This window comes from Cupressus sempervirens, chromosome 6, assembly GCF_028749045.1.
Source record: "Cupressus sempervirens isolate cs-2001-9-10 chromosome 6, ASM2874904v1, whole genome shotgun sequence".
Lineage (NCBI taxonomy): Eukaryota > Viridiplantae > Streptophyta > Pinopsida > Cupressales > Cupressaceae > Cupressus > Cupressus sempervirens.
The window spans coordinates 515,051,825-515,196,003 of NC_143123.1; the positions used below are offsets into that span (position 1 = coordinate 515,051,825).

Here is a 144,179-nt window from a genome sequence, read left to right on the forward strand (position 1 = left end):
ATATTAATGTATGTTATAGCAATCATGATCTATCACTGAACTATGAAAGCACAAAAAGGATATAGTGATTAGTGATGAAACTTGGAGATCGCTGCAACTTATGGAGATATAGTGATCAACACTGAGCTATGGGATATCTCTATATGTTATAGTGATATTTCAAGTTCCAATATCAAAGGATGAAGTTTTGATATCGGGATACCTAATAGCGAGAAGATGTATCAGAGATCATAGATGAAGGGTTTCTAATATAGAGATATATTTCATCAGTAAGTGGAGGATATGGAATTTTAGTATAACAATGAGCGATAAGTCTTCATATATCAATGTATGTTATAGCGATCATGATCTATCGTTGAGCAGTGAGAGCACAAAAAGGATATAGCAATTAGTGATGAAATTTGGAGATTGATGTAACTTATAGTGATGGATGGTTATATTATTAAAAGGACATCACTATGAGTTACGGTGATAACTTGAATGTGATCACTGATCGCATTTTATGTTATGGAGATATAGCGATCAACAATGAGCTGCAAGATATTGCTATGTGTTATAGCAACATTTCAAGTGCTAATATCAAAGGCTAAAGTTTTGATATCATCATACCTAATAGCGAGAAAGTGTATTGGAGATCATAGATGAAGGGTTTCTAGTATACTGATAAGTGATGGTGATATCACCATTTCTATAGTGATAGACATGAAGTTAAAAGTAATTTGCTATTTGTCAGAACAGGCTATAGAAATCAAAATTGTGTATATTTATATCACTAAAAATTTTAGTGATCAAATGTTTTAATATGTCTCATCAAGCATGGAAATAAGTGCATGAAATGACTTCTGACAACCAATTCATTTGCTACAATGATAAAAAAATGACTCTGTGTTTCAATTTGTGTGGAAAGTAAATGCACAAATGCAATTTTTTTGGTAATAAAAGATAATCATTACTACCTTGAGCTCACAATTCTTAAAGGAAAATTGTAATATTGCTATTTGTATGTAGTTTTTACATAGGGTTGTACTCAAAGAAAGTTTTAGAAGGTTTCATGGAGAGTTTTGGTCTATACAAAAGAGGAAAGATGAGAATGTTAAAAGGGGCAAAGTTGATAAGAAGCAGAAAGCAGATGATGAAGTGCCACCAAGGAAATTGAATGAAGACCTCATTGAATAGATGGCTTTTGTAGGTCCTAAGTTAAGAAGAAATAAATTCATATCCTCGGACAAAATTGAAGACAAGTATACTAACATTGGAGATGTATGGACTAGGACTAGAGGTTATGAGCTCTTTTTATATCATTATGTGAGGAGAAATCACAAGGCACCTATCTGTCATCCTTGGGAGATGAATTTAGGAAAATTGATAGTACCAAATGTGTTTGTGAATGTGGAGTTACTCAAGGTTATTATAAGAAAATATAATGCTATAGACAGATGCATATATGACAAGGATGGGGAAAAATTCATGGAGATATCTATTGAATCTCTAAATGAAGCTTTTAGACTCACTGATGTCTAACTTAAAGGTTATCATTCACAAAATTGAAAAATGAGTATGAGAGGTCAAATATTTCATATATGAAATGGAAATAGATGTTGCACAAAATAGAAAAGGAGCCTCTAACTATAACAGATGGACCTGCATTCAACATCAAATTATTTAAGACATAATTAGACATGATGTACCAATCATGTGGACAAGTAGGAGGGATGGAAACACCTAATTTAATAGAAATTGGGCCTATGGTGTTAGCATCAGACATTCAAATGCTAGAGCCTAGACCCTATGATTATGAAAAGTATGTTGTCGATAACATTCATACTTATTTTGTTAATTTTGAAGATTTTGAGTACCCTAATTTTAAACATTGTTCCTTTCTTATGCATGTGGTTTTATATTTTGGGAAAATGAGAGGATTGTGGGGTGAGGGTTTGAAATTGAATTTGAGGGAGTCTAATAGAGAAATGAAACATGTTCAAATGTGGAGACCAATATGGGATTATAGGTTCAGAACTTCTTGTTACCTTACATTTGAAGATTATTTTGTTTGACCTTTGTACACTTTGTTTGGACACCACTCTTTTCCCTCAATTAGCTCTGATATTAAAAGATTTTTAAGACCTAGGGAGAATGGATAGGGAGAGAAAATCAAACACAATTGGGGAGACTAGTATGCATATGATTACTTCACTTGTATTAGAGTATTTAGGTTTGAAGGAAGGCCATACAGATTACTAGCATCAGTGCCTAATAGAATTGTATATCTAGAAATTGTAAGGCAGATGTCTGAATCCAACAAACAACATTTTAGAGGTAAATAAAGAAAGCATACTTTACTTCTAGCAACATTATCTTTTAGAGACTTTATTATTTGTGTAGCTAAGTCATATGACAAGATTGGAGAGAAATTATAGAATGAATATCACATGTACACCATGGATTCTTGGAGTCATTGTGATCCAAAAGGATACATTCATCCATGTAGGAAATCACAAAAAAAGGGTGATTATATTCACCAAGGAATTGAATATGAGGAAGGTTTCAATAATTTGGAGTGGGAAGAAGTACTACAAAATATTCAAGAACAAAATAGAGAATTGGAAGAACACAAGGAAAATGCTAGATAATAGTTTAAAGAAGACATTTAGAAGATTCAAGATTCCCCTATTCCAATTTCAAGAACTATAGACAAGCTATTACTTCAACCCTTGGAGCATGATGTGCAGATCCTTGACAGGATAAATTCTAATAAGGATGAAAGAATTTTGGAGTCAAGAAAATTTGTAAATGATGATGCTTTTATCAGATCCAAGGAGTTTATGGTTGTTTTTTATAAACATAGAGACAAATTATTGAGAGAGAATATCCAAAATATCTCTCCCGAGAATGAACAAGAACTAATGAAAAATTTGAAGGAAGATATCAAAAGGGAAGCTGAGCATATGAATCCATCAAGAGGAAGGAAACTATTGAATGAAGCAAGGGTGATGGTTCTTCTTGGTTGGGATTTGAGTGCATCATACATTCTTTACAATTTAATTAAATCTAGTAAAAAGGATATGAATCTTGATGTACAGTGAGTCAAAGATGTCATAATTGGTTCAAGATTTGTGAAAGACAAAAAATCAATGTTGTTGTGGGTGTTATACCCCCCACACACAAAAAGCCACAAACTATTGATGTTGATCAGGTTTTTGATCATTTGATGACACTGAAAGAAGGGGTGACAGACCCTAACAAGTTTGCAGGTATGCAAGTGGACTTGGCATTACTTAAGCAAGTTTTAAGAAAGTGACATTTGAGAGAGATAACTGGAAGACATTATATGAAAATATGTTAAAGTCAAAGTAAGTTCAAGTGAAACTAATGATAGAATCATCTACTAATGCTTTGAGAATTGAGTTAAAGCAATTGCAAGAAGAGAATGAAAAATTGAAAGATGTTTCAATGATTAGAAGAGAAGCCTTTGACACTCTGATCAAAAATCATTTTAAGAAGTTGCTTGACAAATTAGGTCAGGTTTGGGATATTTATAGTAGTTATAAACCCCTATCTTTGATACATAATGAGATATATAATGGTTTGGTCAAAGAAAAGAACACCCTTGAAGAAGATGAAGATATTGAGGAAGTAGAAAGGTTGATTGAGGATCATACTACATATTCACAGGAAATTAAGTTTTCTTTCAGGTTAATGGAGGAACTAATTATAGAACATAGAGTTATATCTTGGCATGATGAAAATGGGGACACCATTGACCAAGAGGGATGGATGGATATGTGTTATGTGATGTTGGAATGAGCCCTAGAAGCTACACAGAATGACAACCTAGAGATGTTAAAGGCCAACGTGTAGATGGAACAGATGTTTGAAATCGAGATCAAGGCAAAAGAAGTAATCAATGATGCAGATTTACTAGGAGATATCAAATATGTAGAACACATTAGGAAATGCAATGATTTTATTGAATGATCATCATCAGAATTGACAACATAAGTCTTTGTTCTATAACCTATTTTATGTGCATACAGTTAATTGTTAATTAGTCGATTAGTTGTAAATTTTGTAAACAAAGGGACACACCCTTTCACTATGTAACCAACCTTATGCATATAATTAGAAGGGTCAAATTTAGAATAGACTATCATATCATATAGAATTATTGTCAAGACATCATTCTTATAGTTATACAGAGAGAAGTTGATTCTATTGTCTACTCTAGATTTTGGCTAGAACTGTCTGCACATTTATGATAGTAATAATACTATGAAAAAATAGAGTGATTTTATGAGTAAATTAAAGAAAAGGTTTAGATAAGTTCTAGTTGTATGCTCACTATAATCTAATTGAACTTTTATATCAATTTATCTTGTATAGAGAATGCAACAAAACATATTGTAAGTTGCATTTTCAAAATTAAAGTATTAAATATAGAATTTTAATAATGGTCTGTCAAGTTACCTACCTAGTTTCTCTACAAGACCATATACACCTTCATCAAGCATCATGTACATACTACTATAAAATTTAATAAATAGATAACATTTAGGAACTTACTACATTGGACATTGTTGCCTTCTTTTAACCTCTACCACCATTTGCTAGCTTGCAATCTTTTGAATCATTCTTCTCATTAGCACTCCCTCTTCTCTTGCGACCCATACCTATACGTCTTACCTCAAGCTAGGGAACTTTTGCATCATTGTTCTTATTTGAGCCCTACTTTTCCATGATAGAATTAGAAGAATAGTATGCAAGAACTATGACAATTCTTCTAAAATAACAAAAATAAAATAAAAAAGGAAAAATTTTCACCTCGTCTTCCAATACATATATTGGTGAATCAACATTACCTTCAACCTTAGCAGCCACATCATTAACCATTTTCAAAATTTGCAAGAAAAAATAGAAGTTGAACCCAAAACAATCAAAAGAAGGCAAAATTAAAACCATCAAAATATGGGGTTTCTACTTTGGTTACGTAATAAATCAGCAAAATGGATGCACACGCATCCTTTCACCTATGATTAATCATGAAAGACTAGAAAAAAGGTATCACCTCTAAGGAAATATTGGCAATTCAACCTTATCAAATGGAAGAGATATAGGTGTAGAATAGTTTAGGTTTTCATAAACTAAATTGGAGTCCCTTGAAGATGGTACATCCAACTTTAGGCACATGGCACTCAAAAACTAAAGCTACATGCTTTAAAATTTATGATAACCATGTTCAAATAGATATACTACTTCAAGTTATTCATCATTAGCAAGAAATTAAACAGAAGATATCAATTAAGAATAGCTCAAATAAAAAAGAGTTCATTATTTTCAAAGATTCATACCTATGCCATAGAGTATCATCCCATCATTCTAGACCTACAATGAATGGAATTGTTTAATTAATGAAGGTATGCTAGTTTGAGCTTCACTTGGTTTTGAGAATACTTTAATATTCTTTACTTAATAAGGCCAACCATGAGAAGGTGGAATCTCATCTGGCCTCACCCCCCTGACCACTCCTAACATCAATCTAAATTCTCCATTATCATATAATTACATACTTCATTCATTCATTCACCTATTTATGAACTATAACATTCAATCAATACAGTCACATAACATTCATTATTAGCTATAAAACTCACTAATACACAATACTAATCAAGGCTTCATTAACACATAACAATATTCATTAACATGACAAAAAAAAAAAAAATTAATATGAAACATTCACAGATAATTACTTAATACAACATTCTTTCATTATCCAACAAAGTTTATCAAAGAGCATTTTAAAAATCATTCTTCTATTTGTTTTTCTTAGCTTTCTTAAGGAAAAGGTTGATAGGAGCATCAATATCTTCCTCATTCTCCTCCTCTTATGACACATGTAATGTCAAATTATGATGCCTCCTCCTATTTTGAGGAGCATGAGGTTGCTACACTAAAGGGGGTTCTGTTGCAATAACAAGTAAATGGGTTAAATTGGCATACTTTTTTCTTTTCTTTTTTCTATTACAAGTATTTCATTAACCAATAGAACATAATAGACATTTTTCTTACCTAAAAATGCCACATCATGTACAATAACATTTTGATCTGCCACCACCTCAACATGCTAAACACTTCAAACATGCTCCACTCCTTCACCATGATGTTCAACATGCTCTAAACTATTCAAAAAAAGGTTACATATCAAATTGAAATTGAAGATGTTAAATTGTATTCATAATTCCATAATTGATTTCCAATAGAAAATTAATACCTCCACAACTATGATGCACATCATGACCTTCATCACATGTAAGTTCTCTGATAGGATATGAAGGTTGCAATGAAATTTTATGTACACTATTATGTAGCCAATTTATGTTGGAAACTAACATCAAAAAAGAAATTTCTCCACTATTCAATTTGATTTGCTTTTTATTTGACCAATTTACCTATGTCTCATTTGGTGCACTAGATTCTTGGGCATGGCTTTCAGATTATTCGTGTAGGCATGCAATCATGACTTTATAACCTTCCTTTAAGGTAATATTTTTATCTTCATCCGTGAGCTCTACACTGAATTATGTGACCTGTATTTTATGCTTAATATCGTCAGTTTTGAATGTATGATTTGATTAAACAAAAAAAATTGTGCAACATTATATAAAAAAATTTATATATTAAAATTCCATTTCTACTACTTACAAGTCGAGAGTGAACATTCAAATAGCCACCAAAGCCAAGTTTGTGTTGGCCAACCTTTTGTAGTATCGCTTTTGTAGCTTTTGACGTGCCCTCTAGTCTATGAAAAGTTTGAAACATGTTAGATTATATATTTACAAAGATCAATAATTAGTGTATGATTACATACTACTTAATACTATCATGACATACCTTCTTTTTCTTTTTTCTGGTTCATTTCCCGTACCATGTAGCCTTTTCTCTTTTTCATCTTCTATTATTTCATTCCACCCCATTAGTGAAATTATACAAGGATGCTTGTACTTTAAGTTTTCCTTTAGACCCCTTCTATATTGATCCCTCACAATCTCTATATGTTTGGATTCTCTTTTGAGAAGTACGACAGTATCAAAAATGTTTTTTTTTCCAAAAAGGTCCTCAAAATATGTAATCAGCTGATTTTTTTCAGGACCCTATTCATTCCACCTTTTTAAAAAAAAAATTTTGTTAGATCAATAACTTTAATATAGTACAATAAATGGAAGAAAATAAAAATATTGTAGTCATGATATGAAACTATGTACCTTTTACATATGGTGTTTCCAAACAACTTCAATGTCATTTCAAAAAGACGATCATAGAAAACATCATTCTCTACAAAAAAACATCGTGGGATTATTAGTCCAAAATGAGTTATGTATAAGTAAAATAAAATTACACTATAAATAATAATGATTTTAAAGCACTTGGAAGCTTTGGTAATTTTAACGAAAACATAGTTTTCTTGTCTAGCAATAATGTCCCCACAAATGAACTAGTACTAGTCGCATGGGTTGCTCAAGGAAATTGTTTAACTTCAGTAGTACTAGTCTATGTTGTTCTATCAACTGGTGGTGTATCTATTAGTGCAAAAAATAGGTCCATGAGTGTGAAATCCACCCAACATAAAAAAATAAAAAATAAAATAAAAATAAAACAATGATTAGCACATTACAAAATATACCAAAACAAGGTTTTACTGGTTGTACTTGGCATATTCGAATATGTATGCAAGATCCTTATTGCTGACAATGCAATCGGCAATATCAAAGTGAAGACCGAAGAAGGCATCCACACTTCATCATGAGCTGAAGAATACATTATTAGCAAAGACATTTCAAATGGATAAAGATCAAATGGGATACTAGCTAGAAGCATTTAAAAATCAAAGTGAAGTGTTATAATGTTGATGAAAACAAACAATGTTGCACTAGTAGGGCCATAATCTTCTATTATTGCTCATATTGTTTCACATGTAGCCAATGAACTTGATTTACTAATTCTTTCATTTGGAGAAATAGATCCAACTCACTCATCGTATCAGTATGGAATGATTGGTTTCTATGGGAGAAATGGATAACATCTTATTGTGGTTGCATATACAGATGATATATATGGAATGATGGTAGTTGCAACTGTGATTGGTTTCTATGGCTGGAAAGATATAATTCTTACAATGCATTTTTTGGTGTACTAGAGTTAATTTGCATATGCATACTAGGGTTATCTTTGTATAACTACAGTAGTGCAAAAATTTGATGCAAGAATGTGGTGTACAACTATTGCATTCTTTCTTCTCATAGGAGTTGTTTTATGGACTTTGGAGCATAGATTAAATCATGATTTTCAAGGACTTCCAAAGGAGCAAGCCACATAGTTAGAAAATACATTTGTAACATTGTTCATGTTCATTTGAAATGGATAAAGATACAAGTTAAGTGTTATAATGTTGTAAAGAGAAAGTGTTACTAACATGATGGTTGTGCACTATAACCCTCACCATATTTACCATGCGATCTCACAAGTTTCACAAAATCCTAAGAAGGACACATAATATTTTAGATCATGATCCATAAGATAATATAAAATATAAACATCTATTGAACTCTTATTATTGCTTAAGATTAATTATTGATTACCTTCAAAGAATTGACTCTAAGTATCGATTCTTCTTTTAGCACCTCTCTCTCCCTAGTTATGGTTCTCTCAAGGACAAGGTTAAGAATTTCATCACTTAATTTTTTTATGAGCTTATGGGACATGAATATAGGGTTAGTGCTACATGTTATGTCATCTAAAAATGATGCATGTGTTCATATTGCATTTTATCTACTATGATTCTTGTTTTCCCTATCAATAAGTATCAAGCTGTGACATCAATATCAGTAAAATTCCATCAAAATAACTCGAAAGCCATAAAGAAAAGAACATAATAATATGACATTTATTTCTATATAATTTATACAATTACATTAATTAAGTTTTACCTTCGCTAAAGAAGGTGTGTGAGCTAGTACATCCTTGCTTGTGACTTGTGGTGTATCCATGTCACCCTGTGAAAATGATTAGTAATTCTTAGCAATCAACAAAAAAATAAAAATAATAAACTTACCAAAAAAATATATTAATAAAATAGTAGATTGTATATTGGAGTCAATATTCCTGCATTTTCCTTACTCAAGGAAGATAGATCAGAAAAATACCTATTTGGTGATACCTGCAATCCATAAAATGGGAGACATACTAGGACTAAAGTTGATGTTGATGGTAAAGAGAAGATATGCAAGTAAAAAATTATATCTATAGAGTCTATTGACTTATACTTGTTGATCCATGTGACTATGAGAGATCCTGGTCAAAGGTGTTAAATAGCCTTCATATGTAAATCATTTATCTTAAATTAGCCAAAAATTACATGATATATATGCTACAAATTACGTAGAATAAAAAAACTATATAATGCATTCATCAAAATCATTGTATATTTTTTAATTCCTTACCTCTACTTTATGTGTGGTAGCTATACAATATCATTGTCTATACTCCATGATAGTAAAGTTCAACATAATTATAAAAATGTACAAGTCAAACAAATTTCCATAAATAAATCATGACCCCATCATACTTGATGTTGATCATACATTGACATACATTTCATTAATCATGTCATTGATCACCATCATCATACTTGTCACTTCGATCATCATCATCACCATCATTATCATCTTCATCGCCATTATCATGACCATCATCACCTTGATCATCACCATCTTCATAAGAATTTTCATCATCATCACCACCACCACCATCATTGTCAGCATCACCAAAATCATCATCTTCTTCTTCTTCTTTATCATTGTGTAATAGTCATTTATGATCATCATTTTTTTCATCTTTTGATTATTTAGTATCTTCTTCTTCCATTATATTATACTTTACTGACCTTCTCTTAGATCATGTCTAACAGCAAATGACTAACTTAGTTTATGTGGAATGCTAAAGTAGATCATTTGCTCACATTGGCTTGAAAGAACATAGGGTTCATCTCCAACTAGATCAAATGACCTTTTATTAATCATTGCAAATCCACTATCATGTTTAATAATAGTCCTATCAGGATCATTTTGATTCAGTAGTGACCTTTCCCATTTGACATAGAACTAATTTGAATGAATTAAAGTTGCACTCAAGTATATCATCCAAAATGCCATAGTACTGATTTTTAGATTGTTGAGGATGTATGTCATTTTTAAATGAAATATTGATGACCTCGAAGATTGCAATTATCCTAGAATCACAAGTTTTCTTTGTTTCATCTAAGTTTTTTATGAAAAATTTAAGGTCATGGTAGTATATATCTTTGTGATGTTTGATACGAAATTATTCAAACATGTCAAGATTATTTGCATTGATCTGTGAGTTGATATTAAACTTATGGGTCATGATTAGTAATCTTTTATATACATTTCTATCTCTTAAGCCATAACCATTAGCATAACATTGAGATCTCCATTACAATGAGCTTTTTTAACCAATAACAAAACATCATCCCATGTTAATGAGCGACCATTTTCTTGAGACTATTGAATCCATACCATCATTCAATCAAATATTGTTTGCAATATAAAAATGTAGTGCATCCCACTTATGGCCAACTATAAAGAAAACAACTAGACCAATTAGAAGCAACTTATATTGATGATGGATAAGAATTAATTAACTATAATAACATTTTACAATTACCTCTCACTTTCCTCAATCTACCTTTCTCCATCAAGTACCCCCCTTTGAATCTATTAATGGAGTTGGGATCAAAAATGTGATCTACATGGAACTTTGATGCAAACTTGGAAAGATATTCACTAATGTACACCATGGTCTGGTATACCATATATCCCTCTACTATAAAACCCTCAAGATGTGCTCTTTTTTGAACTAAGCCCTTCATAAATTTCAAGTGCCTCTCAACCATCCACATTGACTTAGTTTATATAGGTCCACACAATTCAATTTCCTCAACTTGATGTATGAGGTAGTGTTCTTGAGCATTGAAAAATGTTGAAGGTAGACACTTTTTCATTTCACACATAAGCTATGAAATTTTTCTCTTCCAATATTTTATATCTTTTTTTATCAATTTCTTTAAATGATAACCACCCAAAAGAGATTCAATATGCAAGAACATATAAATGAGATTTTAGATAAAAATATACATTAAATTACATAAAAAGTAAAGCAATATATAAATATAATATATGTACAACAAATCTAAGAAATAAAACTTCTAACCTCATGTATTTTCCAAGATCATATATAAATTTTTAAATTTTGTTGTCAAATTGGTGTGGGAGGGAGAGAGGTAGGACGTACTACAATCATTAAAAAATGATATTTTCAATATATTATGAAATAATACAATAGGTAGTACATTTAATTTTACAAATATACTATAAATAGAGAATATGACTTACCTTGACAAAGGTATACCAATCATGTGTTTTCAACCTTGGGCCAAAAACACCTTTCTTTGATACAAGACTGCTTATACTTGCAGCAAATCCTATGGGAATTTTTTTTTTAATGACTTTTTTTAATGCATCATTTTTCTACTTCATTAATAACCAAGGAAAGGCACTTGTTTTTATGTAGTCTCCATTGATATTTGATTCAATGAAAATTTTTTGTGCATGATTGGATTCATGAATGTCATTACAAATTTTGACAATTTTTTCTCTATCACACTTTTCATCCAATATTTTTCATAATGTCTCTATTAAACTCTTACCAATATGCATAGCATCAAACAAATGCATAATTAGGAGATCTTTGTAGTATGGTAATCTACTAAATTGAGTAGAATAATTTTTTATTCCTCTAAGAAGTTGGTTATTGATGCCTTGATGACCTTCACGAGAATCAATTAAATCATTACTAAATAAAAGACAATATCAAAATATAAATTTCAAACTTCAGACCACAAACTATACATTACCTCGGCAATTTAGTCTATCATATTCCAACTTCCATAGATGAGGTGTCATTCTTTGTGGCCTCGGTGTTGTCTCTTCTTTTCCATTAAAAGATATTTTTTAGTAATTCAATACTTATGATTATTGTGGAGAAAGTGCCTAAACTCATCGAACACTTGTTTTCCTAAACTTCTTAAATGACAAGATTTCATCTTTGGACCACAAACTAGACATGCAAATTTTCCCTTTGTCTAAAGACCTAAAAGATCATGTACGATTAGATTATGTACAATTATCATGCACAACTTAAAAATACAACAATAATGTATAAGCACTATAACAGACCAAAAATATGTGACTTTAACAATATAACATATTGTAAAAATAAGTTAGCTTAGGGGCATCATGTATTGTCCATACAAGAATTACATGTAACTGAAATTGTCTTTTTCCTATTAGTCTAGCGATGTCATACATAGTGACCCCATTCCATAACTTCAACAACTCATCAATACAGGGGTCAATATACACATTCATATCTTTAACTTAGAATTTACCTAGTAATTGAATGAACAAAAATATTACATAATTATTATGACCATTTTGATCCACTATTTATAAATTAATTCAAATAACTATTAAATTAATACATACCTGGTACAATCATCGACAAAATTATGTGCTTCCTCTTAATGGATATCCAAGGAGGATTGTTATTGTTAATAAAAAAAATAGGCCACACTAAGTAAACAAATATCATATCTCCAAATGGATTGACACCATTCATTGTTAATGCATACTTGAGATTGAGAGGTTTTTCTTTAAAGTGTGGCCATGTTTTTTCTATCTCTTTAAATGTAGAACCATCCATAGGCATTCACATAATGACATCTTGACTTCTATTGCATGCATGGTAATCTATAAATTATACCAAGCTTGTACGCCTAAATAATTGTTCAAGATGTGGAATAATGAGAATGTATCGAAGAACCTTGTGAGGTACCTTTTTTATTATTTGATCCGACCAATATCTACTAATATGACAATTATGGCATTCTATTGCAAATACATATTTTTTATGATATATGATGTGATCATTGGAACATGTCTGTATTGTCTGATACTTCATTCTAATTTGATTCATAATGGTAGATAATTCTCAATACGAACGAGGAAAAATGTTTGATGATGGTAACAAAAACTCACCTATCAACCTACAACAACAAATATGAATTGTTAATATAATAAATAGTAATGGTATGCTAACATTGAAGATGACAAAAATGGCACACATTAGCATACATGACATTGCTACATTGGATAAATCATTCATAACCGTTAAGTTCACCAACAATACTAGAACAGAAAGAAGAGTTATTTGGGAGCCTTGGTATAGGGGCTCATATGCCTTCTCAAGTATAGGTATATCAAGACCATCTTCATCATCATTATTAGATGCCTTAGTACCATCATCCTAAACATCTTCATCAACTGTGCAAATACCATCTTCTTTAATCATGTCCTCGGGAACAATATCATCTTCTTCCATGGGAGTGTTATCCTCAACTTGGATATTCAGACTTCCATGTTCCTCTAGTTGGAAATCCACATTCACCAATCAATGAAAATTGTGCCCCCCTTCAATGTAACCATGTTTCCTAAAATTACTCTAGGATATTGTGATTATAATTATTTGATTCTTTAAGCCATTACACTTTTTGTAAAGACAATTACATTTATCAACTTTTCTTTGGAACTGAGACCACAATCAAGCAATTGTCTCATTATTTTGTTTTGGGTTCATATTTCCAGATGTGATCTTTCTTCATAGGAAAATATATCTACAAAAATATTGGACATGTTGTACTTAATTTTTATATCTGCACATATGGTTTTGAAAGAAAAATTTGGTGTAATTGATATGTATATCTACAAAAATATTGGACATGTTTTACTTAATGTTTATATCTACACATACAATTTTGAAAGAAAAATTTGGTCACCTCGCTCAAATTCACCGATATTATAATCAACAAAAAGTTGCTCACTTACAATACTCTTTGTTAATATTCTCCTTTATGTCACTTCATTCTCAATTCTTCTTAAAGATGTAAATTCTTAAATATGTTTTATTTCACTAGTTTTTGAACTTCATCACTAAAACACCTAATTCTTGGTTTTTAAGTGTTTTGGTGTTCAATAATGGAAAACATGTTTATTTTACCTTAGAAATGCATTTCTTATCACTCCTAAAGGTTTGGGTTTAGTTGATGTCCATTAGGATAAAAAAATGCAAAAACTCGTCATATTTGACAAGAAATTGCAAATATGCAAAAATGTAACTTTGGAAAAGTTGTCAAAATGCCTTTTTGGCCTCCCAACATTCATAATCAACAAAGGTTAGTTTGAACCAATTGGATGAAGGTATTTAAAAATCATTGTGTCCATTTCATAATTGATAATCTAGTTGTATGGAAGAATCACCATTTTATGAAGGGAAAACCCTATTTTCTGGAGGAAATTTGTTTTATGTAGCTCTGTACGAATTGGTGTGGATAGATGATGTACATGTGAAGTTGTATGCCTATGTTACCTTTAATTTTTAATTGATTTGGTTGAATTTGATTGAGTTTCAAGGTAGTTATAGAAAATTTTCTAACTGTGGGTCTAAAACCATTATTTCAAGGGTTTGAAGCCAAGAAATGGCCATAACTTGCAATTTCATCATTGGAAATTGATGCCTTTCGGTGAAATGCAAGTAGCTAGGATGAATTTTGAGACTTCAAAGGCTCAAGAGAGGAAAAGTGCATTGGCCACTTCAAAATTGATGCCGTATGCTAAATTGTGGGTCAATTTTTTTGGATTGAACAATTCATTCTTGGTTTGTAGGAGGTCACCAAACTAATAGATTAGTTTTATGCACCCAATGGAGCTAGTTCTAGTAAGCCCTAGCCTAATTTCTAACCTATAAAATAAAATCCTAAAAATCCTTAAATTGAAAGTAATTATAGTTTGGAATGTAGTAAGAGTTGTCAAAATAGCTCATATTTGGAGAGTTGTTCCCAATAAAATAGGATTCAAAAAATCCTATAAATATGTTGAACGAAATGTGTTTGTGTGTATGTGTGTGTGTGAGAGAGAGAAAGAGAGTAACATATTATCTTAGGCAAGAAAATACCTACACTTTAACCAAGGATAGAGTGAAGCATAAGTTGAAGCCATTAAAGCATAAAGAAGAAAAGGTATGTAGTGTTTCCAACATATGTTTTATTGATGGAATAGATTTTCTCAAAATTATGAAGTGTGAGCATGTGCATTTTGCTATAATCCCAAAAGATAGTAAAGAAGAAGCAGAGGAGGCACCTGCAAAAGTTGCAGATATGTTAAGAGAGTTTTTTGATATTGTATCAGATAATGTACCTGATGGATTGCCCCCAATGAGGAAGATCAATCACCAGATGGATTTGGTTCCCAGAGCCAATTTTTTAAACAAGGTAGTGCACAAAATGACACTAGCAGAAAGTGAAGAGTTGAACAAACAAGTTCATGAGTTATTGCAGAAGGGGTTGATTCAAGAGAGTCTGAGTCCATGTGTAGTACCAATTGTATTAGCACCAAAGAATAATGGAGAATGGAGAATGTGCATAGATTCTCAAGCTATCAACAAGATCACAATCAAGTATAGATTTCCATTACCAAGAATGGATGATATTATGGACTATTTGAGTAGAGCTAAGCATTTCACAAAGATAGATCTAAAGAGTGGGTACCATCAGATTCGTATTAGAGAAGGTGATGAGGAGAAGACTACTTTCAAGACAAGGGAAGGACTATATGAGTGGTTATTCATGCCTTTTGGGCTAACCAACCGAGAACTTTCGTGCGGCTCATGAATGAGGTAGTAAAGGAGTTTTTGGGTAGGATTGTCATTGTTTACCTAGATGATATCTTGATCTTTAGTAAGACATTGGAGAAGCATTTGATCCATATTTGCAAGGTGTTTGATAAGTTGAGGGAAGAAAAGTTGTTGATAAACCTGAAGAAGTGCAGTTTTGTAAAGGACTCGGTATAACTGAGATTTGTAGTCTCGATAGAAGGTCTAAAAATAGACCCAGAGAAAGTGAAGGCTATCCTTGAATGGCATACTCCAAGGAGTGCAACAAAGGTAAGATCTTTTCATGGATTGGCTAGTTTTTATAGAAAGTTCATAAGAGGTTTTAGCAGTGTTTTTGGACCCTTGACTGAAATAATGTTAGGAGATGGGAAAGAATTTAAGTGGACTATAGGAGCAAATAAAAGTTTTAATTTGTTGAAATAGAAAGTTACTGAGCAGCTTGTTTTAGCACTTCCTAATTTTAACAAGGTGTTTCAAGTAGACTGTAATGCTAGTGGTATTGTAATAGAATTTGTTGTAAGCCAAAAAGGTAGACCTGATTCTTATTTTAGTGAGAAATTGAATGATGCAAAAAGAAAATATTATGCTTGTGATCAGGAATTTTATGTTATGGTTCAAGCATTGAAGAATTGGAGGCACTATCTTCTCCCTAAGGAGTTTTTTTGTATAATGATCATGAAGCTTTGCAATAGTTGAATAGTCAAGGAAAATTGAACCAAAGGAATTTGAAGTGGGTTGAGTTTTTGCAGTGGTATATATTTGTTTTGAAACACAGGAGTGGGAAGTCTAACAGAGTTGTAGATGCTCTTAGAAGAAATCTTTAAATGACAAAAATGTAGATAGAAGTGTTTGGGTTGAAGGAACTCAGTACTTTATATCCAGATGATCTTGATTTTGGTGAAACGTGAAAAGCTTGTACAAAATCTATTACACTTGATAGGAAAAAATGATTGGATTTCATGATCTAGGATAGTATGTTGTTCAAAGGAAGCCAGTTGTTCATTCCCAAAAGTTTAGTGAGAGAGAATCTCATCAAGGAGAAGTATAGTGGAGGATTGGATGGACATTTTGGCAGAGATAAAACCATAGCTTTGGTTGCTAAGAATTGTTACTAGCCACAGTTGCAACAAGATGTGAAGAAGTTTGCATAAAGTTGCAGAGTATGTTAGATGGTGAAAAGAGTGAAGTAGAATACAAGGTTGTATCAGCCATTGCATGTACCAGAGAAATTGTGGGAGGATGTTAGCATTGATTTTGTTCTTGGATTACCAAGGACACAATGAGGGCATGATTCTATTTTTGTGGTGGTTGACAAGTTTTCAAAGGTGGCACGTTTTATTCCTTGCAAGAAGACTAGTGACATTGTTCATATGGTAGAATTATTTTTCAAAGAAGTGGTAAGACTACATGGTTTTCCAAAGAGTCATGAATCCATAGACTAATGGATAGATAGAAGTTGTGAAGTGTAGTTTGGGAAATTTACTGAGATGTTTGGTTGAAGACAAGCCAAAAGGATGGGATACGATTTTTCCATAGGCAAAATTTGCATATAATAATTCTATCAAAAGGAGTACTGGTAAATCACCATTCCAAATTGTTTATGGAAGTAGTCCCATAAATGCTTCTAAATTGAGGTAGTTGGATAAATGGGAAATAAGTAGTGCTGAAGTAGAAGAATTTTGTTGAACATTTGAAGAACATCCATGAGGAGGTGAGGAAACACATCATAAAGATGAATACACAATACAAGGCTAAGATAGATGTAAAAAGGAGATATAAGGAATTTTAGATCGGGGATGAAGTCATGGTTCATTTTTGAAAGGAGAACTTTCTAGTGGGTACATATAATAAGTTGAAGATGGAGTTTGGACCATGAAAGATCATGAAAAGGAATGATTCTAGAAATTCTTATGAAGTGGAGTTTCCTCTTGAATTGAATATTTCACCTGTATTTAATGTTTTAGATTTGACAACATATTATGAAGGAGGTGATGAAGATGAAGTGGTAAAATCATAGTGGAGTATTCCAGTAGCTAGTTCGGCTATAAAGGAGGTTGAGGAGATATTGGACAGTTGTGTTGACAAAAGTACAAGGAACATAACTTATGAGGAATACCTAATCAAATGGAAAGGGAGGCCAATAGAGGATTCATCATGTCTACCAAGGGAGGAGGTTAACCATCTTGGTTTTCCTCTGAACACTTGAGATGTTGCGGACTCACTTCTCAAATTACCCTAGGTCTCTGATGCAAGAGCATCCTGGGTGTAAGAGCAATTTTGCATCACCCAAAAATATTTAATTTTTAGTCTTTTCTATTTTAATAAGGACTAGTAGACAGAGTGGTTACTATTTATGGGAGCTTGCTAGTTTTAGTAAGTTTGTCATACGAGCTCAGAATGTTCTCATTTCTATATAAAGGTTCATTTTAGTGTTAGAAGGCTACCATAAAAATCTCATTACTTCATCTTAAGTATCAAAGAAGTTATTATAGATTTTCAGTGGAAATATTCGTAGAAAAATCTTTAGGCTCACCGTTGGAGGCCTTAGAGTGCCTAGATGAGGTCTGAAAACTCGGTGGAAGGGTGTTTACGTGGTTTTGATCTTGTAGATCAAAAGCTGACATTTCTAAAACATGGTTATAATAGCCAATCGGAGCAACGGTTCAAGAGTTATGGCCTTCCAAAGTTGTGCTACCCAAAATATCTAAAATAATTGTCAAAGGTGTATTTGGCCAACTCTATATGTATTGTTAGGGTCTATCAGCCCTAGGTATTAAGTTTCATTTCCTAGAACCTTCCCGAGTGGCATAAAATTGCCTATTTAAGAAAGGCTCAAACATTGTCTAGGACAGCTCTAGGTGATAGTTCATAGCTTACATCTTACAAATTATTGTAATGAAGACACCCATGTGGGTTAGCATATTGTACTTATGAATTCTGTAATTCCACATTTGTGATGCAAATTAGAAGTCCATAAGTTGTTCTCACATTTGTTGTTATTTCTTTGTTTTTTTGTTATGGTTTATGGTATTAAGGGGAGCACCCTTTATCAGCTATATTGTTTTTGTATTTTCTTTGTATAGTGATAAAAGGGATTGCTATATGTCATAGCAATATACTTTCCTCATCGCTCATCACTATGTCAAGATTAGGCCTTCTTAATATAGCAATAGAAGAGTTTTCTATATTCTATAGTGATATCTCCTCCTTTTTTTATCACCAAAAATGCTCATCGCCATGACTTATAGCAATACAACATCTCTATTACTCATCTGTATAATGATTATATTTATTTTCCATTTTCCGATTATCACTATATGTTATAGCGATAAGCCTCCATTATTGCTCATCACTATATTGTTTTTGCAATTTCTTTCCATAGTGATAATAGAGATCGATATATGTCATAGCGATATACTTTCCTCATCACTCATCACTATGTCAAGATTAGGCCTTCTTCATATAGCTTCATATAGTGATAGAAGATTTTTCTTTATTTTATAGTGATTTAGTACCCAAAATCTATTTTGACCATATTGTGATCGTTATAGTGTATCCTGACTCATGAAGCCTAATCATTGTAACTGTAGTAGTATATGCAACATCGAATGAAGAAACAACATTTCTATCGATTGAGGTTTCTAATGCACCTGTGTAAAATAAATCTCATTAATGGCTAAACTAAATGTCAAATGACAAATTCCAATGCTTATTTGATGGTTCAACTAAGGCAGAGCATAGAAGAAATATACAAAGAAGTCAAGGTAGGGTTTCGCAACATTCGCTAAATATTTGGTGGAATTAGTGGCCAATGCTTACGTGATTTCTAACCATAGTGTCCAGGTGAGTTACATCATCCACCCCTAAAGATATAACAATAAAGGTAAACCCAATTTTTTCGTATGAACCCACCAATGTTTTGTCAAATGAGGGTTACAATGTTCATTCCTTCGGTGCTTTAATTGATGTGGCATATACAAGGTAACAAAATGTGACCTATCCAAGCCAGTGACGATGCAAAACATAACTATTCATGCATTCGTCGGTTCACTTAATGTTATCAAGAAAGAGTCCATTAACATATTGAGGAGGAAAGACAAAGAAATCATATATATATATATATATATATATATATAAGCTAGCATATTAGAGGAGAATTATCAATTAAAATATTTGAATAATTCAAATAAGAAAGGCTTCATAACCTAGCACACATTCAGTGAAGAGTGTGTGTGACCCATCTATGATCAAAATAAGCATGCATTAGTACTATGATATTATATCAGACAAATCATCAGTAGGCAACCACAAAATATAGAGGTTTAACTACAAAACAACAATTGGATAAGTACTATCTTATACAAATCAAAATATATCCAGAACAACAACTTCATACTCTTGTCAACTCTCAATATCAAACTAGTGCTCAAAACAGATTACCTTAAATCATATGAGACTTGGGTGTGGATAATATTATCTAATACCTTCATCTATCAACGTATAAGGTGTTCATTAATAAATTATTGTGTAAAGGATTTCAAATTTGAATAAAACCAAGGGTGTAGACTTAGGTGTGGATAATATTATCTATCACCTTCCTCTATCAATGTATAAGGTGTTCATTAATAAATTCTAGTGTAAAGGAGTTCAAATTTGAATAAAACCAAGGGTGAACTAGAAATTTTATATAACCAGTTACATAATTTCATATAACCTTTAGAAATTATTGGTTTTTTGCAACCCTAGATCCTTTTAGATCTTTTAGATTGAGGTCAGAATTTAAGTTATTCTACAAGGGACATTACAAAAAATGCATGTTACCAATTTATTTATGCATGTGAGGATGATCAGACTTAAATCCTAGGAACAAATCTATGAGAAGTATCCTACCATACCTAGGTTATTCAATGTGTTCTTCACTATGATGTGGACTAGAGCCTAATACTCTATGATGCATCTTCACTTGTTGTTGTTTGTAGTTTTTCTATCACTATCTTTTTCAGACGTAATTCCTAAATAACATGATTGGTGTATACATTGACTTGTCTAGATTTTATACAAAGTTGTTGATCTAAAAGGAATTAATATCATACTATTGAAAGAAACTAAAGAAAAAAAAAAGTCTAATTATAGATCCAAATTTATAATTTATATTAATAATATAGTATTGAGGGATACAATGTACCTATAGAGAGCCATGCATATAGTTTTAGCTTTTAACTAGACACTGAATTCCCAATAGATTGAATGCATATAGTATTCTTGAGAATAATAAGATAGCTACAATTTATATTAGGTAGTTGTTTCAAGAGTTAAAGTATATTTGTACTGCATCAAGAATCATTAATAAAAAAAGGTCTACTTACAAGCATTGGGCTCCATGGGTATCTTCATATACCCAATAGAGATATTAGAAAAGTTTAATAGAACTCTAGGTAAAGTGTCTATAGTTATCGCATGTACATGCACTTCGTAGATTAGGGCACTCAAACCTGAAGTAATAGGAGTATTATCTTTGCATTCAACATCCCTACAAGAATCCCAATCTAGAATAAGAAAGGGCAAGGTTTTTGGATTTAAATCATATCGTACTTTGTAGGGAGTATATTTTAACATGAGACTTAAGAGATACACCAACTATTAAGTAATCAAATAATATTAAAGTGCAAGTGTTTACCATATCTCTTTGAGAAGTTGCCTCCTTATAATCAAATAGAAAAAGCAAGATGGTTAGTTAGTTATTAAAAAATCCTTAAAAGCTATATGAAATTACTTCACAATTAACAAAATACTCAAAGAAAACATCTTATCATCTCAAATTTATGTTTTAAACTATTGACATTTTATATATTGAAAGTTGCAAAATATTTTAGCATGGATACAAAAAAAGAAGAGAAGCTATTTATATTTTAAAATAAAAAATCATGTCAAGTATATCAAGAAATGTCTACAAGAGACCTACACAAGTAACACAAAAAACAATATTGCATGTCTACTATTGAGAAATGACAATTAGTTGTAATTGCCACACACAACATACTTATCAAGTACCTAGAACCTCTCCAACTTAAATTTGAATTATAAAGATTATCTTTTTCTAATTATTGTTATTTGAAGAATTCAGTGGACCACAAATATATATTCAAATATGGTATGGAACTATAGAGATATTGTTAATGGAAGAAGAGTTCCTCACTAGAAAAGATGAAAGATAAATCATTCTGTGGTAGAAGAATATTTATAGGAAGATGCATACAATTTAAATAAGTGAGATTGGTAGATAGGAAAAACAACCTTCACTAAATTAAGCCAATGTAGCATATATGAAAATAGCCAAAGCACAAGATTTCATGATAACACTCTAAGGAATGTCTCTCTTTCCCTTTCTAACCAATCCTTTCACAAATAGCTAGTGATTTATGACTACCCAAACACTACACAAATACTCTACAAACAGCCTCTCTTTAATCTCACTGACACTACTCACAATTGAAATAGTGTTCCAAGAAAGGCCTACTAAGTTTAATAATAATATTGTAGTTGGTATGATGAATAATGTAGAGGAATCAAGTTTAAACTCCCCCTCATCATCATTCTCTTATTCCTCTAACCCTTTTGGAGTCGCAACAAAATATTGTCTCAAACAATCCCAACAACTTCACTACAACATCAAACAGTATAATTAACCATGAAGATGTGCACACAATGAGCCACATGAATTGGTTATTTCACCAGTCTCTTACAGAATGCCCAAGAAGAATGTATTGCATAAGGTGATATCCATATCTATTGAAAGGAAGAGTGCTACTACAATTGGAAAAGAAACCTTTGTAATATGCATTAGCTAGTAAAGCTAGTGTTAAAAAATGAAAATTATGGTATACAAACATGTAAATAAAAATGAGTTCATCTTTTTGATATAGTTTAAACAACACATTCTAAGATTTGACTTGTTCAAGTAGTTCATCACCCATCTTATGATATAATTTAAGTTGCACGTTCTATGATTTGACTTGTTTGGGCAGTTCATTTGAAATCACATAGACTCATTTACTAATATGATTAAAGATGCACCAACTCAAAAAATCAAACAGGTGGTTTAAACATTACACACTAAGGCCAAATTGTTAAATTGTCAAAATTGACTTCCGTTTTCAAAACTTATCTTGTCCTAAAGATGATCTGAATCAAAATACAGAATATATTGTTCATGCCACAACCATATGATGAGACCAGTGGCTAATAAGTTAATAGTTTGTTTCAATTTGGATAGATAAGATGATATTAATATAAAATGAAATTTAACTAACCTTGGGCAAGATTGATTTATGATATAGTAGACTCATGGTAGGAAGTAAGGCATGGCAGATAATTGATATTGACCAAACAACCCATAGGTAGAAATAAGCATAAAGCATCCTCTACCTCAGGCTAATGCCTCTTCTGAATCTAATGAAAGGACATGTTTTGCTTACAAATATTTCAAGTAGTCTTGTTTCCCATCTCTTCTTCTAAACAAGGGTATCTGGACCAATGATCGTTGCACATCCCATGAAAACTAGTTCCTCTGGTTGGACACTAATTGAATGCCAACCTAGACTATGAATCTTCATTCCTATCATAACATCCTCAAATGTCGATCCATACATCCATCCCACCTACAACCAACCCAAAGTGAGTTAGCATCTATGCTATAGAATATTTTTGCGGGTTGCATCAAATATCTAATATATAAGGTGATATGTAATTTTTTTGTTTGGATTTGATTGTGAATGATTTTTTAGCATCAACATTTCATATCACACTTCATGATCCATCATCAAGATGACAGAATGCATTGAAAAGTGAAATATACAGACCAAGCCCAACCAAAGGGAAATAAAAAGAAAAGACGATTGGTCTGCTTATTTCACTTTTCCATTCTTTCTTTCTCTTATCTTGCGGATGGATTGCTAAGTGTGATCCAAAAAATTGATGCCAAGAAAATATACACAATCAAATCCAAAAACAAAAATTTACATTTCAAATGGATAGTGGACATCTGATAAGATCAATATAAGATGATGGGCAATCTTTCAATAGGAATTATTTTTAAGGAAAAAAACAAGGTTATGCATCTTCTACCACTTTGCCCCAAGTAGTTTTGGTTTCATAGCTACAACTAGCAACTAGCAACCTTCAAAGCTTCCTTTGTAACCAGGGAAGGAAGGGTATGACTATTGCATAGAATGTCACTTAGTATAGCCTGAGCTACTTCAACTAGGGCATGGGATTCTCCAAATGCTTTCCTTAATGACTTAGACAAACAAGATGATGCAAAGTTTGGAATCTATGCTTAGGCAACATCATGCATGTTATTGATTGAATATTTAAAGGGTTTATAATACAAATTTTATAAGCCTTTTATGAATAAATATTCTAACCACATGTCAACATGACTATTCCTCACATTTCATTTTCTATAAATAGATTTTATTTAATAAAAGATAATAATACATTATCAGATGAAGCTTCTTAAAAAATAATAAATTAAAATAGGATTGAGTGCAATAAAATCTTAGTAAATAAAAGAAAGTCAAAATGAGGAGTCCTTATCATAATTGCCTCAAACATCTACTAGACACTATATTTTTCATGCACCTGAAAAAGAAAGTGGTGTATAACTATAAAAGTAACCTCTAGAAAGCTTGCTTCAAATAGGATTGAAATTATAATTTATTGTTTTCTAATTACATCTAGGGAGTTTTCCAAAGGACTCCCATAGTTTTGCAATGTTTTCAGTACACATCAAACAGTCAATAACAAAAAAAAACAAGCAAAGATATCAAGATTATACCTAAATATAAGAACAACTAAACATTTACTATTAATATACAATACTATTATGAACATTAAGATATTAAAATACATTTAGTAATATATATCATTATTTCATGTGAAATATTTGAATTTGGTAAAACAACATGCCATATACTGAACTTTAATCTCTAAACCAATTTAATGCCAAAGATTTTCAACTACCGTGTCTTTACCTTTCACTTCCTTTCATGTAGTGTTGATCAATCTTAGGTGGCAACCCATACAATCCTTTTCTTCTATGAAAACAATTGGTTCCTCCATAAAGAGGGTCTTGGAGTCCATTTGATCCCTTCCAAATAGTTTTCATACACCCAACATCTCCATTCTTACATCTATATCATGTAATAGCTTGGCCAAAAATGTTATAAAGCTCTTGAATAATCAGTTCATAAAAGATAGTAAATTATTTCTTACTTCTATGAGTGTTTTCAACCAATTTCCAAAGGGATCATCCTTGAGACTTCCATGGAACACTTAAGGGAATTGAACAAAACTGCATTCTTTCTCTTATTTACATTCAAGGAAAAGGCACATAGCATGTTGTATAGCTCTATAATCACTGACATGCATATCAGTATCTAGATTTAGTGTGAAAGGAGAATTTCTCATCAATGTTGAGACTCTTGCCTAAAAATCCAACACCACATTAGATCAGTAAAAATCATGTTAAGAAATAGCATATATTTGCAATGCCATCAAAACCTATCATAGTTGACAGTACAATGTTATATATTTCATATCATTCTTCATAGTTGCAATTACTATTAAAATTTCCAAACAATTATTCAAAAACATTTTCAATCACAATTTATACCAGAAACTTTGTAAATAAGTTCTAGAAAGATAAATAACAAAAATCTACTAACCTTGACATTCATGGCACCAGCCTTATAAGGATGGCTGACCTTGGGGCATTTCTCTCTAGCAACATATATCAGGTGGGGCAGAGCATCAACTTTCTTGTCATGAACCATTTTGTTTTCAGGAATAACCTATACATATAAAGAATTAATAGTGTGAGATATTCATCCTCTAGAGAAGCTCTTACTATCTTGATTAAAGTTTATTCTACAAAAATATAATAAACAATTATTTTAACTTCGTACTCTCCCTATTACTAGTACTATACTTGTATGGTTTCTAACATCTGAGCTTCTATACACAAAACCATTAACACTGTGATGAGAAGTAAAATCAGGTGGAAATTGTTTTTCTTCCAATGTTCTTCTTATCCTTTTCTTGAAACCTTCGTACTCATCCTACAAAATATCATTTAACAATTTTAAGGAGGCATGATGATTTAATAGCATGAGAACTATTGATTTTTGTATTTTAATCACATCATCATCACTTCATATCTTGCCATTCTCGAACAAAATCAAGATCAAATGACTCATTTTCTTTGCAGAAATACATAAACAGTGCCTTGTTCTTTATTTTGAGCTTTCTACAGAATGGTACCCATTTTTTTGGCAAAGCTTGAAGTTTCTACAAGAGAGTAGAAATTGATGGGAGATGCACCATCATCTGAGATATAACAAGCAAATTTTTCTACTGGATAATCAAGTGCAAGAAAAAAAAGAATTGTATTGGTGGTTATTAATGCGAGCTCCTTAAAAAAATATGTTGTAGTGATGATAACATCCACAATAGGAAGCTTTGAAATAGATTCTCCACTATATCTACAAGATAAAAACATAACACAACACCCAAGTTTTTGTAGTGTTTCAAAGAAGAATAAACATATAAGACCTTCATTCATAGAGAAATAAGCATATAAGACCTCCACTTTTTATGATAATAAAACAAATGTGTAAATGAACAAGATTTATTTCTACCTCTTTACAAGCCTCTCTGGGTATGTATTATACCCAACAAACTTTCACACCATGTTGTGATAGAGCATCCACATGAAAGAAAACCAAATCTCACATACAAAAGCTATCATCTAAAAATTCTAAGAAAATGTAGAAAATGTTTTAGCTCTCAAAGTCACAAGGAAAGGGAAGGAAATAATCAATGATCTCATAATACACATAGAACAACGAGGAAGATGAAAAACATTCGAAGTATGGAATTGAAGTTAATTAGAGACAAATCAATATAATTCCTTAAACTGTAAATACAAGTTGATCTTACTATAGGAGGAATAAAATGATTAAATACAATGTTTTTACTGGCTTAAATAGGTCAAGTTGGCCTTCGTACGGACACACATCATCAAGGTAGTCACTGCCTATATTAAGGGCACATGAATTCATTTTAACATATTAAAAAAATAGATGTTTTAACTCTATTAATCAACAACAACTTCTCTTGTTAGCAGTGATTTCTCTTCATCTAAGGCGACGTTCTCCTCCCAAAATTGCAGTAAACTCATCCTAAAAGAGAAATAATCTATCATAAGGTGAAGTGAAATATCGAAAGGGTGGGGGGAGGGGGATTTTTTAAGAAGGGCCAATTTAGACAACAACAAGCAAGTCTCTTCAAAAATTAGAGATAAGGAGGCAAGGAAACAAAAATCTGGGTACGTTATATTGTAGAATTCATTTGTTTTTCCAATTTTACCAAAGTTTCCTTTCAAAATTTGCAAGAGGTAATATGGGATCACTAGAATAGGTTCATTTTGAGTTCTAGTTTTCTTTTGGAAACTACTTACAATACCTTAAAGAAGGAAAGCTAGGAAGTTGTAGATAGAATTCTAATCTACTTAAGCATTTGGAAAGAGAGTAGTAGACCTATGGTCAAGGAAGAGTTTTGGATGCTATAGATATAAAGTTAAATGTGGAGTTTGAGAAGGCTGAAATGGAACAATTGGTAGGGATAGGGTTGTGGTGCTCCCATCTAGATCCAACTATAAGACCCAAAATGAGGCAAGTGGTAAAGTTGTTGAAGCTGGAAGATCGAGTACCTGATCTTCCTCTAGAATACATTGTTAGCAAATACTTTTGTAGTGGATAAAGATCAAATGGGATACCAGATAGAAGCATCTAAAAGGTTAAATGAATGGTTAAAGGTTTAAGGATTATTTATATGAAGGTTGTGCACTACAACCCTCATTATATTGATCACATGGTCTCACAGGTGTCACAAAATCCTGTAAGAAGAACACATAATATTTTAGACCATGATCCATAAGATATAATAAAATATAAACATCTAATGAAATTTTATTATTGCTTAAGATTAAATACTACTTACCTACAAAGAATTGACTCTAAGTATCAATTCATCTTTCAGTGCCTCGGTCTCCTTAGTTTTGTTTTAGTCAAGGACAAGGTTAAGAATTTCATCACTATATATTTTTATAGGATTTTGGCCCATGAAGATGGGGTCAAAGATACAACAGATGTCATCTAAAAATGATGCCTAAATTTTAGATTGCATTTGATTTGTTGTTATTTGCGCTTTTCCCTATCAGGAAGTATCAAGTTGTGACATCAATATCTATAAACTTCCATCAAAATAACTCCAAACTCATAAAGAAAATAACATAATAATATGACATTTATTTCTATATAATTTGTACAATTACACTAATTAAGGTTTACCCTTGCTGAAGTTGTGTGAAGTACATCCTCACATGTGCCTTGTGGTGTATCCATGTCGCCTTGTGAAAAAGATTAGTAATTCTTAGCAATCAGTAGTGAAATGAAAGTAATAGACAATCAAAATTTTATGGAACAATCCATTTCATAACTGATCATCAAGTTGTATAGAAAAATCAACATTTTATGAAGGGAAAAACTTGAGACCAAATTATGATTCAATAAGAAAATCGGAAGGTACATCACTCATACTTAATTGGATTTGTGATGCCCTCATTGTTAACCTAAGAACAAGATAGCAATGAAAAACATATGTGGTCAAGGGGTGGAAGACCTTGAGCACCTCAAGATACTAAATAAAAATTGGCAAATTGTACATAGTAGATAGAAGTTAAAGGTAATTTGTATGCTCTTTCAAAATTCAATAACATCAAGGTCTTATCAAGGAAAATTGTGAAGTCATATATATGCCGATTTTTCTATCTAGCTTCAAGTAAGCGCACAAGAGAATTGAGATCGAGTGATGCGATCCAGGGTTGAAGATATCAAGTACCTTCATTAGCATAGAACCAAAGTATGATCCAAACATTGAGCTCACATGATATCAAATATAACAATTGTTTGGACTCCTGACACCCACCTTATCAGTATGTAAATCATGACTTTAGTAATAAATGATAATTCCATAATCCATCATGTCCTTAAGATGACATCCTTTATCAACCATCATGGAGAAAACATGAAGTATGTTTCCTAATGAAGATATGGTTGTCACATCATAGCATACATCCATTGATCATATATGAATACAAATCCTTATCATTAATCATACAAAGATGAGATAATAAAGTTAGCAAGCAACATGATAAGACAAGTAGCATGATCATCCAACAATTATTATCACTAAGGAGATAACCAAATAGAGCATCAATTACCAAACTAATTTGCAATAAATGGTAATGTTAACCATGAAATATCAGTTAGCAAGCATGTCAATATTATCACCTTATGATCATCATAATCACCCATCAATTATAATCATTACAAGAGGTATTGATTAGGAAGATTGAACATCAAAGGACAAGTTTTGTTACACCATTCAAGTGTTCCCATGTTCACATCAAACAACATAAATGCAGACATAGTTGTGTGTATTTGTGTGTACATATGTATGTAGTTTCCAGTCAGTAAATAGATAGTCACGTTATCAATAATTAGCATGAGATTGTCTTTATCACCACCTATGGAAGATTAATTAAATAATGACAAGTGAAGTAAACAAACTAATCAATAGTGATTATTCATAACCATGCAAAGATAGTGATTAACCATTAAATGCCCATTTCAGAATTTAAAAAAAAAGTTATCCCAACCAATGGGTGCAAATATCCAATAATAATGAGATCTATTATAAGAATAAATCCCATTCTCAAAGACATCATTGAGTATTTCTTATCAACTATTTATCCTTATTGGATTTCTCAAGGGAGTACTTTCCTTTTGAAAATTAGTTTCTAAATACTGAAGGAAAGTAATTATGAAGAGCCCACTATCTTGTATATTTCCAAAGATAAGGTAGATATAGAAATATCATTGTTGTAAGAGATGTTAATGACAATTGTTGGAAATATAAGAGTAGTAATTGAAAGGGGAGGGGTGAATCAATTACTACTAAAATAAATCCTAGATCCCTTAGATGTTAGTGCAAAATGTAAATTGAAAATTTAATATTGTTGAAGCTTAGTAAACACACAAAATATTGTAACTCAGTAAATGCTTGACATATAAACTTTAGATGTTATATGTGATTACCATTACTTTAATTTAGTTGTAAACACACAAAATAAAATAGCTTGAACACATTTGACACCAAGATTTAACTTGGAAACCCAATTTGGGAAAAACCACCAATTGCCACTAGTTACTATTTTCACTCTTCTAAAGTGAGCCCTATTAGGATCCAACTCTGTTAAAGGTTACAAAACACACTGTTAGGTGTGACCCTGTTAAAGTATTTAATCACCTTGTTAGGAGTGGCCTTTTTAGAGATCTGTAGACAATTCAATAGAACTACCACCTTATTAGAGGATTTGCAAATAGTTGTTAAGAGAACTTTGTTATGAGATTTAGATCACTACTACAATGGTTAGAGAGTAAGAATGAGATGACCTGAACTAGATGCAACTGATTTGCTAATTATAGATCTCTATTCTAGCTTGTGCTTGATCCTTCTTGATCAAATATAGTTTTTCTTCTTCACAAGGATATTCTGCTTATCCTTCAAATTTGCTTCCTCTTCTCATCATTAGATCTTCAATAACATATTTATGCATTGCATCCACACCATACTTTGAAATCACAAACTTGATCTTATACTTATATCTTCCACTTTGTCAAGTTAACTCAAATAAAACTTAGAATAATTAATATTCATCACCTCAGTCGGCTAGAATCAATAGATAAATCAATTAATCTTACTATTCCAAAATAAGAAAATCCTTCATTAGCCAACCCAGCTCGGTAGAAACTAACTCATAAATGATTTCATTTGTTAAACAATAGAAGCTCGATTAATACTGCAAACTTCATGAAAATCCTTTGGCAATTGAGTGAGCTCGGTTAGCACTAGTTTCGTCCAACTTTCCTTCATTAACCGAGTGAGCTCGATTAACACTCACTTCCTGCATGCTTTTCTTCGATGCCCGAGTGAACTCGGTAGACACAAAAAATTGTCTTTACTACCCGAGTGGGCTCAGCATACACTGACTAATAATGATATAACATTGTATCCAACAATCTCCATCTTTGGCATTGATGGTAACACAGCATGTCATAACATAGTAAAATTTTAGATTTAGACTTGAGAACTTCGTCTGTCAGTATGAGCTCTTTCTTTCACTGGATTCTTTCTTTGTTTGCAACAACTACTACCAAGTTCATTCAGAACTTTCTCCCTCTTTTAGCAAACTTCGTCTTTGGAAAACTTCTCCCTCTTTGGTTCCTTACTTTATTATGGTTCCAAAAATTTCTCAGAGATATGATAGTAAACTTCTCCCACTTTGACAACACATGCCAAAGATAACAATTTTGTTAATACCAATGTACCTTAAGTACCAATTCATCTACAATATGCCCTTGCTAATTCTGCACACATTAATTGATCTTCAACAAGTTCTAGTTGATGCATCACTAAGCTTCATTTAGTGAACTTCAGATAGGGAAATGACCCCTAGCTTACCTCTTAGATATAGAAATGCATCCTTAGGTAATGGCTTGGTAAATATGTTTGCAATCTATTCCTCTGTATTAACATATTCCAATTTGACTTCTTTTTCATGCACCAATTCTCTTAAGAAGTAATATTTTATTGCAATGTGCTTTTTTTTGGTATGCATCATTAGATTTTTTGATATGTTGATTGCACTGGTGTTATCATAGTATATGACTATTGGATCCTTAATCTCTATCTTCATTCCTTCCAACAATTGTTTGAACTAATTAATGTTAGAACAATCAACTGCTTCTGCCACATATTTTGCCTCTGTTGTAGATTGAGATGTACAATTTTGCTTCTTGCTTGTCCAAGACACTAGTCTTTTACCAAGAAAGAATGCTCCACCACTAGTGTTTTTTCTATCATCAATACTTCTTGCCCAATCGACATCAGTAAATACTTTCAAGTCCAAATTGCCTCCAAGTTTATACCATAAACCATACTCTTCAGTACCTTTTAGATATCTCATGATTATTTTGATTGCCATCATATGATTTTTCTTAGGATTTTCTAAGAATCTTGCCACTATTCAACCTACTAGAGCAATATTAGGCCTTTTGTGTACTACATACTACAATTTTCCAATCATTGATCTATATGTGGTCTGATCTACTTCTTTGGAATCATCATTTTTGGAGAGCTTATGTCCAGTAGACATAGGGGTTCCAACTGGTCTTGAATCTTCCATTGTAAACTTTTTCAATATTTCCTTGATATGCTTAGATTGAGTGATGTAGATACCATTTTTGTTCTGTTGTATCTACAATCCAACAAAGAATTATATCTCACCAAATGTAGACATCTCGAAGTCTTTACTCATTTCTTCTAGAAATGCTTTGCACAAGTCATCATTTCCTATAAATAAAGTATCATCAACAAATATTTCTACCAACACAATCTTCTATTCTACTCCTTCCTTGATCTACAAACTACTAATATCATTTGTCCTTTGAAAGCCAATTCATACCAAGTAATTATGAAGTCTTTCATACTAAGCTCTAGGAGCTTACTTGAGACCATATAATGCTTTGTGTAACTTGAAAAAAATGTCTCTTTTGCTAGCTTCTACAAAACCTTCTAGTTGTTCAATGTAGATTTCCTCATCAAGAATTTCATTCAAGAATGCAGATTTGACATCCATTTGATATACTTTAAATCCTCTATGTGTTGCATATGCTAGTAAAGTTCTAACACCTTCTAGTCTTGCCATAGGAGCAAAAGTCTCACCATAATCAATACCTTTTTCTTGAGAATAGCCTTTGCACACCAATCTTGCTTTGTTTCTTGAAACTTTTCCATATTCATTTAGCTTATTTCTAAATACCCACTTTGTACCAATTAAATTTTTATCCTTGGGTCTAGGAACAAGAGTCCAAGTTTTTTTCTTTTCTATCTATTCTATCTCTTCATTCATTGCTTCAATCTAGCTTTCATTTTCTAGAGCATCTTTAACACTTCTAGGTTCAAATTCAGGTAGTGAACATGTACCTTTTAATTTACTTCTTGTCATTGTTCCATCGAATTTGTCTCCAATGATCTGATCATGTGCATGATGGCTTTTGACATATCTTGCTAACATAGGCTCTTTGGGCTTTGAATGAGTTCCACCATCTTCATCTTGAATTTTAGTTTTTGTCTATAACTCAAGTCCATCATGCTCGGTTTGAACTAGCTCAGTAGTCTCTGATTGTGACTCAGGTCCTTCTGACTACAACTAGGGTTGCACTGTCTGCAACTTGGTAACTGTTAGAGATTTTGGGGACTCGAGAGATGAAACTTTCTTTCTTTTAGATAGATTTGGTAGGGTATCAGGTTCATAGTAAACAAATCTTCTGTAATATTTTGGCTCCTTATTGCTTTCTTCTTCACTTTTTTCTACAAACTCATCAATTCTGACATGTGCACTTTCTATAATTTTATGAATAGACAAGTTCAAACATTTTTATACTTTACTTCTATAGGAATATCCTAGAAATATGCCTTCATCACCTTTTACATCAAATTTTCCTTTTCTAGATTCTTTTAAGATATAACATTTTTTGCCAAATACTTTCAAGTAACTTACATTAGCTTTGTAGCCATACCATAGCTAATAAGGAGTTTTATTTGAGTCTTTCCTCAATTGTACTCTATTCAAGGTATGAACTACAGTGTTGATAGCTTCCTTCCAGTATTTGAGAGCAATCTTCTTTTCAATCATTAGGGTTCTTGCACAATCCATGATAGATTTCTTTCTTCTTTCAGCTATACCATTCTGCTATGGTGTACTAGGAGTTGATACTTGTCTTTTCATTCCTCTTTCAATGTAGAAATTATTGAATTCATTGAAGATGAATTCACTACCTCTATCTGATCTTAAGCATTTCAACCTCTTTCTAGTTTCCTTTTCTACTCTTGTTGTATACCACTTGAATTTTTGAAAGGCTTCTAATTTTTCTCTTAAATACATTACTATCATCATTCTAAAATAATAATCAACAAAAAGAATGAAAAACTTTTCTCCATTGTAGCTTTCTATTCCAATAGGTCCACATAAGTCTAAATGAACAATTTCCAAGACTTATTTTGACTGATAGTTTTTGCTTTTGAAACTAGTCTTTCCCATCTTACCAATTTGGCAATTCTTGCATAGAGCCATTTCAGGTTTCTTCAAACTAGGAATACCTCTTACCCTTTTATATTTGGTTATTTTAATTAGATTATCAAAGTTTACATGACATAGCCTTTTGTGCCACAACCAATTTTCCTCTACTTGAGAAATAATACAGGAATGGTCATTGAGATCAAGATAAAATAGATTACCTTTTGTTTACTTGTCAGATCTAATCAAATTTCCTTTTCCATCTAGTAGTTTGGCCTATCCATTCATGAATTCTACCTTGAATCTAATGTTATTCAATTGTCCCACACTTAGTAGATTATGCTTTCATCCTTCAACCCAATAAGAATTGTCACATACAAGTTCTTTAGTCAATGAAATACATCCTTTTCCTTTTATGTTATAAGGTTTATTGTTTCCAAATCTCACACTACCTCCATCATAATATTCCATGTGTTCAAATTTTTTTTTTTCTCCAGTCATATGATGTGCACAGCCACTATCAATAATCCATATATCATTTTTGCTAACATGAGAGATAAGTGCCATCTTATCTCCTTCATCATCAGATTCATCTTTCACAGTAATATATACCATTTCATCTTCACTGTTATTAGAATCTTAAGCTATAAAACAATATTTCTTACCTTTTTCTTTGTAATTCTTATAGTTTTTGGAATTCTTATTGCCTTTGTACTTATTTATTTTCTTCTCATCCTTGATTTCCTTATTTGGACACCTAGCAGTAATGTAACCAACTTCTTCACAGGAAAAGCAAATCAGAGGAACTTTACCTTTGTACTTTCCTCTACCTTTGGAATACTTTCTTGTATGTAGGGCTCCAACAACTTCAAGATCACTATCTGAACTTTCTTTTGATGTTCCTTCTTCTTCACTTCCTGATTGACTAGATTTTGATTTCTTACCCTTTTCTTTTAGTGAGAGTTTAGCTTTAAAAGAAGATTCAATAACCTTTGAACTAGGAACATAGTTATCAAAATTATCTAGCTCAAAAGTTGTCAATCTTCTAATTAGAGAATCCAAAGATATTTTATTATTTGGATCACATCTCATTTCTTGAATAATAGATACTCTAATTGCATAAATAGGAAGAAGAGTTCTAAGTACCTTGCTTACAACTATTTTCTCTTCAATGTCTCCTCTAGATGCTTTGATTGCACTTACACTTGCTTTTATCCTTTCCACATATTTGACAATGTTCTTATCTTCTCTCATTCTCATATGATCAAAATGACCTCTAATACTTTTAGCCTTAGCTCTTCTTACATTGTCATCTCCTCCATATATATCTTTCAATTTGATTCACATCTCATAAGCTATGTTGTAATCTTTGACTTCATCAAATTCAGCATTACTAAGAGTAGATGCAATATCAATCATCATGATGTTATGATTTTTCTTTTTAGCAATATCTTCAATAGATAATGTTCTAGAGGGAGTCTTGTATTCAGTATCAACATACTTGCATCTTAAGTCACTGATGGTAGCCAAGTGTAACCTTACAAGTCCTTGCCATGCTACAAGATTGTCTATGTTTAGCTTGGGGATTTCTCTTCTATAAGACATCCTTATCTTTAGCTTAGGTCTTTGAAACCTTATCTACAAGCACTAAAAGCTCTAATACCAATTGTTAGAAATATAAGAGGTGTAACTGAGAGGGGAGGGGTGAATTAGTTACTACTACAAAAAATTTTAGATTCCTTAGGCGTCAGTACAAAATGCAAATTGAAAACTGAATATTACTAAAGCTCGGTAAACATATACAGAATGTTATAACTTGGTAAATGCTTGACATATAAACTTTAGATGTTATCTATGATTACCATTACTTTAACTTAGTTTCAAAAACATAAAATAAAATAGCTTGAACACATTTGACACCAAGATTTCACGTGGAAACCCAATTTGGGAAAAACCACCAATTGCAACTAGTTACTGTTTTCACTCTTCTAAAGTGATCCCTGTTAGGAGCCAACCCTATTAAAGGTTACAAAATACATTGTTAAGTGTGACCCTGTTAAATGACTTAATCACCCTGTTAGATGTGGCCTTGTTAGAGATCTTTGAAAAATTTAATAGAACAGCCACCTTGTTAGAGGATTTGCAAATAGCTATTAAGTGAACTCTGTTAAGAGATTTAGATCACTGCTACAATGGTTAGAGAGTAACAATGAGATGACCTAAATCGAATACAACTGATTTGTTGATTATAGATCTCCATTTTAGCTTGTGCTTGATCCTTCCTGATCAAATATAATTTTTTTGCTTCACAAGGATATTCTGCTTATCATTCAAATTCACTTCCTCTTCTCATCATTAGATCTTCAATAACATCTTTATGCATTACATCCACACCATACTTTGAAATCACAAACTTGACCTTATACTTATATCTTCCACTTTGTCAAGTTGGCTCAAATACAACTTAGAATAATTAATATTCATCACCTCAGTCAGCTGGAATCAATAGATAAATCAATTAAGCTTACTATGCCAAATGAGAAAATCCTTCTTTAGCCGACCTAGCTTGGTAGATACTAACTTAGAAACGATTTCCTTTGTTAACCAGCAGAAGCTTGATTAACACTACAAACTTCACGAAAATTCTTTGGCAACCAAGTGAGCTCAGTTAGCACTGGTTCTATCCAACTTTCCTTCATTAACCGAATGGGCTCGGTTAACACTCACTTTCTACATACTTTTCTTTGACACCTGAGTGAACTCAGTAAACACTGCCTTCCGAACTAAGCAATCTCAAGGACACTTAGACTACCCGAGTGAGCTTAGCATACACTAACTGATAATGATATGGCATTTGTGTAACATCAAACATAACACACAATTAATCAATTGTATCTAATAAACAATTGCATAAGTATAAGGTATAGATCAGAATTAGCAATATCATCACTATAAGTGATGATGCAGACAAGTACAAATAAGAAACAACTATATCAATGCTATAAGTGATATTGAGATATTTGTGTACTTATAAGATAGATCAGGAACAACAAGATATATCATTGCTATAAACAATAAAAGTAGACTTTAGAATATTAGTGCCATATCAGACTCGACTATCAACACATTGAGAAGACTTGTAGTATATCTTATATTGATATATTAGAAACAAGTAGCAGCAATTGGAAGGAGACTTCACACAATTCATATTGTTATAATAGAAGTGCAGATTTGATATATAATTGTAGACACTTAAAATTGTCTTAAACACTATATTAATTCATTTAATATTTCCTCTGACATTATAGTTAATTAGTTACTAATTAATTATATTTGTCATGTTCTTCTACTTATTTAATTTAATTCATTTAATTAAATAGGTTCACTTTCCTAATGTATTTAAATTTAATTTAAATACTTCCATCCCTAATGTATTAAATTTATTTAATGCATGATCCTCCATAAATCCCCTTTTAAATAAATCATATTTATTTAATCCCCTCCATTTCCATTAAATTCTCTAAATTCTATGATTAAATTAAATCATATTTAATTTATTCTTAAAACTATTGTAGTGTCTACCCTAGTTCACATTCTATTATCATTGTTGAACTCTTTTAGGCTAGTTTTATGCTTGATGTTTAGTATCATTAATTTCATATTATCAGATATTGTTTTTCATTCAGTTGATCATATGATGAGGTTACGTGATACTCCTTACTTTATGTATGTATGATGATTATTACAGTATTTTCAGTTATTGATGATGATTAGTTAGATGGTTTATCATATGTGTTTTCTTATGGATACTTACCCCATACTACATGTGTATGATGTGCGTGTTTTTTTTCTTTATGTATGGCATTTTTGATGTGGTTAAGGAAGGGAATCATAGTCACCTGCTAGTTGGGATCTACACGATGCACCACTTCTTGCCATTGCATGCTTAGCTTAGAATATTGTGTTTCTACATGCATGAATTTTATGTAGGTTGTAGGTATCGGGTATCGACTTCCTTGAATTGCTAGGATGAGCGTACCCTATCGCATTATCTCAATGGTGAGAGAGGGGAGATAAATTCTTAAGTCCAAATCCTAAACATTTAAGCCATTTGTCCTAATTGAAAATTAGGACAAGTATCTAAGTCGAGTACCCTCCAAATGTGTCGAATGATGTTAATTGTGATTATAACCCTTTTGTTTGATTTAGTATGTGTTTTGCTATGATGGGTTTTCATATGTTGTTTTATGAGTTTTTAATGAATTTTCTATTAATTAAGTCTAATTAAAAGATTAAATCAATGATTTAATATATTGGAAAATTATTATGATATTTTAATATTTAATTATATTTAATTAATTATATAAAAGAATTAAATTTGGAGATAAAAGTTATAAGGATAATTTTAGAACGTGATAATATTTATTTAATTTAATAATAATATATTTAGAGTTTATTTTTAAATAAATGCTAAATAATATTATTATTTAAGTTAATAAATAATATTATTATTTAAGTTAATAAATAATATTATTATTTAAGTTAATAAATAATTATCAAATTTAAATTTCAAAAATGAATTTTAAAAAGTAGAAAATATAGTAATTTAATTAAAAGTTTTAAGATCACATGATTTATGCATGAGTTTAAAATATAAGAAATAAATTAAAAAGATAAAACAAGTAAATTTAATAAGAGTTGCATAATGTGTGCATGAGAATTTAATAAATTAATTTAAAAGCGAAGTCAAGTGAAAATTAAATAAAGTTATTTAAGAATGCAATTAACGTGCATGAAAAATAATAATGCAAGGTAAAGAAAGATAAAAGAAAAGATTAATATTGAGTTAATATTGAGTTAAGGGTTGTGAGCAAGGAGTTCTCCCAAGTGAATGCACAATTAGTGTCTCGATTTAAGGAAAGAACTCTTTATCACAATAAGAGGGTTCATTTTTGGGAGAGATGAATTTTGACACAAATTTTGGAAGCGAATTTTGGAAGGGAATTTTTGGGGAAAGTTTTCAGAGAGAAGATTTTGGATAGAAGCGAATTCTCTCACAATCTTCGGGTGGTTGCGCATTAGCATCAGGCTCAAGTAGGGTCTTGTGTTTTGACCACTAGATGAATTATGTAATTCAATATGTTCTGTCTACTTCGTGCTTGTAGAAATTTGTCTTCTCAAAATTTTGTTGCATGGATCTTGCCACCTTTCATTCTGAATCTTTTGCTATTCGATTTCATCTGTAAATCCAAATTTATAAAAAAAAAAATCATTTAGAAATCCTCGTTCAACAGTTGAAAGAAATTAAAATTTATATTGCAAATTTGTTGGCTTTTCGAAAATTGAACAGGAAAAGTTTTGGGTTAAATGTAAAAATTTTAGTTAGGAAAAATTTGACCAGTTGGTTGTACTTCGTTAATCAGATTTGGGTTGAAATTTTTATTTTAAAAAATTTAATAAAAATAAAAATATTGTTTGAAATTAATTTTAATAAAATTTAAATTAAAAATTAATATATTTAAAATTTGAGGAAAGGGGTTATTGTTTTGTTAAAACTTAATATGAAACTAAATATTTTTTTTAAAAGTTTCTATTTAATATATATATATATATGAAGGGGGGGAGGCGGAGCCACCACATCCCCAGCTCCCAACACCCTAGCCACAACCTTTAAAGGTTGTGTGCGGCAAGGAAAACTATTGACTACGGTAGCAATGGTACCTACAGCCGCAAGGGTTGGGCTAGCGGGCCTCTAAAAACGCTTATCATTATTTTTATTTATTTATATATATATAAGATTTGTAATATAGTTAATTTATAATTAGTTTATTAAAATATAATAATAATTAATTTATTAAATTATTATTATTAAATTTGTTAAATTAATATTTATTAATTTTAATAATTTAATTAATAAAGTTTAAGATCGGTATGTTCTACAAACACTAATTAAAGTAATTAAATTTATTTAAGTTTAATGAATGCATAGGGTTATTTGGTGAATCTAGATTTATTTTATTGACTTTAATAAATAATTGAGAAATGTTTGTATATAGATTTATTGACAATTACTAATTAATTTAATTTAATAGTATTTAATTAAGTTAATTGATAATGAAGATGAAAACTAATAGAATTATAAATTATTCTATCAATAAGAATTATTTAAATGAATTAAATTAAATAGATTGCCCTTAGGTTATTTTTGAAAATTGATTATAACTAATAGGAGTAATTCTATAAATGAATGGGTTGACTTGTAGGACAAACTGGGAAACTTATAAATTCAAACACATACAATGAAGCCAAGACTAAAACCTTACATTTAATCCAACTATATACTTTCAAATCAAACCCAACTATGAGATGGTCCTATTTTCTGTGTGATGTCTATGCTTTGGGGGTTTTGGGGTTGATTTAGCATTGACCAGTCCTAGGTTGTTACGAGAGGCTCGAGGGTTGTGTGATTGTGATGCTATGTTGGTTGAACTAGATCTTTTATACCCGACCTTGGTAATGTGATGATATGCTCTATGATTGGATGTATTTACTATTTGTTATTGCTTTCCAGTCTTCTTATGTGAAGCTGAGGTGTATGTATATGAGATACCTGACTTAACCATTTTTAGTCCTCGATCAGTTATACTTGAGTTGAATTTTAGTCACCTTGATGGGACTGAAGTGTTTTCCATGTTCTTAATGGTGTCATGTTGTGACATGTTTGACTTGACCATTTTGGAGTCTTCGATCAATGTTATTTTTGGGATTATTTCTAGTTGCTCGTTGAGAACCGATGGATATTGTGATTTATTTTATAGTTGCTCATAGAGAACCGATGGATATTGTGATTTATCATTTGATGCTTCTTAGTTGCTTGTGGAGAACTGATGTGAATATTGTAGATTATCTTTTGATGCTTTCTAATCACTTGTATAGGGCTGAGGTGATTTTACTATGATTCTTTGATTTGTGATTTATGAGCTTAGGGTAGGTAATCTATATGTAGTGTCAGAAAGTGGCTTGCAATGGGGGACGAGGCCCTAAGTGGCTGCCAGGGGAACTCATTGTAAGTTATTTTATTAAGTGAAAACATTACACTAAATAGGGATTAAAATGAATCTAATAAGACAATTGTATGTTCTCGCCCATGCCTCGAGTGCTAGTACAGACTAGGATGGGAGTAGAGAAAATGCTTGGTTACAACCTTACATTCCGTAGTATGCCTTGTTAGTACGAGAGGGTACTAGTGGCTACATAGGGATCACTAGGGACCCTGGAGTCCTAAGCTAACTACCAGGGTAACCCCTACATGATTCATGTGATGACACTTGCCCACTTACATAGTAGGTTTCCTACATTGCTTGTGTGCCTCTAGGTCTAGATGTTGATCTATGTGTTGGAACCTTTTAGTTAGTATAATTTTAAGATTTCCTAGACTTATAGAGTATTTGTGTTATGTGATTTGATATCCTGTTTGGGACTTGAGACTATCTCCTCAGCACAGTGAGAGTGGGCCATTTAGGTTCCATGCAGTCAGGTGGTAGTGCTTTTTACTCTTACCATTGAGGTCCATTCGTAGTCACCATGGCTGGAGCTAATTGTTATGCTTGTTATCATGTTGAGATGATGTTATTTACTGACGCATTTCCTTATAATAATGATTAGCATGTGATAGGTGATGTTATCTACTTGTAGGATCATCTTATGCTTTATTCTTGTATGTTAGATTTTCTTTATGCATATGTTGTAGCATGTTTTAGTAGTGACGTCCCTATTACTATAGTACCAATGATCTTATCGGTGGCTTGAGATTTTACGCTCGGGGGATGGATAGGGCCCACAATGGTCTTATGATGCTATTGACGGTTTGGAGGAACCGTGCACTTAGTTGTTTTTTAAGATGGATAGTTATATTTCATTTTAGATGTTTATGTCTTTTATGATGGATGGATATATCATGTATGTTATTGGTTTCATTTATTTTGTTGTATTTGTATCATGGATTTGAGGAGGAGGATGTATTTCTATTTTTACATATGTATATTATTTTAGCCTTTCATACCCTGTGACATGTGCAGTGGATGATTGAGCATTCTGAATTAATTTGTCAAGAGGCATTTGGAACAAATGTATAATATGGACATTGGAATTTATGATTATTCTTTCATGTGGATGTGGTAGTTGTTAGACTTAGTATTAGATTAAATTTATATGTAATTCAACGTCATGGGATCCTTAAGAAATGTAACCTATTATGTATGATTTTAGTTGATTGTATGTTAGTGCTTCTGCTACTATGTGTTTGATGTGTATGTTATTCTTTCTTACTTCAAAAAAAAATTGTTGGTAAACTTCGTAAAACTTTAGGTCTTTTCTTTTGGGTCCCTTGGCGAGGCATTACACCTATCCTAAAACCTAGTCTACACCCATCACTCTCATCCTTCTAAGCCTACCCACTACTTAATCTCACTTATTTATCCTAAACACCTTGCTAAAACCCCTTTTAATCCTAAGTGTGTGCTCACACATGTGTGAGGAACACTCATACTTCTCACACCTCTCATGCCTTCCACACCTCTTACATCTTTGTCCCCCACTCCTTTCTTCAAGTTTGTTCACACACGTGTGAGAAAATTTTGAATGTTGACCACTTGCATGACTTGCCTACATGTCTCCCTTGTGGCACCTATGTGGATGCAACCTCACCAAGGCCTTTCTCAAGCCTATAAATAGAGCCCTTGTCTCAAGCATTTTTCATCTCACTTACATGCATTGTTATCATGTTAATTTGTCATTTGAGCTTGTTAGTGATTTTTCATGTTGTATACTAACATTTGGTAGTTAATAGTCCATTGCATTTGTATTGTTAGATTAGCTTATTTCTTACATTTTCATTCTCATTTCACTTGCATATTAGATTAGTTTATTTCTTGCATATCCACCTCCATATCCTTGAATGCTCTCAAGCATAGTTGCTTCCATAGCCATTGTTTGAGGTGTTCTTCATTCATTTAGCATAGTTTCATTCTCATGTTTGCATTTCCTATCAAGAGATTCACCATAGTTGTGTTTTGAGAAAGCACATCAACATCCTTCCAATCAACACACCAATAGGGTCTCTCATGGGTGTCTTTGTTGAGTTGTTTGAGGTTGCATGAGGACTAGGTCTTTTGGTTTCTTTGAGTTGCAAAACTCAAGCAAGTGTTAGTTTATACATTATTTTATTTTGAATACATGATATACCTATTGTAGCTAATGTTTGCTTATTTTCTCTTGCTCCCAATAGTCAGATTTTCTTGCATAAATTTTGGCACGTTCGATGGGACCCACGTCCCTATTTTCCTTTCAAAGATCTATCAAGAAACTGTAACTTGTTGCCAAAATCCATGAATTGTCGTTTGTGCAACACATAGTGTCATCTGCGTTATGTCGTCTCTGCAGACTAGCATTTTCACAGACTGGCATCTACGTAGATCGACGTCTCCACTGTAAGCCCACCTAATTTGCATTAAAGTCTAATTCTATCATCTACACAACTTAAACTATCTTCTACGTTGTGGGCGAATTTAAAATCTACTGTAAAACTCAGATTGTCATCTGTGATTTTTACCGAGAACTGTCACCTGTGATACCTAGACTATCGTTTACGTTGTGTGCTGAAAACTAGAGCTATCATTTGTGATACCTAGACTATCATCTGTGTTGTGTGCTAAAAACTAGAACTGTCATCTGCAATAACTAGTTTATCGTCTGTGTTGTGTGTTGAAAACTAGAACTGTCATCTGGAATAACTAGTCTATCATCTGCATTATGTGTTGAAAACTAGAACTGTCATCTATGATACTTAGTCTAATGTCTACGTTGTGGGTGGTTGAAAAGTAGTCATTTTTATAGATTATCGTCTCCACAATTTTCATACTCTATTATCTCTGCAATTTGGTGTCTCTGATCTATACTCTGTCGTCTATGATCTGCAAGTGTAATTACTAGGTATATCACGTTTCTTTCTATTTTGTCCTCTTTGAGTTTTGTCATCTCTGCCTACATTCTGTTGTTTGTAAATTTTATAAATAATTAATTAATTTTAAAAAAAGAATAAATCAAATTTTGACTTTTGGTGGTTTCGTAGGATTAGGGTCATTCTAAGCTTATTTGTGTATAGAAAAATAACAAAAAAAGTTAAAATAAATTTTCTCATAGTAAAGCCTTCATTTTGGAATTTTTCTTGTGAGGCTAATCAAGTTTTTTTTTTTTTTTTTGTAGATTGGAGCATTTTAGAAATGACTAACCATGTTTCTTGCAGGTTTTTCTTAATATTTTTTTACTCTTGGGAATGAACTTGAATGCTTAACCATTTGTATTTGAATGAATGTTGCACTTAATGGGATAAATCAAATACACTCTTGAATGGCTAAACACAAAACAAACAAATTCAATCTTGAATGCATAATCAATTGAACGAAACATTTCACTTGGATGAATGTTGTTAAAACACACTCTTCAATGTCATTAAGGAATGAATAAGTTTTTCATTGGAATGCATTTTTAGGTTAGTCAAACACAATTTTGAATGCCTTAAGGAAATTGACATGCTTTCATTGGAATGAATGTTTAGATAGCAAATACACTCTTGAATGCCTAAGGTCAATGAAGCTTGCTATGAAACATTTGGACTTGGTGCTTAAAATGAATTCACTCAATCTTGGATGATTTAATGGAATTGATTTCATTTTCAGCAATTTTCTTATATTCACGATCGATTTACTTTTGTTAATGAATCCTCATTTTTTATTATGTTGACAACGTTGTCAAGTTGGAAAGAACATTGTATGATATAAACATGAGTATCTTCAAGAGTAGATTACAAAGTTTAAAGCTTCATTCAGAAAGAACTAGTGTCTTTTAACCCTAAGACCACTTACATATTCACTCCTCTCGTGCCTTTGGGTGATCTTGAGCGCACAAGAAATAAGTGGCCTTGTTTTACACTTTTTAGGAGGCCTACTTGGGGATTTCATCACCCCTTGGGATGACTTCAACTCTAGCATTATGGCCGAGTATAAATATCAGAAGGTGAATCAAAAGGCACCTCTCTTGGAAGCATTATCATGTCACTCTTGACTAAGCCTCAAAGAACTTTATACCTTTGGGAAGTGAAGGTGGAGATTTGGGTTACTGTCTCCTCCTGGTTGTGTGGCATTATTATTTTTTATCTATAGATTTGAGCCTCACATACCTTGCATATATCAATGACACCCCTAGCTGAGCTTGTATATCTTAGTCAAAGCCTTATAAGATTGTTGGTGTGTTGTACGTGCTTGAATGTCCAAAAACCTCCCCATTTTAAGGGGACACACACCATCTAAACTATTCTTGTATATATATTTCATTGTATTTTTTGCATATTATGTTTCAAAAAATCCAAAAAAAATCATAAAAGTTCAAAAATAATAATAATAAAAATAACAAAACAAGTCCTGTTTTAAATCCTCTTAGTCAAGTTGTCCACATCACTTCTTCTATCCATCAAATTCTTCACCATCATGCATCTCTTGTCATAATCATTCAAATCATTCCTCAAAGTCTTAATTATCTTTGTTCGTCCAGATCATTTCGTCATCTTCCTATCCATTCAATCAAATTCCCAATCTTCATTCTAGTCATGATTCATAAGCCACATTAAGATCCAATTTCCTCAGCCAATCTCATAATTCATGCTTAAATCAATCCTTCAAATTGTCATACTTCTAATCCAATCCCTTGTCAAACTCATTCATTTCTAATCAATTCTTAATTCAATTCATTTACATCTTCATCCAAAATCAATCTTTCTAATTTCATCCATTCAAATCTTCTTCTAATTCAAATTTCCATAAAATCTTCTACTTTGGACTTAGGAGCACCATCATAATCCTTGGACTTTAATCCTAGTTATCTTGAATGACCCAAATCTTATCAAGGTTATTTCAAAACTTCATCGATATCAAATCAAATCAAATCCAATCAAATTGAATCAAATTAAATCTAAATCAAATCAAACATGAAAACCAAAATTGCTCCTAGTCCTAAGGTCATATTTCATCCATAATCAAATCTTCCATCACCCCTCATCTAAGCTCCATGGATAAGAATTGGCTTAATCAAATGGTTGAAGATATTCAAAGGAAATCTGGAGTTATACCTCCCTTTCAACATACATATCAAATTACTCCTCAAAACTTCATATCCAATCCTAATCCATCTCACATTCCTTATTCCTCTACCTTTGACAAGGGAAATCCACCTCATTATCCTTCATCCACATATAATTCCAGTCATAGCCCACACAATTCCTCAAACATAAATGTCATGGCCAAAGAAATTGAGGAATTGAAGAATTCCATCTTGAGCCCAGCAAATCAAAAGTCAAAATCTACCTTCCAAGACATATGTCCTCTTCCCCCATGTTTCACAGACTATAATCCTCATGTCCCATCCAACCCAAATCCTCCATGTAATTCCACATACTTTGAGCTTAGTGTCCAAAACCATCATCCCAATCCCCTACCCATACCTCCACCTTCACACAATCCTAATCCTCCAAAATCAACATCATCCTCACTGTGTAATAGGTTTATCTCACTAGAAACCTTGTCTAAGTACAAAATTCAAAATAAAGTGATCCAATCACCCAAAGTCATACTCCCAAATCCATCTCAAGGCCTTCCTCCAAAGTATGTCATTATAGATTTCCTCTTCTCCTCTAGATCTGAGCATTTCTCCATCCCATTATTCCCTTATCCCTCAAGATCCATTTATCTCTCTTAGTCCATCTCATGATCCCCTTCCTAATCAAGATCAAGACATTCCATGTACTGTGCACATTACTAATTCCATTCTGTCTCAAGAGTTAGCATCCATAGATCCTCCACTTTATTAAGATTCTCAATCCACTCCATCCACTAGATCTCCTCCATGTCAAGATCAATTCACTCCATCTCATGGTTCCATTCCATCCACTCCATTATATGATCCTATTCCACTAGATGATCTAATCATTCCTTCCATTCCAATACATGATCCTCTTTTAAGTCAAGATCAAAGTACCCCTTCATTTACCTTTCATGATCCCACTCCATCTCAAAATCCTATTATCCCTCATAATCCCTCTCATGATCCTAATCCTCCACGTGATCCTATCACACATATCCAATCCACTCATGAACCCCATATACATGGACTCACATCTTGTGTTGAAAATGATAAGTATCCCATTGAAGAAATAATGTCTCAAGATGTTGGTACACCTTTCACTCCTTCGAAATCCAAAATTACTCCTTCCAAACCTAAAGCTTCCCATCATCCATATTCCAAGTCCATTTTGGGACCTTATATCCATAATCTGCTTCTTTCCTCATTACCATCCTTTTTGGGTCCTTATGTTCCAAAGCCAAACCCTTCATTACTCTCATCCATTTTGGGTCCTTACATACATCCATCCATCATATCCAATTCTTCCACTTCATCCACTCATATACCTATTAAAGATAAAAAATGGCACACATCCTTGAATCCCTTCCAATGTTCTCCATCCATAAGATCTCCATACCATTTATCCTCATACACCCCTACCATGGCTAACAGAAGCAAATTGGATGCCAAAGATAAAGTGAATAAAGCCAAAAATCCACAAAAATCCAAGGATCAACATGTCCCCTCTAAAAGACATGTCCAAGAAAAGAAAAATATGATCCAAAACAAAATCAGAAGGCCACAAAGGCTGAAAATAAAAAATGCAAATATCATGTGGATCCCAAAGCTACTCAATGAAGCAACGAATCTCAAAGAAAAGTCCAACATGGCATCCAATTTCGCTAATCCAAAGGCTTCCCTCATTCATAAATCACACAAGCTTCCATTTACCAACTCTATTTTGGGTCCATATGTGCCCAAATCCACCATCCTAAATCCATTGTCTCCTTCATCCGTTTTGGGTCCCTATATCCCAAAATTCAAAATTTCTCCTACATATCCTTTGAAATTTCCTCCTTTCCATCACCCTTCAAGGTGTGTGTCAATGATGATCTTTCCACCTTATTCATCCACTCATGCACAAGTATTCCAACCTAGCATCCATCAACCATGTCTTCCTACCACCCACTCCACCCCCTTAATCTAAACTTTTTCATAAGTCATTGTCCTCCATTCCCCAATCCACTTTATCCTTCTTTTCACCATCCTATCAACATCTATGAGAAAATAATAAAAATTCCTAGAAAATAACAAAGACAGAGAAATAAAAAGGGATCCCACCCATATATCTTGATGCTTGAGTCCTCCCTTTTTTTTTCTATCATGTATCCATTAACTTCCAATTCCACTTATCCATCCATTCACTTTTCCTCTTCCACTTGCACTCTACATTGGGGGCAAGCTCCAGCCATACCACACTTCCATACATATCTTCCATATTCCTATCTACCATTCATCATCCTTGTACATCTTTTATCTTAACTATCCTATTCCTTCAATCCATATGTTCACTTTCCATATCCCTTGCACATTATCCACACACTATCCTACATACTTCCATAATCCTTTCATATATTTGATCTTGACATTCTATCCATATCTTGCATCCCATAGTTCATTTCATGTTCATTTATTCCATCCTCCATCCATACTCCTACATACTTCCATCCTCCTTTCATATGTCCTTGGTCTTGGTTATTGCATCCATTTCATGTCTCGCATTTCATCCATACTCTTCATATCATAATATTATTCATTCCACTTTTATGCCCATGCTTGTGATCAACACTAGAGGCACCATAACAAAATGTACATACATGCTTTGGAAGAACACATGCCTTCCCTTCCTCCATTCAATAGCCTTTACACCATCTTTCCATTTCCACACACACTTTCCCACCATATTTTCTTACATTTTCCTATCCTTGGTATGGGGCATTTGAACTCCTTTGAAACATTGTCCTTGGCTCCCCATTTTTCGATACCATATCCTTTGGTCCTCCATATTCTTTCACCTTCCATTTTATCCATATATCCTCCCATCCATAAAAGTATCCCCACCCTTCCCATCCATTTACCATTCCTTGATTATCCCTTGTCATTGGTCTCCATCTATTATATCATGCCTCCTTTCATATCAAATTCAATCCAAGTCTTCCAATTCATTTTTCCTCTAATACAATCATCTTGCCTTCTTCTAATCATTTCATACACATCATTTTCCATAATCAAATGCTTCATTTTTTATCTATTTGCATATACCTTAATCAAATTTCTAGTCTTCCATTAAACACACTTTCCCCTATCAAACATTTATCACTTTCTCTCTCCCATTCATCCATTATCTTATCATATCCTATCCAAATTCTTCTATTTATCTCATCAAACTAAGCTTCGCCCCATCAAACTGAGCTTTTCAAATAGTGATTGCAAACAAACTTACACAAATTCACACTAAGACTAAATAATTTGAGAACCTTGTTCCTTTCACACAATTTCCAAAAATCAACCACAAACATTTCAATACAATTCAATAAAACAATCAATGTTTTCCTTACAAGATGCATCCTTCCTATATAGGCTTAACAAATTCACCATCAAAATGAAGTTCATGGCAAGAACTATGGACTGAATGGCTACTTGGTCATAAGGTCTTTTGTTGATTTTATCTTTATGTGTCAATGATAACCTCCCCATGTGTGCCTCGATCTTCAATATCTTGGTATCATTTGAATGGCTTAACCTAATTACATGTGTCATTTTTCAATACGATCTATTTTCATGATTCTTTAGCTCATCTCTGTCAGTTTTCAAGTTATGGTTATGCATTGCTCATTGGGGGCAACATGTTAGCACACTTTCCACCAAGATCTCTAACAAGATTTTGGGTGTGCCTAGACCTCTCCAGTGCATATATGTCATTTGTTCCATCATAACTCTGAAACCTATATCTATTGTATTGAGAGTCTAGTCCACGCAAAGGAATCTTGACATCTATGCTACTATAGAATTTGATGCATAACTCCTCTTGCAATATCAAACTAGGGTGTGCTCTCCCATATGAACACAACTAAATCCCATGCATTCATTTAGTTAGGCTGCATTTAGATTAATCATTATCTGATTCACCCTACTTCATTCTACTCTTACCAGCAAGTCATGCAAGGTCATCTTTTAAGCCTTTTCTCTTTTTCTTTTCCTTCCAGTGTCTATTTTCGAGACAATGGGCAAAATATATTCCTTTTTCACCCCATTTCCTTGAGAGGGCACCCTTCTCCCCTGTTGTCACTTCGACACCACTCTTAGGACTCTTATCCTTTCTGGGGCAACCTATATTTTCTTTTCTTTGATATGATGTCGTACCAACATCACACCAAATAGGGGCAAAATGTAGACACTTAAAATTGTCCTAAACACTATATTAATTTATTTAATATTTCCTCTAACATTATAGTTAATTAGTTACTAATTAATTATATTTTTCATGTTCTTCTACTTATTTAATTAAATTCATTTAATTTAATAGGTTCACTTTCCTAATATATTTAAATTTAATTTAAATACTTACATCCCTAATGTATTAAATTTATTTAATGCATGATCCTCCATAAATCCCCTTTTAAATAAATCTTATTTATTTAATCCCCCTCATTTCCATTAAATTCTTTAAATCCTATTATTAAATTAAATCCTATTTAATTTAGTCTTGAACCTATCCTAAAAGCTAGTCTACACCCATCACTCTCATCCTTCTAAGCCTACCCACTACTTAATCTCACTTATTTATCATAAACACCTTGCTAAAACCCCTTTTAATCCTAAGTGTGTGCTCACACATGTGTGAGGAACACTCACACTTCTCACATCTCTCATGCCTTCCACACCTCTTACATCTTTGTCCCCCACTCCTTTCTTCAAGTTTTCTCACACATGTGTGAGCAAACTTTGAATGTTGACCACTTGCATGACTTGCCTACATGTCTCCCTTGTGGCACCTATGTGGATGCCACCTCACCAAGACCTTTCTCAAGCCTATAAATAGAGCCCTTGTCTTAAGCATTTTTCATCTCCCTCACATGCATTGTTATCATACTAGTTTGTCATTTGAGCTTGTTAGTAATTTTTCATGTTGCATACTAACCTTTGGTAGTTAATAGTTCATTGCATTTGCATTTTTAGATTAGCTTGATTCTTACATTTCCATTCTCATTTCACTTGCATATTAGATTAGTTTATTTCTTGCATATCCACCTCCATATCCTTGAATGCTCTCAAGCATGGTTGCTTCCATAGCCATTGTTTGAGGTGTTCTTCATTCATTTAGCATAGTTTCATTCTCATGTTTGCATTTTCTATCAAGAGATTCACCATAGTTGTGTTTTGGGAGAGCACACCAACATCCCTCCAATTAAAAACACACCAATAGGGCCTCTCATGGGTGCCTTTGTTGAATTGTTTGAGGTTGCATGAGGACTTGGTCTTTTGGTTGCTTTGAGTTGCAAAACTCAAGCAAGTGTTAGTTTATGCATCATTTTATTTTGAATACATGATATATCTATTGTACCTAATGTTTGCTTGTTTTCTCTTGCTCCCAGAGATCATCTTGGCATATTTTATTTTATTTTGATATTTATATGTATGCTAGCAATGTTGTAGTCCCTCTTATGTTTGCAGTTTGTACCATGTTATACTTTGATCTGAGACATACTTGTTACTCATGTTATTTTTACATATGAGATGGCCTAATGATCTGATGTTATACTATGTTTCCAGTATCATAGATGTTAGATTACTATGTTGTTCAGTTGATCATATCTACATGATGATGCCTTTTCAAGATGACAATATGTTTTATGATGATATCTGGTTATCTTGTATTTAGACATATCCTTTGATTTCATTTATTTGTTGGATTTGATGTTATGGTTATTTACTTCATTCTTTCTTTGTGAAGCTTTATGCGAAAGTGAGTGATGTAAATGGATTATTTTAGTATAATTAAATAAATGGTTAAATTAGGTCATTTAATGCATTTATTGCTTCAGCTATGTTATTATATGCAATTTCACTTGACCATGTGTTTTAGTGTGCAAGATTTATATCCCTGGCAATGGCTTGTGGAGTTAGTGATTCAGCTATTCATATTTAACCAATGTCGTCCCTGTATGGTCGATATATCTTAGTTAAATTGTTTAAATTAAACCCTCTAGTGCTTTAATCAATATGGACTTATTTGCATTATGCGATTAGACTTGTGAGTGTGTCTGTGCATTTAGAAGTTTGCATTTGTCACTAAAGTTGTTAAGGAATTCTGTGGTTTTGGTTTAAGGGAAATTTTGGGCTTTAGCTTATTTTATTTAATTCTCGACAGCTTTGTTGTAGATGAATTCCAATTACTTGGAATAGCCTATTTTCATTTGGGTTGATTTAGGGTTTAACTAGGTGACCTAGTTAATTATCCTAATCCTTTATTCACTCAAAAAGTGAATAAGTATCCAAAAAGGAATTTTATTCCTCACTTCTCACTTTCTGAAATAAGACAATTGAGACAATTTTTCAAATCCTCTTCTGTAGGATTGTGTTTCTATTTTCTATAGGAGGTACACGCATGGGATCATTGTGAGATTCGTCTTGTTGGATCTAGCTAGGGGAGACCTTAGATTGCCTTGATTTTTGGCAACTTCTATGGGATTTTTGTTTTATTTTTTAGGTTTCCATTTTTCCCTTTTGGTTGTCAAGTAGGGCTCTCCTATTTTGTTGTTTCAACTCCATTTCAACTTTTGTTTCTGGTAGTTGTATATTAGGAGGTTGAGAACTAGTGTTCCCCTCCATTTCTGATTGCTAGCTCAGCCTAGTTGGTCGGGTATGAGCATTTTCTTGATTTTTGGGATGGGGGTTTGGGGTTTCACATCATTATGCTAACAGTTTTTGCATACGATGTTCAAACCCAATTTTTATTGGTTTTTTGTGGCTCATTCATCCTTGGGTTGAATGGGTTTTATTTTCATTGATTTTTGTCAATGTTGGTTTATTGAGATTTTTGTCTCAATTTGCGTGTAGCCCAATTTTCTCAGGTTTTCTTGGCATGATGTTGGTCGTGGATTTGGATTATCTATAGGATATCAATCCAACCACTATTGCACTTTTATGTTTCATTAGGATGTGTGCCACATTCGTACTCCCAAGCTTCTTTTCGATTGAGTGTTATTTTGCTTGTGTTCTCATCCAACCCTTTTTTTAATGATCTTTGTGACATTAGTGTGCCCACACAAAAGCACATGCATGTGCATTTGTCAAGTGCTTGTGAGGTTGGATCTCTCAGTTGTTATTAGTGGATTTATGCTCATTGGGGTTGGGTTGGGAATATGCATTGCCTATGGGCACTCATCGTGTGATGAGCATAGGTATGTAGGGTAGCAACTTGGAGGGGCTTCTCTCACAACCTTGGTGACTATTTCCTAGTTTTGCATGAAAAATTTTCATAATTAAATAAATTATTGGGTAATAAATATAAGATAATAAAAATGTGAGCACCCAGAGTTGACCCGAGGACACTTAATTGTGAGCACTCAGAGCTAACCCAAGGACATGATGTGATGTACTTCATACAGAGGTTTTGATTCCACATAATATTTAGCTTGGGCTACTTGATGCAAAGTGACTTACTCTCCATCAAGTCCCTACATAGTTGACCCATAGAGTGTCTGACCAGGACCTGTTGTACTTGAATTATCCCATGATCTTGGTTTTAGTCATCTTTACTATCTGGTGTAAGTGTTAGCCATGGACATTACTTTATGTGTATTTGTGGTTGGATCATTATCTCCATCAGCACGACAGGAGTGGGCCTATGGGTTCCATGTGGTTGGGAGTTGTAGCTACCTATACACTTTTGGGGACTGGTGTACACAAATGGTATATTTCCAATTGAGACTAATGCTTGATGTTTCACTTGGTATATTCCAGTTTCTAGAGTATGTTTCCTTGTGATTTATGTTTTAATTGGAATGCTTGGATATCATGTTTAGATGATGTTAGTTTCTTTGATGCATTCATTTATTATGATGTTTTAGCATATGGTTAGATGATGTGATTCACTATTAGTTGGAGTATCTACACTTTGTTGGATTAGCATGTTAGATCTTCTTGTTCTTATGATGTTATTACATTGTAGTAGTAACACCCTCATAAGACAACTCTAACTATCTCATTGGTAGTTTGGAATGTTACACTCAGGGGATGGCTAGGTCCCTTGAGGTCTCATGATGCTATTATGGTGGGAAGGAGCCAAGCATGAGGTTAGTTGTTTTTGTACATTACAATGTTTCTTTACATGTTCCTTCTTATGTTGTTTTAGATTAGAAAGCTAGATGGTTTTTTTCCCTTCCTTTTGTTTGGTGTCTTGTATTTCTTGAGTTCGTGTGTCCAGCCTCGATTTTATGGATCTAGTACTCCCTGGTGTGGAGGAAATGCTTTGATTTTTACTTTTTCCTAAGTCATTCCTATTTTTTGTTTTCATTCCTTGCATCAAAGAAGGGTTTCCTCGTACAAGAATGCATCATCTGAGAAATTCATTCTCTCATGCAGAGCATGGTGGAAGCTTGCATGAGATTGTACTCTCACTTGAGACATGGCATTCACTCACACAAAGCCTATCATTCTCTCATGTAAGCCTCAGTAGTAGAGCTGAGAGATTTTCTAGCCAACCCTTGTGTTTCCTCATGTGAGAAGAAAGTTCCTTGTGCGACACAACACACTTCCTCATGCAATTCTTGAGCTTGTATTTTCTTATGCAAAAAATGAGGGGTATCTCCACTAGTTTCTGGGAAACACATTTTGGTATTTTGAGTACCCTTTAGGTTTTCTCATCTTTTAAAGCTTTGATAGATCAAAGATTCTAGGTTTTGTAGTTGTCTATGTTCTCGTATTTTCAATTTGGCCGCGTTAGTTGGTAGTGATGCTTGGAGATTCCTTGGGTGCCTAGATTGGTTGGTTAAGTCTTCCATTGAGATCTTATGATTCAATTCATGTTGATGTTGTTCAATTCCATGCTATTTGTTTCAAAAAAAAAATCTCTTTTATTTATCCTTGTTCCAACGATCTCCGAGCGAGGCTTTACAAGTGTGGTCTCACTTTAGCATATCTTAATTTTCAAGGAGTCAACAATGCCCATGAAGTAAAGGCCTTTTTGGTACATGGAGAATGATGATAGATAAATTTAACTTAAACAGTCTAGTGAACTCACTCTAATTAAAAATGCAGTGATTTTCCCTCATAGTATTGCCATCCATTTAATAACATCTATTAAAACTAAAGAAAATTCATTTGGCAAGATAATGTATGGGATAGTTAAAGAGAATTGATTTGAAGATAATGTATGGGATAAAGAAAACACACACTTCATATCAGAAAATAAATTATGTGCATACTTTCATAGTTTACAAGGAACTTGTCACCAAAAAAATGTTTTTTTGTGGAGGAAAATATTAAGGGGGACATCATTCTGGTAGAGTTGTTTCTACCTATTTCTAACATAAATTTAAGATTATTGAACTTGCTATAATAATTTTTTATCACATATGGGAAGATTGAATAGTCCTAAACTCACTAAGATCTACCCTACATTATCTATCTCAAAATTTAATAAATTGATTTTTTATTCTCTTGCAATCATTTGAGCATTGCGCGCGCGCGCGCGTGTGTGTGTGTGTGTGTGTGTGTGTGTGTGTGTGTGTGACAAGCTTATTAACCCATCTATACAATTGAGAATAGATAAAAAAGTATGCAAACTCATTTTCTCCTTGCAAACAACTCTGATGAAACAACTACAAGACTAAGAAAGCAATCACTTATTGTTTAGACAAAAGCCACATTTCCTAACAAATCTTCAGACCCGAAATTGAAATGCAATCTAATAATATCCAAACTTCAAATAATGATATAAAAGACAATAAAACCAAGATAAAAACAAAACAAAGCAAGATTATTATTATGAATGTGGCTTGAAACTTACTCAATACTGAAATCCCTATAGGAGCTCCTGAAATGAAAAATCATATGAGATCTGGCATAAGAATCAAAATAGATAAGAAGCACTAATCCACAGGCATGAGCTAGTAAATCCACAAGGTTTTATTTTTTTCCCTCAAGCTCTCTTTCTTTTCATTTCACGGCTGCCAAGGTTTGGCTCTAGTTTAAAATGAGGGTTTTATGCATTCACTTGCTTTCTATTGTTCACTTGAGGGTTTTGCATTTACTTGCTTTCTACCTCCTACAAATTATAACCTCTTGCAACTTGTGTTTGAAATCTTGCATCCTTTTGCATTCACTTGCATTTGAAATGGCATCGTGTCAATGACTTACCAAAGAAATTTATGTTCAAAATCCTAGATCACTTGTGTTTGAAATCATGCATCCCTCCTCTCATGTCTGCGAGTGAATAGATGTAGTGAAAATCCCTACTCCTGTACACTTTTCTCTTTTTTTTTATAATCCATGTTGGTCAAAATTTTGACCAAACAAACTCATGGTGGTCAAATTTTTTACCAACTCTGGAGCTTAACAAAAAAAAAGTTAAAATCAAATGGAAAATGGCATAAGGTCAAAAATTAACACCAAATCTACTAGTGCAAGGATGCTCCTGCATCAGACACCCCAGGTTCAAAAAGACATTCTCAGTAGCTAAAAGAACATCTTCTAGGATTCAACACATAAATCCCAAATTAGTTCTTCACATACATATCCTCCAAGTCCTCAACATGTACACTCTTTCCCTTGACCTTCTTTTGCTTCTTCACATCCATCCTTGGTGTTCCACAAGTTTGCTTTCCATGTTTCTCTCTAACCCTCTTAGAATCTACCTATACTTAGGTTCCTTCTACCAAGCTTGTCATTTTGCAAAGGAATTGAGGAATGCTTCTTTCCACGTTTCACATTTGTAAACACATTCTTGACACAATTATGCACAACCCTAGAATCATACTGCCAAGGTCTACCAAGCAACAAATGAAAATTGTTCATGTCCACAATATCAAACAACACTTGATCCTTATACTATCCAATCTAGAAATCAACAAGGCACTACTCCCTCACTTACAAAGCATGCTCACCTTGCAACTAGCCAATCCTATAAGGATAAGGATGTATCACTCTCTTCAAACCAAGTTTTTGAACCATCTCCTCAACAATAAGGTTATCAGTACTACCACCATCCACAATCACCTTGCAGACTTTAGCACTAGACTTATAACAAGTCCTAAACAAATTACTCTCTGATAAGATTCTATTTTCCTCTGACCAATCAGCACTCTTTGAGCTAGTAAACTTTTTCCTTGCTTAGGTTGACTTTCTTGGACTTCAATCTCATTCACAATGGTAGCTCTCCTACCATGAGGACATTCAAAAGATCTATGCCTTGGTTCACCATATCTATAGAAAGTACCCTTAAACTCCCCTCTTCCCATCCTTCTCTTCTGATCAACAAGTTTTGGTTCATCTTCATCACTCAGTTTAGCTTTTGTCGAGCTATCCTACTTCTCCTTTCCTCTAGAATTACCTTGACTTTTTCTCTTCAACTTATCTTATGCCTTTAGGGTATACTGATAAGCATCCTCAACTGAATCAAACTTCAACATGTCAACCTCATCATGGATATTGAATCTCAAACCATTAATGTACTGAACTACCTTCTCCTTTGACAATCCTCCATGCCTAGACCAAATAGTCAACTCATATAACTCCTCTATATAATCTTTCACAACCATATTTTTCTGCTTTAGAGTTTGCAACCTTTTAAATAAATCAAGTTTATAATTTTTAATCACCATCAATATCCATCTAGTGATCTTCATTTCACCTTCCTCCTCTCTGACTCTTTGCAGTTTGTTCCACTAAAGAGCAGCATCTCCTTTCAACTTAGTTTGTGCCAACCTTACTCTGAGTGTATCCTCTATATCCTCAAGCTCAAAGTAGTCTTCCAACTCACCAATCTAATCAATTAGGTCTTCAGGATTCAAAGTACTTAAGAAATTAGAAACCTCCATCTTATGCTTCAGCTTCAACTGAGATCCAGGTCTATCAAACTGACCAACCCTATTTCCCATTGGTCTCTCCACATGATCAATTCTATCATCACCACTAAATCCAACAACTTCAAAGTCTTCAAAAGCTTCTTCATAACCATCTTTAGTACCCACATGCCTAAGTAAACCACCTAAAGCACTCACAATTTCAGCAATTATGTCACTCTTCATCAATACCATCTCAAATATGAAATTGGCTTTAATCCCCTCCATTTCAAATCTAAAATTTGTTCTAACCTTCTCTAAGATCCTTTCCTCCACAACATCACTGACATCATGAATTTCCCTAGGGTCCAATGTTATTGGAGGCATCTTCTAAGATCCTCTACAAACCCAAAGAAATAAATCCACAAATCCAGAAGATTAATCGGCTCCACAAGATCAACCTTCTCTTCCAGCCTTCACCCAAGTCCTAGTGTAAACTGCCTCAACTTTGGCAATATGTCTACACACTTAGGAAAACCTTTGCTATGATACCACCCGATGTAGTGCAAGGTAGGAGAATCCCCAAAGGAAATGGCCTAGCCCTCAACAAATAACCACATAGTGAAAACACAATAAAAATGCAAGATCTGATACCAAATCACAACTCTTTATTCATAAAATAACTGATTACATGCAATGTGTCAAGGTGTAAGGCCTTATCGATTATGACCAAATAGAAAGAAAGTAATAGTTCTACAAGATCCCTCAAGATCCAATCCAAACCTAGCTAGTCTAGATCCACACTCTTGTAGAAAACTCCAAGGAAGGTCTAAACTTGTGCTCACAAGCCCACCAAGAAATCTCCTTATTTCCCAAGCCCCAACTACTAGCCCTTCTCAAAGTTTGCTCCTACACCACCTCCTCTTCTCAAAGATGGATGAATCATTAATAAAGACTCCACAAGACCCCTACTTATACCCAACCAAGCCACAAGTCGACCTAGTAAGCCACAAATTAAATAAACCCTTACATTAAATACATGTTGAGCCATAAGTCAACCTCCAACAGATATTAAATACCAAATGCCTTAAAAGGCTTACAACAAAAATCAAATGCACATAGGAGAGACCAAGACCCAAATAGGTCCACACAAACTCCCAGATTGATCCACATCATGACCACATGCTATATGCACTAAATGCACCAAACATCCGAACAAATTCATGAGAACTCCATTTTGCAAGCCAAACTACTAAGCATTAGCAATACCATAAGTGTTTTCAAGCTCCCACAAGCATTGCCAAGTTCCATAGGTGTCAAGCAACCAATACATGTCGAGCACTACAATGAGTGTCAAGCAATAGTAAATGTTGAGCCCCTTCAATGATCGAGCACCTCAACCAACACTACACCCAATAACAACCAAGCACCACTACTTTTGTGATCGAGTCCACAACTCCAAAGCCAAAATACCTCCAATATGCAAGATTTCTAGCCAACCAAGGATGTTCTTGCATCAAACCTCCTATGAACTTACTATAAAAACTAGCCAATCCATGAAAAGATCTTACCTCTATAGCACTCTTTGGAGTAAGCTATTCAAGGATAGCCTACACTTTCTCCAAGTATATTTTTAGACCTTCTGCTAAGACTACAAACTAAGGTACACCAACTCCTTCACAAAATTGCACTTCTTCAGGTTTACCAACAACTTTTCTTCCCTCAACTTATCAAACACCTTTCAGATATGCATCAAATGCTCCTCCAATGTCTTACTAAAGATCAAAATATCATCTAGGTAAACAATGACAAACTTACCTAGAAACTCCTTCAATGCCTCATTCATGAGCCTCATGAAAGTGCTTGGTGCATTGGTTAACCCAAAAGGCATGACTAACCACTCATACAGTCATTCCCTTGTCTTGAAGGCAGTCTTCCACTCATCACCTTCTCTGATATGAATCTAATGGTATCCACTCTTCAGATCTATCTTTGTGAAATACACAGCTCCACTCAAACAATCCATAATATCATCCATCCTTGGCAATGGAAATATGTACTTTATTGTGATCTTGTTAATAGTGTGAGAATCTATGCACATACTCCATTCTTCTTTGGTGCTAATACTATCAAAACAACACATGGACCTAGACTCTCTCAAATCAACCCCTTCTGCAACAACTCATGAACTTGTATATTCAACTCTTCACTTTCTACTAGTTTCATTATGTGCACTACCTTGTTTCAAAAACTAGCTCATGGAATTAAATCCATTTGGTGACTGATCTTCCTCACTCGAGGTAATTCATCAGGTACATTATCAAACACAATATCACAAAACTCTCCCAATATATTTGCAACTTTTGCAGGTACCTCCTCTACTTCTTCTTTACCATCTTTTGGAATTATACCAAAACACATATGCTCATGCTTCATACCTTGGAAGAACTCCTTTCCATCAATGAAACATATTCTGGCAATTTTGTCTCCTTCACCAACTTCAACTTATGTTTCACTCTATCCTTTGTTAGAATGTAGGTATTTGCTCACCCATCATGTACAACATGCCTATCAAACTGCCACAACTTACCCAGCAACATATGACATATGTCCATAGGTATGATATCACAAAGCACCTCATCTTGGTAACTTCCAATCTTAAACTTCATTGAGCATTATTTACTGACCATGACCTTGTGGTCATCTTGCACCCAAGCAAAATAATATGGACATGGGTGTTTTTGCCTCTTCAGCTTCAATTTTGTGACCATCATTTCTGACACCATATTTTTAGTACTTCCACCATCAATGGTCATTTCGCAACACTTATCTTCACATTTGCATCTTTTTCAAAACAAGTTCCTTCTTTGATCAAGTTAATTCTCGCTACTTAGCAGAACTCTTCTGTTAACCAGGACTTCTCATCTTTCAGCGTTTGTAGAATGTAATGATCTAGCATTTTCATCAACATGTGCAACTCTATCCTAGCCTTTTGTTCTTCAATTGATCCTTCCTTGACATTGGGAACATATGAATGCTTTATGCCCTTCTTCTCCATAGTGAAAGCATTTTCCACAAAAACCTCCTCTTCTAGATCCTTTCCCTCTTCCTCTTCCTCCTTGATCTCTATTATTCTAGTCATGGAAATGATTGGAATTATTTCCCCTCTATTTTTTAATGCTACTTCCAGTCTCGTCCTTGTTCTTTTGATCATCATTTTGGCCTCCATAAGATCGTCCACCAAATCTTCCACTACGGCCTCTACCACTATTTTTGTTATCAAACTTTTTTCTTTGATTCTCCTCAACTCTTAGGGAAAACTAGTGCACCTCCTCAATACTGGTCACTCAAACAAGACTCGACTTCTCTTGAATGCTTGGCCTTAACCCATTAAGATAATGAGCCACTCTCTCCTTATCATCTTCTACATGGCCGGTTCTAATGACAACTTGGTAGAACTCTTCAGTATACTCTTGAACATATTTTCTTGCTTACTTCAACCCTTGCATTTTCTTCTATAGATCAAGCTTATAATCTATAGGAATGAACTATCGCTTCATTTTAGCTACCATTTGATCCCATCTGGTGATTTTTTTCCTTTCCTCTTTTTTTTTGCTCCAACTAGATCTCCTACCACCATATTTTTGCATGACCCTTCAGTTTGGCCTTCGCAAACTTGACTGTATCTAGATCTTCAATATCTTCATATTCAAAGTACTCTTCTAATTCATTGATCCAATTGATTAATTCCTTTGGGTTGAGATTTCCCAAAAATGTGGGAACATCAAACTTAGGTCTTTTTCCAATACTGGAAATGGCCTTAAAAAGCTTCACCTCCTCTAGGTTAAAAACTTCCTCTACTATAGCTTGGTCTACATTTCCTTCTTCTCTTTTATCCTTGCTTTCATCATCTCCTATGGAAAGATTCATTCCTCTACACATTTGTTCTTGCAATGCTTGCATTTTCCTTTGGAGGGTTTTAAAATCCTTAGGTGTAACACCTTTGACTCTTCCACCACACTCTCTTCCTGGAGGCATTTCACTCTTATGTTGAAACCCTAGTGTAAACTACCTCACAGTCAGTGATCTGTCTACATGCACTGCCCAAACCACAATCTTGGTGTGAATTGCCTCACAATCAAAAATCTATCCACACCCTCATGAACTCCAGCTCTGATACCACTTCATGAAGGGCGCTCCCCTTAATACCATAAACACATAATAGAAATAAAGGAATAACAACAATTTTTTGAGAAAAAATTATGGGCTTCTTATTATCGCTACAAATGTAGAATTACAATATGCTAACCCACTTGGGTGTCTTTATTATGGTAATCTGCAAGACAAAGCTATGAACTATTAGCCAGAATTGTCCTAGACAATGTTTGGGCATTTCTTAGATAGGGAATTTATGCCGCCCAGGAAGGTTCTAGATACTCAAACTTAATACCTAGGACTGATAAACCCTAAAACTACATATAGAGTTAGCCAAACACATTTTTGACATTTATTTTGGAAGTTTTAGTTGGTCCAACTTTAGAAGGTCATAACTCTCGAATCGTTGTTTTGATTGGCTATTATAACTACTTTTTGGAAACCTTAGCTTCTAATCTACGGGCTCAACTTTGCGCAAGCACCCATCCATCGAGTTTTTGGGCCTCATCCAGGAACTTTTAGGCCTTCAATGGTGAGCCTAAAGTTTATATGTACCAAAATTATGAACCAAAATTCCACAATAAATCAATGAATACACATGATATGACACTAAGCCTCAACTTGTAGACTAATATATCCAAGATGAATATCCACCTCTAAAATTAGGACATTCTGAGCTTGTATGACTAACTTACTAAGTATAAAGCCTCCACAGAAAATAACTCTACATTAAGACAACCCTTATTCAAACAATTGTAATAAAATATTTTTGGTTGATGCAAGATTTCTCTTACACCCAGGATGCTCTTGCATCACCTTTAATCAAGATAGACTGAATAAGTCTTGAAAGTTCTTAATAGGGAAGACCCCTCATAGGGTAGATCATTAGAAGTGATCAAAATTGTAGCCCTAACTAGAAAAATTTATTGTTGAAGTAGTGAAGATTTGTGGGTGTCATCCCCACCCTAGTTTTACCTTCACCTTGGAGGGTTTATGGATAACCAAAATCTTTGTCTTATGTGTTGATCATTTACTTTCATGTTTATTGATGTGATTAGCTATTAGATCTAATACATCATTGCCATAAATGTTTATGTGATTTATGATATTAATGTTAGAAGGATTATAGGTGAAGCTATCAGATTGATTTTTTTTATAGGGTAAAATTTTTATAGATCTTGATTCACCTCCCCCCCCCCCCCCTCCCCCTTAGTATCTAACTTTCCCAATAGAATTCCAACAATTGGTATCAAAGCTTTGTTCCCTTAGAAGAAGTCTAACCACTTGAGAGTTAAAATCTTGGAGATGGAGGCTTATAAGTTGGGAAAGATCATTGAGAATCAGAAGCTTGATATATAACTTGCACTACAGTAGCTTGAAGTAGCAAGGGAGGAACTAAAGAAATCCTTAAAGAGAAGGAAGGAGATGGAAATCCTATAAAATGACACACAATATCATGAATAAAACACTGAAGGTCTACTTGATGATGAAAATTATAGTGAAAGCAATGTAGCAATATCAAATCTATTGGAAAATAACAATACACTAAATGAAGAGAGGACTAAACAAAGAACATGAAATCCAATCAGTGAGACTTTGTGAAGTGACCAAATAGAAAAAGAAAGCTAAAGAAGACAAGATACTGGCTAATGAAGACAAGAGATAAATAGATACAAGACTTGATAAACAAACATCTAATGTGTAAAAACTCACACATAAGCAATTTGATGTGCTCAACTAGCTACTAAGTGTAAATCAAGAGCTTAATAGGAAAGATGTGGAGATTGCAAATATGAGATCAAAGAATGAGCATCTAAGAAATGAGTTGAGATCTAAAAGAAGAATTAATTGAAAGGTTAAACAAAATTAAACAAGCTACAAGATACTATGAAGAGTTGATGAGATCACAGAGAAGACCTCATGACACTTCTATACTAGGCTATGTCGAGCACCTATCATCTATAGAGGAAGGAGAATCATCAAAGAGTGGAGAACAAAGGAATGCAAAGCTAAAGAAAAACAAACCTACATGTTATCATCGTGGAAAGCCATGTTGCACAACAAATTTTTGTAGAAGCAAGATTGGTAAGCAAAATCCTAAGCCTAAATTGAATGGATATTGTTATAATTGTAAGAAGCAAAGACATCAAGTACATGAGTGTAGATCAAAAGCTAGCAATACACTAGTTGCACCTAGATTTCAAGGATATTGTCACAATTGTTAGAAGTATGTCACATAAAGCACAAGAATGTAGATCAAAGGCAAAATCTAATTGAACAACCAAGAAGCAACGAAATGCACCTAAGTAAGGTAGTTCATATAATTAGGATTGCAATACATGGTATAATTATCATTTATGTGTTGAATATGGTCATGTTGTAGTAAATTGTATTAGGACACATTTCAGAGAAAAATCCAAGAGTTGGATGAATGGTAGTATATGTTATAGATGTCATAAGATTAGATGCTTGAGTAGAAATTGTAAAACCCAACAACCAGCACCTAGCAATGAACAAAACAAAGGAAAAGGTATTGTTGATGTAGAACATACAAGAAATGAGATGAATCAAACCTATAAGAAGAAGGGAGAAGGTAACAACAATAGAGCTAATTATGTTGAGATCACCCAATCTAATTGATCAGGTGATCACACCACTTCAAACTAAGTAAAGAAGGTATGTAAGGAATTGTATTTCAAATGATATAATTTACACCAGTTCCCAACATATGATGTCGTAAAGTCCATATCTACATGACATGAGATGCATTAGGATAGATCTAAAGTGTGAACTAAGAAAAGGGTACTTGAATTGAATTAGAGCACATTTGATGTCGAGCATCAATATTAATGTTAGTTGTGACTGAGTTATATTATGGACTAAGTCCCCATATCAATTTTGCTAATATGATTGATAGAGTTGTGATTGAGAATAAGACTGTAGTTTTAATCAAGCCAAGGTGTTGGCTGAGCAAGCAAAATGAATAATGATGATCGAGTAGTCTAAGTAATCATCGAGATAGTTGTATTACACCTACCTGAGTATAGAGCATTAATAGAAGACCTAATTTGACATATTGAACATATTTAGTGGATTTTGTGGTTCATTTTTCATTCACTTAGCAATTGAGAACTTTCAAAGTGATATCAAGGTGATTGTAGAGTAATCAATGCAAGGTTTGTAAAGATTTAAGTGTGTGTTTGTAGGCAAAGTGAATTAATCTGTAGAAGATTGCAGTTGTCAAGTTTCACAAAAGCTTGTAATCAAACCCTAAAATGACAAATAGAAACTAGTTCATCTACAAGTGCAAAGAAGCATCAAATTGAGGTTAGTAATATGCAATTAGTTAAGAATGATGTTTGTCCACCTCAAAAGTATAAGGTTGTACCTACAATTATGGTGAAGGGAGATTCTACGAGTGCCCTATCATTGATTCCACCCAAGGTCATAATGATACATGATGTATGATCTTGTTATACATGCAAAATTGAAAAAGTAGGAGATTAAGAGATCAGAATGGCATAGTGGAAACTATGCGAAGAAGGAATCTTGAAGGATGAATTCAAAATCATTATTGAGAAAGGGTTAACTTTTTCCTTAGATTTCCCAAGGAAATTAAAATTTGAATGAATCAAAGTTGTGCTCAGTCGAATTCATGATATGCAATTGTGGTTGGAAACTTGACCAATAAAGAGTACAAAGGAAATCATTCATGTCATGATTGGATATACTATGTGCGATCGAATGAAGACAATGTGATGTCAAAGCAGAGAAGTAATTGAGGAAAATACAAAAATAGTATGGAATGGAAGAGGGTTAACTATTACAATCATTGAAGACCCTCTTACTGAGTTTGTTATTCGAGTGATTATGCATAAGTTTTATCAGTCAAGCTGACTGAATAGTGTATCATGCATGGTAGTTGACTAAGCATGGAAAAATGGCAAGAAGGATCTTGAGTACAACCTTGTCGAGCTACAATAGACATAATTGGCTAAACTTTTATTTCAATTTGCAAAGAAAAGAATTATATGTGTAAGTTTGGATCACTTATTGTATGTGTATTGTTTTATGTTCAAAATTATTTCCCTACAATTGGTGTTGTGGTATGAGAACAAGGCAAACCCGTGAAAAGGAAAATTGGTGATTTCATTTGATAAATTGGTGAGAATTTTGTTAGTGTAATGGATATTTATTTTGAAGATTTCAAATAGAAGATAAAAAAGAGGACAAGGATCACTAATTACTTGTGACAAATATTATGATGATGTATGCTTCCTAGTTGATACTGAGAATACATAGGTTAAGGAAATGGTACCTAGGGTAACATGGTTGAGACCATTTCCCTATGAGGTTAATCTAGATGAAGTGATTATCGCTATCACTACATTATTGGCAGAAAAAGTTGATTCAAAGGCCAAGTCATTTGACAAATATGGAGTTGCAAAGGCCAAGATCACATTGGAAGTGAATATTGCTCATATGAACAAGAGGAGAAAGAAGATGATTGGGAATTTGGAAGAAAATTTGGGTAAAGAAGATGAAATGGAAGCTCCCCTCAAAATCACTCAAGGTCTAGGAGAGGATAAAAGTAGTGATGAAGAAGATCAAGAATGCAAAGAAAATAACTTTTAGTTGATGAGCCTAAGGAAACCAAAGCTAAGAAGATTGTGGTGGTAGACCCTAAGGTGAAAAAGAGTCTAAATAAAGTGACAACCCCACCCACATCTACACCATAAAGGGTCACAAGATGGAGATCTAAAGCAACAACCCTTGCAACTATCAAGCCTATAAGAAAAGGACTAGTAAAGATCTCAAAGCTAGTTAAAGGTAAGTGTCATAAGAAGAGGACATTATAGGCCATTGAGACCAAACAAAATCGCAAGAAGAAGAGACTAAGAAGAAAATTGGTGGTTAAGCCAAATGAAGAAGAATATGATGAGGCAGAGAGGACCGAGTCAGATGACTTGAGTCAATATCAAATAGTACCAAGAAGAGTGCCTAAAGACATTGAAAAGGTATGTGGAAACATAAGAAGTTTTGTTGGCTTAATTAGTTTCAAACATGTAAAATATGAAATTTTAGACAAAGTTGATAAAGAAAAAGTAGACCAAGCAGTAGTTGATATGATGGTGAATTTTAAATACACACCAATAGAGTTAGGCAAAGAATTTCCTGAAGAGTTGTATAATAAAATTGATACAAAGTGGAAATGAGCTTTGATCACTAAAAGGAAAATAAGGGAAACTATAGTGGCCCAAACTATTCCTGGCTTTGGAAAAAATTATATGACTATAGCTATGAGAGATTACATGAAAAAATTTGTGTCAAAGACAAGGGCATATAAAATTTTGAGGAACAAATTTGAGGATTTTTTACAAGCAAGAAAGTTAACTTGGAAGAAAGTTTTTGAGTTAATGGCTACTACAATAGAGGAAGAATAAAGAGAAGATGACAAATTTTTGATTAAGTAAAAATAGGTTTTGAAGGACCCAAAACCTTTTACATAGTATCAAATAGAGGAACTGTGCATCATTGCCAAAAAAACTAGCAAACTAAGATAAAAAGCCTTAACACAACTAACGGGAAAAAAACATCAAAAAGATAGCACCAGGACAGCTACAGAGTCTTCAGTAATTCAACAACCTAATCTATAAGGACATTCATGTTCACAAAAAAGGCCTTGAGCTCATCAATTTATTTGTCTTCCAACACCTCAATCTTCTTTGAATTAGCTCTAGTGTGTTTACTGGGGCCTTGATCCTCTTTCATGTCCTCAAGACTTTGAATCCTCCCCTATTCTAGTTTGTCTAGTAGGGTTCTAATGTTATCCACAATAGTCTTCAATATGGAGCAACTCTAGTCTATAAGTTCTTTAATTGCATTCTTTGTGTTGTCAACTATATTGCCCATGACATCCATCTTTTTCTACATATCCTTCATCATTTGTTCCATAGCTCTATTCTTCGCTTCTAGCATTGGGATTCTCTTCATTAAATTTTTGACTTCTTTCGCATTTCCATAACCTAAGAGAGTTTATCCAGATGTTGACCAAGAGTCCTCTCACCTCTAGTAGTCCTACTTAGCTTATCAAAATCCCTCCTAATATCTTGCATCTGTTCCTTCATGCTATTGATATCCCTTTTCATCACACCTAGGTTTCTAAGGATGCCCTTCATATACCCCTGCTCATCATAGTCCTTTCTTTGATTCAGGTTTTCCTCATCCATATCCATAGTGTCTCTTTTATTATCCACCTCCTTGATGCATATGTTGTCAGCCTTTCCTTGAGATAGCACTTTCTAACCTCTCAACTCTTTTTTTATTAGAGGCTCATCATTTGAGGGAATGTTCATAACTTTGTTAGTCTTCTTCACCTTGGTTCTAGTAACCATACCCATTTTGCCCTTGATTTTCTTCCTTATAACCTCCTCACTATCCTCATCAAATTTCACCTACATCTCATAATTCACCTCCTTATTCTTCCTTTTCTTAGTAGATGAGCTCCCAGGTGAAAGCTTTTTCCTCTTCTTATCAACCATCTCCTCTACTTCCTCTTCATAAACCTCATCCTGATCACTCCCCATTGTATCGCACTCGAGGATTTTTTTGTTGATACAGGGCCTATCCACTTTTTTAGCTTTAAGAAGATTCATGATCAACACCATCAAACTCTCGTGGCAAGCATGACCCCCCTTAGGGTCATTCTAGATAGCTGAAATGGTATTATCCAATGACTACATTAGGTAGAAAGGGAAATTAATTCTAACCCTATGCCTAAAATGATTTACCAGCATAAACTAGTGCCCAAAAATCTTAGTAAAATGACCATCAAGGTTTAGGTATTCAATCTCAACAAACATAATAAACCTCCATGGTCTGGAAATGGAATGTGGGCTAAAATATGAGTTACCAATTTTGACCAACCTATTTCTCTCCTTGGTCATCTCCACAAACTCATCAACAACACGATCATACATCTTCCTATCTCTGTAGAAGTTGATCCCCTCCATATCAAGACTGGTGGCTTCAACTATAATGTCCTATGTGACTTCCATTCTCTGAGTTCCCACCAAGATGTTGCCATTCTTCCAAATCTTGATAAATTGGAGGGTTATGGATGGATTACTACCCTTTAACTTCTCCATGAAGCCCATAAATTGCCCTTGTTCTAAAATATCCCAAATTTTAGTCTTCTGCTTCCATTCTGTGCAACTTGTAGGCTCAACCCTCTTTCTCTTACCACTCATAGTACTCAAATTGCAGCAATTCTTCAAAGTCCTCCCAGGTGCAGATGAAATGGAGATCTCTATATCAAAATACCAACAAAATTTTCTCTTAAACCAAAACACCCACAATCCATGTGGGATTGAATGAGTTGTCTCATCAAAAATAATCATAATCCACAACTCCCCATTCCTATGCAAAACATAATTGTTCCTAAATGCCTTTTCCATCATTATTAAAACTCTTTTGCATACTTCTCACATTGTCGTACTCTATCAATGATAGCTTGTCAATAGGGATATTGTCATCATAATTCTATATCATCTTAGTATAGCTTTTGCATGCCACATTCATAGCCCAATCAACCACTTTGTTTGTTTCTCTATAATTATGAGTGATGACACATTCCATAAAGGAATTAATCAAATTACTAGCCTTTTAGATAGTATTATGGATGGTCCAAGAGGGATTATTAACTTTATTAAGACAATTAATAATATTAAGGGAATCCCCTTCAAGCCAAATTTTCTCCAAATTCATGCTCTTGGCAAATAAAAGACCATGGAGAGTCACACTAGCTTCCACAACATGATTGGTTTGATCCCCAATAGGGATAGCCATAACACCCAAACTATCCCCATTTCCATTTCTGATAATAACACCACAACCCGCTATCCCTGTGTTGCCCTTCAAGACCTCATCAAAATTGATCTTATACCAACCTTGTGGTGTACAATCCCACCTAGCCAAATTTCTAAGGTTATTATCATTCTGAGAATATCTGATCCCTTCCAATTTCCAATTTTGAATCACTTTGGCTTCCCATTAATCTTGAGGCTCTTGACCTTTCCTAGTAATCCTAATATTCTTAATCACCATATGCCTAATCTTATGGAAAATTTGAATGGAAGTAGACTCCTTACCCCTGAAAATCCTATAATTTCTTTCCTTCCAAACACCCCAACATAAATATGGAAGGATGAAATCCCATAGCTTAGTAAGAAAAGCATTATGAGAAGGAGACTTCCAAGCTAAGAATAAATCTTGAATAATAAGGGGGAAAACCTAGTCTGCCTCCAGAAGTCCACAAATCCTTTCCCATAACCTTATTGTATAAGAGAAATGAATAGTCAAATGATCAATTAACTCTTACTCTTCCTTACAAAGATAACATTTGATAACAAGACACATATTTTTCTTCATTAAATTACCAATAGTAAGAATTTATCCTACAATAAGATCCCAAAAAAAATGCTAATCTTGGGTGTCAAGCTTTTAAACTAGGCTTTCGCCCAGCAAGGCACATGATAATCTTCAAAAGTATTACCATACAAAGATGAGATTGAAAACAATCCATTTGGATTAAATTTCCAAATTAAAGTATCCTCCTCATGAACTAAAAGGACAAAAATCAACAATTTGTTAAGGTTATTAAGAGCCTCAACTTTGGTAAGGTTCACCCATTTATCTTCTTCCTAATAATTAGCAACATGTGTCCCAAAAATAGTCTTGCATTGATCCATATACCCATTCCATTTCTGATTTGTACTCAAAGCATGATCAAGAATCCATATATCATCCCAAAATTGAATAGACCTATCATTTCCAACCTTCCATCTTACCCCTTTATTAATAATCTACTTGTTTTTTTTAGTCTTCTTCCAAATCACAAAACCCCCTCGAGTATCCTGATTTCCAAGGAAAAGATTAAAGCCTTGATTCTCCCTATTGTATTTATCATTTCATATGTCTTTCCACTCTCTATCTTCATAGTAAAAAGTCATTCATACTATTAATCTTTCTTAGACCTAGCCCTCCTTTTTTGATGGGCATACAAACCTTATCCCAAGTAATCAAGGCCAATCTTTTTTTCTTTTTCATACCAATCCATAAGAAATTCTTTTGAATTTTTTCAATGATCAAAGCATACTTCCTACGAATCTTAATGACACTCAAAGCATACAGGGGCATGTTATGTAAAGTGGATTTTAGAACAATAATCTTACCATCCTGGCTAAGGAGGGATCCTTTCCAACCAGCTAACTTTGAGTGAATTTTGTCAATCAGGGAACTCTAGAAGGACTTAGGAGGGTCAAGACAATGAGGTAAACCGAGATCCTCACATCCCATAATTCTTTTAATTTTATTTTGTTTATGCACATTAACATTAATGAAATAGATCAAGATTTTGTTCCAATTAATAATCCATCTTGTAGCATGCTTGTAATCCTCAAGAGCCTTTTTAATATTTTTTGTGTTTTTGACTGAGGCTTCGCCCATCACAATAGAGTCATCCACAAATTGCTGATGAGAGCAAGTTAAATCCTTAGAAGAAGGTCTTAAACCCACAAAATCCCTCTTTTGAACCATCTTTTCCATAAATCTACCTAAAAACTCAGCCATAAGGATGAATAGGATAGGAGATAATGGATCCCCTTGTCAAAGATCCATTAACAAGAATAGAAAAGGTGGTAGAGGAAACCAACATATGCACCAACTCCAAAAATCTATTACTGAACCCAAAAGCTTCCAGTCCACACTTTAAGAACTCCTAGTCCACCCTATCATAAGCCTTGGAAAAATCCAACTTTAATAACAACCCTTCTTTCTTGGATTTGGTGAGGGAGTGAATATGTTCATGAACTGAGATAATAGAATCCAAAATTTTACCTACCTGGAACTATTAGAGAAAAAGGTTAATTTAATTTAATTTATTAAATTACCTTTTCTCCCTTCTTAAGATTTCACTTTATGCACCTTTTGCATTCTCATTTAATAATTATTTAGTAATTATTAAGTAGCATTTATCTTTTAGGTTACCCTTTTCAACTTTCAATCTCCTCCTATAAGGATAGATTGTTTGTAATTATCTTACATCTTTTTCATTTCTGAGAATACAATTTGCATATTTTCAAAGCGAACCCTCAACTCTTCTTGTCTTTTTCTTCTTTGTGACAAATTTTTACATGTAGGTATTCTAGGGCTTTGTGGATTTGTATTGCATATTGTTCAAATCCTTCATGGTATTAGAGCCAAATCTGTTGTAGTTTGTTCGATATTTGGAGAAAAATGAGAACGAGGGTTTGACAGATTAGATCTAGAGTTCTTTGGGTATTTCTTATGAAAACTAGGGGGTGGGGGTAACTAATTTTCAGAGCACTTTGAGGCCAAACATACCTCACAGTTGGAATCAGAAGGTGTCAAAACCCTCATTTTCATATAAAGTTTTTTGATTTTGGACAATGTTGATTTGGAAGGCAAAAAAAATTTGCCCAGTAGGGTCGTATAGCCTCTACACGCAAATTGAGACACATTTTTCAAAAAAATTAAAAATTAGAAAAACCCATTTTTTGGTGAGTAGTCATCTTTACGACACTATAGAAAGCTTTATGGTGCAGTAGAAAACCTTCTGGCACCACTGATCAGTCCAGCCCTCGATGTTTCTTTTTCTAGCCCCTGACGTTCCTTTTCTCAACCTGCCACCACCAGACATGGCCACCACTGCCATCGACGCATCACCACTATTGCCTCCCATCGCCTCCCCCTCTGACAATGCCTCTGCTCTGCCACCACCACACCACCAGCAATGGTGCATGATTTTTCTAATATATTTTTTTGTTCTAAAAACTATATTAATTTTATTGCTATTACAGGGGCCTTGTTTGTTTTCTTGCAATATCTTGAGCATATCAAGGTCTTTTTTTAATCTGAAATAAGTGCTAGAAAGTTGGTTCCAAGATGGAGATGATGTATCAAGAATTTTTGGGATTTCTTTCTAGTTTGATACCTATTTTGGTACTTGAAGTCTATTGATGACTTCTATCTTTTGGGAGGCATAACTTCTTAGTTATAGCTTCGTTTTTCGATTTGAAAAAAGCATCAAAAAGCTCTTCTCAAGAAATTTTCATATTCTCTATCATTTCATTAGTATTTGGTACCAAGTATGTGTTATTCATTTTTGAATATTTTTTTCTCATCCTTCTAGCAGGTGGGGTTCAATTTTTTGCATTGCAGGGGGGTGTTTTTATATTACTTTCTGTTATTATATTAGCATATTAGAAAACTTAAAAACCCCTTCTAAAATAATGGCCAAGACATCTTTTCATCTAGAACTTCTAACCCCTCATAATTATCACACATGGAAGACCTTTATGACACGACTTCTCTAGTCAAAAGGGTTGTGGTCTTGTTTAGATGTAGTACAACTAGTTTTAGAGAGGCCTTTTGAGGTCATGCAACATAGGAACAAGATGGATGAGGCAATAGGATTGATTTTTTTATAGGTCTTTGATAGTCTACAGTTTCATCTTGATGGGTGCAATACCCCTCTAGCTATGTGGACAAGGCTTGAAGGCTTGTTTGGTACAATGAATTAGTTTAGGGCACTTCAAATTGAGGTAGAGCTTACTTCCCTTATATCAATTTTTTTCCCTCCATTGAGGAATTCTTGATGAAATTCAAACAACTAAGATCTTTATTGTAGGGTTGTGGGAAAATGAAGACTGAAACTGAGTGTATCTACTTGATTCTTTCTAAGCCTCATGGAAACTTTCAAATTTTTTCTTCTACCTTCTATTCCACCAAATATGCTTTGGGTAATAAATTTACCATGCCATCCTTTAAGGTTTTTTGTCATCAATTGACTCGAGAGCAAGCTAAGCTCTCTCAATTGGATTCTCTTACATTCTCATAGAGTCATGCAGTGGTAGCTCGACCATCTTCAAAGACGAAGGAGAAGACTCAAAAATCTCATTCCACAGAGTCTCAGATTGATTCTAGCACTCACATTTCGTTAGGGTAACCTCCTCCTAAGGGGGGTAAATCAAAGCTAGAAAAATTGACGTGTGCTTATTTTAATAAGCCTAATCATGGTGAGTCACATTACTATGAGAAGAAGTTAGATGGCTATTCCAAACAGGTTTCAGATTTGACAACTCTCCTTCAAAAGAGAAACATTGATATTCCTTCTACTTCTCATAGACCTTCATCATCATCATCATCATTTTAGTCGGATGGTAAAGATATAAGAAAGGGTCATGCAATATGTGTGATCACTATTCCTCATTCTTCTAGATGGTTATTGGATTCAGGTGCTTCACACCATATGACATCTTCTCAGGATTTGTTCTCTTCTTTTGAGGCTTCTCCTACTCCACACATTTTGATGGGGAACACTGTTATGACTATATGTGGGATATATTTTATTGACATTGATGATGGTACATTTCATGATGTATTTTATGTTCCATCTTTATCCTCTAACCTTCTCTCTATTTATTATATTACACACAATGGGACAAGGAAGACAATTGAGTTTCCACAGGATTCAATGCACATCAAAGATAGTGAGACATGCAATATTATTGCTATAGGGATTGTTGATCATGCTTCCCACCTATATTCCTTCTCACATTTTGGTCCACCATATCCATTATCGAAGATTCAATCTTTTTTTTCATGAGAGTCTAATGAGGTGAAGTTAGGTGGCTTGAACTTATGTGTTGCTCCTGAGACTAGTGTTGTGACTTCTACACCTCCACCTCCTATTCAGATTCCATCTCTTGCACAATATTTTTCTTTAGCTATGCTTACTATTGTAGCTCCATTCATCGAGCCACCTACTGTAGTTGTTAAGGATATATTAGAGGACACTCATATCCTCTTAGATGATAGATTCAGCATGCCTATTATTCCACCTCCATTGGAGATTCTATTTCAGGATTCTCATGCTTTCTCCTTTGAGCATTAGCTAGGACTTCCAGCTGCACCTTACCTACATGGCTTTTATCATCCTTGTCCCCTTCCTTTATTTTCCTTCATATTGGAGCCACATTGGTATGTTCATCGACATAAGAGTTCTTCCATTCTTGGGGGGGGGCTATGGAGTCTCAAGCTTCTATCATGGAGGCTTTCATTGTACTTATGATCTTGACATATTCTCTTGAGATGTTTCATTTGTGCATTCTTTTTTATCTCTTTTCGGAGTAGAGTTCTTCCCACTGGGTTTTCTCTATTTCTCTATTTCATAGAGATTTTATTGTGATTGGGTTCCCCATCAAGCCTTGTTGCTGGGACCCAAGTTTGCTTTCAGCATTGCATTGTAGTTTTCTTGCTCTTTTTGCATTGTTTGTAGCTACATTGTTTGTCATCTTAAGGGGGGGTGTTAGAGAAAAAGGTCAATTTAATTTCATTTATTAAATTACCCTTTCTCCCTTCTTAAAATTTCACTTTATGCACATTTTGCATTCTTATTTAATAATTATTTAGTAATTATTAAATAACATTTACCTTTTAGGTTACCCTTTTCAGGTTTCAATCTCCTACTATAAGGATAGATCATTTGTAATTATTTTACATGTTCTTCATTTCTGAGAGTACAATTTGCATATTTTCAGAGAAAACCCTCACCTCTTCTTGTCTTTTTCTTCTTTATGATAGGTTTTTACATGCAAGTATTTGAGGGATTTGTGGAATTGTATTGCGTATTGCTCAAATCCTTCAGGAACAAACCCTTTCTGTTGTCTCAAAATTAGATTAGGTAATAAATATAAAATCTAGAGAGTGAGAACTTTAGAGATGATCTTATAAAAAGAATTGTAGGGACTGATTGGTCCATACTATCAGGCCCCAAATTTTTTGGGCATCAATGCCGAAAAAGTACCATTCAACTCTTTATGAAGTTTTCTAGAACCAAAGGATTATTTGACTCCATTAAAAACATCCTCTTGAATGATATGCCAATAGGTTTGAAAAAAGAGGAAGGAGAAACCATCCAGACCAGGAGCCTTGTCTCCCCCAAAGGAAAAAATTGCCTTAGTTACTTCAATATTGGATGGGATGAAGTGAGGTTTATGTTATGATCATCAAATATGGTTTTGGAATACATTTTAGAAACTCCTTCTATTTTTCCTTATCCAGATTGTGTTCTCTCTCTAGCAAACCACTGAAAAAATTCATAGCTTCCCTTTTGACAGCCTCATTCTCATTAGTAATAACACCTTGAACATTTAACCTAGAAATTTTATTAGCCATTCTATGCTTCAAAGTGGTCATATAGAAAAATTTATATTCCTATCCCCTTCTTTAATAAACACTTTTCTAGACTGTTGTCTTCGGTACATCTCCTCCTTGGTAATAATATCATGCAACTCAATAAACTTCAGATTCTCCTCCTCCCTAGAAACATTCTCATAACCCTCCAACTAAATGCTATCCTAAATATCTTTTAATTCTTCTAGAATCCTACTTTTGTTGTAAAAAATGTTCCCAAAAGTTTCCCCGTTCCATCTTTTGATATTATCTTTAACATTTCTCACCTTTTTAGCAACTTTAAACATTGGTGTTCCCTCAACTTGAATCCCCCACCAATCCTTAATAAGGTTTTCTTGGCCAGGATGTAGAGTCCACATTTTTTCAAAGCAAAAAGGATAGTGCTTTTTAATGGTAATAGGGTTTGCTAGAAGTGAAATGGGATAATGATTAGAACCTGTTCTCACATGAGTTGATAAGGAACACTTATAACTTTGAAACTAGTCATTACTAATAAGGGCTCTATCAAGTCTTACTTGGATAAGATCCTTACCTGACCTTCTTTTTGTCGAAGTATAGTAAACACCTTGTAAATCCATGTCATGCAGTAAATGATTATCAATAAATTCCATCAGATCCATTATGTTGTCCAAATTGGTTTGACTGCCCCCTTCTTCAAATGCTCTTTTAGTGGTGTATTAAAATATCCCACAATGACCCAATTCTCATCCACAAAGTTCTTTCTCTGATTAGAAAGTTCAATCCAAAGAGCTTTCCTACCCCATTTTGTATTAGGTGCATAATCATTAGTTTGCACCCATGAAGTATCATCCTTGGCATTATAAAATCTAATATTGATCATATTCCTATTCTATGATACAAGTTCCTCATGAATATTTTGATCATTCCAAAAGACATCCATACCTCCTGAGGTGCCATCAGTATCACCCCCTAAGATCTTGCCACTTTTCAACAAAAATAGATTTTCAACTTTATCTTTAAGCATCTTAGTTTCTTGTAGAAGAACAATATCCGGTTTATTATCTATAATCATGTTCCTAACTATATCTTTCTTATGAGGATTATTTAATACTTTGATATTCCATGAAATAATCTTCATTTCTTATGGAATGATTTTGATTCTAAGATAGTCCTTTGACTACCATCTGTTGTACTTTTGTTGGTCTCCAAAATTTGTTTATGTTGATTAGTGGGTCTCCCTAATGGGATAGGGGTTTCACCAACATCCCTTATTTTGATACACTTCCCTGCTAGGGTAAGGGAATGACTAACATCCTCAACTTTGTTACTCCTTAGGTCCCCAATTTTTTTATTCTTTCCTATTGGAGTAAGGGAATGAATAGCATCCCCTACCTTATTAGTCCTTGTTTTCCTATTCATCAAGGAATTTTCTTTGTTCTTTTTAAAGTTGAATTCCTCCTTCTTCTTAGCCCTAAATTTATTCTTAGACCCCACATCTATCTAGTCTACTCCAACAACTTCTTCCTCATCCATTAAAGCTCTAGAGATATCTTCTGCATCCTTCCACTTGGGTGAGCTATCCTTTACTGGTCCTTCGCTATGAGGTGAGATCTTATTATCCTTAGAGCCTGACCCTAGAATAATACATTCCTATGCCTCTTGGTAATCTAAATCCTTACTACTAGAAAAATTCTTGCTATAGTCACCCGAGATTTTAGCTTCTAAAATCTCATTAGCCTCAACCTCTTCCATTCTGCTATTCTTACCATCATCATCAGAGTTATCCTTATTCTCTAGATTATTAATGGGAATAGCTACATCCTTTTCCAAGTTCTCCTTCTCATTGATTTTACTCAACTAGAGAGTCTCTGCCTGAGTACAGACATTCTCCTCATTATTCCCCTTCACAACTTGGTTTTGTTCCATGACCTCAACATCGTTAGAGCCTTTTAGAACCCATTCTTTCTCATTTTTTTAAAGAATGTTGACCTTATTTGGGCATTTCTTTGCCCAATGGACCATTTTTTTACAATGAAGCAAGCAAAAGGAATAGTTTCATATTTGATCTTCTGCTGCCAGACTCCCAATTCAAATATGAGTGTAATATCTTCTCGCATATCCACCCCTTGAATGACCCCCACACAAATTCTAGCATAAGTTAACTTCCTTCTTGAAATTGTCACTGAGTCCATAGATAAGAGTTCTCCAAAGGTATTAGCTATTCCTTGGAAAACATCTTCAACCCAAAACTCAAGAGGTATTCCTAGAAGCTTGATCCAGACAGGGGCTTAAACCATTGATTCATCCTAGGATATCTAGTTAAGGGACCATTTTTGTAAAATCATTGTATGCTTACACACAACCCACGATCCACTGCATAAAATGTATCTTCTATCTTTATCACAAGAAAAATAAAAGGATAAACATCCTTTTTACATTACAACAATATCAACCTGCCCCTTTAAAGCCCATTTCCTTTTAACAAAGCCTCTAACAATCTCGATGTTCGATCTTCCTCCTAAGAACCTCCCCGTAAGGGTATGATCCATCTTGGAGATATTCATATCTATAATTTGGTCTAGGATTTCCAAAATAAATGAACCCTGCTAAAAAATAGAAACATTCTTGATCAAAGGAAAGGAAGACTTACTTGTCGGCTTGATGCCAAAAAAGCTTGACCATTTTCTAGCAGGAATATTGATAGAAACCACAGACCTGGGTCCCCCTCCCAGATCCCTAGGTGCCCCACCTCCATTGGTTCCTTCCCAATTTGACTTGCATCACAATGTTCTCCCCTTGACCTCCCTCTCCTAATGGGCATGTATCATTCTTGGTCCTGATCCATTTGAATTTTGAATTCCACCTTTCCCGCTCACCACTCCAGAATCACCCACTCTAGCCATCTCTCACTCCAAGTTCTAGATTCAAGGAAGATGACAAAGTTGAACTAGATAATACTAAAGATATCTATTCAGATGATGAGAAACTTTTAGACATTGTGCAAAAAATGGTTCAAGAAGTTGTGAAGCCAACTAAAATTGTAATAACTGAAGATGAGTCACCTAAAGATACAATAAAATACATGACTACTTTTGAAGAGGAGTTGGAAAGGATTACGAAGACCAAGCAAGAGAAAGAACATATCTCAAAGTCTATCAAGGATATACTGACAGAGGACAATCCTATAATTGTATAAATAAAAGGTTATCCTACAAGTAGAGACAAAGGTTACACTCAACAGGTAACAATTACTATCATAGAAACACCTACAATAATTGTTGACTACAATAATATACTCCTCCAAAAGATAATTGTAATAGATATCAAGCAATAAAGTGGGTTGACACATGAAGGGCAAAGTCAAGAAGTGGAGAGTAAGGAAGAGGAAACAAACATGGATACAGTAGATCAATCTACTACAGGTACAGAAAGGCCACATGACTCATGACATCTAATAGAGAAAGAAAAGGGGACAAGAAGACCAAGTTCAATAGGTGAACTCCAAACTATTCTACACACAAATCAATCAGGTGAAACAAAACCATAACCAAATATAGAACAACCAGGTGGAGTAGTGAAGTAGAGTGATGTGATTCAAGGATCACATCTATTGAATTTGGCAGTTCAAACGGAAGGTTTGCAACTAACATTGATCAGCTCCAACACCCTAGATTCAAAAGGTAAAATATAAAGAAGGTAAGGTACTCACCCCAAACAATCAAAGGTAAGCCAATGACCTTAGATGGATATATTATTATACTAGACTATGATAAGTCAAATTTGATAGAGGAGCAAATGCTAATTTTGAGTGAGTTATATGCAAGGAGGGCTAAGCAACCCAAGCTAAGAAGAGAGCACCAAAAGAAACAAATTTTGTTTGAGATCAAGAATATTCTTTTTAGATAATATTGTTATTGATGATTTAGATGAAAATACATGTATTCTTGATCAATTGGTACATATTGTAAACAAAATAAATGAGCCAAATATTAATGTTCAACAAAAGCTAAGGGAAAGAGCAGAGAGGCAATATGACAATAAGGTCATGGAAAATGTAGCTATCAAGATTTCAATAAAGATGGTCGATCTATCTACCAAAGCTACTAATGTCGAGCAGACTATCACTGACATTAAATCTTTATCCGACAAGATATGTTAAGTTCCAACAGTCACAAAAGGAGGTTAGAGAACAAATGGATAAGTTAGATGTTGACATGCAAATGAGTGCACAGACATTGACCTCATATGCTAGCTCCGACTCTATTCATTTTTCAAAGTTATAAATTTTGTAGACCAAGTAGTCTGAAATTTTCCTTGAAGAAGGCAAGATAAGAACTTAGTTGCTTATAATTCAAGCTTTGTTGACTCCACATTTTCCAGTCATGCAAAAACATATTAAGATTGCTAAAGATTTAACTTAGAGAAATAAACAAACCTCTATTGGTGACAATATGGTTAATATTGCAACCACTTTAGAAATTCAGAGTCACATTCTTGATGCATTGAAGGCAAAGTGGGAGAAGAAAATGGATATGATTTAATCTCCCACAAATCATTTTGGAGAAAAATGGCATTTTGGACCCCAGTTACACACAATAATGTCTGTGGCAAAAATAAAGGGGGATTAGTCTGATGCGTGATCAAAGTTATGATGGTGTAAAGATTTGTACAAACATCTAATCATGTCAAAGTTATGATGGTGTAAACATCTGTATAGACATTTGATCATATTTGTCAAAACTTTTATATTTTAATGTATATATTAGTTTTGGAGTCATAAGATTTCTAGATGTACTTTTGTATTGATATGTAATGTTTGATCATGACAAAATATTTTTGCCACTAATATCAAAGGAGGAGATTGTCAATCCCTAAGCCATGTTGCCTATTTGTGTCAAACACTTAGTCATATATTTGGCAGAGTTGGTTGGTCATCACCACGACCGAGTCATCCTATATAGGTCAAGCATTGTAACTAGACTTGTATATATTTCATGTATGAACTGAGCAGTAGTGGCTGTCAAGCAAGCCTATGGTTGCTGAGTACCCCTATACATGCTAAGTCATCCATAACATAGTTCATGCTGAGTGTATACATGTTGAATCACCCACTATAAGCTGAGTAAATACATGCCAAGTGACAACATTGCAAAACAGTTATTACCAAGCATCATAATGTTCAAGTGACGAGTAATCCAATTTTGATATAATTATTTGGAATGCCACAAACATTGAGGTAAAATATTTTTTCTGATGTGGAGATGTATGTTTTTGTTGAAGGAATCAATTATGGTGGTGATCACACATTTTTTTTATGGATCATTAATCCCTATGCAAGGTGATCAACCAATCAGAAAAATGGAAGGACTAACTAACAAAAGAGAGAGATCTGGATCATTGATTTTGATTTAGAAACTTCTATAAATAGTTATAAAAGGATGATCCAAACCCTAATTTTAGTAGAGTGTGTGAGAGAGAAGTGAAGTTTAGATGCCATAGGTGAAGTGTGAAGGTAAACCAAATATAGTGACCAAACATAGCAATGAAGGGAAAAATACATATATATTAGATCTAATTTTTAATCTGCATATTAAATGCAAACTGAAGGATTAGCTACTAATACATTCTAGCAAGTGTTTTAGGGTAAATCTCTTAATAGAGTGGTCATAACAAACCTTTGTAAATCTCTTAACATAGTGCTTACTTAGTTGTAAATTTTAAATACTTTAATCAAGGTAGACTAAATAAGTCTTGAAAGCTCTTAACAGGGCAAACCCCTCATAGGGTAGATCATCAAAAGTGATCAAAATGGTAGCCCTAACTGGCAAACTTTATTGTTGCAGTAGTGAAGATTTGTAGGTGTCATTTCCACCCCAATTTTACCTTCACCTTGGAGGGTTTATAGGTAACCAAAATCTTTGTATTATGTGTTGATCATTTACTTTCATGTTTATGGATGTGATTAGTTGTTAGATCTAATACATTATTACAGTAAATATTTATGTGATTTATGATATTATTATTAGAAGGATTCAAGGTGAAGCTATCAGATTTGATATTTATTTCATAGGGTAAAATTTTTATAGATCTTGATTCACCCTACTCCCCTCAATATCTAACTTTCCCAGTAGACTTCCAACATGATTCATGGTTTTTTGACCCTCAAGGCCAAAACCATTTTCTTGACATATGGTCTTGTTGGGAGAGTCTCCTAGACTTCCCTTCAATATTTTACAGACATGACATGCTTTCAAGATGGAAATCCTCTCCACTCTTTGGAAGGATAAGAAATGTTGTTATTTTCACTCACAACTTTCTAGATATTAATGTTTTTGTATACACTAAATCATGCATATGTAACAGTGTTATTCTACAGATTCACAGACAAGCCAATAAAGTAAAGCTAGAAAGGGCTCACTTGCAAGAGTTACTTTAGCATTTGGATAATTCCGCTTGTACAATTACCAAAGTACCACTAGATATTTCTACCTTCAGTGATAGATCTCCACCTCATAGGTGTCATGGTAGTCATAATTTATCTTCTCACTACTCAGATGTTGTGTTCCCAGGCCCCTCACTATTTCTCTAAGAGGGGAAGAGATTCTTGGAGTCACAAGTCAACTTCTCTACAATGTGGTGATTTTTCCTTGCCTTGGTCATCTGTTAGCCTTGGTCCTATTGCTCTAAGCAACTTTGACTAGCCATACATTGACAATGATTATACTTGGCCCACTTCTTCCAAGTGGTTCCTACGGTTGGCTCTTGCAATTTCTCCTAACAAAAAGGATGATGAAGAAGAAGACGATAAAGTAGAAGATGGATGGTCCCTCATGGACCTGACTCTAGACCTTGTTGATGTATGGAGCAAAAATGATGATCATGATCCTCCTCTTGCTACTAATACAACCTTAGCCACTTAGGGTATTTTTAGTTTCTAGGCTATGCTTACGTTATTTTGATGTTGTTGTTGCTTTCTGGGTTTAGTCTTGTTTGAACACTCATGGGGTGATCTAATATCCCCTAACTTTTCTTTTTTTGAATATGAACTTTTCAATTATATACGTAATGGGAAAATGACTATTGATATAAAAATGTTACTTCTTATACATAAATCATATTTGAACAATTGCAAGGAATTCATTGATAGGAAAATTGAAGATATGATGTGGAGCATATTAAACATACATTTTCTCTTCTACAATGTTTTATAACTAACACTTTCAATGTAAACCAATGCAAGGAATTCAATGATACAAAAATTCAAGATGTAATGTGGATCGATTTTGGAGTGCTCAGTAAAAGTCTTCAACATGAAACACATTTCCCAATTACAAGCTTTCTTATAAGAAAACCCATCAACTATTTAAATAAAAACAAGAGCTCTAGGTGAGATGGAGTCCTTGCCTTTTGAAGAAATGAGAGCATCAGTGATATTGGAAAACATATATAGTTGAATTAAATTTTTTGAAATATGTAGTGAAATCAAATAAGACATTGCAACTCTAATCTCAACAAATCTCAATAGCTATTGATTAATTATTGAGGTCACCAACTTTTGATATTAGACATATGCGAGAAAGTTTTAGTTGATGTGCTGATCGAAACATAAATTGTTAATGAGTTAATTTGTTCATCTATTTGATTTGTCAACTCATTTCCCTCATTGGGTATCTGTGAGAAAGCTTTGTCTAATTCGTTAGGAAGGGTACCAATTGTTGATGATTGAACTTGTTCACCTATTTGATTTCCCCTATTGGGTTTTTGAGAGAAAGCTTTAGTTGATTGATTGGAAAGGCCAAAAACCACTAATGGATTAACTTTTTCCTTTATTTGATTTTTTGATCCATTTTCCTTACTAGGGACTTATGAGCAAGTTGATTGATTGATTGTTGAGGCAATAAACCGTTGATGACTTGACTTGTAACTATGAGGTTTTTTTATTTTTTTAAAGAGGGGGTAACTATGAGGTTTAGTTAGATAACATAATTACTATTTTATTGCTTTAATTGTAATTTTTAGTGTATGACTATTTGTATAGATTAAAAAATTATTAGTATTATTAAAAAATAGAGAGAATATTTAACACTTATCAAATTTATTAAGATTCAAATAAACTCTACCATTTTAAGATACTCTTTCTTATATTATAGATTAATAGTGCACATCTCTGACTTTGTATTATAAATTTATAGTGCACAATTTTATTCCTTTCTCAAACTCCTTTAATAAAGTTACTCTATCAATTTTTTAATAATTAATTTTATATATTATAACATATAAACTTAAAAATGTATAATCCATTTTCAATTTTAAAATGTTCAAAAAACAATTTTCTTTATTTTTATTTTTAAACATATCTTAAATGTTATATATGTATTTTAAAAACAACATAATCAATTAATTGTAGGCCCCATCAAGTTGTAGGATGTAGATATGTATATATAATATACAAAAATTCACTATTGTGCTTCCAAGAGAATGGACTTGCTACATTTTCTCAACAATTATTACCATTTGAAAGCCACATGTAGTGGAGGCTAAATAACATCTATTTCTAGTGGTGCTATCTAGATGTGGGGACAATTATTGATGCAAATGGAAATTTTAAAAAGTAAATAACCACTGCTATAATAATTTTTGGCCATTTTCTTCACACCATCATTTGGTAATGCATTTGCATTCAAATTTTTGTCTGCACAAATAAAAGCCATCTAAGTATAATGGTGGCAAAAGGAAAAATCAATGACATTAAAATATTAGAAAAATTAGCCCTTATAGTGAGAACCACTAGCAATAGACCCACTAACAACAAAAATATATTAAGTGGTGATTTTAGCAAGTAGTGGTACTAATGGCAATGGTTTGGAGGATCTATAGTAGGTAGCTTTGGGAAGCTCATAATAGTAGCATTTTAAAGTGCTCACCAAACCCATTCAATTGTCCCTCAGAGTTGGAGGATTCAATATCTCCATGACGTTCTAGATTTGACCTATTTTAGAATTTTGGATGCCAAACAATTTTGGATTCAAACTAAATCTCCAGAGAGTGCTTTTCATAAAAGAAGGCATGAGTTTGCAAATCCTTTAAGGTCGATTAAATATTCAATTGGTTTTATTTCAGAAAGTAGAGCCAAAAAGATTGGAGGCTACAAATATCAACAAAGAGTTGATCTAATATTAGTGAATTGTCAAATTTGCTACAGTTCAAATTGATACATTACAACTTCAAATAACTCCTAGATTCTACTAGAAATTTTAGCGAGTAGTCCCAAATAGATGGATATTTTTCAAGGGTTTGCTGCCCGAAAGAAAGTGGCATTAACGCCACTCCCAGGTATCTGTCTCAACCATGATTATGAACACCAACACATCTCTCTAGTCTTTGAGTATGCCAAAAGGATTAGATGAAATGAATATCAAATTTGCCTATTCTCCCTCCAATAATGACATTTCCCAAAATTTGGCACGGGGGTTGCTTCGCTAACCAATCGTGTAATTGGAACTGATAGAAAAAATTGGATACTTTTGCATATACGATGATTGTCTTGCAGATCTTATCAAACAAAAGTGTTGCAGGGACTTGGCGCTCTTACAATGGTGAAAGGCTTCTGTTGGATGTGATCAGAGATCTGTTGCAGGGTGAAAGCTGGAGAAAGGGGAGAGGTGGGAAAAATTTCAGAGATTTCAGAATGTGTAGAAAGAATTTGAGGAAGTTTCTCTAAACTTTTATAAAAAAAATGTTTTCTCAATAAATCAATATTACCCCACAAAAATTCATATTAGCCAATAAAAATAAAAATAAATGATTAAATATAAACTTATTTTTTAACCTTAGAAATTGACTAATTCTGAGTTGAAAAACTAATTGTATTTGACATTAGTTCTATGCCTATTATATAAAGAGAACTAATAAACAACAAAAATTAGCCCCATTTAAAAATTACAAATAAATCTAAAAAAACACTTTAATAATCAGTACCATAAAGCTAAGAATAATATCCAAAATATCAATGAAGATAAACTTCAACCTTTATCCTACATGTTGAATGCACTTTTACTAGACAAATACAAGCATTTATCAAATTGGTAAAACTTTTAAAATGTAACCTAGTAAAAACTACATCCACCTTGTGGATAGACGTTGCCCAAACTCCGCACTTCAAGTACCTGTAATTTTGAAAACTAATTCAATAATTTGAAGCGAGGGTCGTACAGGTGTCAGTTGGCATTTTCTCCGCAACCGGCGGGCGGAGGTTCCTGAGGAGAGTGGTAAATTTCATTCGACTCTAATTTGGCCAACATTTGTCTTGTATTTAGGAATTCATTCCAAAGTAGAAGAGCCCGAAGGGAGTAATCCCCTTCACAGCACCCGCACTACACTCAAAACCAGTTGAATGCTGTTGATGGGTTGCTAAATTTCCTTCAGGTATTAATTGGGCATATCTTTTCTTCATCTGAGTAGCTCTTTTTTGTGCCTGGCACGGCATCAGAGCTTTTCAATCATAGGTAAGTTAACCCTTTTAAAGATTTTTGATAGAGATTCAGATTGGGGGATTAGTCTTTTAAAAAATCGAAATCTACGAGTTGGGTTACATCTGCTTTTATGATTTCTTTTAGAGTTGATATATATATATTGTTTTTCATGATCAGAATGCTTTGGAAGCCAACAGGGCTATTCTTTGTGGATTGATCCACGTGGAGATCCGGCGCTGTTGGTATTAAGGTTAGTAGTATTCTTTCTCACTGTTCAATTTTGAGCTAAGATTAGAGTTGAACAGTAGTATAAGAAGCACGTAATGGAAAAATGATAGTTCAACTACAATGGCAGCCTCAGACAATTTGATTAAGTTGGGTACAGGGGTCGTAAGTTCTCACTCGTATCAATCTATATATTGTGAAAAGTAAAAAATGTACGTATAAGGGAATATTTTCCCCATTAAGGACACTTCTGATGCGTAACACGTATGGGTCGAATTTACCTGTCCCACATCAAAGGGCACGGATTGTCAGGATGGATTTGTACTTATAGTTACGCCCCCGCAGTTAACTGCCACAGTATGTGTAATGAGATGACATGAGATGACTACTGTCCACTTGGCCAAATAAGTCTTCGACTCTGTAGGACCTATTCACTTGTTTTGGAAGATTATTTGAATGTTTGCTTCGTTTTAAAGTAAATACATCAGGCTTCATGAGTGTCTTGATTTGAGATTTTTGAGATTGCAAGTATCCGAAAATTGAACCTATGAATACGTGTTAACAGTTCGAAACTTCAGTTGGTGCTAGAATTCTGACTATTTTGAACACGACTGATTTGGGTTTCTTTCTTGGACAGATCTTTGCATTGAAGAACTATTTAGAGTGCTAGAGATGCCTTCCCATGCTGATCTGGACTGGCAGATTGAACAGCTCTTAGACTGCAAGCCGTTGTCAGAGGCGGAGGTGAAAAACCTCTGTGACCAAGCCAGAGCTATTTTAGTTGAAGAATGGAACGTGCAGCCCGTGAAGTGCCCGGTCACGGTGTGCGGGGATATTCATGGGCAATTCCATGATTTAGTAGAGCTTTTTCGTATTGGTGGCAAGGCACCTGATACTAATTATCTATTCATGGGAGATTATGTAGGTGAGGTCATCTTGTATTTCATTTCTCCTTTTTAATTGGCCGTGTTTGTTTGAGCTATTTTGTGGATTTTTTTGGAGAATATGTGCTTTAAATTTTGTGAACATATTTCATTATGTACCGAAGAAGGTCTGCTGTTAATATTATTACTTCTTACGGTATTACTTAAATACTGCTGATATTTTCACCTGACTTAAAGCATGTCCTCATAGCTTATTTTGGTTAGTAACTTAATTTGGAATATCAGTGGAGTTTGTGGCTCATGAATGTTCCATTTTTTTTGGTTTATCTTTATGCTGTCATATTGAATTTATATTTTCACCTGACTTAAAGCATGTCCTCATAGCTTATTTTGGTTAGTAACTTAATTTGGAATATCAGTGGAGTTTGTGGCTCATGAATGTTCCATTTTTTTGTTGTCATATTGAATTTATATTAACAGTAGTAAAAACAATTTGTGCAGATAAATTTTGAGAAAAAAATTGAAAGAAAGAGGGAATGAAATTTGTCGAGCCACCTGTTATTTTTGACAATATACAGTTGCTGCATGTTTCCAGTCCCTTATTTTTTTCACTGCTTATCAAATCATCCTTTTTTTTCTTTTTCTTTTTCATAATTAGCAATTGCATAGGAACACTCCAGCTGCTTGAATTTAAGCTGAAAACACACTTGCTACATAGAGATAACATCAAGTTGAATATAACCTACAGTTATAAACCACCGTGCTACATTTTTTGATAAGAATATGATTTTCATTGTTGTTTCACGATGACAATATTCAACAATGACATCGTTACAACTAGGATGCAATGTGGAGTTCTAAACCACTACAAGATTTTATTTAGGTCCCCATAATTTACTATTTATTAGAAAGGTTGAGAGGGAGTAGACTTTGGGGGATTTCTATGTGAAGATTTATTTTTTAAGTTGTTTTTGGTGATTTGTTGTTTGGCATTGAAAAAGTCAGGAAGTACGTTTAAACTATACGATCAAGACCCCAATAAACTGATATTAATGGTGTTACTCATTACGGGTAGAAGGCTGATCTTTTCACCTGGCTTAGACTTTTATTAACTTATTTTTTCGTTATTCTTGTATAATATCAAGTGGTGATAAACCCCAAATTGAATATATTCTGCTGTTCCAAACTGATATCTTAAGTTATTTGAGACAATTATGATTTTCTTCGTCGTTGCACAGTAATAACGATTAAACAATTACATAACTACAGCTTGGATCATCTGCAATTCTAAACTAGTACAAGGTTAATTGTAACATACTTATTTTAATTACATAATTTCTTTTGAAGTAGTGAAAATCTCCTCAAGAATTAAAAAAATTGTGTTAAATATATATTTATGTGTTTAATTTATGTTGTATTTAGCTGTATCCTATTGAGGTTCTCTAAAAATGGCCATATCTGAACCCGATACTGTTTATGTATTTGTATCTCTGTCTCTTACCATGCAAATTTGGTCAAGACAGTTTAGAGCACAATGTTTACAACACTGTATCATCCTATTATGATTACTTTGCTTTTATAGTATTCTACTTCACTTTGAGTCTTGCTCCATTGAAAAGCTAGTTTTCACTTTTCTTCATCCCAATCAATTTTTTTATTTTTTATTAGAAATTTTATTTTACACGGTTGGGTATATGGATGCAATCTTGAATCTTCAATGCAGATATGATCTTTCTCCAATTTAACAAGTTATGAGAGCTGAATTTTTTTTCTGTTTGATCCTACCATCTGACTGACTGAAAATGGCAGTCAGTGTTGTAAATAATAGAAATGCAGTAAATCTGAGCTTAAAATTTAAAAAATTACAATTGAAACTTGTAGCTGAAACCAATAGATATGCAAATAATAAATTGGTACATTTAGAAAAGTAGAACTTACATGTGAAGCTGCAATTGTGGATTTCCTTAAAGTTTAGACAGACATTTAGATCTAATATATCTATGGTTAGCAGCGAACCTGTACCGAAGTGTAAAGGAATCCATTGATGAGAATAAACCTACCAAATTTTTTGAAAGGGTTTGATTGGCAAAGAGTAGAAAGGGTACTGATGTGAACCCTTTTTATGAATTTTCTTTATCTAAAACTGTGTCAAGGAAGAAAAAAGTAGGAATAGAATAACTTTTGAATTTGCTTTTTTTGCACCTAGCTAGAGGTTGATATTAACATGCTTTGCATTTTAGTAAATTGATAATCTCTGTATGACATTTTTGTTCTAGACTTTTACTCATGTCTAGTTGCAATTTATACATGGTCTTATGATTTATCTAATCCATTTTAGGTGATAAGGTTTAGTTGATTAAGGGAAACTATACTGATAAAGCCAGAATACATGTAGCTTTAAATTTAAGATTGCTTAATAAAGAGATAAATCAAGCATAAGTTATTTAAGAGATGTTTCCTTGTCCATAATTTTGTTGAGACCCGCTTAATTAAAGAATTATGCTTTACTTATAGATTTTTAATCTTGCAATTATGTGACAGTGAAAGAAGCTTTTGTGTACAATCTGATGATTATGTTGCGGCTAAAACAGCATCCACTGTCCTGGGTTTGACTTGGGATAACTTCCATGATGTCTTATGAAGGCTATATAGTTACTGGAAATTCAATATACAAATAAGAGTGATATAGTTGCCCTTGTGCCCACAATTATTGATGTTCACTATATAAAATATAGGTGTGACTTTATTTGTTTAACTTGCATATAACAATTTGATGCAATTTCCATCCTTGCTGTATTACCCTTATTTCAATTTCATCAGTGACCAGTCTAGGATCAGAAAAGCTACATTTGGATGGGTATTCAGCCATTGAGGCTGTCAGATAAGACACAGCACAACTTGTTAGAGAGAACATTGCTTTTTTAATAGTGGCAGCCCAATTACAAAAAGGGAACTTGGCCTTCACCAAAAACATTATTCTCAATCAGCATCCTTGTAGTTTCATAGTAAAGAGAGATGGTGAGGAGACACCCTATTAGAGCATGACTGTTTATAAGTAAGGCTTAAAAGATAATTATCAGTTCATTTTTTGTCAATCATTAAAAGATGACCAGATTGATTGTAAAGAGGGTTGAAATTCAAACTGCAATTTAGGCAGACTGCTGCATGCCTTAATCGGTGCAGAGCATGCAATCAATTGTGTACTTTTCCACAGTTCACTCCATTTCTTACACTTCTTAAATTTGTTATGAACTAAGTTGATTTAGCCTGCAATATTATCATCTTTCAGTATATTTCACAAAATATTTGAGCCCTGCCATCAAAAGCTTTGTTAGTGAATATTAACTCAAAAATACCTCTCTGCATGCAATTTCAATAGTTTGTTGTTTCTTTTTATTTGTTTTCATACTTTTTTGTTTATTCTGAATATTTAATGGAAGTTTCAATTTAGAATCATTTCTACAACTTAGGAAGCTGGTTGATAATAAGAAATGTACTTATCTCAATTTCTAATTTTGCACTCTATGTAAAGGTAATTTTGTACCTGAATGCTTGAAATATCTTTTGGTGAGATGTCAGTTACCAGTTCAAGTTAGTCTCAAAAATTAGTGTGCTACTAGCATTTTCCTTCACAAGAAGCATTTGCTGAAAAACACCACCAACTCTGCAAAAGGTGCATGACACAATTTGCTATTCATGTTTTAGATGGCAGTTTTGAAATAAGCCAGTTGCCATGTGATCAATTTTTCACATGATCAGAATCCAGTGTTTGGTCGTAAGTTTTCAAGTTTTAATATGCAAGTTCACTCCATTATCTTGCACATCTGTTGAGCTCTGCTTCAAGATCAATCTCATACAAAAAATTCTCAGAACAATAAAGGCTTCATAACCTTTCTGACATTGGACTACGAAAGCGACATGAAACCCTTGTATTGGAGAAGGTTGCACAATCATGAAAATGTTTTCAGATGCAAAAATGCTGCAGAGTTTTTTCACATGCCAATGATAAGCAGAATGAACATAGTCTGCACTTTTAATGGATTAGATTGCATAACAGATACAATTATTATATTAATGGTATTGGTGGGCTACAGTTTCTTCTCTGTTAAGCAATTACGTAACACCTATCAATGCAGTGCTTCGAAGTGTTCTTCAAGCGTGTATGTGTATTCTTCTCTCATTCTTTACTTGGAAGGAGAAGATTAAGACACTGTAAAATTTAGGTGATGCTTTGCAATGAAGCATTTCATTAGACTATATTGTGAAGGGTATGAATAATTTAAAGACATTGATAAAGAGTTCCAAATGTGATATTCCTCAAGGCTTTCAGCTGTGCACTTTATTGTGGCAATGGTCAGACAGACGGTATACAAAATCGAGATGTTTTGAACTATTTAGTATTTAATAAAATTTGATATTGTAAAATGCTTTCAAATTCAAATTTTACAAAATTGGCAATTGTTGATTATTATATGAAACATCATGTTGGAAGTCCAAATCCTTCTTAGCCGATAGCTATGAGGTAATTTGTAGATATTTAGTATTTATTAGTTGGTTATGCCAATGTTTGAAACTTAACAAATTAAAAATATTTGTATTCTTTAACTTGGTAAAACTTTGTGAAGCAAGTAAATGGTTGAGTTAATTGTGATATTTTCTTGCATTTTTGTGAGTGCCTGGCAAATTTTATGGTATGCCATTTCTAAAATATGGTTGACTCAAGCTGTTTTCTTGAGTACTCTTGCATTTTGTGTGTCCTTTTATGCCACATTTCCTTGAAATGTTATGCTGGGCTGGAACGAAAGAGCTGTTACAAATTATGAAAGGTTTACAACCAATTTTAAGTTTTTTTTTCTATATTCACCTGAGAAAATGTCTTGTTCTAGAAACATGATAGTCTAACTTCTGGTATCTAATATACAGCTTGGTGGTGACATTGCAAAATATTTAATAATTTAACAATCGTTTACTTCTATTCAGAATTCAGATAATCTAAGGCAAATCTAGGCTTAATTTAAAAATTGTTTCTCATTTTGTGCTGCAGATCGTGGATACTATTCCGTTGAGACTGTTTCATTGCTGGTTGCCTTAAAAGTGCGTTATAGAGATAGAATTACAATATTACGAGGGAATCATGAGAGCCGTCAAATCACCCAAGTGTAAGATACCAATGCAATAACTACTTGTCTCATGATTTGCAAGGAATTTGAATGTTTGACTCCAATATTTGAATTGCATAATTTTTTACTTAAAAGTAATTTTCAGGAACACATATCTTTTGGTCTATGTAATATAAGAAGATAATATGTTTCCTCAAAAATTTGGAGTGTTGGTGTTAGGGTCATAAAAGTTGCTTTCTTTCTAATGCTAAGCAACTGCAATATTCAATAAGTGGGATTCTTTGCTATGCTGTCTTGTGTGTCTATGAAGGCCATGATTAGATTGGAAATGAGGAGTAAAGTGGGAATTGGAATTAAGGTCAGAAGACATTCATGCTCATGCTTAAAGCAGACACGTACATTGTTTGCCATTTGAGGCTATATCTAAATTATGGGAGGCAAAATATTAGTATCTGAATGGGGAGATTAGAAAGGTGACCAAAATTTGTCAATTTATTTGTAATTTATCTTAATTTTTCGACTGTGTTCAAGAATTATTTTGTTTTCTTGCAATTCCAGGTATGGATTTTATGATGAATGTCTGAGAAAATATGGAAATGCAAATGTATGGAAGTATTTTACAGATCTCTTTGATTACTTGCCATTGACAGCCCTTATTGAAAGCCAGGTAAAGAAAAAGATATTATACACTATTTTGTTGGTACCCTGTGCAGCACAACAAACTTGATCTTACTATAAGAAAATTTTCTTTTCTTTTGTTTCATTGCAGATCTTCTGCTTGCACGGAGGTCTCTCCCCATCATTGGACACACTTGATAACATACGAGCTTTGGATCGCATACAGGAAGTGCGTCTATACACATAAGTATAATGTTCTGTGCTGCATAGATTTGAAAAGAAGATCACAACCATAACATTCAGTTCTATGCATGATAGTGTCTTAGATCTGGTTCTATGTAGTGTTCTCTATTAGAAGAATTTTCTGTCCTGGTTACTAAATAGTTTCTATTTGAAAGTATTTTGGTTGTACTAGCTATGTAGTGCCCCGCCAAGGAACCCTTGGAACTAAGGGTAAAACATGCAGGGTTTTTTTTTAAAGCAATTGCATCATTACATGCATAAATTAAGACAACAATGCTAACAACATGAACAAAAATGAATAAAAGATCACAATCACGTCATGCTTGTGCACAAGTAGAAGTCTTGACACACTTCCAAGGGTCACCTGACACCCTACTAAACAATTGTAATGAAAATTCCACATCCCATTGTTTTGCCTGACACAAATGGCCTGTTATCAGGACCAGTGGGGGTGAAGGTGCCAATTACCAGTTGGAGGCACTGATTTATGTGTGTCGAAATATTGGTGGAGACATTAATCTAGCAAACTTGCCCACAAGCTGAGTTAATATTCACCCAAGACTGCGCTAACTCCAACATATGGCTGAATACATAACATCCCCTTCAGTTAGGGTCCAATAACATGATTGTCAAGGTCAAATCACTTGAGTATAACAACATACATATACATCAATTTGCTACATTACAATATCCATGAATACATGCATGACTCTCACTAAAATTGGAAGAGAGAGAGAGAGAGGTGAAGCAGGAACTCATGTATGTGCCACTAAATCCGATTTAATACTTGTACACCGGTCCCCAACAGTGCCTTGTCACACCACTCAATCATGTGGTACTCTCAGGTCCGCCTCACCATGCTTGTGGAGATAGTTACATAGCCCAAACAAGAACACAAGGCATACAAGGAGGTATAAGCATAGACTCACACCAATCAATGTATATAGAGTGCAAATAAATCATAGGCTTATTTAAGAGAAAACATGGAGCAACTCAACATGAAGCAATGGCCACAACGCAATATAGTCACATAGCCCAAACAAGAACACAAGGCAAGGCATACAAGGAGGTATAAGCATAGACTCACACCAATCAATGTATATAGAGTGCAAATAAATCATAGCTTATTTAAGAGAAAACATGGAGCAACACAACATGAAGCAATGGCCGCAACACAATATCTAAACATGCTCAATCAACCAATACCCAAGAGGTGCTACTCATACAACTAGAACTTCGGTGGTTGAGTACAGTACATAGGGAATGTCATCACATGCCCATACATGTGTCAACTATCCTCACAAGTCACCCATTGCCTTGAGGAAGTGCTCATGGTATTATGCTTGTGGATTTAATTGTGAAACTACCCTCACAAGTCACCCATTGCCTTGAGGTAGCACTCTTGGTATTCTTGGGGATTTAATTGTGAAACTACACTCACAATTCAGCCATAGCCTTGAGAAACCGCTTATGGTGTGCTTGGGGATTCTATTATGCATACTGCCCTCAGAAGTCACTGATAGCCTTGTTAAAGCACGTATGGTGTGCTTGGGGATTCTATTATGGATACTGTCCTCACAAGTCACCCACAGCCCAGAGAAACTGCCCACGGCATGCTCGGGGATTCAATCGTACAGCTACCCTCACAAGTCATCATAGCCTTGTGAAAGTGCTAATGTGTTCATGGATTCTATTATTTTATTTTCCATACCTAGTCAAAGCACCTAATCCTATGGCTTAAACTTTTCAGAGAAGGTAACAATATAAACTCAAAAGACAATGGGTCATAAGTCCAACCATACTATTTGGTATACTTGATTGGTCTTCACCAAGAGTGCAGGTTCCAAGATGATCGCACAATATAATAACATGACTCCATTGGCCAACATGCCAAGAGGGTGGATCTCAATAAGTCTCACATAATCAAGAAATATCCCAATATATTAATATACCAAATCACAATATCCACAATATCGCATAGATCCTCTTTTACAAGCATAGGCAATGTGCAACAAGCATACTCAGTTGGCATCTCAGCCAAGAGTATGAATCCCTAAGTGATCCAAAGTACATTTCACATCACATAGCCATATAATAGTACATGTAAAGTTTAAATGTATTACCACAAAGAATACAACCTCAAAATGACAAATGTCCAATCATGCACATATGCACACTCAATCAACCTCTATACCGAGAGTTCAGATCCCAATGGACCTGAAATGAAAATTCCACAACAATTATACCCAATGCTCCACATGGGGATAACATATCACAATGCACAAAATCCAATGTTAATAAAATGCCATTCATGGCCTAAAACTAGTTCTAGAAATTAATAAAACCAATCTGGACTTTGCCTATACAGTAATCAGAGTTGCAATTAGTTAAACAAAGATACATTGTCCCAAACAGAAACGATAATAGGTATATATTATGAAGGGCCAATGTGACTATCTCCTCTAACCACTGTCGGGGATATAGACGCAGGTAGACCTGTGAAGCTAGTTGGAGTTGATGTCAGGTACCTGCCATCACTACAATACTCATTAAGTGTAGCTGCTCACCAATTAAACAATTTTTAACCAATGATTTAGCTACAGGCAGCAGGAAATTAATTTCTTATCATAGATAATGAAGAGTTTGTTTCAACACTAATACAAATAGGCATCTACTAACAATTAAATTCTCAGTTCATAAAAGCTCCGTTTATATCAGCACACCCTGATGAAGGCGATTGCTGTTAAGGGCTGATGGTGTTGTGAATCATTGCTGTCAGAAAACAGACTGATTTTGGGCTGCATTGTGAACAATATGGCAGATTGAGGGTGCAGCGCTTTCCTTCGGGAAGACCCCAGCAATTAGCAGACAGCCTTAAACCCTTCTATAAAATTCAGACTTTCACCTTGGGAAGGCTGTCCAGGTCTCTCCTGGCATAATTCACTGCCCTTTAAATTCTGCGGCTACTGGGGCTACGTCCAGGCAGCTTACACAGGTTTCGTTCTGTGACAGACTGAAAATTGCAGAGAACTCAATTATTGGTGAAGAGAAAATAACATTAATCACCAATCAATAAGTCTTTTAAGGCATCAACATTTCTTATAATAACCCCATCCCTTCCAAAAAGTTTCAATTCTTCTAGATTATTCAGAATGACAACTAGGCATAATTCCCAAGGATCAATTACATATTTATTAATTACCCCCATGACACTTCCCTGGTATAATAATGTTAAACTGTGGCCTCATCATTAGACATAATGAATAACTAGCAGTTGGATGCTTTTGTGCATGCAACGAGTTCGCCGATAGGAGAACTTTGGTCATCTTATGGTGGACTCTTGTCTACACACAGAAAAATTATAGTATTAATTATAATATTAATACTGCATGTAGTAGACAAAAGACTTACTCAAGTTTAACCATGCATTAAATTTAGTCGATTTAGCAACCGAAAAATTTTAAAATTGAGAAATTTCTGGCATACTGACAACTTTTCCGTCAACTATTTAAATTCTGGGAGGAAAGCTCCCACAAATAGCCTATTGGCTAAATTAAATATATTGCAAATAGACTTTAGCTTTTTGGACTAATGTTTTATTATTCACTCATTCCCTTACTATTCAATCACTTTTCTAGCCTTAGGGAATGGAAAAGGCTAGATATTTCTTCTCTGCCAAAGATCACTTGGAAGTGGACATTAAATAATAAATACATATAAAATAGCTGAAGCGCCTGTGCAAATAATCCAAAAATTGAAACCAATAAAGGGGCATTTGGATGGTGTAATCATTCTTATATATTCAAATGTTAGGACATTGACCCTTTCATATCTGATCACCATTTAAACCATCATAATAATAATGTAATTAAATAAATGCATTTAAATAGCAACAATGAGTATATATCAAATCTCTGAACCAGATAATAACAAAGCATTATCAACAACAATATATCAACAAATCATGTGTCATCATGTTATCACGTCATCTCGATATAATCATCGACATGAAATCACTTGATAACCCAAAGCAGCATCACAATACAATCCAAATGTCACTCTTCTTGCTACCAGGAACACAATTAGTCCACATAAATTATGATAAGACCCTCCATCGATCCAATATCCAAATCAGGTGTGCAACAAGCAACCACATAAAGGTTCTCACATCTAGGCACAAGGTAATATACAAACAGGAGAGGTACTACATGCTAGGCTGGAAGTTAAAATGACTGGTTGTGGGAAAACATTTATCATCAGTTATCAGTTGGTATATCCCAAGTGGAGGTGACCTTTTTGTTGATAATAGAATGTAGTTATAAAACATTTTATGAAGCTGTGCATTTTCAATGCATTTCATGTGTGTAATCTGCTGCAACAATTTTTTTTCTTCATTTTTTATTATCCTTTCTGTTAGGTTATGTGGCGTCAATAAATCCAGAACTCGCTTGGATGGGTTTCAAGGTTATGCCTAAAATACGGTGAAAACCAATTTTTGGTTCTGCCTGTTTAAAGTTTGTTATAGTCTGGACTCTAAATAAATAGTAAAGCCCACCTTTTACACTTGGCACAATTGGAGCATTTGTATTCATCTGCAGTGTTTATTTGATTTAGACATGTAATTAATGCTTACTGTTGGATAATTTCAGGTACCACATGAGGGACCAATGTGTGATCTTCTTTGGTCAGATCCTGATGATCGTTGCGGCTGGGGTATTTCCCCAAGAGGTGCCGGATACACATTTGGTCAGGACATAGCTGCACAATTTAATCATACTAATGGTCTCAGTTTGGTTGCAAGGGCGCACCAATTAGTTATGGAGGGTTTCAATTGGTGTCAGGTGATTTCCATGTGGTTGATTGAGAAAATAATCAGTTAAAACAACTTAGGTCCTATTCTATAACTTGATTGGATTGCAGCATCAGAGAGAGTCCTTGCTAATGAGATATTTTTGTCAGATAAATGATTTTTGTCTTAGTTATTTGGATATTATGGTTCTAGATAGTTTATAAATATTCCTGGGTAGCTTGACCAGTGATAGTAATCTACATTGGGATTTTCTGTCAAGGCACAGATTTTAATAATATTCTTGTAATCATTGTGCACACTGACTTTTATCCTAAAGTAGCTTGTCATTCTCTCTAATGCAGGATAAGAATGTGGTAACAGTATTTAGTGCTCCAAATTACTGCTATCGCTGTGGAAATATGGCTGCAATCATGGAAATCAGTGAGACAATGGAACGTAATTTCCTTCAGTTTGACCCTGCTCCCCGTCAAAGTGAACCTGATGCCACTCGCAAGACTCCAGATTATTTCTTGTAGTATTGTTTACTGGGAATTTTGTAGTTCTGTATGCTTCTGTAAAGTCTAGAAAATCAAATTTTGAGAAATTATGAGCATTCTTTTGTTAGGGCTTGGCTGCTGTTTAATTTGTTTTACCAAAAACAGTTGAAAACCCCTTTGCACATAGACACATGCAGAAAAGGAGAATAAGATGAATATAGTTCAGGTTTCCTCATAAGGGATATAAATATCTGAAGGGAAAGATATCCTTTGAATTAATTTGAAGCTACTGCAAGGCTGGATCATAGAGGATTTTGTTTCTTAAGAATGGTTGTATGTTGTGGGGAACTAGTGGGGTGAAGGGGGAGAGAGAGGGAGAGAGGGAGAGAGAGAGGAGAGTAACCGGTTTCTTGTATTATTTAACTGCAAATGTTGTGTTATGTGAATACTTGGGTAAATAAGGAGGGTGGTATCTCATAAAAAGCTTTTTAAAGTATTATAGCGCAGCTAGACTTGCACAGAACAGATGATTCTGCCTGTTCAGTCATGCTTGTTGAATTTATTTCTGTTTATGAGGACGGACATAATTTGGATTGTCTCACCGAGGAAAAACTTTTCACTAATATTCATGATATAGAAGTAGAACAATATTATTTATTCTTAAAGCTCCAGTAACATATGATTACCATGTTGATGTCTGCTAGTAGAGACCCCATTTTGGTTTTGTAATGCAAATGCAACTAAAAAGAAAATGTCTCTAGCGACTGTGAGGCTGTCTGAGCTTGTGGATGACACACTTTTTTGGAGTAATGAATCTGTATTTATGTCGACTGATGGATATGTGATTTAGATATTGTCACAAGTATTATTTTTTGAGGTTTAGTTGTTTGGCTTGAAATTCGATTCGGGGAAGGTAAAATTAACATTATTGTTAGCCACCGTTTTCCTGTGACTGGTGAGTTTAAATCCTTTTCATAGGTTCTTGATAGTATTCTCAAATATGATGTATGCTCTATGCATCTTGTTTCATTAAGTTAAGAAGAAAATTGACGGGGAAGTATGTAATTAACCATTGTGAAAAGAAATTTCTCTGGCGAATTTCTTGCACGTGAATGGAAATATGAGAGCATGTTTGTATACAAAAAAAATACGGTAATTGCAAAACTGCACTTGATGATCGAATACAATTGAAATTATATTTTTTAAATTAGTTTCCACAAAATTGATCTATTGGCTGGCAGCAGAATTCAAAGCAAACCACAAAGAGGCAGCTTAGATTCCAACAGAGCTAAAAGGTAATCCACCACATTTGAAGACATTGATCAGTGCCACAAATAGTCGGCAACGCAGTAGACCTCACAAATAATATGTACTACAAATTTGGTAATGTCATCACCAGGCCCTCCATATGTTAAGATGACCTCACAAATAATATGTACCATAAATTTGGACATATCATCTCAGGCCCTCCATATGTTGAGATGACCTGACGAATAATAGATACTACAAATTTGGAAATGTCATCCCAGGCCCTCCATATGTTGAGATGGAAGGAAGGGAAAGGAGAGGAGCTTTTATGGTACACAATACCATCCATCTGTTTTGTTATGGTGACAACAATATGGGATTACCTCGTACTTATGGGAGTAATCTGCTTGTGCAACAAATGGGGTGTGCATACCTTATAGCAGCTGAAATCAGGACAGTTAGGCACATTTGACTGCTAGCATTAGTAAATGCTGCATTTGTCTTATATTCGGAATGTGTCAGATTCTGGATTTGTTGATTTGGATTTGGATTTTGTTGAGTGGGAAAGTGAAAGTGAAAATTTGATTTAATTTCATTTCAAATTTCATGACCTCGAGTTGGAATTAACAAATCCTCATTTGAGACCAAAATGGAAATTCGAAACTTGTATTCCAATTTCAGATGCATCCAAACTGAGGATTAGTTTTTGAAGAACTTGTTCCTAAAAATTCCAGTTCAATTTCAGCGAACAAACACCGCCCTTACTGATCCAAGATGTCCACATTCATGTAGGTGAATGATGTGAAGATCTATGTTCTAGACATTTTAAAGTCAAAACATAAAGCATTTCTGTGAATACAAAGTTCCGTGCTCCCACTTGTTAGAAAACGGCATATTTGTTTGGCCAAAGCATAGGTCGTGTAGATGGTGGCAACTTCTTTGATTAGAGAAATTAAACAGCTCGTTTACTCTAAATGTAATGATTAGCTGTGTTCTTTCTTCAAAACACCTCTTGCGCATGAAGACACGTGAAATATCCTGGACCTTTTCCGATGGAAGGATGACATGGTGTGTAATTGTATGCATCACCCAATTTTGTTTCTTAGCTTTGAAATACGACTTTTGCTACTAGACTCTCTCTGCAGATTCTCCTCTCTATATGCATGTATACTGTGAAAATAAAATAGAAGGCTGGATGCATCTATGTTGTTCTATGTGACGTCCAAAATGATATTTTTCATTCAAGGTGTTGGCAAAAGTGCTATCCGGTAGGTTTTGGTTTGAGGCTTGACATAATTGAGGAGCAAATGGCTTCTTTTTTGCCTTTGATTGTATAGCCTATCGTTAAATTGTTCTGACAAGCTTAAATTGAAGGTTCCCCGTTTCAATCTATTAACAGTAGAGAAGACTTTGTAGGATAGGGTAAGTAGCTCCTGATAAACTCTTCTATTTTCCTATTTTTTGCATTTTCTTTTTGCATGTAGCAGTCAGTCAGTAACACACAGAGCATACATTGTCAATTTCACGCACAATTAGCAAGAGTGCAGTGAAAGGATGTTTGAATGGAAATGTAAACAGGTATGCAAGAACCCTAGTTGTTACAAAGTAATATATGATGTTAACAATATGAATATAAATAAAAAAGTTCGCTGCGTGCATTAACCAGCAAAATTGACTTGAAGGTGTAGTAGATAAATGGTAATCTTCATCTGCAACCTAGTTAAAACTACCACAAGATAATGTACAACTCGGATGCCCGAGTTGTTAATGGTGATGTAAAATTCTAATTATGGTATGATGTTAGAGTTAAAAGTTAAAAGAGTACGTTGTTGAGTTTTTAACTTTTAATGAGTGGTGTTTATTCCAAGTATGGGGTGTTTGTTTTAAGAGATGTTAAATGTTGTATTTTAATTTATTTATTAATGGAAACAAGTTGAATGTATAGGTGTCTGACATTTTTGCTTTTATATATCGAATTATAAGAATTTGATGAAACATACATCTAAACGAGAAGGTTTTGGGTGGTTGGACACATACAATGGGATCTAGTCCATTAAATTTACTTAGGGGTTGAACCTAGCCCAAGCATTCCATCTTTGAACCTTGGTGAATGACTTTTATAACACGTAGCATCATACTCTAATTGTACTCAAACATTTGAGCCACAACATTTAGCACATTGAATTTATTGAATTTATTAAAGATGTGTTGATCACTTTTTTTTGCTTTCAAATTTTGCACACATATAAAGCAAATGTTGCTTATATGTGGTGGCACATTTGTCATTTGTCCAAGGCATTAGATTAGGACTAAATTAAGGAGGAGAAAGATTCAAACAATCTCCATGTATAAGACATGGTGCTCGACTTGGGAGTAAATCTTAAAAGAATAGTGGAGAATATATTCATCTATATAAAATTGTTATCTCTTTTAACCTTGTTGATGTGAGTTTTTTGACTATGCTAACTTGCAAGATGGAACACTTAGTAGCCTAGGATAAAGCACCAAATGTTGAATTCTCTCTTGAACAAGGAAGCTTAAATGCTAAACATATGACAATATGTGTTCAACTAAGACAACCCCAAGGTTACTTTTAATGTTGGACTTGATTCAATTGTATGGTGTGATTTGCTAGCAATCAATTGGAGACTTACATTAGTTCTTTTTGGAGGATCTATCAACATCTTGGATGCAAATGATATGTCAATTGAGCACTTCAAACTATTCCTAACCATGGTGTGAAATAAAGTGCAAACAAATGAGGGTTTAGAAACTAGAATACCTCTCACTCTACTAATGCAAGAAAATGTTGGTGTTGTGAAAGATCAAATTGGTCCTTGCTTCACCAAGTCAACTATGCATGGGAAGGTGCAAGAACAATTTTTAAACAACTTAAGCTCATCAAAATCATAAATAATGCAAATTGATGAACATGAAGTACTTGAATTAAAGTGCTTGCAACAAGGCTCAAGCTAACCTTGCATTGTTGTTTGCAATCAATTAACACTAAAAGACAAGGACACTAGCTTCACCATGATGTCGAATATAACAATATTTTCCATTAAACTATTGAATTATCAATTTATGAAAACATAATTGAGGAGTCAAGGAACTATGCAACAACCTAAAATAGCTCAAGTATTCCACCATAAAACCAACAATGAACTTGCAATCATCTTAGTAGCATTTATGTAACAACTCTCCAATTCTCCCTTAACAAATGAGAAGGTATTTCCTTTTATAGGGAGTTCAATCACAATGAGTGGCCAAAATCAATTTGAAACTAATGGTCAAGATTAAACGTACCCAAACTTAATGTAACTACCAATTACAAGTATTAAATGCTTATCCAATTGCACAAAGACACTGCCTTATGAGTCAATGAGAAAATTACATTGTTTATATGAACTAATGAGAAATTAGGCTAGGTAGAGAGATAAGGTGGACTCCACATGTAAACTTGGAATAATTTGATTCAACAAACTTGGATACATGGCACTAGAATCATCTAATTAGTCGAAGATAAGTAGGCGTCGCCACAACATGTTTATCTTGTAAAGTTTATCAATTCCTCATAGGTGAAGAAATGTCTCTTAGATAACATTATGAAACACTCAATTGATTGTAACAAACACTTCCAAATTACTTCTTCTTCATGTAGACTTCCACCCTTTAAAGTTTTTCACCTCACACCCTTCTCATGATACAAATTTGAACTGGCTTGTACTGGTATCTCGACTTGATCTTGCTCTTGTACAACTAATGTAGGCACTCAATGATATTGGATATTTTAAATGCACTTGGATTTTTGAAGGAAATTCAAGTTTGTGATAATCTTGTCCATTTGTCTGTAGGCTTGTAAACTTTCCTTGTACAACTTGTTATTTGAATTCAATCTTGATGACTTGAATTTGAACTTGTATTTATCACCTTGATCTTTAAATTAATCTTCAACTTATAAACCTTGGTTGCTTGTTTGATGAAGAACTCATGGTTTGATTGTGCTTGAGATTTCCATGTTTCTCTCGATGTTGAAATCATGCCCAAAACTTGAACAACTCAACTCCTTGTCACCTAGACTTGCAATACAATACCATTCGTCAAATATTTATATTTCACATTTTTCATATAATTCAAGAGTGTTACAACTAAAAAATCACAACTCTTGATGAAGATAGTCTCTATGAGCATAATCGTCATTACCATTTCCTTTGAACCTAATGTAAAATATCAACCCATTGTTCCTAACAACCTGATTATACCAAATCAAAATGCAAACTCTGAATTAAGACAATTCAAGGGTCAACTCGATTAGATTCAAATTCTTCATTTAAAAATGCATTCACAACCCTCTACCACCTAAGAATCACGTTTTAACACCATATGCGCCTTGTTAATTACAATTAGATTATGAGTATAACTTAGATACATAAATGTTAAAATTCTACAAGGCTTTCTAGACTTATGAATTCCAGACTTCCACATGATTTATAACATGCACCCCCATCTATACCTTATTTCTTTTGATAATCTTTAGTTTGCACTATTGGTTTGCCCAAGTCTTGCTAATATTTTAGACTAACTTCCAATGTTTGTAATGTTATCTCCAAATTTGATTTACCAATATGCAATTTGTTGACTTATTGGAGGTTGAATTGCTCTTGTTAAGGTATGATTGGATTTGAGTTGGCCATCGAAATAGATTCTAACACCCAACTTATAAAGACGTCAAGATTCAAAAGGTATTTAATTTTGCTTAGGCCAACCTAGCCTGGCTTGAAGAAATTAAATCAAAATCAAATCCACCCTAGCCTTACAATTATGCCGACCTAACATAATATTTATTTTATAGCTAATTAATGATCTCTTGTATTTAATGATTTCATTCACTACGACAGACTTGTCTTAAATAAATTTGGATCAAATTTGAATGCTAATTGAGCACGAGACAACATATGTATGCTTGTTGTGCTTGACCCACATCTTCAAATCAAAATTTGTCTTCTAGGGTGAAGGAGCCAATAAGTGTGTATGATCAAATGTGCGATGTTAGTGGAGCTAATAGGGGTTCGTATGTTAGCACCTAAACCCCATTACATGTCCACATGGATTTGAAAAGTCAATAAAAAAGTAACAATAACTTAATACAATTTAAAATATAAGGACAAGTTGTGTATTTTATAAATGCACCAAACAAAAAGGTCCATTTCCCGTCAAACAGACAATATGTCAATCTCATTGATAGGTTTTGATGTAGGTTAAAGTGGGCCGTTGTGTACAAAAAATCCAACTTGGTTGCCTACAATATAAATCACATGAAGTCACGTGTCAACATTAAACTCACAAATGAGGATCAACACCTCAACAACTTTGTACAGTACAATCAAAACACTTTAACATGGCCACACATCAACCCAAGACATGTTCACAATTGTCACCTCATTGCAACTAGTTAGACTTGTTCTACCTACATAACTGTTGCCACTCTAAACACTTAATCAAGAACTCGAACATGGTCCATGATGATCCAGAGGAGACTGACATAAGCAAAAAATGGGGAAATATGAAAATCTAAATTTTTGGTATTTTCTATGTTCTAGTAATTGACATTTTTGGAGGTCTTTAGGGCATTTTTGGGCCCTAAAATCTTTCAACAGGCTTGGCTATTAAAAATTGGAGATAGATAATTTGATTATCTTTTGAACAGTGTAAGTGGTGTACATTTTCGACTTGCATGCAAAAAGTTATGACTTCTACAAGTAGACAAATTTTAAAATAGTCTTTTTATTAGATTTTGTAGGTTTGATATTTTATTTTGTAATAAACATTATGTAGACTATTCATTTCTTTTTGAAGGGATGTTGTTGGCCGTTCAAATCCATCATACTTTGTATAAACTTGAATTTTGAATGAAATGGATTACTTTTTGGCTTATGTAATCTGTTGTTCAACAATTGTTCTATTCGCATTAGAATTGACAATACCGCAAGTATCATGTTGTTGATCTTGGATTGGTTTTGACATATGAGTGTCTATACACTTAAGTCATTAACAAGTTAGAACTTAGTTCATGCCAAACAAGTAATGCATGCAGAGCATAACATGTCAGATAGTGCATGCTGAGTGAGATACTCAGTAAGTGCCAAGTAAACAACTATTGCCGAGCAGTCAGTATGTGCCGAGTCATTCAAATGTCAAGTGATAGCATTGAAGTTGTAGTTGATGCCAAGCATCAGGGACTTCAGATGCCAAGTAAAACAATTTTGACATAGTTATTTGTAATGGTACAAACTACTATGTAAAGTGTTTTAGAGCCAACTTAAGGATTGTTTTGCGATCCTAGATGATAAGAATGAATCTTAATTGAGAATCCCTATGCAGTACATGAAACCAATCAGTTAAAGAGATGAATTGAACAACTAGATGGATGAATTACAATCATTAATTCATACCTAACCCTAGTAGCCTAGATCTTCTTAAGGAAGGTAAACCCTAAAACATGGTGTGAGCGAAGAGAGAAGTTTGCATGCGCAAATGGAGTATTCAAGTGTGACTAAGGAAGAGTGATCGTAGTGTATGAATTGTAGAATCAGTTAGAGGAGAAAATAGGAAAGGAATTGGAGGACACAAGAGGTACATTTGAACAGAAGAGGATCCAGGATACATGCAAAGAGGTGATCTATTATCTAGCAGCAGAGTGCTAACTATAGGATCATTGTTGAGACATTCTAACAGGTGAATCAGTTAAATCTCTTAACAGAGTAGTTTTAAAAGGCTATTGTAAATCTTTTAACAAGGTGCTTACTTCATTGTAAGTTGAAGTCCTTTAACCAAGCACACTTCTAACAGGGTGTTGAAATCCTTTAATAGGGTAAGATTTAACAATCTTGTAAGCCTTTAACAAGGAAGGCCTTTCATAGGGTAGATCATGTTTCATGATCAAACATTGTAACCTTAATTAGATACACTTTATTACTGTGGTAGTGAAAATTTGTGGGTGTCATCCCCACTCTAGTTTTACCTTCTCATTGGAGGGTTTCTAGGTAAAAATATCTTGTGTCATATGTGTTGAATGTTATTTGCTTTCATGCTATGGATGTATATGCTTAATTTGGTATTTCAGTTTACGTGCAAATCGTGAGATGGATATGTGGTGAATGAATTTATGGTTAAAGTTTTGAAGGACTGATTTACCCCCACCCCCTCTTAGAGTTTACTTTCCCTATTATATTTCCAATAATTGGTATCAATGCGTTGGTTCTTTATAAAGGAAAGCTTTGTAGCTTTGAGGAAATATCTTGAAGATGGAAGTCTACAAGTTGGGAAAGACTATAGAGAACTAGAATATTGAAATCCATCTTTCCCTAAATCAGTTAAATAAAGCAAGAGATGAGTTGAAGCAATCATTAAAGAGAAGGAAAGAGATAGCTATTGAAGAGAATGGCACACAATACCAAGAGATTGACACTACTAAATTGTTTGTTGATGAAAAAACAAGTGAATTTGATGTTGCAGTTGCAGATTTGATGGAAAATAATGGAGCCCAAGCTGAAGATGTCAAAAATCTAAAAATAGAACAAGAATCACTAGCCATATTGCTCTGTGAGGTAACTGGACAGAAAAAGAAAGTTGTAGAAGACAAAGTCGTGATTGAAGATGACAAAAGGATAATGACCAATAGATTGGAAGAAAAGACATCAGAAGTGAAAAGGATTGCTAGCATGCAATTGGAAATGTTGAATCAAATGGTGATTTCCAATCATGAATTGAATGGTAAAGACATTGTGATCACAACCCTAAAATTATAGAATGAACAATTGAGTAATAATCTAAGAAGGGAAAAGGAGTTTTCTAAAAGTTCCAACAAACCAAGTAAAGCCATCAACTACTTTGAAAACCTGATGAGATCCCCTAGATCAATGATGATACTACTGGATTAGAATACACTAGCAGTGAAGAAGGAGAATCATCTTAAAGTGGTGAGGAAAGAAGTAACAAAGGTAAGGACTCCAAACCTACTTGTCATAATTGTGGAAAATTAGGACATACTGCTAGTGTTTGCAAGAGCAAGACTACAAATCAGAATCCTAAGAAAAAGTTCATGGGTCACTACCACAAGTGCAACAAGCAAGGACATTAGGCACATGAATGCAAAACCAAGACCATGAGCACACAAAGATTTGAAGGATATTGCTATAACTATCAAAAGTATGGACATGGAGCATATGAGTGTAGATCCAATCCCAAGTGGTCATCAAACAAGAAGACAAAGGTAAAGCACAATGGAAACTCTTATAATTGGGATTATGATACTAGGTATAGTTGTCACTGCTATCAAGAGTATGGAGATGTTCCTGAGAATTGCATAAGAAGAAGTGATTACAATAGATGGTTAAGTCAAACTACAGGTTTTAGTTACTTAAAGATTGGTCACATAAGTAGCCATTGTCCAACAAAGTCAAATGCACCAAGCAATGAGTTTACAAATGAAAAGGAAAGGCAAATGTTGAAGAATTCAAAGTGCAGATGAAAAAAACATGGAAGAAGAAGAAAGATTGTAGTACATCAAGTTCAGATGGGATCACTTCACCCAATGGGTTAGGTGATCGCATCACCCCCAATTAAGCAATCAAGAGGTATGTGTGGGACTGATATTTAGATGATATACCATACATTAATTCCAAGGATTTAATTTTGAAAAGGTTATATATGCATGAAGAGAGATGCAAAGTGTTGTTTAGAACCTAGAAGAAATCTTTAAGTTTTGTCAGTTTTCATGTTGTTGTTGTGCATGAAAAGTTTCACTTAAGCTGTCTAGTGAAATTTAGTTGATGTTGAGCTATCGTAGGTGATAGTGTTGGCTGAGCTCATAGTGGTTGCCGAGTGTGAAGAAAATTACATGGAAGCCAAGTGAGTTGGAATTACTATTGAAGTTGAACTTACAATTGTATAAGCACTAAGCATTAACTGTGAAGTTTTAAGGGCTATATGATCGATTTTTGACTCATTTGACATCATTTGAATTTGGAGAGAGCATGAAGAGCTTAAGGCAAATTGAAAAGATTGTTCCAAGTGTTCGTAGACTAGATTCAACCATTGTTTGATACAATTTAGCAGATTTGTAAAGGTATTTATTGTGTGTCGAGTTACGTTGTTTGAATTTTTGCAAACCCTAGGTAATCAATATGGCGTCTAGTTCTTCTACTACTAAGGTTAAAGAGGGAAAGTAAGTTTTAAATGTTCAATTAATCAGTAATGAGATCAGGCAACTGAACTTTAGAACAATTCCTGACATTGCATACAAGAAAGACCCTTCTGGTGCGCTATCGATGATACCACCACAAGTTTTAATGAGTCAAGATGTGAGATGTTGTTACACATGTAAGGTGGGTATAATAGGTGACATGGAGATCAAAGACCTATATGGAAAATTATGTGAAAACAAAGTATTGAAGCAGGAATATAAGATTGTAGAAAGAAAAGGGTTAACTCGTGCCCTAGATTTCCCCAACATTTTCAAGATAGAGTGGATAAAGATTATTTTGAGTAGGATTCATAACAACTTTGTGTGGTTAGAGGATGGACTTATCGATATTACCAAGAGGATTGTGCAAAGGGTAACATGATATCCAACCCTAGACAGACCTAAGACGATGAGAAGTGATGCAAAAGAGGTTACTGAGAAAAACATAGGGACAATGTGGAATAAGAGAGGAATGACAATTGACACCATCACAGATCCCCTAATTGCTTTTGCAGTAAGGATAATTACACACAAATTCTTTCAATCTAGAAGATTGAATAGTGTACCTTGTATTGTTATTGCTATTGATGTAGGCTACAAGATAGTTAGGAAGGATCATTCTTATGACCTTGCCAAGTTATAGTTACAATAATTATAAAAAAACTTGGGAGCCATAAGGAAAACCAAGAATGCATAATGCAAGTTTGGTTCAATACTTGTTTGTATATTTTTCTATGTGTAGAACACATTTCCTTCTTTTGGTAAAGTTGAATGGAAGACAAATAGATCTATTGTAGTGCAAATAGGTGAATACATTAAGCAACTTGGATACTTTGAAGACTTTAAGAAGTCAATGAAAAAAAGAATGAGGATACCAATGTCACTAGTTGAGAAGCATTCTGATGATGTTTGCTTTTATTTGATATTGACTTCACATATGTTCAGGATGTTATTCCAAGGGTGTGATGGCTAAGGCCTCTAGGTTATGAGATAAATGTGGATGAGGCATCTACAATAATTATTGCTTTGCTGGTAGAAGAAGTAGATAAGAAGGCTACAACCTTTGGTAATTATTATGTAGCCAAATATAAGATAGCTATGGACTTGAACACAACCTCTATAATAAGAAAGAAGAACAAAATTGTTAAGTAGCTCAAAGAAAGATTTAGTGAAGAGGCAAAATAAGATGAAGAAGAAGAAGACAATGAAGATGATGAAGAAGAAGAAGGTGAAGATGTACCTGCCCAAGCACCACTGGCCATAACTCAAGGTCAAGGAGAAGACCAAAGTGGAGAGGAAGTAGAAATTGAAGAAGGTGTCAAGGGAGAAGAAGCCAATGAAGTACATATAGCCATAGAGAAGAAGAAGAGGAAAGCTAAAGCTCCAACAGTAAGCAAACCAAAGAAGGTTGTAAAATCTACACAACCTAAGTTTGCACTTCTTACTACCAGGGCAAGCACAAGAGCTACTACTAAGAAGGCTCAAGAAGTAGAAAAGCCAAAGGGAAAGAGAGCTAGGACATCTATAAAAGAAGGTGAGTCTGAGAAGAAACAAAGGAGAAAGTACACCTCTCCAGTTGAATCAGATGAAGAATGGACATAATTTGATGAAAACAACCAATTCAAAGTGGTAAGTCACAGTCCTCCTGATTTGGAAAACTTGTGTGAGAATATAAAAAATAATGCTGACTTATCTAGATTCATACATGTTGAGTTTGATAAACCTAGAAAGGTTGACATGAACAAAGTAGAAGAGTCTATATATGCCATGATGACAACATTCAAGAAGACTCTAATTGAGCTTGCCAACTCTATACCCAAGAGTCTATATGATAGAGTTGAGCAAAAATAGAAGTTTAGTCTCAATACATAAAGGAAAATTGAGAGACTACACTAGCAAGTGTGATGCCATAATTGGATAAGGCCACAATGACAAAGGCCATTAAGAAGTACACAGGGAGATTTGATCCTAAATATAGGGCATTTAGTATTTTGTAGAATGAAATTGAGAAAGTTGTTCAGAAGTCCACTCAGATATGGAAAGTAATATATGGATTGACGAAACCTAAGGTAATTGAGTGGACGCCTATTGAGGTAGGTGAAGACAAAGGTGAAAAAGAAGTAATTGAGGTTACTAAAGATGACATTGAAAAAGATGCACGTGTGGAAGGTTCTGAAAAGAATACAAATACGTAGGCAATAGTTGAAGTTGAGAAACAAACAGAACAAAGTATACCAAATATGCTAGTGCCAAGTGTCAGTCCACAAAATGGGTTAGATGCAGACACAAATATAGTAAAGATCAAGGATGTTTCTGATACTATCATTGAGAACATAAATCCCCTAATAGAGGAAGATATGAAGAAGATATTGCTAGACACCTCCACCAAGGCACAACTATGCTATCATCCTGTATTGATGAGTGTAGATAAAATTGAGAAGACAGAAAAGACATCTGCAGAGGAGGAAAAAAAAGACATAACTCAAACCCCTCAATTCATTGTGGTACAACCTACATTACCCACTGTAGGAGACAAATATCAACACAATGGTGCAAAATGTTTCAGTACAAGAAGTTTCTACATAAGCACAGGAAGGGACACAAGTCCAAATAGGTCAGGAAGATAGTCATGTACCTACAACACAAATTCAAGGTGCAACTGAGATTAAAAACCAAGAACATGATAGGACTAAAGAGTCAGTATTGACTACCAAGCCTGAGGATCAATTTGGAATATAAGAACTGGTTACTTTTCTAGAAACTGCTGCTCCTCCAAGTTAAGCTCTTCATAGGCCAAGTGTAGAAGCTACACCATTGTAGTCATCAAGGCCTAGTCCTAACACATCTAAGGCAAATGAAATTACATCATTTGGTGAAACTTGGATAAAGTGATTATGTTGCCAAAGTTCAATCTTGCAACAATTATTATTGAACAAATAAGAATACTTCAAGATGCTCTTGCATAGAAAAAGCACCAAGAACTGCTCAAAAGGGAGCATAGGCAAAAGCAAGCATTACGAGATATCAAGGACATTTTTCTTGATGCATTCAGCTTGCCTACACCTAAAGAAGACAAGCCTATCATGGATCAATTGGAAAACATAGTAGAAAAGATTAATGATACATATCTTGATTCAAATGTAAAACTACTTGAATGGTTTGAAAGGAAATTTCAAACAAAAGTCAATGAAAAGATATCAAGTGTCATTGCACTTATTCAGGTTGACTTAGAAACCAAGATTGAAAATGTAAAGAAATTATTAGAGAATATTTTCTCTCTTTACACCAAGTTTTGTGATACAACTCTATTCACACAAGAAGTGTAGCGACATATTGACAATCAAGAGGGAGATATTAAGAAAATAGTTACCACTCTATACAATTCTCCAGCTCAGAGTCAAAAGCACTTAAAGAATTTGATGAACTTCCAAGCTTAGTTGGCAACCCTACATGTTCAAGATGCAAATATTTGGGCTACACTGATCAACATCTAGTCCATGTTTACCCCACACATGGAGATACTACACAAGGAACTAGCCTTTGCAAAAATAGTGATGAAGAAAGATCCCCATCTTTCTACACATGAAGGCTTAGTTCACCTCGCTACCCAGTTAACTATCCAAATCAAATCATTGGAGGTAGCATGTGATAACTGGGATGCGCTTGAGGTCCATAAAACTTTCTTGGACAAACACACTATACGTGTATAACCCTTTGACATAAGTGTCAAAAAGAGGGAGAAATAAGAAGAAGACATAAGGAAATGGGAGAGAGATATTATATATAGCATTTTTTAGAGAGACAATGACTCCAAGGAAAGAATGAATATAGTTTTGGGGGAGACCAAACAAAGGGGGAGTCAAAGACAAAAATAGAGTACAACATAGTTTAGCATATGCATATTTACTTAGAAGGAGTATTGGTTTAGATTTAGAACAACACAATCAACTCAGGGGGAGTTATAAGATTTTGAGGTATGACTGTTACATCAAGTTTTGCAAAATTTTGAAATTTTGAAATTTTGTACATATGTCGAATAGAGATAGTGAGTATCTAAGTTATGCTCATACATTAAGATCATTCATGCATGACCAAGTGTTTTTTCCACTCATGTCAAAGGGGGAGATTGTTGATCTTGGATTGGTTTTGACATATGAGTGTCTATACACTTAAGTCATTAACAAGTTAGAACTTAGTTCATGTTGAACAAGTAATTCATGTTGAGCATAACATGTCAGATAGTGCATGTTGAGTGAGATACTTTGTAAGTGCCAAGTAAACAATTAGTGTTGAATCACTCTAGTGACGAGCAATCAGTATGTGCCAAGTCATTCAGATGTTGAGTGGCAACATTGAAGTTGTAGTTGATGCCGAGCATCAGGGACTTTAGATGTCAAGTAAAATAGTTTTGACGTAGTTGTTTGTAATGGCACAAACTACTATGTAAATCATTTTGGAGCTGACTTAAGGATTATTTTGCGATCCTAGATGATAGGAATGAATCTTAATTGAGAATCTCTATGCAGTACATGCAACCAATTAGTTAAAGGGACGAATTAAGCGGCTAGATGGATGAATTACAATCATTAATTCATACCTAACCCTAGTCACCTAGATCTTCTTAAGGAAGGTAAACCCTAAAACATAGTGTGAGCGAAGAGAGAATTTTGCATGCGCAAACAAAGTATTTAGGTGTGACTAAGGGAGAGTGATCATAGTGTATGAATTGTAGAATCAGTTAGAGGAGAAAAAAGGAAAAGAATTAGAGGAAAAAAGAGATACATTTGATTAGAAGAGGATCAAGGATACATGCAAAGAGGTGATTTTTTATCTAGCAGCAGAGTGCTAACCACAAGATCATCGTTGAGACACTCTAACAAGTGAATTGGTTAAATATCTTAACAGAGTGGTCTTAACAAGTTGTTGCAAATCCTTTAATAGGGTTCTTACTTCATTTTAAGTTGAAGTCCTTTAGCTAGACACACTTCTAACATGGTGTTGAAATCTTTAAATAGGGTAAGATCTAACAATCTTGGAAGCCTTTAACAGGGCATACCTTTCACAGGGTAGATCATGTTTCATGATCAAACATTGTAACCTTCATTGGATATACTTTATTATTGCAATAGTGAAGATTTGTGGGTGTCATCCCCACCCCAATTTTACCTTTTCATTGGAGGGTTTTTGGGTAATCATATCTTGTGTCATATGTGTTGAATGTTATTTTTTTTCATGTTATGGATGTATATGCTTAATTTGGTATTTTAGTTTACGTGCAAATTGTGAGATGAATGTGTGATGAATGAATTTATGGTTAAAGTTTTGAAGGATTGATTCCCCCCCTCTCTTAAAGTTTACTTTCCCTATTATATTTCTAACACACGCCAGGTGTTCTGATCTAAAATCATAATTCATATCATTCCAGCAAAAGTAAATCAATGTGACCACTTCAACAATAAACAACCTAAAATTTCAAAATTAACTTTTAAAAGGCCACCAATAACTATAAAAGACCAATCAAATCTTAATTCAAAGAAGCCATAAGATGAAAGATTGCAAGTAAAGCTTCAAATTCAAAATTCAAATTTGTAAGAGTGCACAAATTAAAGACAAGTAGACTTGAAACCAACTTATTGATCCTATTCCACACCCATCAAAGAGTGCAAAGAAATAAGTGCATAGAACACTAAGAATTGAAGCTATTTATCCACGTACGTATCTGTTTTTTCTATATCACCTTTTTTGTTCATATCATTTCTTAGTATCTATCCATTCTAATATTTCCTTCATGTTCATTCCTATTTTAGTTTTCCATATCTTTGTTGTTTCTTTTGGTTCACTCACATTTATTTCACTTGCAGTTTCGTAAATTATCCACATTTCTATCCTCTATACTATTATATTCATGCTAATTTCACTTACAATTTTTATAAATTCACATTTCTATTGTTTCTCCTATTTTGTTCATGATTACTCCACTTACAATTTTTAAACATTCAAATTTCTATGTTTTGTAATATTCCATTCATCTTTATTTCACTTGAATTTTTGTATACTCTTATTTGTGCTATTTCCTTCATGTTCATTTCACTTGTAGTTTTCTATACTCCTACTTAATTTTGATTACAAATTTATAAAAGAAAAAAGAAAAAGAAAACACACAACAAAGAATTGAAGCTAATTTTCCAAGTATTATATTTTTATCAGTGCTATATTATATTTTTATTTTTATTATTATCCTTTTTGTTTGATACTATAGTTTCCTATTTCCTTCATGTTCATTTAGTTATAGTTTTGGTATTCCCTTGTTCTTTAACATCCTCACACTTTCTAATATATCTATCATTTTTTGTTTTCAATTTGTTAAGTACTTCAATATTTGTATTCATGTTCATTTCATTTCCAGTTGTCTACCTTATCTATCCTTTCTATTGTTTATGGTTTCATTTACACACACACACACACACACACACACACACACACACACACACACATGTATATATAAATGAAACAATAAATAATAGAAAGGATGGATAAGGTAGACAATTGGAAATGAAATGAACATGAATACAAATATTGAATATACACACACACACACACACACACACACACACACACACACACACACACACATAAAGTTTAGTTTCTAGTATTATTTCATTTCTTTTCACTACACACACACACACACGTGTGTGTGTGTGTGTGTGTGTGTGTGTGTGTGTGTGTGTATTGTTGGAAGTCTTATTGGGAAACTGAGATATTGAGAGGTTTGGGGGGGTAATTCGGGATCACTAAAACTTTAACCTTCAAAACAACTTGATTGTATTCACCAAATATCTAGATTATGCATAACATAACTTAAACATTTAAATCTTGTGATGGATCTAACTAAGTATCACGTCCATCAACATAAAAATGTAAACACTTAACCCAAAGATTTTGGTTACCCAAAAACCCTCCAAGGTGAAGGTAAAATTGGGGTGGCGATGAAACCCACAAATCTTCTCTACTGTAGTAACAAAGTTAGCTTGGTAAGACTACAAATTTGATCATTTATGGTGATCTACCCTGTGAGGGGTCTTCCCTATTAAAGGCTTTACAAAGATTGTTAGGTCTACCTTGATTAAAGGATTTAACACTTATAATGAAGTAAGGACTCGGTTAAGATATTTACAAATGCTTGTTAGAGCCACTCTATTAAGAGATTTAACCTAATTCAATTTGTCAAAACTGATTCAATACTTGATCCTTTAGTTTGTACTTATAATGCTGATTAAAGATATCCTCTTTCCAATCTTTGATATGATCTCCTATCTGATATGTCTTTTCTTTGTCCTTCACTACTTCACTAGATCGCTAAACTCTTTTACATCACAACTTCCGCTTATAGCATCCAAAACCTAAATTCTTTGCATAATACTTTGCTTCCTTTCGCATACATACTCTCTATCTATATGAAAATAGGGTTTGGATATGCCCTTAGAAAGAAATTTGTAGAGTCTTCTAGAATAAGATGTTTATTTTTTTGCCTCTTCATTTGATTGGTTATCCCGCCTTCATAGCGATCAATGATCCATGTCAAAATGTGTAACAAACTCTATAACAAACTTTATGATCATTAAATGTTATTTACATGTTGTCTTGGAAACAATTTATCTCAAATTTGTTGAGATTATGTGTGTTGCACACATTGCACAATATTGTTATATTTTATTATATAATATTGCACCTAGGAGCACCTAGATGGATGTGCAAAATGTAGAGATTCCCATGGGATATACTTGAGTTTTATTCTAACATTATGATAATATTTGATGTAATTATTTAATATTGGAGAAAATAATTTAAATGTCCAATATTAAATGTGGGGTCAGTGATTTAGGTAGCACATGGTTTGTGTAATACCACTTGGTGGTTTTGTGGGACTTGCTATTATATAAGCAAACAAAATGGAAAAAGACAAGAGTCGAGTGGGACGAGGCTTAAAAGGTTAGCCAAGAGAGCATTTGTGAAGGTTAGAAGTATGGCATGGGATGTATGAATTCATGCTTATTTACATGGATTGCTTGGTTGTTTCTATGGCTTTAAAGGCTTCCATGGTTGTATCACAATGGTGTTTTTTCTAAATAATATATGGTGATGGATGCTTTTGAAGGTTGGGTTTTTTCCTCAGTGAGGGTTTCCCAGAGTATATCTTGTGTCACATTTTTGCGGGTATGTTGTCTATTCTCTTGCATGTGGATTTTAATTATATATTTATTTCATATCTATTATGGGTTATGTGGAAATAATTATATTTCTTGTTGCAAGTTTCCTTACAAGTGGTATCAAAGCTATGGTTTGTCTATTGTAACCCTAGATTGAATCCATGTGAATGCATGAGATGATAAAAGAAAGGGTAATATATATGAGTTGTTTATTGCATAGTTGAGGGTTTTGGATTTGTTGTTAAGATGAGATGTTGGCAAATTTTGGGCATGTGAAATTGTTGGACAAATGGATTTTTTGGATGTTTCATTTAAATGAGGTTTTTAGGGTAAAGCTTTTAGAAATGACCTCCTAGGTAAAAACATACCTCACCATTGGATTTGGGTCAGCATTTTCATAAAATTTGATATATAATATGCCTTAGTTTGGCCATGTTGATAGAAAATGAAAATGTTTTTTAGTTTTAGCCCATGATGGCTATCAAATTTAACCTCGTTAGAATTTTTGTCAAGTGCTTGAAATCTAATTCAGAGCACTACAACTTGGTGTAGGTTTGACTTTATGATTTGGACATTATGGTCAAGTTATAAGATCCCAAAAGTTAGATGTTATTTATTTTGAGCACAAATTTGTGCATAACTTGGGCATACAGAGTCAGATTTTGGACTTCAAGTAGTCAACATAAAGCTCTTGAAGAGATCTATACATTGATTCAAATTTGATACAAGTTTGACATGATTTATTTGGTGGTATATTGATCTAAATGTTTTATGATAGATATTGACTATGGTAACATTGTGAGTTTATGACATTATATATTTTAGAGATTTAAATTTGATGTCATTATATACTCAACTTAAATTTTAAATTAATATAATGATGACATGGTTATTCGTGTTTGGTTTGGATATGCATGATGACTTGTTGGGTCTACAAGTTGTGCAATCTTGGATATGGGTTGTTGTTGTCCATTGATCTTTCATTATTGATGCATATTCAGATTGGTGGCTTGGATTTGGGTTGTCTATGCCCTAAGTCATATGATTTTCTTATATATCATCATGTAGAAGGGATGAGATGTTGTTACTAGGTGCAGTCATGATGGAGAATTGTGATTGACTATTTTATGTTGACAGGTTGGAAAATTTGAGAGTTGGTTTCTTGGTTCATGGATGTGATCATGGTGCCATAGATTTTGACATGATAGGATTGGATATACAAGTAAATCTTTGATGTTCATTGGTTTGGATTATTAATTTGGTTATGGTTGTATATCTTCTTGCTTGAGGATCATGGTAATTTGGTTTCTTTTGAGTAGCTCATGATGTGCACTTTGAGTTCTTTGATGGTATGATGTCTTGGTTGATTCTCATGATTAGAGGATGATTTTTTCATCATAATGTCATGGATAGCTTGGATACATATTTTACTGGGAGCTTGTGGCAACGATGAGGTAGTAGTTCAGGATTAGTTCTTGGTTTGATTTGTTTTGTATCTTCTTTTTGGAGATCTTGGTTTCACTTGGTACTAACACTTTGGTTGTGTGAGTGTAGACCTAGTGGATTTTCATCTAGGAAATGGATGTTATGATGCCATGGGTGACTTGGTACCATGGTTGAGTGGGAGTTGTTGGTATTGATATATTTATTGAGTGTTTGCAGATGTTGGAGGTTTGTCTTAGATCTTGTTCTTGTAGAAGCGTCTTTGAAATTTGCATGGTGCACTTTTTATCCTCGTGGTGTGTGAAGATGGTTGGATTTTGAGGATTCAAAGGGTTCTTGGTTATCTTCATGGTGTGTGGATATGGTTGCATCTAGAAGACTCATGGGGTTCTTGGTAAAGGTGAGGTTTATGCTTTTTTTGGCATGTTATCCTTAGTGTGAGGATGGTTTCATTATTATGTAATGATATACTCTTGATACATGTTTAGATTTTTGACGTGTTATATTATGCTCATATGGAGCATCTTATCTCTTTGGTTGAGATGGTTAGATCATGTTGTCATGTTTATGTTCCTGAGGCCATGGTTGGAACTTTGACATTGAATTTGGTTTAGTTTCTTAGTATTGAGTACATTGATCATTTGTTGGATACTTCATGATATTGATATGTTGCATTTGGAGTTGGCATAGATTTATTGGTTATAGGTGTTCATGGATACTTGGAGATGATGGTGATGTTGATTTCTCTTAGATTAGAGAAGTATTTGTTAGGACAGTTGATGGTTTTAGCAAGAAATTTGAGGGGAATTCACCAAATATGGACTTGAGAGGAGATTGTTCTTAGATGAGTCTTGGTTGGAGACTTGGATACCTTGATGAGAATTATCATTCCCCACTCTTGCTCTACTCGACAGTTTTCTACTTGAGAGGTATAGCCCATTATTTCTCTCAAGTGCATTGTGTTTATGCTTGTCTTTCATGGATATGGATCTTGAGCTATTGTACATGAATTAGTTCTAGAGGGTTCATTAGAAAGGTTGATTAGCATTGATTATCTCCATGTGAATATGTTGCTATGCTAATTGAGTTTGGGAGATGGGTTTATATTGGGCATATTCCTTGGATTAGGAATGGTTATTCCTTGGTTTAAGAAAGGTTTGAGTTTGATATTCTTGTGAGAGGCTTACATCCATGATTAGTTATATGGTTTGGATGTTGTTGTGGCTTCTTGGTTGGAGTTTTATGGAGGAGATCATACCTGCACAATTTACATCTAGAGGTGTGTGTAAAAGGAGATAATACAAGTTATGATTTTCATGGTTTCTCTCTGGTCTTGGTTATTTTCTTGGATGTTCAGTTTCACTTACATTGGATTTGAGATTGGTTGGAGATTATGATTACTAGTTTGTGTTCATGTATGTCATGTGAGAGATGACATGGTTATCCCTTCATCTTTTTTTCTTTGTTGATTGTGGAGAGCTTGTAAGATTTATAGATTTGACATTATCTTTTATAGTGGGAGATTCTTTGTATATATGTGATAGGTTATTCTCTTGAGGCTTGTGATTGCAGGTTACAGATTAGATACGTTGGTGATTTGAGATTCACTTGGTATACCTTTGGAGGTATGGATAGTTGGATGGGTTGGCACTTGTTGTGGGTTTTATTTTTGCTATGAATATTTGATAACTATAGATAAATGTGATTACCTTTGGATAAGGTGTTCGTGCTTGATATTTTAGTTGGTATAGGATTTTATGATTCCTAAGTGACAAGCTGGGTAGCTTTCTCTTTAGATGACTTCTATGTATGTATGGTGGTAGTGGCATAATAGGAGGTGGCATCATTCATGCTCAAGATGTTGGATACTTTGACTTTGTTGTAGGTACTGGGATAGAGCTCATGGTGTACTTTGATCCATAATGGTGGATGTTCTAGGAGGGATTGTTCCCTTATTCATTTATGTGGCTATGGATTAACTCTATGCAATGCATACAACAAGCGGGAGATTGTTGAGATTATGTGTGTTGCACAAATTACATAATATTATATTATATTTTTTTATTATATTATGTAATGTTGCACCTAGGAGCACCTAGATGGACATACAACATGTAGAGATTCTCATGGGATATAATTGATGAGTTGTATTGTAACACTATGATAACATTTGATGTAATTATTTAATATTGGAGAAAATAAATTAAATGTCCAATATTAAATGTGGGGTCAATGGGTTAGATAGCACGTGGTTTATGTAATACCACTTGGTGGTTTTATGGGACTTTATATAAGTAGTCACAAGGGTAGTTTTAGTGTCAAGACAAAAGGGAAAAAGACAAGAGTCAAGCGGGACAAGGCTTGACAAGTTAGCCAAGGGAGCATTTGTGAAGTTTGGAAGCATGGCATGGGATGTATGGATTCATGCTTGTTCACATGGATTGCTTAGTTGTGGCTATGGATTTAAAGATTTCCATGGTTGTATTGCAATGGTGTTTTTGCTAAATAATATATGGTGATGGATGCTTTTGGAGGATGGGTTTTTCCCTCAATGAGGACTTCCTAGGGTATATATTGTGTCACATTTTTTTGGGGTATGTGGTCTATTCTCTTGCATGTATATTTTAATAACATATTTATTTTAGATCTATTATGGGTTTTATGGAAATGGTTATATTTCTTGTTGCAAGTTTCCTTACAAAAGTTTGTATCATTTTTGACATTTTTTTAGGAAAAGGAGACAAGAAAGATTCTAAAGTGTTTGAGATGTGATAGAGGTGGATAATTCATTTCCAATGAATTTAACATATTCTATAGTGATAGAGGAATCAAGAGGCAAATGTCAGCAACTAGGACCCCTCTTCAAAATAGAATAGCTGAAAGGAGAAAGAGGTCAATCTTGTACAATGCTAGAACACTAATGATGGAGAAGAATGTATCATAGAAATATTGGAGAGAAGCTGCAAGTACAACAACTTATACACTAAAAAAAGTGCAAGTCAATAAAGGTACAAATGGTACACCTTTTGAATTATGATATGGATATGCACCTAATGTAAAGCATTTTAAAAATTTTGGAACAAAATTTTATATACTTAAGGATAATAGAAATGGAAAAATTGATGCTTAAAGTGATAAAGGCATATTCCTAGGTTATTTCACTAAGAGCTAAAGCTTATAGGTTTTTGAACTCTAACACTAACAAAGTTGTGGAAAGTGAAATGTGAAAGCTGAAGGACATGTAGAAAAGAATGAAGTTGATGAAGACTATAGTACATTCATATATGTGAATGAAGGTGCTCCCAAAACCCCACCTGAGCAAGAGAAAAAAGCTACAAATCAGCAACAAAATGGAAATGTTGAGTTGCTAAGAAACAAATTATGGGTGCCAAGCAATAGCAAAACAATGCCAAGTCACAGAAAGAAAGAATCAAACATCTAGAAGACAATGTTGAGCAAGCAAAACATGAACCAGAACCTAAACTAGAAAGAGAAAATGAGCTTGAAATCATTTTTCAAGATGAGCCTATAGAAGAAGAGAGAAATAAAGAACCTATGCTAGAAAAATATGTAAGAAGACATCATTCACCTGAGCAAATCATTAGAGATAAAGAATCTAGTGTTATGACAAGGAAAAGAATCAGAAGTGAAAGATGTTTATTTTGTGAGTTTGAACCCAAATCAATAAAAGATGCTTTGGAGAATGAGGAGTGGATTTAAGCAATTAATGAAGAAAATGAGCAGATTAAAAAGAACAAAACATGGACATTGGTACCTAAACCTAAGGACAAAAATATTATTGGAACAAAATTGGTATTCAGGAACAAGCTAAATAAAAAAGGTGAATTCACAAGGAACAAGGCTAGATTGATATGCAAAGGATATGCACATGAATAAGGAATTGATTATGGGGAAAAATTTGCCCCTATTGCAAGATTGGAAGGATTTAGAACACTACTTGCATATTCTGTCTATAAAGGATTTTAAGTATACCATATGGATGTCAAATCTACATTTTTGAATGGAATACTTGAAGAAATCTACATAGAGTAGCTAGAAGGATTTATTGACACTAGCAAGAAGAATATGGTATGCAAGTTGCACAAGTCTCTATATGGTTTGAAACAAGCTCCTAGAGCATGGTATGAAAGACTACACAACTTTTAGTGAAGATTGGTTTTCCTAGAACTAATAATAACAATAATATATACTTGAAGACTGAAAGTAACAATGATGTATTGTTATATAAAATCTTTGTTTATGATATCATATTTGGAAGAATGGAAGCATTATGCAAATCATTTGCAGATGAGGTAAAGAAGGAATTTGAAAAATCTATGTTTGGTGAGATCAAATTCTTTACTAGTTTACAAGTATATCAAATATAGTAAGGTATCTTCATTACTCAATCCAAATACATCAAGGAGATATTGAATTTTTTTGGAATGGAAGATTCAAGACCAATTAGTATACCTATGGATACATGACATAAGTTATCTAAGAATGATGATTCTACTGATGTGAACCAAACACTATATAGATCAATGATTGGAAAACTATAGTATGTTGTTCACAACAAGCTTGATATTGCATTAACACTTGGGATAGTTGCAAGATTTTCTACAAGTCCTCAGGAGAGTGACATGATGGTAGTGAAAAGGATATTGTGATAGCTAAAAGGAACATAAGACTATGGATTATATGACAAGAAAAATTATAAGTTTGAACTAAAAGTATTCACTGATTTAGATTGGGCAAGAAATGTTGATGAAAAAAAAAGTACAAGTGGAAGAGCTTTCTTTCTGGGAAATAGACTAGTTTCATGGATAAGCAAGAAGTAGAACTGCATTTCTCAATCAACAACTGAAGGTGAATATGTGGTATCAACAGTGAATTGTTCAAATATCATATGGATCAAGTAATTATTGAAAGGAATAAAGGAAGAGATCATTGATCTAGTTGTTACCTATTGTGATAAAATTAGTGCTATTAACATATCAAAGAATCATTAATACACACAAAAACTAAACATATTGCTATTAAGTATCATTACTTGAGAGAGATAGTGCAAGACAAAGAAGTGAAATTGGAGTATGTGAACATTAAGGAGAAAATAGTTGATATATTCACTAAAGCTTTACCTAAGGATGCTCATCAATATCTAAGAGGTAAATTAGGGGTGATTCCTCTAGACAAGGCTACTTAAGCTAGAATGATGCTCTACATCAAATGGGTTGATCAGAATATATTATAAATTGATGCAGATAATCCTACTTTAGGAGTTTCCTAAAGTAGTAGTCAATGAAGGATAGAATTTTGTATCAGTCATACACAAATGACACAAGAAGAATTCAATACTGACATGAAGATATCTACATGATCAAGATGCATGAGATAGATAGAGTGTCTTTGGCATTTTTGTCAAAGAGGGAAAAGATATAATCCAGTTATCATGGCTTGAAATTAAGAAGATGAAGAATATTGAAATAGTCACCTATGAAATGATCAACAAGAGGGAGATTATGTCTTACCATGAGAGATTGAATGTATCCAAGGTGTTTCAAGCAATATAGAAGAATCTAATTGATTTCATTATATGATATGATAGAGGGAGCTTATGAGTTGCATATCAGAGCCGAATGGATGAAAATTAGAATAAAACTAAAAGAGAGAGATTATTGGATATAGAGATGAGAATTAGAATAAAACTAAGGATATTAATGAACATATGATATTATAAACAGATTGAGTTTACTCGATGCAGTACATGTTTTGGATTGCATGGTAATTAGAGATGTTTCCATCAATGCCAAAGAGGGAGATTGTTGGAAAATACAATTGGAAAAATTGTTATGTTGTCATTGATGTCAAACCTTTTGGCAAGACAATTTTCTATGTGATTTAAGTGTAATATCTAGATGATTGATGAAGAGCATTTGAGAATTTTTTCATAACAAAAGCACCTAGAGGAAAGTTTGAGTTATGAGAAGAAACTACAGTGGACACTTGATTAGTTAGACTTTGACAAGATAAAGTTGATTTCTTAAATCATGTTACAAGTGAAGAAGACAATTATACTAAAGCCTTGAAGAAGTGATCAAAGATTGGCCATATGCATAGGCTTGATTGAGAAACAGAATAGAAGATTAAGGAACTTGAAGTTTGTACCGAGTGATGCTAGTGTCAATTGAGCCATAGTATGTGCTGAGTAGAAGCAATGTTGATCGAGCATCAATATTGAGTGAGTGTTAGTATATGTGTTGACCAAAATTTTGGTAGTGAGAAAGTAATCCAATGATGACCAAGTGCCAAAACACAGTGTTGGTCGAGGGACAACATTTTGACAGTTTATGAGAAAACCATGATTTCTAGCCAACAGAGTTGATTTCTTGAAATATATAAAGTGGGTTGAAGATAAAGATGGATGACCTAGAACATTCAATGCAAGTAAAGGGTTAGGCAAATGATCAATTGGATTAAATTGAAAGAGAATTTTCTATAAAAGAAGAGAATGAACAAGAAGGTTGATAGATTCATTGTATGTGTTGAAACTAATCAAAGCCCTAAGATCTATAGTGATGTTTAAGCAACAAAATATTAGGATTACCTATTTAAGGAGGTACAAGGGCTAACCTAAAGATGTTGGAGTATTTGTTGATACTATTGATTGGAAAACTTAAATAGAAGGCTAGGAAGAGTTGAGAAGAAGTGAAGAGTGATTGCTTCAAGGGTTGCTAAGAAAATCAAAGATTGAGATGACAATGAAGGCCAACCAATGGATCAAAATTTGAGCAGAACTAAGATCTATATTTTCAAAGTGATTTTTTTCTAGATCAAAACCTAATGTTACTTTCTAACTAATGTATTAGTTTTGAAATCATTTAATAAAGTTTGATCTAACAGTCATATGTAAATCCTTTAATCAAGGTGGCATTCTAATGGAATGTTCTTAAGTCCTCTAACAAGGCCACTCCTAACAAGGTGGTTAAATCCTTTACCAAGGTCACATTTAATAGTGTGTTTTGTAACCTTTAATAGGGTTGGCTCTTAACGAAGCTCAATTCAAAAGTGTGAAAATATTGGTGACATGTTGCTGGTGATTTATCCCAAACTATGTTTCAACGTTAAATCCTAGTGTAAAACTTGTGTGGATGTTATTTGCAATAATTTACTTTTAATGTTTACATTATATAAGTCTGTAATATTTAGGATAGTGGACTACTAGTTTTTAGATTACAGTAAAAGAAACTTTTGAAGGGACCTGAAACCCTTTATAAAAAAATAAAGATAAACATTAAAGAACCATCGGGTTTTACAAGGAACTAAAACCTAAAGTTTAAAACATCGAAACCACATTTTACAGTAACCTAAAACCAAAAGTTTAAACCATAAAAAGCAACCAGGTTTTACAAGGATCTAGAACCTAGAGTTTAAACAAGCTGGAAAAAGTAAAAACCATTAAAACTACCCAAACCAACAATCAACACACCCACTCCATAGCCAGCACCTACAACAACTCTTTGATAAGGTTTGCCACCTCTTTACCTTCTTTTGTAGTACTCTAGATTATGTTAGTTGGAGTAAGAATAAGATCCCCAAGAGCCTCAACAACCCTTTTCCTTGTGCTCTACCTAGTTCTCTTACTAGATCCTCCTGGGCTCCCCATCCCTACATTACCAGGAGACATTATCTCTTCATTACTCTTCTTACCCAAATTGGCCATCATAGCACACAGACTAGAAGTGACCTATTCCATTTTTTGACCACTTTCCTTTATTAGGTAATGAAGCTCCTGCTCATCTTCTTTAAGATTTTTAGGGATGTTACCAATTTTTAGTTCCATCTGAGCTCTCTTAGTGCATTAAACATCTAATTCTTTCTGCATAACACCCATTTTCTTCTTGAGAACCATTATTTCATTATACAACCAAGAATCACCCTAAAGGGAAGTCTCCACTTTAAGGTTAGCAGTGTGAAGAAAGGAAAGTTTAGCATCCTAAGAGTCATCCCTCCCATCAACCACAACCCTAGGCTCAAAACCAACCGCAGTAGTCATAGTATTGATCTGGGTACCAGTATTAATATCTAGATTCTTTATCCTCTTCTCATTTTCTTCTTTACTCTAGCTATTGTCCTTACTAGCAGGGCCTTTATCTTCAATTTCCTTTCAAGTATCCTCCTCCATTTTCTCCTTACTAGCATTATGAGATGGGTGATCACTTTTTTTTTCATCATCCTCCTTGAGGGCTTCCAATCCAACATTTGAATCAGTATTTCTATCCTTACTTCCCTCTATATTGTCTTTACTAGTTGACACCCCTTTGCTCCTAGAGTAACCGTCTAGGTTAGAACTAGGTTCCCCCATTTTTGTTTTCTCATCATTATCAAAATTCTTTCCTCAACATGTTTCTTAGTCCTCTCTCATTTGAATAATTTCTTGCTATCACTAGCCCCTTCTTCAACCTTTATTCTTTTAGAGTGGGGATCATTACTAGACCCTTTCCTCTTCTCCAAAACCCAAGAGAGCTTTATAACCTTACTTTTACAAAAGTTTTCAATAAGTAATATTAAATGTTCATGAAGAACATGACAAGAATCTTTCTTCCTATGAGCATATAGGCTTTGAAGTAGAGAGTATTTTAGAAAAAAATGGAAAGGAAATCCTATATTTGTGCCTAAAATGATTTAGGAAAACAAAGTGAAATTTATGGACACTCTTAGCCCTACCATCAAGAATAAAATACTCACAGATACATGACAATACATCCCTCTAGATAATTTTTATTTGTTTCAGTTCATAAAAGTCATCAGTTTTCTCCAAATTCTTCTCTTCAGCTTCTGTCATTGGAAATTTATTGAAAGTCACATTGGAGATACTAGTCTCTTTGCTAAATTTAATCCCTTCCATAGGAAGCCTCGTAATCTTATCAATAAATTCTTCAGTCAATTTCACCATGACCCATGCAAAGTGACCCTATCTTCAAACTAGTTTTTAAAGAAGGAATCTATAATGTGAGGTTTATACACATGGAGTCTCTCAATATAGGTCGTTACTTTACCTTTTTGCAAAATCTCCCACATGGAGGCCTTTGCCTTCCAAACCCTACAATTTCTTGGCTCTTGCTTTCTAAGTTTCCCTCCCATCTTGAAAACTTGTTTTCCCCTACAAATCACCAAATTAGAAAAAACTAGAAAAGGTAATAAATTTTTGAAGATTAACGAGGATCTATTAACGTTACTTATGTTCCAAATGCAAGTCATTATCGTGCAAAGGTACTTCCTAGAGAATCTCAAATTGTCCTCTGTAAACCCACCACTCCTCTTCATAAATTTTCCAATCTTAGGAAATCTTTCTTTCTCTAGCATGTGTCCTATCATAATTAACTATCTCCATCAGCTCCACATCCTTGCATAGGTCAGCATGCCATCTCAACTTGCTTTCCCTATAGATAGCTTGGTTAGCAATCCAATCAGCAACTAAATTACCTTTCCAAAAAAATGAGAGAATATAACATTATCAAATTTATTAATAAGGTTTTTGATTTCCATAATACTTCTCTTAACTATCCAAGAAATTGGGTTCTTGTTTTTAAGCATATTAATAATGTTAAGTGAATCTCTTTCCATTGAAAGATTTTGATAACTAGAATCCATAGCCAGCCTCATAGTATACAATGTTGTCATTGCTTTAGCTTTATGGCTTGTAGAAATCTCCATAGGGATGACAATAACATCAACAATTCTACTAGTATGGTCCCTCAAAACCCTTCCACAACTAGCTTTTCTAGGATTCCCTTTAGTAGCACCGTCAAAGTTACCTATAATCCAACCCATAGTAGGAGATTCCCATTTAACATTCTACTTCTAATCATCAATTTTGATTTTATAGCCTTTAGTCTACATAGGGTTGTTGATTTGGATATCATCACTCAATTTTCTATGAAAATTAAAGTTTTCCTTGATAGCTCTTATTATATTATGACCAAGAACCCGCTCAAGAATTTCTTTGTCTCTAAAAATTCTATTATTTCTTTCTTTCCAGATTTCCAACCAGAGATGGGGTAGAGTAATTTTCCATAGAAAACCAATATTAACCTCCTTAAAAGGACATGTCCAACTCTGGAAGCATTGATTAATATTATTCTACTGAACCTAATCTAAATTCTAGTAGTGAAGGATATAAATCCAGACTTTTTGACTATAATTGCAAAAAAGAAAAGATGATTCCTATCTTCAGAGTCCCTTTTACATAGGCAACATCTGTTAACCACATAAACCCATCTTTTTTGTAAATTATCCAAGGTTAAGATTTTTTTTTGAAGCAAGATTCGGAAAAAATGTTAATTTTAGGAATAAGATCTTTAGTCTAGGCTTTAGATCATATAGGTCTAATTCCCTTTTCCTCAATTCTAAAAATAGAAGAGACTTTAAAACAACCTCTTGTTTTAAATCCCCAAACCATTTTATCTTTAATATGAGGATATAGGCTAAAGGCATTCAAGATTAACTAGATACTATAAAAAGCCATATTACTTTCAACAAGGTTGACCCATTCATTATTAATCAAATAATTCTCCACATGAATACCAAAAGTCTGTTTACATCTGTTAACAAGAGTTCTATCCTCAAAATCCTTAATCAAAGGATGATCCAGAATCCACACATCATCCCAAAACCTGATCTTTTGTCCATTACGCATTTTCCAAATACATCCTTGATTAAAATATTTTTAGCTCCTTGAACAACTCCTCAAATAGTAGAAGGAGATAAAATATTAGGATAAAAAAGAAAATCAGAGAAAGAAGGAGCATCAAAGAGGTATTTATGTTTCCAAATAGTACTCCACTCCTTATTGTCATGATAAACTCTACAACCTTGCTTTGCAAGAAGAGTTTTATTCATACTCCTAATAGATCTTATCCCCAAACCACCATCCAGTTCAAGCTTACAAATTTGATCCCAAGCAATTAAAGTCATTCTCTTCTTATCCTCAGAACTAGACCAGAGGAAGTTCCTTTTGGTTTTGTCAATAGTATCAACATATTTAGTTGGAATCCTAAAGAGACTCAAAGCATACATAGGAATACCTTGGAGACAAGCCATAAGAAGAGTAATTTTTCCATCTTGACTCAATAAATTACCTTTCCACCGTGCCAATTTCTTGTTGAATATTTTAATAAGATCTTCCCAAAAAGAATCTAAAGTATTAGGCCCTAGAGGGAGACCTAAATAAATACAAGGAAAAGAACCTATGGAGCAACCAAGAATATTAGCTATCTTCCTCTGTCTTGAAATAGGGGTATTGATAAAATACAAAGGACTCTTATTCTAGTTGATTAGTTGACTTGAAGTAGAAGAATAGAGATTAAGGGCTTTTTTGAGGTTCCTTGCTTCCCTAACCTCAGCTTTTCCCAAGAAAATTGTATTGTCCACAAATTGTTCATGGGAACAAAGAAGAGGATAAGAAGAGGGCCACAAAACTTTGATTTCCCCTAGAGAAATCGGTTTCCCAATATATCTACCCAAACAATCAGCCATTATAGTGAAGATGATAGGAGATAAAGGATCTCCCTATCTCAACCCCCTAGTTGGTTTAAATAACTTCGAGGAACACCCATTAACCAAAACAAAAAATGTAGTAGTAGAGATCATCTATAAAATTAGTTTAACCATATTGGCACTAAAACCAAAAGATAATAAGATCTTATTAAGAAAGGACCATTCTACTCTATCATAGGCTTTAGCAATATCAACTTTCATAATAAAGCCTTGATTATTAGAAAGAAATAAAGAGTGGATATTCTTATGCACAGAGATAATAGAATAAAGGCTTTGTCTACCAGGAACAAAACCATTCTATTACTTAGAAATAAGAAAAGGAAGTAGAAGTAGCAACCTCAAAGTCAGGGCTTTTGAAATAATTTTATAAAAAGAATTGAATAGACTGATAGGCCTAAATTGATCTGGAGAATCTACACCAACCTTCTTTGGAATAAGGCATAGGAAAGTTGAATTAATTTCCTTCAACATTCTTTTAGCCCCAAAAAATTATTTAATAGCATCACTCACATCTTTCCCAACCAGGTTCTATTCCTTCTGAAAAAAAAACATAGGAAAACCATCCAACCCTGGTGACTTGTCCCCACCTAACGAGCAAATAAAATTATAAATTTCCTCTTCCTTAGGGATAGCACACAATATGCTATTTTGTTCTTCTATAACCAAAGAAGGAATAACATCCAACAACTTTGTCTAATGAGTCAATTGGATACTAGGATCTAAAGACATCAAAGAAGAGAAAAAGGAGACCATTTCCTCCAAAAATTCCTTTTCTTTAGTTAACTTCATACTACCTTTATTACGACTTAAAATTTGAGATTTAGCTCTATGTTTTAAAGTAGATAAATGATTTTTTTTTTGTATTTCTATCACCTTCATCTAGCCAAATAGATTTGGATCTCTGCCTCCAGTAAATCTCTTCTTTTGTAACAATATCATGATACTCCACCATCTTCTCATTTTCTTCTATCACTAAATCCATAGAGTACCCTTCCCTCTGAATTCTATCTTGGATTAATTGTAAATCCTCTTTAATTTTAGATTTGTTATTAAAAATGTTATCAAAACATCTTTTATTCCAAACTTCAACTTTCTTTTTGACATTTCTGAGTTTAGAAGCCACATGAAAAAGAGTTGTTCCTTCAATATTTATGTTCCACCATTCATCCAGTTGATCTTCAAACTATGGATGCTGCAACCACATTTTCTCAAATCTAAAAGGAAAATTCTTTCTATTATGGATTGTCTCAGTTGTAAAAATCAAAGGAAAATGGTCCAAACCAATCTTCTGAATAGCCTTTAGATTACACACAAAATCTTTGGTCCAATCATGGTATATAAGAACTCTATCCAAGTGAGCTTGGATACATTCATCACCTACCCTTTTGTTACTCCAAGTGGAATCAATCCCATGAAGATCTAAATCCATTAAACCTTCCTTGTTTATAAAATCCATAAAATCCAGTCTACCATCTAGCTAACTGACATTTCCCCCTTTTTTCATGCTCATAAAGTGGAACATTAAAATCCCCCCAAAAAATCCATCTACCATATTAATAATTACTCTTTATGTAAGAAAGAGTAACCCACAACTTTTTCCTTGCACTCTTGATGTGAGGTGCATACACATTGACAATATACCATTCATTATTCTGGGCAATATTCTTTATCTTGGCCACCATAAAATGTTTATTAGCATTCAACAAGGTACCTAAGAACAAAGATAGCTTCCACATAATCATTGTTCCCCTTGAGGCTCCTTCTAAGCTAGTAGCCATAATACAATAATTTTATAAAGATTTAAGCTTTTCAACTTTCTCTTTATCCATTTTGGTTTCCTGGAGCACTAAAACATCTAGTTAGTGCTCTCTAAATTTTTTTTGAACAATATTTAATTTATGAATACTATTCAACCCCCTAATATTCCAAGTAATAATATTCATCATAATTTTCTTTGGGTAAAACCTAGGATAGTTTCCTGTTTCCCATTAGCAATATTCTGTAAACTTTCACTTTCTCTAGTTTTTTTAGATGTTTTCCTTCTAGGTTTATTTGGAGTACCAACATTCAACTTCAATTTTGGAAAAAATATTTCCAATTTGCTACTTTGAGTCTCCACTCCTTTAGAAATAGTGCTACCTTTCTTCCATGTTTTCTTTCTTTAAGTCTATTTTTTTTAGGTTCCTTCTTATGTGAATTCACATCCATTCCCTTGGATTCAAATACATTCTCAAAGGAAATGATCTCTTGACAAAGGAAATGAGCTCTTGAAACTGAGGTTCAACAACCTATATATTCTCTAAAGCCAAAGTATGACTCCTTTCTTGAAGAATTTCTCCTTCCTCTCTCTTCTGACTCTTCTTAATCTTCCTATTTTAACTCATTTTTCTAATAGATAACCAACTAATTCATTGGATCTACAATATTCTCTTTACTCTACACACAAGAAATCTCTTCTAGTTCCATCTGCTTACTTGAATCTTGATTTTCAAGTATATCTTTATCCTCAATCACCTTTTCAGGCATTGCTTTAGGTTTCCATACCTTTTTTTGGATCTTAGATTCTTTCTTTTTCTCCATATTGGCCATCTTAGGTTGATTTTTACTTTTCAAAGAACAATTTTTTGCCCAATGACCCTATTTTTTATAAATAAAACAAGCATTTGGAAGATCTTTGAAGATTATCTATTGTATCCTGTTACTAAGTTTTGAAATTAATTCCACCTTCTTGGGAAGGTTCTTCAAATGGGAAACTTTCAAATAGATTCTAGCACACTGAAGTTTTGATTTTGAAGCCATGACATTGTCAATAGCAACAAGTTCACCAAAAGATTCATCTATTCCTTTGAAGATATCTCCATGCTAGAACTCCAAGGTTAAACTAAGAATTCTTACTCATACCAGAGTGGTAAGGAAGAAGGCATCAGATAGATCCATATTTGTCTCCCATTTTTTAATCTTAAGAGTACTATTGCCAAATGACCAAGGTCCACCACAAAGCACCATATTTAAATCTTCCTTATAAGTAAAAATAAAGGAAAAGAAACCATTCATCATAGGTGCAATGTCAACTTGACCACAAATAACCCATTTTCTTTTTATCATATTTCTCAAAGCATCAATATCAAGCCTAGCCCCCAAGAATTTTCTAGCTAGAGTAAAATCCATAGTTGAAATAGAAAAATCAACAATCAAATCTAGAATAAATATTTTAAACTCACCTTTCTCCCAATAGTATTTCAATGTAACTAGAGGAAAAGATTATTTTCCTTTAGGTCTTCTCCCAAACAAAGAAGACCACTTCCTTTGATTATCTGCCAACTTCTCCTTCATTTGGTCCTCTATCCTACACACATTTACATTCTTATCCACATTCTCTGAAAAAATCTTTTCCTGTAATGGGTCCCTTTTGAGCACATGATAGGTAGGTAGGGGAACAGAAAGAGCATTCTCATCCCCACATCTTGTGGACCAGGAACCCGATAGTTTTTCTTTTTCTTCCAATGTTCCATCAGACCCTATAGAACCTATTGAAGTCACTAATTTCTGATTCCCTACCCCTCTAAGGTCAATCCCTAAGTTTCCTCCTTCTAGATTCCTGCCTACTAGAGCTCTGACCATTTCAAAAGTTTTTGAAAAGTTTCATCAAGGAGCAATAAAGTGGATTGCTACTTTATATTATTGAAATTTTACTATAGAGGTCGAGCTAATGGATGTTCAAATCTAAAGTATTTTAAGTGTTTGTATGTTCAATTGGTACATGTGGACCTTGGATAACTAGTACCCCCTATCAGTTATTCTAAACATATAACAATTAAATAGAAAATTGGGCCCACTTGTATGGACATGATAATGAATTTATAATCTTTATACTCAACTCGTAGATGGTAAACATGTGAATGATTATTAATTGCAAGATGGAATGCTTTTCCAGCTTGGCCTAATTTGTGTTCTTGGGGAAGAACATAAGAAGTTAATATGTGACGCTCACTACAGAAAGGTTGCTAGTCATCTTGGAATAGGTAAGACTACTGCTATACTACAAAGATATTTTTACTGTCCAAAAATGATAAATGATGTAACAGAATACATTCAAGCATTTTTAGTGTGTACCATTGCAAATCCTACAAAATTGTAAGCTTGGTTTATATTTACCACTTCTTACTCCATATAAACCTTTCCATTCAATTTCTATGGATTTTATGTCTGGTCTTCCTACCACTAAACATGGGCATGATTGTGTATATGTTGTAGTAGATATATGTTCAAAAATGGCAATCTTGGTGGCCTATAGAAAGGAAATCTCTGCTAAAGAAGCTACAAAACACGTCTTTGAGAATGTTTGGATTCATTTTGATATAGCAAAAAGTATTATTTTAGATAGGGACAGTTAGTTTCTTAGTATATTTATGTCTCCAATATGGGCAATGATGGACACAAAACTAACAAAGTCTAATGCATTACATCCTCAAATAGATGGTCAAACAGAGGTTGCTAATCGAATGATTATTCAAATGTTGCATATGTATCACTCCAACCATCCTTGTACATGGGATGAGAGCCTTCCATATGTGCAACATAGCTACAATAGGGAAATTCATAGTCGAACTGGCCATAGCCCATTTGAGGTTTTTTAGGATATCAACCTTTAACACTAATAAATATTTCTACAAAAGTTATACAACCTGACCTTATACCATGCTTGGATAAGGAGAAGGACAAATAAATGAAGTTAATTGATAAAATTCATCATTTACAATAGTGAGTTCATGAAATTATGGATTAGGTCATTAAGAAGTATAAATAGAGGCATGATAAGCATCGAACTCCTCATAATTTTTATATTGGGAACAAGTATGGTTGCATTTCCAGAAGGAACAATTGCAAGGCCCTCATAGGAATCTTCCTCCTCTTCACTATGGTCCATATAAGATCATCAAGAAAGTTGGTGAAAATGCATTTGAACTCAACTTGCCTCCATTCGTGGGTGTTCATCTAGTCTCAATGTATAATTGTTGAAGCCATATTTCCCTCTTTTACTAGACATTATAGATGTTGTTGAAGAAATCAATCATATAAAGTTGAATCTAGAAGTTGTTAATCCACTCCAAAGTGATCAAATTATGGAGTTCATCAAGAATAATTTGAGGAACCAAATAATGTATTTGTGCCATGTGATAAAATTAGTATAATTTGTTCAAAATGGAAAGTGGCATACATGTGAACAAATTCAGGTTCATTTTCTACATATATTGCAAAGTGTGGATGAAAATGGGGCCTATTTCCTCTCAAGGGGGAATGAATGATCAAAACATAGTTCTAGAAGATGCAGAGGATGTTAGCACAAGCAAAGTTGGGAAAATATCAAAATCTAGTTTTTTGGTATTTTCTATGTTTTAATGTTTCACATTTTCAAAGGCCTTCAGGGCATTTCTAGGCTTTAGTGATGCCAAGAAGTAGTTGCACAAATCTTATACCTCTAAGAATCAAGTGTATAACTTTTGAAGATCTTTCTAGAAAATCAAACAGTTCATGATTTCAAGCTACGAGTAGAAAGTTATGACTTCTACTGGTAGATGTAATTTTTAATCTAGATTTTGGTAGTTTTTAGAGTTTATTTTGTAACTAAAAATCTTGTGGACTTTTCATTTACATTTCCAAGGGATAGTGGTGACCCTTAGCATCCATCAAACTTATATAAACTCTATTCTCAAAATGGATGGATCACTTTTTGGCTTGCAAAAATTTATTGTTACCTTTTAATTATTTTCAACTAAATCACAATACCCCAGGTTCTACAATAGGTTTTGTAATTTGAATTCTTAATTCAGATCAATGGTATCAAAGCTTGATTGCTCTTGTATATCCTATTTTCCAAAGGTGCCCTCCTACCAAGGATTGAACTCAAATATTTGAACCCACCCAACGGTCACAAGATTCAATTTCATGTTATATTTCAAGTCCTGGGGCCATGATAGAATGGTATGATCTAGATCTTATGATAACTCATCTATCAGAGGATTTTTGGGTGAATCAAGCAGTGATAAGATGCTACAAGGCTTCTACTAGTTGAGTGGTTAGGTTTTCATGAGATCACAAATAGTCGAGGGATTGCAAGCCAAAGAAGGGTCTTGCTCAATGTTGCAATAGTAAATGATTGTGAGATCGTGGGTGTCGCAAGGATATCTTCTGAGGACATGAGGTAGAGGATTGGCATAGCATCAAGTTGTTGTCATATTAGAGACCTCGTAGGATCATTAGCCAAAAGGATATGTATTCTAATGCCACAAGGGTCAATGATTGTAGGATCATAGGTTTGACTTCCCAGGTTGTTGAGGCTATGAATGGGAAGGATGGTTGTATGATCTTAGAGTCGTAAGGTTGCAAACACAAGAAAGGATGCATCTCGAGGTCATGATAAAGAATATTTAAACCACAAACATAGGATCGCAAGGGTTATTGCCATGACTATCAACAGTATGATGGAATGCAATTGCAAGATCATGAGAGTCAAATCAATCATGTTTATAACATCACAAGGCAAAAATAATAGTATTGTGACCTTACGCTAGGGATATTATTGCACCTTCATTCTGTTGTGAGATTGTAAGTCTTGTTGTCAAAGGATCGTAAAAAGAATGAAGGATGGGCTAGATGCTACGAGGTATAGGCAATTGTAAGATCATAGAAGTTAGGGTTATGAACAAAAGGTGACATTTAGGGTTTTGACCATAGTTGACACTTGTAGGATCATGAGTTTTAGTGTTGACCAAAACATATAAGGAGCTTCACCTACCAAGCTGGAAAAAAAGGAGTTCCTGACCAATCAAGTAGTAGGAAAGGTTAAGAGTGACAGTTGAATATGGTTGGCTTGTGATTTTCTATCTAATTTAGCAAGTTGATGATAAAGGAAGCAAATCTTTGATGATAGATCTGATATTTTTGATCACTTGCAACCACTTTCATCATTTCATAGGCCTGATAAATGTAAAAGAACACTCCATCACTGCCTGTTGATCTATCTACTCAATCAAAAGATTAATGACCATTGTTCCTGTCCTCTTAGAGATTGTTTGGTGGATAAGTGATCTTCTCACATCTAGATTTGGGTGATGATCAGATCTCTTTTATTCTCTACAAGTTTGAATGCAGTTGTTGAGTTTTATCTTAGAGTGGAAGCTATCTAAGTTATGCTTATCCTATAAAAGTAGATTTTGTAATCTTTCTTAGGGTTAGATCTTCTCTATTTCTCTAGTATTTCCATGGCATACTACTATAAATTCCCCCTTTGCCTCTGAATTATATGACATCCTATCTTATCTCTTTCAATGACCAATGTGCTATGCAAGTTTTTATCTGCCTCTCTTCAATGTAATGTGGATATCTATAACCTACATTTATGTATCTCTTTTTTCTTGTGTAATTTGTTTGGTTTTTTGATCTGTGTGTGGTTAATGGATTAAAGCAAGTCTAAATTTGTATATCTTTGGAATGTCATGATAATTGTATTGTGCATGTATGGGCAGAGATTGGTCTAAACATCCTATTTTGGTGCATCACCTACTTAGAATAGATTAGGTAGTTTGTTTCTATGTATTCCTTCTCCCTTTTCCCCTCCAAGTGTAGTCTAGGTTCATCCTGATAGCAAAGGAAGTCAGCCTTCTCTGGAGACTCAGCCTCATTGTTCAAGTCCCACAACTTGGAGGTTATTTCCATGTTTCACAAGGTTGTCCTTAGGTAAAAACTTTGGACTAGGGTGCAAAATTTTGTGACAACATGTCCCATCATACGTGGTCAACTTATCAAAGTTTGGGATTAGGTAGGGGAGATCTCTCTAATTATCTTCCTTTGAGAGACACATGTTCGTAGATGGAAAAACAACAACATGAGGAGATGGATGAATCCTTCAAAACACTAGAAGAAGAGACATTAAATAAACAACATGAAGAATTGATGCATCAATTTGCACGGATGCTTGAAAAATGAGAGTCACAAGCCAATCCAAGGAATTCAACATTTTGGAAGGAAAACCCCTTTCAAGGTGTAGGTAAATATTGATATTCAACCTTTTCAAGGGAACATTGATGCATATGTTGCTGATTACTAGTTGTTCAAATTGGAGAGGTACTTTTGTGTTAATAATTTCTTAGATATTTAAAAAGATAACCTTCACCCTCCTTAAAGCTAAGAATCATATGAAGTTGGCATGGGAGGTTCACTTAACAAATGAAGAAACCCGGTAAGCTCAAGATGGAAATGAATTTTCAATGTTATTTGATGGAAAACCCACATGGGAAGAATTTGTAGAGCATATAAAAAAAAACCCATTATCCTAAAGATACCTATAAACATAAATATATGCAATGGAAATTACTCTGATAGAACAAGGACCAACCAATTCAATAGTACACCAACATATTTCATGTTCTCTTTCCAAAGCTTGGCATCAAAAACCTAGAAAAACATTGAGTTCTTAAGTATAAGAGTGTCCTCATAGATACATTCATACTAAAATGGATTTCTTGAATATAAAAACATTGTCTAGTTCTTTCAAATATGCATCAAAAGTTAAGGAGAAGTTCAAACAAAAAGGGAGGAAGGAAAACCCAATGAACAACAAATGGAAAGGTGAAGGTAATTAGCCTATAGGAAAACAAATATCCAAGGAGCCATCTCCAAATTCACTAGAAAATAAGACAAGGAGTGTGAAGAAAATACATAAAGAATGAGGTATGTGATGTGAAGTCCATTAAAATCCCTCTTATAACACTAAATATTGTATAACTATGAATAATTTAACAACGGAAACTGATGAAGAAGCTATTAAACCCAAGGTGATAGATTTTAGAAAACAAGTGGTTGAGGAAGAGCATAAGAAGTTAATATGGGGGACTCACTATAGTAAAATTATTGGTCATTTTGGAATAGGTAAGACTACTGTTATACTGCAAAGATATTTTTAGTATCCAAAAATGCAAAATGATGTGATAGAATATATTCAAGCATGTACAACATGTGACATTGCAAATCCTACAAATTGTAAACATGGTTTATATTTATCACTTCCTATTCAAGATAAACCTTGGCATTCAATTTCTATGGATTTTATGTTTGGTCTTCCTACCATTAAATGTGGAAACGATTGTATATATATTGTAGTAGATATTTTTTTTAAAATGGAAATCTTGGTGGCATGATTGTGTATATGTTGTAGTAGATAGATTTTCAAAAATGGAAATCTTAGTGGAAATACTTTGCCACCTTGGCCAAATTTGTGTGCCTGAGGAACAATGTAAGAAGTTAATATGGGAGGCTCAGTATTGTAAGGTTTCTAGTCATATTGGAATAGGTAAGACTAATTCTATACAAAAAAGATATTTTTGCTAGGCACAAATGAAAAATGATGTGATAGAATAAATTCAAGCATGTACAGTGTGCACCATTGCAAAACATACAAATCATAATCTTAGTTTATAGTTACGACTTCCTATTCTAGATAAACATTAGAATTTAATTTCTATGGATTTTATGTTTGGTCTTCCTACCACTAAACATGGTCCTGATTGTGTATATGTTGTAATTGAAAGATTTTCTTAAAATGGAAATCTTGGTGGCATGTAGAAAGGCAATCTCTGCAAAAGATTACTATTCTACATTTTTCAGATGCCTTCAAGGTATTTATGGGCTTTGGAAATGCCAAGATGTAGTAGCATTATGCTTAAACTTTCAAGCATTGAATGCAAAAAATTTGAAAATCTTTCCAGAAAATTTGACAGTTTTTGATTTCGAGCTACAAGTAGAAAGTTATGACTTTTACAAGTAGAAACTGTTTTTTAATCTAGATTTTTTTAGTTTTGTAGTTTTTAGAGTTTATTTTGTAATTAAAAATATTGTGAAATTTTCATTTTCATTTCCAAGGGATAGTTTTGATCCTTATCATCCATCAACCTTGTATAAACTCTATTTTTAGATTGAATAGATCACTTTTTGGTTGTTTGGCTTGCGAAAATATGTTGTTGCATTTTAACTATTTTCAAGTAAATCATGATACCATAGGTTCTACACTGGATATTATAATTTGAATTCTTAATTTAGATCATTGGTATCAGATCTTGTTTGCTCTTGTATATCCCAGCATACATAGTTGTCATATCAAAGGTTGGGATTGGGAAAGGGAGATCTCTTAGAATAACTTCCTTTGAGAGGCCAATGATTGTAGATGGAAAAAAAACAACCTGAGGGGATGGATGAATCCTTCAAAACACTAGTGGAAGAGGCATTAAATTAACAACATGAAGAATTGACGTAACAATATTTAGTGATGCTTGAAAAATGAGAGTCATGAGCCAATCCAAGGAATTCAACATTTGGAAGGAAAACCACATTCAAGGCACAGGTAAATTTTGATATTCTAACTTTTCAAGGGAAAATTGATGCAGATATTGTCGGTGACTAGTTGTTCAAAAATGAAAAATGATGTGATAGAATACATTCAAGCATCTACAACATGTGCCATTGCAAATCCTACAATCATAAGTTTGGTTTATATTACCACTTTCTATTCTAGATAAACCTTGGGATTCAATTTCTATGGATTTTATGTTTGGTCTTCCTACCACTAAACATGGGCATGATGATGTATATATTGTAGATAGATTTTTAAATATGAAAATCATGTGCAGTTGTGTATCTAGATTATATGTTAATTTTTAGTAAAACTTGGGAAGGACTATTGGAAATACAATAGGGAAAGTAAACTCTGGTGGGGGGGGGGGTGAATCAGTCCTTCAAAACTTTAACTAGAAATTCATTCACCACACATCCATCTCATAATTTGTATGTAAACTAAAATAGCTAGCTAAACATATTCATCCATAGTATCAAAGAAAATAACATTCAACACATGTATGACACAAGATATTTGGTTATCCAAAAAACCTCCTATGAGAAGGTAAAATTGGGGTGGGGATGACACCCACAAATCTCCACTATTATAGTAAAAAAAGTGTATCCAATGAAGGTTACAATGTTTGATCATGAAACATGATCTACCCTATGAAAGGTTTGCCCTGTTAAAGGCTTACAAGATTGTTAGATATTACCCTATTAAAGGATTTCAACACCCTATTAGAAGTGTGCCTAGTAAAAGGACTTTAACTTACAATGAAGTAAGCATCTTGTTAAAATATTTACAATAGCCTATTAAGACTACTCTATTAAGAGATTTAACTAATTCACTTGTTAGAATGTCTCGGCAATGATCTTGCGATTAGCACTCCGCTGCTAGATAACATATCACCTCTTTACTAATGTGTACTTGATCCTCATTGATCAAATATATCTATTATATCCTCTAACTCCTTTCCTCTATTCTCCTTTAACTGATTCTGTAATGTATCTCAATTCACAATACCTTAGTCACCATGAATGTTGTATTTGCATATTTAAATTTTTCTCTTTTCTCTTTTCACTCTCATTGAAAAGTTTAGGGTTTGTCTTTCTTAAGAAGACCTAGGTGACTTAGGGTTAGGTATTAATCAACCATTATGATTCACCCATATTATCACTTAATCCTTCCCTTTTTCTGATTGGTTGCATGCAGTGCATAGGGATCCTCAATAAAGATTTGTCCTTATTATCTAGAATTATAAAACAATCCTTAAGTCAGCTCAAAAATGGTTTACACAGTAATTTGTGCCATTACAAATAAATATGTAAAAATTGTATTACTCGACACTTGAAGTGTCTAATGCTTGATATGCACTCTTTGTAATGATTTAACTCAGAGTTTGAATGACTTGGCATCCACTGATCACTCAACATCTGAATGACTTGGCACTTACTATCTACTTGGCACTTGAGCAACTTGACACTTACTAGTTACTCGGCATATATTGTATATCTCTTGCTCGACATATACTATACGACAACTTATGCTTGACATACATTACTTGTTTGGCACAAACTAAGTAAATGACTTAAATATATTGTCACTCATATGTCAAAACCAATATGAGATTAACAATCTCCCCCTTTGACATGAATGACAAAATACTTGGTCATGCATGAATAACCTTAGCCTTTCAAGCATAACTCAAATAATATCCATTTAGTATTTGTCTTACATACAAAATTTAAAAACTTCAAAATTTTGCAAAACTTATGACTCATCAGTCATACCTCAAAATTCAATAACTCCCCCTGAGTTGATTATTTTATTCGAAACTGAAACTAAAACTAAATACACCTATTGAGTAGATCTATTATGTTGACTCTATCTCTGTTTGATCTCCCCAAAAAATTATCTCTCTGTTCATCCATTCTCCCCCTTTCTTCATTCTCTCCCTTCATTTATTCCTTCATTTATTCTCCCCCTTTTGACACTTATGTCATGGGTTGTACATGAATTGTGTGTTTTTCTAAGAAAGTTTTATGGACCTCAAGTATTATCTTTAGAGTTGCATCACAATTATCACATGCTACTTCCAATGATTTGATTCGGATAGATAACTTGGCATAAATGTGCACTAAGCCTTCATGTGTAGAAAGAATGAGGATCTTTCTTCATCACTATTTCTGCAAAGGCTAGTTCCTGGTGTAGTATCTCCATGTGTGGGGTCAACATGGACTTGACACTAATCAATGTAGCCTAATGTTTGCATCTTGATCATGTTGGGCTGCCAACTAACCTTGGGAGTTCATTAAAGTCTTGAAGTTTTTTTGACTCTACTGGTTCATCCACCTTGGTTTGAAATTTCTTCTTAGACCATTCCAATAATTTGACATTGGTATCTAGGTCTTCATCATTAATTTTCTCTATAATATTTTCCAACTACTCAATGATGGTTTTGGCTTCATCAGTGCAGGGAGGTTGAATGCATTAAGAAATATGTCCTTAATGTCATGAAGTGCTTGTTTCTTCATTTGCTTCCTTCTAAGCAATTTTTGGTGTTTCTTTCTTGTGATTGAAGTAAAATCATACTTTGGTAACTCAATCACCTCATCCAAGTTGATCTCACCATAGGATGTAACCTCATCAACCTTAGATGTGCTAGGACTTAGCCTTGATGCTTGCAACGATGTAGCTTAAAGACTTGATC

At 33.8% G+C, this 144,179-nt stretch overlaps 1 protein-coding gene and 1 pseudogene across 1 annotated transcript; one reads left to right on the forward strand and one right to left on the reverse strand.

The window, feature by feature from the left end:
• Window positions 1-24,886: 24,886 nt before the first annotated feature.
• LOC149553282 (cellulose synthase-like protein H1) lies at window positions 24,887-68,879 on the reverse strand (annotated as a pseudogene).
• A 17,954-nt stretch (window positions 68,880-86,833) lies between these two features.
• Window positions 86,834-100,043, forward strand: LOC149553283 (serine/threonine-protein phosphatase PP2A-2 catalytic subunit). Its single transcript, XM_089788756.1, has 8 exons — window positions 86,834-87,035; window positions 87,180-87,252; window positions 87,865-88,152; window positions 93,156-93,270; window positions 93,790-93,898; window positions 94,001-94,078; window positions 98,742-98,933; window positions 99,244-100,043. The coding sequence occupies exons 3-8, from the start codon at window positions 87,900-87,902 to the stop codon at window positions 99,415-99,417; spliced, it is 921 nt and encodes a 306-aa protein (XP_089644882.1). The 5' UTR covers window positions 86,834-87,035; window positions 87,180-87,252; window positions 87,865-87,899; the 3' UTR covers window positions 99,418-100,043.
• Window positions 100,044-144,179: the final 44,136 nt, after the last annotated feature.

Excerpts from the sequence above, each read along its gene's own strand:
- LOC149553283 (XM_089788756.1), top strand. The coding sequence starts at position 87,900 with ATGCCTTCCCATGCTGATCTGGACTGGCAGATTGAACAGCTCTTAGAC. Across the intron at positions 93,271-93,789 it reads AGCCGTCAAATCACCCAAGT|GTATGGATTTTATGATGAAT; the intron begins GTAAGATACCAA and ends TTGCAATTCCAG. Across the intron at positions 98,934-99,243 it reads AGGGTTTCAATTGGTGTCAG|GATAAGAATGTGGTAACAGT; the intron begins GTGATTTCCATG and ends TCTCTAATGCAG.